Raw genomic sequence first — 122,120 nt, forward strand, 5'->3', positions numbered from 1 at the left:
TGGATCACGAGGTCAGGAGTTCGAGACCATCCTGGCTAACATGGTGAAACCCCGTCTCTACTAAAAATACAAAAAATCTAGCCGGGCGAGGTGGCGGGCGCCTGTAGTCCCAGCTACTCAGGAGGCTGAGGCAGGAGAATGGCGTAAACCCGGGAGGCGGAGCTTGCAGTGAGCTGAGATCCGGCCACTGCACTCCAGCCTGGGCGACAGAGCAAGACTCCGTCTCAACAAAAAAAAAAAAAAAAAAAAAAAAAAAAAAAAAAATTGTATTATCACATACAGTTTATTATTCACACCCTTGGGGAGGGTAATGAATAATGATTATTTAATGAGCCCTCTTCCTAGTTTTCCCTAAGTCTACAGAAGACAAAGATCCTGTTTCCAGGCCATGGAAAGGGCTGAAGTAGATATTGTAAATAAACAGAGTTGACCCTTGAACAACATGGAGGTTAGGGGTTCAGTTGAAAATCTGCATATAAGTAGACCTGTGCAGTCCAAACCTGTGTTGTTCAACTGCTGAATTAAAGGTGCTTCCTTCTCCTCATTGATATTATCCATATTTACAAACATGCTAGAGAAAAAGTTGGAGTAGAAAACTTGAGGTGAATTAGAAGTCCTGCTTGTATTATGCTAGCTTTTAAAATGGAGTAAAAAATTATTAATCTCAGCTTAGTATGGGACATAATATGCCTCTGCTGTTAACTCCAGCAAAAGGTATTTTAATCTTTTTTTCTAAAATGAACAAAATGCATTCTTACCAAAGTTGCTGTATTTGCAAACTTTGGAAACTTTCAAAAGAGAAGTGGACAGGAGGTATTAAATCACTTGTAAAAAGACAGCAGAACTAAGCTTAGTAAAAGCCCATGATTTGTTTGTATACTATAGCCAAAACTACTCTTGCAAAGCATTTTATGTCAGAAATCTGGGGCAACAGTAACTCTGGTTGCCACCTAAAAATTTCATAACATGTTAAATATCACATTTTTTACATCATGCAAACCATCCTTACAGAGTGAGCTTACCTTGTGATGAGCTTCTTAATTGTTATAGTTCATTTTAGAAGAGTAGTACTTTTCTTTAGTCATAATGGTGCCTATGGTACATGGAATTACAATTTTGCTTTTTCCACACACTGAAAAATATTGAAGCAAAATCTCTTAAGAACTTCTAAGAAAGGTGCTTGTTAATCATTCTTGGTTTTCATCATGTTCTGTAGGTGAAAATGACTTTAACTAGCTTAGAGAAGAAACAATATCTAACATAAAACCAAAAAGATAAAACCCACCACTTACTTACCTGTACCTCCCATATATAGAGTTCTTGGTGACTAAAGAAGGATGACAGTGATTGGGATGTTCTAAATACAGTTGTGTGTCACTTAATGATGGGCATATGTTCTGTGGAATGCATCAGGTGATTCTGTCATTGTGAGAACCATATTGAGTGTACTTACACAAACCTAGGTGGTATAGCCTACCACTTACCTAGACTATACGATAAAGCCTATTGCTCCGAGGTCACAAGCCTGTTCAGCATATTATTGTACTGAGTACTGTGGGCAATTCTAACACAATTTGTGTATTACACAAATTATACTTACATTATATTTGTGTATCTAGACATAGAAAAACTACAGTAAGAATATGATATAGAAAGATAAAAAATGGTATACTTGCATAGGGCATTTAACATAAATGGAACTTGCAGGACTGGAAATTGCTCTAGGTGAGCCAGTGAGAGAGTAGTGAGTGAATGTGAAAGCCTAGGACATAACTGTACACTCCTGTGGACTTCATAAACACAGTTAAGCTATGATAAATATATTTTTAACATTTCTTTAATAATAAATTAACCTTAGCTTACTATAACTTGTTACTTTGTAAGTTTTTAAATTTATTTATTATATATATATATTTTTGAGATGGACTCTTTCTCCGTCACCCAGGCTGGAGTGCAGTGGCACAATCTCTGCTCACTGCAACCTCCACCTCCTGGGTTCAAGCAATTTTCCTGTCTTAGACTCCCGAGTAGCTGGGACTACAGGCGCCTGTCACCAAGCCCGGCTAATTTTTGCATTTTTAGTAGAGAAGGGGTTTCACCTTGTTGGTCAGGCTGGTCTGGGACTCCTGACCTCAGGTGATCCACCCGCCTTGGCCTCCCAAAGCGCTTTAATTTTTTTTTTTTTTTTTTTTTTTTTGAGACGGAGTCTCGCTCTGTCGCCCAAGCTGGAGTGCAGTGGCCGGATCTCAGCTCACTGCAAGCTCCACCTCCCGGGTTCACGCCATTCTCCTGCCTCAGCCTCCCGAGTAGCTGGGACTACAGGCGCCCGCCACCTCGCCCAGCTAGTTTTTTGTATTTTTAGTAGAGACGGGGTTTCACCGTGTTAGCCAGGATGGTCTCGATCTCCTGACCTTGTGATCCGCCCGCCTCGGCCTCCCAAAGTGCTAGGATTACAGGCTTGAGCCACCGCGCCCGGCCGCGCTTTAAATTTTTTAACTGACTCTTGCAATAACACTTCGCTTAAAACACATGGTACAGCTATCCACAAATGTTCTTTCTTCATATCCTTATTCTGTGAGCTTTTTTCTATATACTAAAATTTTTTACTTTTTAACCTTTTTTTTTTGAGATGGAATCTCTGTCACTGGAGTGCAGTGACACAATCTCGGCTCACTGCAACCTCCGCCTCCCTAGTTCAAGTGATTGTCTTGCCTCAGCCTCCTGAGTAGCTGGGACTACAGGCACATACCACCATGCCCAGCTAATTTTTGTATTTTTAGTAGAGACGGGGTTTCACCGTGTTGGCCAGGATGGTCTTGATCTCTTGATCTTGTGATCCACCCACCTCTGCCTCCCGGTGCTTGGATTACAGGCATGAGCCACTGCACCTGGCCTTACTTTTTAGCCTTTTTTAAAAAAACTAAAACACACACACATTATGCTAGGCTTACACAGGGTCAGGATCATCAATGTCACTGTCTTCCGCCTCCACATCTTGTCCCACCAGAAGGTCTTAAGGGGCAATAACATGCATAGAGCTGTCATCTGCTGTGATGACAATACCTCCTGAAATACCTTCTGCAGGACTGCCACGGGTTGTTTTTCAGATAACTGGTTTTTTTTTGTAATAAGAACACACATACTGCAAAAATAAATAGTAAATACATAAACCAGTAATAATTTACTACCAAGTATTATGTATGGTACATAATTGTATGTACTATACTTTTATACAACTGGCAGCAGAGTATGTGTACACCAGCATCACCACAAACACATAATTCACTGGGCTAGGATGTTACAATGGCTACGATGTCACTAGGTGATAGGAATTTTTCAGCTCCATTACAACCTTATGAGACCGCGATCCTATATGCAGTCCGTTGTTGACTAAAACGAGGCAATATTATGCAGTGCATGACTAATGAATATGGATAATGTAGGAGTTTTGGAGGGCTGAAGTGAAACAAATTTTGTAGCTTACACACATTGCTTATCTGCTGCTCCTTTGGGATGAGGCAGCAGTTGGGCCTGCAGTTGTTCCACTGTCCCCAGATCCTCCTTCAGCTTCTCAGACTCCTCGGCCAGCTATATTTTGCTCCATGATGAAGTGTCCTGGCTTTGGAAGGACATCCATGCCACCAAGGTCAGAAGCAGTGAGATCTGACCAGAGTTTCAGTCCATGTTTGTGGGTTCCAGCTTGTGCTTGTGGCTGGTTCCAGCTTATTCCTAGTGCCACCATCCCTCCCACCTTTGCTTTCCAACTGCCTAAAATGAACTTCAACCTCCAGCATCAGATGCAAAGATGAAGCCTTACAAACTGCTTAACCAGGTCTCACCATTGTTGATGTCACATCTCTGTTAAAAAGCACATCTTCTAGTGGTTCTGCTTCTCTGAATCCTGATTTATTAATTTTGTGGAAAGATAAATATGTTCTTAATCTACTTGATGCTTGTCTTCCAAAGTTTGGCATTTAAATGAATTTTTATTTTTTTATTTTTTTATTTTTATTTTTTGAGATGGAGTCTCGCTCTGTTGCCCAGGCTGGAGTGCCTGCCTCCTGAGTTCAAGTGATTCTCCTGCCTCAGCCTCCCAAGTAGCTGGGATTACAGGTATGCACCACCACACCCAGCTAATTTTGTATTTTTAGTAGAGATGGTTTCGTATTTTTATTAGAGATGGTTTCACCACCATGTTGGCCAGGATGGTCTCGAACTCCTTACTTCAAGGGATCCACTCACCTCAGCCTCCTAAAGTGCTGGGATTGCAGGCGTGAGCCACTGCACCCAGCCCTAACTAGCTTTTTCTTAAAAAAGACATCATGGTACTAATTTTAGTGACAGTGCATTGCAAAAATAACCTTTAATAAATTGAGAAATCTGAGAATGATGTGAATATGTCACTTCTATTATTTATATAAGAACATTCTATTGGTCACCTAAAAATATTAGTCATATCAGACTCTAAATTGTCTTAAGACTGATAAACATTGGCCAGGCACAGTGGCTCATGTCTGTAATCCCAGCATTTTGGGAGGCAGAGGTGGACAGATCACGAGGTCAGGAGACGGAGACCATCCCGGTCAACATGGTGAAACCCTGTCTAGTAAAATTACAAAAATTAGCTGAGCATCGTGGCGCATGCCTGTAATCCCAGCTACCCAGGAGGCTGAGGCAGGGGAGTTGCCTGAACTCGGGAGGCGGAGGTTTCAGTGAGCCAAGATTGCACCACTGCACCCAGCCTGGCGACGACCATGACAGAATGAAACTCCGTCACTCACACACACACACACACACACACACACACGACTGCTAACCATCTTCTATGATAAACCTTAAGTATATTCTAAGGAATATTCTCACTGATAAAAGAATTGTCACGGTACTCACCTGTTTGCTAAGAATGTCTAAATAAATTTCACATATATTTTGACATAAAATGAAAATGAGAATAGAAATAAAACTGAGTAAAACAGGTTGAAATTTGAAATATCTACCACTCCAAAATTGTCTCATTGAGAAATTTAGAAAGGTATAATTACTACTTCCGCTAATAAAACTTTAATAGACATTCTGAATGCTTTTAAAAGTACGAGTAACAATTCCATTACACCCGTTTAATTAAAACACAACTACATGTACTTGATTAGAAAAAATAGTTTAAGCAGCACAGGAATGAAATGCATTCGTTGGTTTTGAGGCAGACTGAGGGAAAAGAAATCTCAATTCCATTTGAAAAGATGTGTATCAATCTACAAACAGCATGCATGGATCCAACCCTTCATCTAGTGCCCAATTGAAAGTGATAATTTTGCTAGAGATAAATTTGATGTATTGATAATACTGTAATCTTTGACATAAGCTGCATAATGCACACTCCAGAACCTGTTTTAAGATGTAGCTCCAAGGTTAACAGTAATTTTTATCCTCTACCTCTTTTAATCCTTTTCCCAAGTGCCTATTTACATTTTTCTATCTTCCATGTATAGAATTACCACTAGGAAACTTACCTAAGTTTCATCTTCATGAAAACATTAAGGGCAACACAGCCTTTTCAATAAAAGGTATGCTATTTTGTGCTTTTAACATTACCCCCTACACAAATTAATTACACAACTTTCAAGGGCCCCATAATCAAATAGCAGCTATCATTTAATGTCCCAGGCACCAAAGGCTACATTTTAAAAATTACTGTTTTACAGATACAGATGGGGTCTTGCTGCTACCCAAGCAGGAGTGCAGTGGCATGATCATAGTTCACTGCAGCCCCAACTCCTTGGGTTCAAAGTGATCCTCCTGCCTCAACCTCCACAGTGGCTAGAACTACAGGTGTGCATCACCACACCTGGCTAATTTTTTTTTTTTTGTAGACAGGGTCTTGCTATGTTGCCTAGGCTGGTCCTGGGCTCAAGCACTCCTGCCTTGGCCTCCCAAAGTGTTGGGATTACAGGCATGAGTCATAGTGCCCAGCCAACTTTTATATGCACTGGGAAGCCAAAAAAATTCACGACTTGCTTTATTGTAGTAGTCTGGAATGAAACCCACAATACCTCTGAGGTATGTCTGTACTTTACAAGGTAGCAATCACTTCCATTTTACCCCTAGGAAACTGAAGGTAAGGAACAGTTACCCCAGCTCTATGAAATAAAGACCAAATGCATGACTGGACTCTATCTTTCCATTTAAAAAAAGCTCATTGTATAGCTACCACCTCTCATTTACTCCTAAAGAATTTAAGCAAATAAATAAGGACAAAACATTTTTCTAACAAAAACCACTTTTATTTTTAAATCAATTTACTATCAAATACAGAACAGAACTCGGTGTGGAGGCAGTGTTTGATTTCAACTGGTTATCTGTTAAAAGGCTGTGTCCCAGTGCAACACTACCTTTGTGCAGAAAATGTTCACTGAAAATAAATATCCTAAGAATGGATAATCTTCACTGCAGCATCTTGTCAGTGGCACTACTTTTAAAAAAATGATTCCCTTTAGAAAAGCTAGTATATTTGTATTCAGAGATTACAAGTGAGGGAGCAGACTAAATGTTATTAGGTTTACCATATGTGAAATTTGTTTTTGTCTTACAAAAATGGACGTCACATGGTTCACCTTTTATCTACTGAAGTTTAAAACAAATGTCATTTGTGTTCAACTTTGTTTTTTAAAAATGCAGTGATTAGGACCATTATTAGAACTTCTTTTACTCACTATAGACAAAATTCCTTTTGATAAAATCTTTTAAAAAGTTACTACAAACCATAAAAACAATGCTGCTTTTCTATATGGCATTTCAGTTTTTAGGTTAAAAAAAATTCTATTTATACTCAAAACTTGGATAAAAGCTACAATTCCAAGTCTCATTTTCCCTTAACCCCATCCACCCAAACACTACTCATTTCATAAATGAATACACTATTTAGTACTGTACAGTAAATACATATCATTGACAGCTTCTATACTACTCCAGAAAAGGCAAATATCTATATTTCACTGAAAATATAAATTTGCTAGATATAGGTGGGATTTGTTTATACTAAAGTTCACTGCTTTATCCAACCCCATTCTCACACAAAAAATAAGCAGTAAAATGATACTAAGCTAAGAAAAGGACTGTTTTGGATAGAAATTAAATCATTTTTGACAATTTTGATGGCAATTATCACTACAGTGATAGACTTCCTCTTTTTACTATACTGAAACATGTGGACAGAAAGGGAAATAATTTGTAAAATGAATGAGGTAAATGTCATACATTCAATAGTGTAAATAAATACAAATACGGTTTTACAGGAACATGAACATAAGTTTAAGGGTTTTATTATCAAAGTCTTGTAAAACAATTTCAGAAACTGTACATCAACATGGCACAGACTGTAGCCTACTTTTGTTTCTACTGCACAAAAGTGAAGCCTGACACTTCTGTAACTAAGAAAACAGTTGCCTAACTACTTTGCATATATAACATGAAATCACCGTGTGCATAAGATTACTACTGCAGTAACACAAATTTATTGGTTTTATACAACTTGAGATCAAATAAAGGTACATTATCAAGTAGATTTGTCTTATTTTAAAAGCATATGAAGGTCAACTTAAAATGCACTACCCCTTTTTTCCAACACGGAGCTTAAAACAAATTAATCAAAGAGTGGAAAATTAAAAATAAAGGCAAGAGATAAGTTTTTTTTTTTTTTTTTTCCCTTTAAGATGGACTCAGGATAGGTAGATAGCTTTCACTGATGTAGATGTGGAATAAATTATTACTTCAGGAAAAAAAATTCCCAAACATCTTATGAAAAAGTATACAACTCTACTTCAAAATATGCTGCTATTTACTCACTGCCAAAGACAGTTTTATTTGAAATCTTGTTTCTGTATTTAAACCCTAATTAGCCACCAAAAAAGGTTAGTGCATAATAACCTTTCAAAGTTAAATAAAAGCCACAAAAATTTTGCCACAAGGCTTACAGGATTATCTATTTCAAATGCTCATTTCCAGATGTAACTATAAGAATGTTAATTTGTCATGTCAACAAACAAGACCATAAGCAGATCCATCATGTTGGAGGATTTTAATGACATTTAGGATATTCTTGCCACAATAACATGCAATCAGTGCATTTCCTACATGGCCCTATTATGGTAATGAATCAAATTATAGAAATACTATAAGTGAACTTACTTAATAAAGGAGATCATACGACATAAACAATCCATGCCTGCTGTATGTAGATGCATGCAGCTTTTCATTTTTGTTATGAAGCAGCACCAGAATAGTAAAACTGCTTGGTTACTCGATCAGATTTCACCATGACAAGAATTGGTTACCTCGTACCATTTTCTAAAAGCTTTTTGATGTAAATAACTAATATCAGTAACAGGAGCTTTATAACCATTTGTAACTCAGAGCTGTATACATCTAGGTTTGAGATGAACAAATACAGCATTAAGAAATCACACAAAGGAATGACACTGATGCAGGTATACAGTTGGATTCCCACAGAGGCAATATTCAGTCACTCATATCCATGTCTTCTTCATGATGATCATCTCCATTCACTTTGGATTCTCTTAGTGAATCACCAGTTCCCTTTTCCACAGAACATTCCTTTGTTTTAGGGGAACCTGTTTCTATTGGTTTCTTCTCTTCCTTTTTCTCTTTCTCACTGTCATACCCCTGTTCTTCTTCATCATAATCCCGTGTAACCTGCTTTGCCAAGGAGAATAATACAAGTAAACTTCTCCAAAGAAAAATAACTTCTGAAAGTACCAACATCAACCCAAATATAAAAATAAATCAATTTGTAAACATACTTTTACATCTTTATCACTCTCTGATTTTCTTTCCCGGTCCTTTTCCTTATCTTTACTCTTCTTCTTCTTGCTTGTTGATCGTTCTCTTTCATCCCTACTTCTTTCTTTGTCTTTATCTTTCTTCTTCTCCTTTTTATGTCTAGGATGACAGTAAAATGTACAGCAACAGGTTTAACTTGTTTAGATAAGCCTGACCTGACTTCACAGGATGTAAGTAGTACAGCAAAGATCCAACTTCAAAATCTTGGACCATCAAAGTACACAAGTAACATAGGCTACAAAACTAAATAAATTGGTTACAGGGCTAAAGTGTTCAATCCTTCATGGTGTTTAAGTCACAAGTCAGAAAGAGAATACATTAAAATATTCTTAGGAACTGTAACTGCTGAAAAGAAAAACTACCGGACAGTTTTAAAATGAAAAACCTCTGAAAAATACAAAAATATATTTAAATGATTAACATTCTTACCTCCTAGGGGATGGTGAGCGAGACAATTTTCTTTTAGGAGACCGAGGCTTTTTAGGAGATCTTGTCCCACTCCTGCTCCTTCGTCGTCGTCTCTCTCTAGAATCACAAATGTGCAAACTAGGTTTTAAAATACAGTGTGATCTTAAAAATGCAGACACATCATAGATGGTTCTAACAATGAAAGAAGTGGCCGGGTGTAGTGGCTCATGCCTGTAATCCCAGCACTTTGGCAGGCTGAGGTGAGGGGACTGCTTGAGCCCAGGAGTTCCAGACCAGCCTGGGCAACATGGTGAAACTCTGTCTCTATAAAAAATACAAAAAAATAAGCCAGGTGTGGTGGTGCATGCCTGTAGTCCCAGCTACTCAGGAGGCAGAGGTAGGAAGATCACTTGAGCCTGGGGAGGTTGAAGCTGGAGTGACTTGTGATAGGGCCACTGCACTCCAGCCTGAGCAAGAGAGAGAGAGAGACCCTGTCTCAAAAACAGATAAATAGAAGATTGTTTCACAATACTGGTACGAGCTAAACAATTAAATGAGTAATATAAACATCTGCAAACCATGTACCTTTCCCTTTACTACCCTCAAGAAAACTCCTAATTTCTAGCAATTCTTTTAATTGCTGACAAAATGTTAGAAATAGTAAGCTTAAGAAAAAACTGATTTAACAAAACTAATGTGAGAGGGGTGACGTGTTAAGTAAACTATTACTGAAGAAGTTAGTTTTTGGTTCAAACATTCAGTGTTCAAAGTAAGTACAGAATAATTCAATAATGTGATACAGAAGGTAGTTACTAATAAAATATCCCCATATTCACCTTTAAATCATTAGATGAAATTCAGAGAACTAGTTACAGCAAAGGTAGAAACCCTATACTCTAGCAAAATTCCCGCCCCCCGTACCCCAACAACCCTGCTTTCACCAATTACTTGGAAGATATACAGCCTTCCCCTCCTTTTTACTGTGACGTAAAAAAAATTGTTCTTGATTCTCAAAAGTTATCAGACTTAAAAAAGCCTGTACTTAGTTGTCTAGTTTCCAAATGAAGCTTTTTTTCTACATATATAGCCCTCCGTGATCCTTGTCCTGGAAACAATACACATAACTGAGTATTCACTTATCAAACATTGTCACGACTGTGTACCTTATACTTTTTACTACTGTCTTGTGTAACTGAAACTCCAAATTCTCTAGATGGAAGAAATATTTTATATTACATTTCCGTGTCCCTCAATAGACTGTACCACGAATACAAACACAGTGGGTATTTAATAACTCACAGAAGATGCCTTAATTTAGAGTGAGCCAATAATACAGCATGAGAAGGCACTTACATTATATAAAGCAACAGGTTAAAAAAAAAAAAACAAAAACGCCTCAACAGTTTTTAAGGTAAGAAAATACATGTAGTACTTTCCATCTTTTCTATCTGTCACCTATCCCTCAGGCCTGATGTAGCATTTCCTTCTGTATTGATATTTGGTTTCATTTTCATCCTTAAAAATTTAGTTTTTAAGAAAATTTTCATCACCCCAAAAACTTCTTAACCTTTAGCTATCACTCCAATCCTCCCTATCTCCCCAGCAATCAGTTATCTACTTGGTATCTTTATGGATTTGCCTATTCTGGGCATTTCATATAAAACGAATCATGCAACACATGGCCTTTTATGGATGTCTCCAAGTTTCATCCATACTGTAGCATGTATCAATCTTATTTATTGCTGAAAAATATTCAGCTGTATAGATATACCATTTTGTTTCTCCATGTGTTAATGATATTTGAGTTAACTTTTTGGCTATTGTGAATAATGTCACAAACATTCACGTAAAAGTTTCTGTGTGAACATGTTTTCGTTTTTCCCCAAGAGTACAACTGGAGGATCAAAAACCTCTTATGTTTAACATTTTTAGGAAATGCCAGACTGTTTTCTAAAACACCTGTATCAGTCTATATTCATACTAGCAATGCATAGAGTTCCAATTTCCCCATATCCTAATCAACACTTACTGTCATCTGTCAGGCTCGGCTATCATCTGTCTTTCTGATTTAAAACCAACCTGGTGACTGTGACGTATCTCACTGTGGTCTGGTTTGCATTTCCTTGGTGACTAATAATGTTGAACAGATTTTATGTACTTACTAGATATTTGCATATCTCCCTTGGAGAAATGGCTACAGATTCTTTGCCATTTTTAAATTGGGTTGCCTTTCTATTGCTGAGTTGTAAGAGTTCTTTATATATTCTATATTAAGTTCCTTCAGATATATAATTTGCAAGTATTTTCTATCTAACACTTCAGGTTTTTACTTTCTTGATAGCATCCTTTGGAATACAAATGTTTTAAATTTTGGTGAATTCCAAAAATTTGTCTTTTCTTCTGTTGCTTATGCTTTTGAAGTCATATCTAGGAAACCACCAAGCTCATGGTCTCAAAGATTCACTTTTGTTTTCTTCTGAAGGTTTTACAGTTTTGGCTCTTACATTTAGGTCTTTTATACATTTCAGTTAAATTTTTTATATGGCATGAACCTCCTAGTGAATTTAAGTAATGTTGATGAATAAAACAAGCACTGCAGCGACACATGTGAATGAGATCTGAAAAATGGAATGAAGTCCAGCCCTTACTAATATCATACAAATCCCAAATTAAGGATGAAAATGTGCTTTTCGTGCAGTTTGTGCAATTGAAAGTCTGCAACATTTCAATTTTCACTGACAGCTTAAAGATAGATTCGTCTAAGAATGACACAAACCAGAATCTGCATTACCTTCCCATTAATTCAACAATCATTAAAAGGGAGAGAAAAATTATCAAGTACTAACATGTAGATGATAAATATAGCTAACTATAATAAACTTTCTTAATGCAACAATTTAGTATGGTTTAGCCATTAAAACTTAAAACTATAAAGAGAAAAACTCACCTCTGTTGAATTCCATGTTACTTCAAATATACTCTAGACCACAAAATATTAAGTAAAAACAAAAATAAACTACATTATTCTTCACAAATTGCCTTTTAAAAACTTCAATAACGGCAAAATGTAACTTTTTTCAACACTGAAATACTTATGTTCTGGAAAAGACTTCATATTCACAGCATACTGATACTGTTAGAAGCAAAGTTAAAAAATAATTGCCAAGAATTCACAATGCCACCTTACCTGCTTGCACTTCTAGAACGTCTAGCTGTGCTGTAACTTTTTGGTGGTGTTTTAGAACGTTTCTTTTCTTTGTCTTCTTTCTTTTTGTCTCTAACAAACGAACACAATTGATCAATGCATTAGAAGACTCAGCTGATGCCAATTTATATAGCACTACATACACAAGAATATAATCAGATCTAATCCCATTCTTAAAAGCATAAATGTTATTCTGACAGAAACTGATTTAAAAATAATACTTCACGTGGCATATCTGAAGTACAGTAACTTCTTTTAAAATCCTATTTTCCCAGGTTTTCTCCTGAGTAGACTAGACGATGGGTAAGTAAATAACTAGGATGTTGGCTTGAAATATGTCTGGTAAACACCAATAAGTTAACTGTCTCTAGGCTCCTCAAGACTCCTTTTTCTCTCAGCTGATTACCACTTCCCCAACTCACCTCTCCTATCAGGCCAAAACCCATAGAGCACTACCAAAATCATTCATCAACATCATGAATATTCTTCCAAGACACATATCCCCTGTCAACCTCTATCATGGATCAAACAAGCTTTTATCTTTTTCTGCTGCTATGTATTATGAACTATTCAGGGCTTATTAGAAAAATATCATTAACAGATTGTGACTATAGCCATAACTCAATTTTATTTTTTTACAGATTCCTATAAAGTTTTACTCCTCAGAATATTTTTTCCCCAAGATCATCATTCTCCCCAAGATGCTGAGCAAAGAGTAGATAAATGATATATATTTGTTGAATGAGAAGTCTCCTAACCCTATCCCTCTCTTACTGTTCTAAGCTAATGTTTCCACTCTATATTCTCTATTTCATTTTTTCCCCTTCTTTGGTCATCCTCGGTTCCCTCTTCATCCAATCTTTATCATTGGTTCCCTCTTCATTCAAATCTTTTATCATCTAACTCCTAGATTACTAGAATAGTCCCCTAGTAGGTTCCAGTCATACCTCCCATAAACTGATTCCGTACTCTGTCATGAATCTTTTAAAGTACAAACCTGAAAATATTAATTCCCTGTTCACCATTTTCAACCCATTCCTGTTGCCTCCTGGATCAAGTGCATAGTGTGAACAACAAAGCCTTCCATGATCTGTCTCATTATATTTTCCTGACCTCATTTTCTAGTCCTACTACACCAAAATACTGTTATTTCAAGAAACACCATTCTCGACCTGAAAGCATGCCCCGCGTTGAAGTCTAGTCAAATCTTTCAGAATTTAATACTTGAGTCATTCTCAAACTTCTTCCAACATCAGCAAGTAGCAATCATCATTTAATGGTTCCTCGCCTGTAATTAAATCCATCACTCCTCTTCTAGCAATCAGAAAGTCCTTAAAGAAATGCTTAATTCCATTGTATAACTGTTCTATTGACCTTGTTTGATTCACTCTGTAGCACATAAGGCTTTAAACAAAGATAGTAAAGCTACCCCTACTCTTCTGTTCTCATCAGTTGAGTTTTATGCTTCCCAAGAGTAAGTTATGTTGTTTGTGTCCCCAGCTATACTTAATGACATGATTTAACTAAATATATAAATGAACAAAATAATGCCAAATATAGTTGCTTCTAGAAAATTAAGATATTTTAGCAAGAGATAAAAAGCAGTTGCTAAAAAAACTAAGTGCTGTGAAACTGTATGCCTCACAACTATAAATGATTGGGGGCATACTAATTTAAAAGTGCTTGGCTCTACACAAAAAGACTGGTTTTTGAATGTATTTTTAGATGGAAATAAAACGTTAAGGTGTTTCTTATGAAAGAAGGTAGCAGGAAAGCTAACAATTCCTACTACTAAGAAATTTTACTTAGGCCCTCAGCTATAAGCTGAAGTTTCAGTTTATAATGAAGCACTAGAAAAACAAATGTCAGCCTCCTCAAACTCAAATATTGACAGTTTCTTCCCTTGTCTAGCGCAATTTCTCTGCCCCCCACCCCAACCACCTCTTTTGTTACTAAGTAGCACAATACTGGTGATATTGGGAACCCTAAAATTTGCTTTCTCACCCAATGCTATACCTTGTTTTTGATGTGCTCCTTGACCTTCTACCTCTCTCTCTGGAATGCGATCTTCTCCGTCTTGGGCTTTTGGATCGTCGCCGACTCCTAGACTTAGAATGTGACCGCCGTCTCGATCTGCTTCTTGACCGCCTAATAATGTAAAAGGAAGCCAATACATGCGTATAAATGTAAAAAGACTATAAATTTTGTGCTTAGTATCAGACAAAAGATTCAGACAAATGGACTAAACAATTAAATGGGGGATAATTCCCTTCCAGTTGCTATTATTTAGCCCATAGAACAAACACCTTCAACACCTTAGAAATTAGTAATACCTTTAAACACTTGGAATTCCTCAGCTTTTAATGATTTGCTCAACCTGTCAGATAGGTCCTTCTATGCCCACTGTACTTAAAACTCCAAGGTTGAAACTACTACTAGATCATGAAGGAGAATAAAAATATGACTTATTTGCATCATCTTATACAATTATATAGCATTTTAGCATGTATTTCTTATTTGATTCCTCATTACTGCAGCTTAAACCTTCCTCATCATAAATCAAATACTTATATCATGCTATATATAAACTATAAATTGGTCTCATTAGTCCATAAAGTAAATGCCACTATTATTCCTATTTTATAAAGAGAAACCACCTACTGTGTTGCCATCTCCTATTTCAAATTTTTCTCTTAAACAAATTCCACTCCTTTAATCCACAATTTAGGAAACTCCAGGCAATGCAAACATTTTATAAATATATACAATTTGTATAAACTGCCTCTTTTACTCTCTTTTTTCTCTGACATATCTGTTTCTCTACTCCCCACACCGAGCCCCCATCCACTGTGTCCTGACCTGGCTCTTCCAGGACGTAAGAAGCACATTTAACCTTCAGATATTGTCATCCCCCCTACTGCATTAAAATACTCATTCTTTTTTTTTTTTTTTTTTGTTTTTTTTGAGACGGAGTCTGGCTCTGTCGCCCAGGCTGGAGTGCGGTGGCTGGATCTCAGCTCACTGCAAGCTCCGCCTCCCGGGTTTACGCCATTCTCCTGCCTCCACCTCCCAAGTAGCTGGGACTACAGGCGCCCGCCTCGTCGCCCGGCTAGTTTTTTGTATTCTTTAGTAGAGACGGGGTTTCACCGTATTAGCCAGGGTGGTCTCGATCTCCTGACCTTGTGACCCGCCCGTCTCGGCCTCCCAAAGTGCTGGGATTACAGGCTTGAGCCACCGCGCCCGGCCTCTTTTTTTTTTTAAGTGATGGGATTTTGCCATGTTGCCCAGGATGGTCTCGAACTCCTAGGCTCAAGCCACTAGCCCACCTTGGCCTCCCAGAGTTGGGATTATAGGCATTAACCGCCACACCCAGCCCATTCTCTTCTATTTTAAAAATTAAAAATAAGTTGCAGTCCTTTGCTTAGTCTTGATCACTTTTACTGACCATTCAACTTCTTTTTGTGCAACATTTCAAATATAGTCTAAATTTTCTGCCTACTTTTCAAGGTATGAGAGTATGGACATCTTAAAGACTTGTGTTAAACTCTCATTTATAAGCCAGGTAACTTAAGAGTATTATCTAACCTCTCTGACCTGGTTACTTCAGCAGTCAACACCTCCATCACCAAATAGTGGCAACACCTCCATCACCAAATAGCAGTCAACACCTCCATCACCAAATAGTGGCAAAGATAGAGTCTAGCTCGGTGCCTTAGTGTAGGCACACACCAGTGACCCTTGAATAACATGAGTTTTAACAGCATGGGTCCACTTACACACAGTTTTTTTTTTTGCCACAACCAAATGTGGGTTAAAAACAGTATTCGAAGGATGAGGAACCCATGTATATTAAGAACTGACTTTTCCTATATGTGGATTCCAGAGGACTTGACTATGCATGCATTCTGGTATAGGTTGATTTGTAACCAATCCCCTGCATATACAGAGGGACTGTACATTAAATACTGATGTCCTTCTTTCCTCTTACTGATGTGCTAATATAGCTTCTGTTGCCATAATTCCGTAAAACAACTGCCTCAAAACCCATAGTAATGTCTCAATAAACTATTTGAGTTATTGAACTCAACTTTAATATTTTATTTTCAGCCGCATTTGGAACTATTTACTAAACAATTCCTTGCAATAACATCTCCACATCCTAAGATGTTTTTATACACTTAACTACCCTTCTATGGGCTCCACAAAGACATGGGAAGTAAGTCTTTTCATGACTGTATTCTTAAGCAACTACCACACTGCCTGATTTAAATAAAAGGCACCAATAATATACTTTGAATGAAACAGAGGCATATAAAATATCAGAATCATAACTTTAAGAGATTAAACAGTTCTTTTTCAAGGGGAATGTACTACAGAGTCACTTTTCTACACTTACTAGTTCATATGAGCTTTTAACAGCTAGCCAAAGAGATTAGTGTAAAATATATTTAATAAAGTCAAAAAGCTTGTGAAAGTCATGATCATTTAACACACTAAGATATGATGCTTAAGATATTACAACTGGGCTGGACTCAGTGGCTTCTGTCACCCCAGCACTTTGGGAGGCCGAGGTGGGCGAACAGCTTGAGCTCAGGAGTTTGAGAACAGCCTGGGCAACATGGCAAAACCCTGTCTCTCAACAACAACAAAAAAAGGCGCAAAAATTAGCCAGGTGTGGTGGTGCATGCTTGTAGTCCCAGCTACTCAGGAGACTGAGGTGGGAGGATGGCTTGAGCTGCTGAGGGGTGGGGTGTGTGTGTGTGTTTGTATGTGTATGTGTGTGTGTGTGTGTGTGTGTGTGTGTGTGTGTGGTGGGGGTTCCCACAACCCACAACAATGATCTCCGTTACGATGTATCACGAGTATCTGGATTCAGGGATATATTTCACTTCTACTTTTCACTGGTCATAGTAAAGTAATTAATATTAAAATGAGAGTCCCAGTAAGATTTAATATAAAGAAAAAGACACAGGTTCTTTTTTTTTTCTTTTTTTTAAGACGGAGTCTCGCTGTCACCACGCTGGAGTGCAGTGGCGCAATCTTGGCTCACTGCAATCCCCGCCTTCCGGGTTCAAACGATTCTCCTGCCTCAGCCTCCCAAGCAGCTGGGATTACAGGTGTGCATGCCACCACTCCCAGCTAATTTTTGAATTTTTAGTAGAGATGGGGTTTCACTTTGTTGGCCAGGCTGGTCTCAATCTCCTGACCTTATGATCCACCCACCTCAGCCTCCCCAAGTGCTGAGATTACAGGCGTGAGCCACTGCACCTGGCCCAGGCTCTCCTTTTTAATAAGAGTTCGGTAAAGGGAAGGGAAACACATATCAATCATAGTAATCATATTATGAAGTACATCCTATTGCAGAGGTTAAACTAAACTATGAGAGCACTGTCGTGGAAGATTAAGACTGCAAGGATTGTAACTTGAAGAAAAAGGAGCTCCTCAAGGTGGAAATGGAAGATGTGGGAAAACACTAGGCAGAAAGGATCATGAGCAAAAATATGAAGACATAAAGAAAATGATATGTTGAGGCAATTAGTCCTGTAACTTTTGGAGTGGCAAATGACACGTATAAAAAGATAAACCAGACAGAACACTGAAGAACCCTGAAAGCCATTCTAAGGTTTTGTCTATCACCTTATCAAGGCAATAAGGAGCTTCTCAGTATCTGTGACATGATCTATATTTGGGTTTCTGAAAGATGTCTCTAAGAATGAGACAGACTGGGATAAAGTGGGTGACAGGGAATAAACATAGCGTATAGGATAATTCCTGTAATACTCCAAGATTACTTAAGAAAATGATATTAGAAGATATTAAAAACAGAGTGAAAAGGCCATCTCTGAGACAGAATAAATGTGATTTTTTAGATACTTTATGATGTAAGTGCTTTTAATAGAGATGTGACAAAGTCTAGGATTCAAGTCACACTGCTCTTTAAAAAATCCTGACAATAACTAGGAGAAATGATTTTATCTAATCCTTGGTAAAAACTAAGGGGTAACAGACACTAAGAAAAGGCAGACAACTGACAGAACTAGGTTCCAGAACAGACGAACCCAGGAGTGAAGGTTTAAGAGTCAAGTGGTGACTGGCTGGGCATGGTGGTTCATACCTGTAACCCCAGCACTTTGGGAGGCCAAGGTGGGCGGATCACTTGAGGTCGGGGGTTTGAGATGAGCCTGACGAACATGGAGAAACCCCGTCTCTACTAAAAATACAAAATTAGCTGGGTGTGATGGCACACATCTGTAATCCCAGCTACTCGGGAGGCTGAGGCAGGAGAATCGCTTGAACTCGGGAGGTGGAGGTTGTGCTGAGCCAAGATCGTGCCATTGCACTCCAGGCTGGGCAACAAGAGTGAGACTCCGTCTCCAAAAAAAAAAAAAAAGTCAAGTGGTGGAGGGGTATGTAAAGTGAAGCTGAAACTAGTTGAAGTAACTGACCACAACTGGAATATTCTAGTTCTGAGTGTCAACCCTAAAAGGTTCTGACTAGAACCAGAATGCAATTAGGCCAATTATGATTGAGTTTGGAAATTAAGAAAATTGAAGAATGGCTGACATAGTTGGTGAATAACCTAGAGCAAGGGCTGAATTTCATGTTGTCGTTTGCGCAAGTGTGGATGCTCTAAGACCCTTTTATGGGGTGCATCAAGTCAAAACTATTTTCAAAATAATAATAAATTATTGCCTTTTCCACTGTGTTGATGTTTGCAACAATGTCACAAAGGCCAAAGTGGGTACAAATACTGAACTCTTCAACACAAATCAAGGTAGGGGCTACTGAACTGCCCTAGGAGTCATTATCTTCTTCACTGGCACTTCTGTATGCACTTGCAGTAAAAGAAAAAATAACGCCACTTTTATAAAGATGTCTTTGATGAAGCAGTAGAAGTTAATTTTATTAAATCTCTCTTGAGTACTATTAACATAGTAGCAAAATTAAATCTAGTCTCTTGAGTAATATTGTGTGTGATGAAATGGAAAGAATGCATAAATCACTTCTGATGCTTACGAAGTATAATGGCTATATTAAAGAAGACACCTGTGTGAGTTATGAGCTGAACTAACTGCTTTTTCATTATCACCTTTGAGAATCTACAAACTATGATTACTCAGACTTGGGTATTTGACAGACAATTTTTTGAAAAATAAATGAAGTCTATTATATAAAAGAAAAACAGATGAGTTTTGCAAATAATAAAAATCTGAGAAAATTAAATTTTGGAAAATGACTCCATTGTTACGAGCATGCCAGATTCCTAGTACTTGCATTTTACTGATGAGATATTTACCAGATGTCATTTTTTGATAGTAGGTAACAAATACAAGTCAGTATTTGGAAACGTGTATAATTCAATGAATCAATTATTTTTCATTTTGTTGCTCAAGTTCCAATGCTTTCCTACCACCTCTGAATTTTTTGGGGTTTTAAAGTATAAATCATCTATTTCGTCTGTATCTTTTTTTACTTTATACATGTGTGAACAGTCATTCACACACTCTAACAGCAGAGGTTACTAAAACACTTTAACCAGAGGCTAACAGATTAATAGCAAATTGAAAAAGATGTGACATATGTAAGCTATCTTTGTCTAAGGTATAACTGACTAAAAAGCAACCTAACCTGTGTCTAGAAGATGAGGGAGTCCTCCTCCTCCTAGAACGTGATCTTGATCTTGAATGCCTTCTTTTTTCTTCTTTCTTATCTATATTTAAAAGAAAAGGAACTCGCATTTAGAAGTCATTAAATGGGGCCAGACGCAGTGGCTCATCCCTGTAATCACAGCACTTTGAGAGGCTGAAGTGGGAGCAGCACTTCAGTCCAGGAGTTCAAGACCAACCTGGGCGATATAATGAGTCCACATCTCTACAAAAAATACAAAAATTAGCTGGGCATGGTGGTGTGTGCCTGTGATCCCAGCTATCTGGGGAGGCTGAGCTGGGAGGATTGCTCGATCCTGGAGATGGAGGGTGCAGTGAGCTGTGATTGCACCACTGCACACCAGCCTCAGCAACAGAGACTCTCAAAAACAAAAACAAATAAACTAAAAATCATATCAAATAGGAAGATTAATCCCTTTCAGAAGTTATTCTAATAATTTTTCACCTTACTTTTCAGCTTTTACATACAACCCTTGAATGTTACAAGTAACCATTTTATAACTATGACTTTGAAGCTTACTGAAATACTATAAATTATAAATCATCCAAGCTTTTGGTAGATCCAAATTAGACTTCTAGTTCTCAGCTAGCTAAAGGTTCCTTTGACTATTTTACTTGCCAGACTTAAAAGGCTGTGAAATGTTTTCTGTAAAGCAATCTATAAAGAGGCTAAATTCCTCATTCTTTGGCTCTAATTTACTCTTGACAAGGCTCTAAATGAGGGGTCCCCTTTCCTTTCCGTGGTTCTTCACAGATTCAGTATTTGGCCCCCAAATGCAGAAAGTCATGATTCACTCACTGATTTCAGTCCACTTCTGTGACAGAATCAGATTTTAGTAAGCTAGCTCGCTTCCTATTATCTGTTCATCACTCCTCTTCCCTACCAATCTTTAATTGTGTAAGTACAGAAAGGAGATCTACAACTACACATAAGGAATTTCTTAACCGGGGACATAACAAGAGAAATAAAGCCATTGTATTCTACATTCACTGATTATCATCAAAGGCGGATTGAGTTTCTTTCACATTTAAGTCGTATCATTAATAGGGTTCAATATATTGTGAATGTCATTATCAATAATAAATTCAGAAAAATATTGGTAAAAACATCAGTTCATAAAGAAACTACATTCAGTCATTTTAGTCATATGTTTTCAATAAAAACAGCAGTTAGAACACGGTGTGTAGCAAACTTTACATAGACCCGGCTGTGCTATCTAAAAGCTCCTATTGTTTGCCATGTGACTGTGGCTAATTATTTGACATTTTATTGGTTAAATAACATAACACATATAAAGCATTTGGTATCAGTTTATCCACTATTATACTTTAAAATTATTTTCCTAATCCTAGGCATATTAAAAAACATTCCCATTTATTAAATGAATAAGATATTTATAAGAAAGAAAATCCAGGGCCATAGATCTAAATATATATGGGCAGATAACGATATCTATTCATTTAATCTCAAAAAGACAATCTGCAAAGAAGACAACTAATTTTCTTTAAAGAAATAACACTTTAAAGAGAAGCATTTTCACTAGGTTCTCTTGACCAATGAAAAAATTTAAAATTAGGCTATCTCAACTTAGATAAACATAAATAATGATATCAAGTATTAGACAATCCTACTGATTTTTTGGACTAGATTAACCATTGCTGTGGAAGGCTGTCCTGTTTGCTGCAGCATATCTAGCAACATGTTGGCCCTTTGCCCTCTAGATGCAGTTGGCACTCCTGTGACCACCATAATTGTCTCCAAATACGTCTGAGTGGCACTCAACTATTCAATCTTTTTATCAGAATTTAGAACACTTTAAACAACTAGGGTGTCAGTCCACACAATTTCACACATGAAAATCATTTTTGCCAAGAATCACACAACAAAATTGCATAAACATTGTTTACCTGGTTCTATAGCAGCAGAAATTAGGGACTGTGCTTCTCGTACTCTTTTCATAGCTTCCTCTATTTCTTTACTAGAGGTATCTGATTTTAGACTTGGTGAAACGAGACCAGCAGCTACATGATTCAACCTGAAACAGAATCAAGAAATGGTATCCAAAATATTTTAAAATGCACACCAGCATTTCAAATAAATAAGTATATAATACCATTTTAGCAAAATATTCCTTCAAAAAAAGGGAGGGGAGGACTCCCATGATAACTTTGGTAAACAACATATAGTATAGCATTGTTTTAAATATTTACAATTATTTGTTTTAACGAGTAAGAGTCTTCTGGAATTAGAAAAATATCTATTTTGCTGAACATCCATTAACTTTCCATAAACAAACACATTTTTAGGAATGCCAGTACAATAAAATATGCTGATGCTAAGAACTTTTTTTCATATAAATTAAAAATTTTTGGCCAGGTGTGGTGGCTCACGGCTGTAATCCCAGCACTTTGGGAGGCCAAGGTGGGCGGATCATGAGGTCAGAAGATCGAGATCATCCTGGCTAACACGATGACACCCTATCTCTACTCAAAATACAAAAAACTAGCCGGGCATGGTGGCGGGTGCCTGTAGTCCCAGCTACTCGGGAGGCTGAGACAGCAGAATTGCTTGAACCCGGGAGGCAGAGCTTGCAGTGAGCTGAGATTGTGCCACTGCACCCCAGCCTGGGGGACAGAGCAAGATTCCGTCTAAAAAAACAAAAAATAAAGTAAATAAATAAAAAAAATTTGTGACATAGTAATTTTGCGGAGGAAGAGCATTACCTTTTACTCTGAAGGTGGGGAGGAACTAAGGCAGAGACCAATGGCCCACCAAAATTACACATGAGATCTTGAGTGGAAAGGCTAAAGATGCTCCTTACAGGTTAACACATGTAAAAAAATATTATAGGCCAGGCACAGTGGCTCACGCCTGTAAGCCCAGCACTTTGGGAGGCCGTGGCGGGTGGATCATAAGGTCAGGAGATCGAGACCATCCTGGCTAACACAGTGCAACCTCATCTCTACTAAAAGTACAAAAAATTAGCCGGACGTGGTGGCATGCGCCTGTAGTCCCAGCTACTCGGGAGGCTGAGGCAGAAGAATTGCTTGAATCTGGGAGGCGGAGGTTGCAGTGAGCCGAGATTGCGCTACTGCACTCCAGCTTCGGTAACAGAGCGAGACTTATCTCAAAAAAAAAAAAAAAAGAAAGAAAGAAAACAAAAGATTACAGACACCAAATTTCGTAGTTATTTGTAGGCAGAATGGGAAGTGTACTAAACAATGGGTACATAGGAAGCTTCAACTGTATTGGTATTATTTTATAAGCTGGGTAATGGGTACATGCTTGGTTTTATTTTTAGATAATTTCTAACAAAAAAGGCCACTGACTACTGAAGTCGAACGATTCTGTCCTTCTTTCCATGCTCCCTCACTTACTGATAGGGGCTTTCACCAAGTTAAGGGGAAAAGGTATAAAGTTCAAATTTATTATGCCAAGAAATAACCAGTTTTTTAACTGATGAATTTGTCACATTATCACGTAGGAAACAATTTCTGTGACAGCATGAAGAGCACTTATTAAAAGCACTAAAAGAAAATGTTGGCTCTTAATTATATAATATGTAATACTACTTTGCTCTGGGATAGTGATTCCCTCAGCTTTACCTCTAACTCCTACTATCTTCAGGACTCAGCGTCTGATCTTCAAACTAAGTTGTCCCCTTAATAGTTCTTTTGCTATCATCCAGGTATAAGTCATTTACAATTACTATTCAAGACTCAAATGACACTAAAAGTATTTTAGAGGGGCTTACTTAGTTCTGTATTTCTCTCCTTGTTTCTAGGTAACAATATATATTGCTTGTCTTGAGAAAGAAAACTTGATAACTTTCTTATAAGCTATCAAAAAAAACTCTAGTTCTGTAGACATTCAGGTATCACATCACCAATGAAAACAAAGAAAAAACCCTTACTTGGGATCAACAGTACTCATAAGCTTCAGCAACTGATCTGCAGCAAGAGACTGCAAAAAATAAAACATAAGAACAATGAGAATACATAAAACAATAACTAGTATTTTCTGAGTTATGTTGAAATGCCCTGGGACAAACTGCCAAACCTACAAGTATGTTGTAGGCAGAAAACTGAACAACAGAAATCCAGGCAAACTAAATGCCGTGAAACATACATTTTTTAGTAGCCACATTGAAAAGATAAAAAATTAAAAAAAAGAAACCGGTGACCTCAGTAGCTACAGTATTGGATAGAGCAGCTTTAGCAAGTTATCTAAAGATTATGAGGCTGAACAGTCTTGATATTATACAATTGTCTTCTTTAAGACTTTTGAAATAAAGAAACACGTAAAACTCAAAACAGCTTAACCAATATAATACAAATGATCTCTACAAAGTAAGAACTTCAGAAACAAAGGTTAGCTAAATTACAATAAAAGAAAAACTTCCATTATAGAAAAATTATAAACCACATTCCTATCTTTTCATGACTATTTACTCTGACTGTATGACACACTGATAATGTAATGGCTTCCTGTGAACCTATTTTCTATTTTGAACTATATTAAAAAAAAAAATCCATGAACGGATAAGGAGTTAGTCATTCAGTGACTGTTTAAAGCTCTAACAAGTTTAAATGAGAAAAAAAATTACTACAACATAGCCATTAGCTCCTGCTCTTGAAATGCAAACCAACAGTTAAACAGATTTTCTGTAAAAATGGGTGAAAAACTTGAAGTTACTAAGTTATACCTGAGAGTTCAAGTTTGCTCCAGGAAGCCCAAGTGCAGCAAGGGCAGGATCAAGAGTAGGAGCCCCCAAAGCAGCCAGTGGAACAGCGCCAATCTGTGAAATGTCAAATTTTATTTATGTAAAGCTTCATTTCAGTTCCTTATACCAGGGGTTAATACTTTTTTAATGTAAAAGGTCAGATAACTTCAGTTTTCAGGCTACACGGTCTCTGGTCTCTGTACAACTACCCAGTTGTACACAACTCCATAGGACTACTGCTATCGTAGCTTGAAAGCAGTCAGAGACAATACCTAAACAAATGGCTGTGGTCCAATAACAGTATTAATAGAAACAGGGGTCTTGCGCTATATGACACCCATGTTCCATCCATTACAACACATTTCCCCCCTAAATCCTAGATTAAGACAAAAAGACAAAATATTTCAACATATTCTGGTGCTGATTTTAATTATTTATTGCTTCTCAGGATCCAAATCTACTATTCTTTGCCCTGCTGTTTTGTGATACTGGAGGCAGAACCTTTATAAAGCATTTCTCCTTTGATAGCTGCCATGATAGAACACTTCATTTGGAAAGAGTGCTGGAAGGACACTAAGGAAGGGGCTCTTCCTGGTTCCTGTGTCCCCTGATCATTCCTGTACCACCATGTCAAACCACAGCAGCCTTCACCTCTCATGAGTTTCAGTATCAACTCCTTATGCAGCTCCCCAGGGCACCCAAGATAACTTCTTTATTAGTCATTCTTCCAAAAACAAATCTAAATTTCAGCATAGATGGGGAAAGAGGAGTCCCCTAAACTAAATGGGTTTGTGTTCCTTCTGCTTCAGCCTCAGAAGTAGTGGTTGTTTCTTATACTTGTGATTCCTGTATTCATTAGAGTTCCCCGAGTAATCTCTTATCACTAGTTAGTAATTCCTTAAATGTTCCCTGTTCAAATTACTGCAGGGTTCTGCCACCTGCTTGACACAATTCTGATTAATGCATAATGTAATAGACACAAACCAGGAAAGTGAGGCTGCTTTAAAACCATCTGTAGCTTTTGAAACAGCCTCACTTTCTCCACATTGTGCTACAAGTTCTCCTTGTTTCAATTTATTTAGTAAATACAAACTATCAAACTTTCTATAATTTAACTGTTTATTCAGTACAGGCAAAATGCTGTGTTAATACTACTTTAACTTACTGTCCAACATAGGTATTGCATAGCTTTATACATTAAAGGAATTTAGAAAATTACCCAGATCTGGACTGGGCGTGGTGGCTCACACCTGCAATCCCAGCACTTTGGGAGGCCAAGGTGGGCAGATCACTTGAGGTCAAGAGTTCAAGACCAGACTGGCCAACATGGTGAAACCCCACCCCTGCTAAAAATACAAAAATTAGCTGGGCATGGTGGCGCGCCTGTAGTCACAGCTATTTGGGAGGCTGGGGCAGAATCGCTTGAACCAGGGAGGTGGAGACTGCGGTGAGCCAACATTGTGCCATTGCACTCCGGCCTGGGTGACAGGGCAAGACTCTGTCCGTCTCAAAAAAACAAAAACAAACAAACAAAAAAACCCAACAAAAACACAAAAACCAAAACAAAACAAAGAAAAAAGAACATTACCCAGATCCTCATTTTATAGGCTAAAAAAACCCCTCAGAGTTAAGTGATAAAAGTCACACCCAAAAAGCTTAGGAACTCCTAATCTTTCATTTTATAGTTCACTTCAGTTAAGAGTCAATTAGTCAATTATTTACACAGGCAAAATGATATACTAGAAAGAATGCTTTTATAAATTTCCAGTTGAGGCTCATCATTCACTACAATCTTTGAAACTACTGACCAGTTACAATCTCATTAATTAGAATACACCGTATTTAAAGTGTCTTTTACTTCTAAAATGATAAGCTTCCTATAGCATTGTCAGTGTTAGAAACACTATCGCAACCAGTTTTCTTTCATGTTCCCATATCAAACGTCTCCATCAAGAATTGCCTTTGTTTTCAAGCCAAAAACCCCTCAAGTAACAGGAAAAGATAAAGAGGAAGGAAAAAAAAAACACGGAAGGGCTCACTTGTGAAATTTGAACCTCAGTTTTCTTTCCTAGTCCAAATGAACACATTTTTAACAGTGTGTTCAGAGAAGTGTTCGTGCCTCATGGGATGGTTCCAAAACTACTTAGGATTATTTTAAGAGCCAATGGTAAACGTGATACAATAGATATTTTACGATTTTCAGGATGTTGTTAAAATACAAAAGTCTAAGAGCTCCTCTATATTATTTGTGATTTCGATATAGCTCTTTACAATACTGTACATGTGATAATGCTATCTCAACTAGAATCTCATGAGTACCTACAAAGCTCAAATATGTTTAGCTTCATCCACAATTCTGTTTTTTCCCCCCATCTTTTAAGAATTCAAAAGAACGAGTACCTGGGTAAGTGGGTTAGGAGTAGGCAGGAGTCCACCACCAGGCAGAAGACCTGCCACTGCATTAGCTGGTGCCAACAGAGACAAAGCCTTAGCTTCATCAGGAATAACTCCTGCAGAGAAACATCCTTGCATTAGAACACATTCTTTTCTAAGACAGAAAACACACAAAAACACCCAGAAAATGTCTCCCTGATACACCACCTGAGTTTGTTGAAAGTACTTATGTTCGCTAAAATACAAAGCTTGATTTCTATGATTATTTATCATTAATTTTATGTCAGAATGAACTTCAATGTGTGAAAATTTTTTCCTTTTTCTCTACAAATGGTTAAGTTTCTAGAGTAAAAAAAAATAGCACAATACACACTACTTTTTTGTTAACACTGCCAAGATTTCATCACCTGTACTCGATTTTTAAGTCATGAACCAAACGTAAGCAAGCACAGTCGGTTCTCCAGGGGTGTGCTCTCAACTTTCAAAAGCTGTTTTATGAACAACGACTCGTGTCGGCTGCTTCACTATAAAGCACACAGAAAAATCAAGATACACAAGACAAAAAAAGTTTGATTTAGGGGTTAATAATATGGTACAGTTACTATGATTTTCTTTTACACCTACCATACAAATTTTGTAAAAATTAAGAGAAGAAAGTATGTAAAGGAAATATTCTGTTGGAATCAAGCGTAGGGCTTTTGCTGACTCATGAAAATGAATATGAATGTTTCTGAAGGTCTCTGAATACACACAGGATGTGTGCATGGGAGTGAGAGAGAGAGAGAGATAGGTAAAACAACATGGCACATTCCTTACCTGTACAGTAAAATGCTTTATGTTTCGCCATGTGCCATGCTAACCATACCAAAAAATGCTGCTATATAGTGCCAGTTGAAAAGCTAACTTAGCCAAACTCCTTAAGCCAAAAATGACATATATATCTGTTTTTAAAGCCTAATCTGTGTATTCAGATAAAATCTAAGGGTCCTAAAACAAATATTTATGTAGACAATTTAAATTCTATCCAACAGCAAAAGCCCTATACAGATGGATTAATCTGTTAATGTGCCCAAGCCCCCAAAATGAGAGTTCAATAATACAATTAAACTACATATTTGCAAATACCAGTAGTATTTCTGTAATACATATTAAGAAACTGCATCTCATCATAAAACATACAATATGTACAGGGCACTTAAGAGAAACTGGATAAGCTGCAGAAGAAAACTGTTGGGTGGTATTTTCAGCAGGGCCTGGTATATAGTTCAGGCTGAACCAGGGAAAAGAACTGTAAAACACAACAACAAAAAAGAAAAACCACTGTTAAATAAAGGTAATGGTTCCTTCCACCTATACTGAGAAGTGCCGATAATATAAACAAATGTATACTACACAGCACTGTTATCTTGCTTGTGTCAGAGCTGTCATCAATTTAGATACCAAGAGTTATGGAGGGGAAGGGGGAGAAGATCATTTAGATATAGGGCAGTAATGCATCAATATTAACAAACCTACAAAGATTATGGGATAATTTTGCATGCAAAATTATGTCTCAAGAGGATATATTCAGTAACAACATCTTACTCAAATTAGTGCATTTGCAACATTTCTGGCAAACTAAAATCCTCTTGAATTTATTGTGAGACACCTGATAGAAGATCTGCATCCATTAAAAAAAAAAAAAAAAGTCATGCATCTGATCCTCTGATTAAAAAAAGACTATTTAAAAATAAAACTACAATTTAAAAATAGCAATGAGGCCCCTCACCAGTTAATTTTCATGCGTCAAGAGTATTTTTTTTACTGCTGCTTTGATAGAACCATGAAATACTGCATGAATGTGTAGAAATGAAAGAAAAAGAAACAGACAAAAGAAACAAACATTAACCAAGGAACCTAAAAAATCCCCAAATCCATTACCATTAAGAGTTCCTTCCAAATTAAGTTACCTTAGTTTTACCAATTAAGACTATTCCTTACCGTAGACTATGTCTACTGTTCTAAAACACTGACCAAGAGCTAACACCAAAGTGTAATAGCTAAATCTGGAGGGAATGGTATTTACTGGAGGTAACATTAATACAGCATATCATACCAGAATTAAATTCACCAACAAGAGAATTCTGAAATATTTCCCTAATTCTATGTACTGTGTATTCCTAAATATTTCACTTCCAAAAATAGGTCCAGAAAAATTACTATGGCCTAAAAATATTTATGAAAGTCATTTATATGATATACTGTATTATGTTCAGGGATTGGGAACTATAATACTTAGCCAATAAAAAATTTAAATTTACAGGCTAACCAAAATGTTTTACATATTACTCACATGATTTGACCCTTGTTCCAAGACCTATACTCTATTTTATTCATCCTGAATTTGAATTCTGTAAATTTTCTGTTGATGGTCTTATCCTACAACAGGCACACTGACATAAAAGAAATTGCTTAACCAAAACACACTAACTCAAAAATTTATCTATCTATATATTATAAAACCTTAAAACTTGGCTGATACACTTTAATATCATGGAGACAGAGGTCGTATTACATAACATGCCTTAACTCATTTACAAATATAATTTCTTTAGAAAACCAGAGGCAATTTCTCTAAGTGTTAAGGACTAGACATTTCACAACTTTTACAAGGTATGGTGTAAATGTTCACATTTGTATTCAAAGATTTCAGATAGCATTAAGATTCCACTTCCACTGACCAGTTTATTAAGGAAAGGGGAAAGCATTTAAATCCTGGTCAGCATATTAAATTATTAACTTAAAATCCAGCAGTTTTATCATATTTCAATGATTCGAGTAAAATTTATAGTTACCAAAAAGCAAATCAAGCAGCAGTACATTGGGAACAAACTAATTATGAAATACGCCTTAGAAAATTTTACAAAATGGTATTAAAATTTCTTGTCACAGTGGCTTTTTAGATCCAAAAAACCTGCTCATTTTTTTTCTGTCAAATTACTTTAACAGCCTAAAATGTAAAAAGAGAGAAAATGTAGTTAACAAATGGTTACACCAGGAAAACACTTGGGGCACTTGAGTGCTTGCTGGCCTTTAGTTAATGTCTAGAATCCCCTGTAGCTGCAGAGGACCCACTGTTTTTCAGGCATCTGGAAGGGTTTTGCATTTGCCTTCTCCACTACAAAAATCACACACACAAATAACAGAGAGAAGAATTTATTATTTAGAGATATTCTAGAAATATAGCAAGAATGAACAAGAAAATCTGGCATAAAATAAAACACCCAGTGCCCATTTGGCACCTAAGCTACAGGAAATCTTGAACTTTCACGAAAACCAAAATCATTGTAACCCTTGGTATACTGAAATTCAATGTGGTTTTTTTTTTTTTCCAGATTATCAGTGTGAGGAAACTTTAAGAAAATAAAATCAACCTACTCATTTATTTAAAACAGAAATAACATCATGCATTTATTTGAAGGCTCTGTAAGCATACATGGAGTGAATCATTTACTTTCAGGGCTTTTTCATAAAACTCAACATTAAATTAACTAAGTAGATGTATCTCAGGAGGTTACAATAAGGGACATGGTTTTAAACAACTTAAAAATGTTTTAAAAGAAAACAAAAGGTAAATACCTTATAACAACAGACTTAATTTCTCATTTTTAGAATTAAAAAAATCTGCAAGCAAAAATTACGGACTGCAGTATAACAAGGGTTTAAAAATGTTAATAGCTTAGATTTAACATGCTACTAATGCTCACTCTACATTTACTGAGGTAGATGGTCATCTTAGGATGCCCACATAGGTAGTTAAACAAAGCACAAACCTTCTGCATATGGTACGACTATCAAAGCTCTGTCAACGAATACAGTATTTGTCAGATGCTGTGCCACAACTGCTGAGTCTGGATCATGGAACTTAACAAAGCAGACACGAGATGAGACTGGCAAAGGTGAATCACTAAAAAATAAACAACATAAAAGAGAAACAGAGTATCAGTTAAAACAAATGCTAATTCACAAACCAACACATTTCAAAAGTAAAGCAGATTAAAAAAAAAACCTAACTGTATACTAACGTAGTTAAATTCAAAAGAAAACATTCTCAATAATATACTCTTCATTGAAATAATGTAGTGAATTGCAGTTCAGATAAAAACTTACAATCACAACTTATATTTACAGGGTATCAGGTTAAAAACAGTTTGGTACTAAAGTCTCAGAGACTGAGGGGACCACAAAATTGTCAGTAGTTTCTTTCATAATACTAATACCAGCTATTTTTAGATACAGGTAACAGTAGTTTGGGTTTAGCAACTTCCTTATGGCTTTCTCAGAGTAAGAAAGATGAACAATTTTTACGTCAGGGACAAAAGAATATCAGGAGAAAGAACATGTACTCAATAATCAATGAGTTTTCTTGAACTGCATAATAAACAGGTCCCATGCCCTGCGCTCTTTTACCCACAGCACGTAAGAACTCTTATGCACTATAAATAATCAAGGATTTCTGGCTTGGAGCACTTTCGGATAAAAGAAAAAATTTAGGTACACATGGAAATAGTACTATGCTCCACTAGTGCTACCTTGTAAAGTTTCAGTAAGCAAAAGGGCCAGTTCCCTCAGCAAATTACTTCCTTAGGTAAAGAAAGACAAGTGCTAAACTGCAAGCTATGGCAGTGTAGGTAAGATAGGTAACACAGGAAGCAGGGTTTTTTTCAACTGTTAAGTTACAGGGTAGTTCAAATTTCTGTCTTGAAACTCTGTGCAAGAATGCAGGGATGGCTCAAGCCCATACCAAAAGTTATTTGGAAAGCTAGTGCCTTAAGGCAAAAATAAACACACCATCCTTAGTTAATACACTCTAATGTGTATTAGAGTCACAGGTGGGGAGCTGGGGGTAATTCACACTCTTCGATCCACAACAATTAAATCACGATCTCTGATGAAGTTTAAGCTCTTTCTCCTTTAATTCTGACAATTTTATGCACCTGGGGTGCAAAACTACTTCATTGTAACGTTAATATAACACATCATAGGACTCATTAATGAAAAGGAAAATCCTATATTTTAACACTATCTGAATGAGGCTTCAGTTTCTAACAAATGAAACACACTCATGTGTACATAAAATTGTAATTGCATCAGATTTGGTTATACTAAGAATTTCAGATTCATTGTTGAAAAGAAAAATAATTTATTTTAGGCCTAACAAAAAACACCACAATTTCTATCACAACTCAAACACTAACAACATGATACTATACATGGCCTGAGAACTCAAACCCATTACAACTTCTGATACAAGTTTCCCTACAAGGATCTCCCAGGCTAAGCACAGACCCTGACCCAAGTTCAAAGCAAAATTAACAGGGTATCCACAAGCAAGTTAAGCCACCTTGTTATATAGGCTCACTGCTGAATATTTCTTAAAGAATACAGTGGTTTTTAGATGTGAAACACTGCTGGTATAAAATTTAACAATGTTGTACCTGCAGTAGTAAAAACAATGTTTTAGCAATTTCTCCTTAAAGAAATGGGAGGGGTCTTACTATGTTGACCAGCCTCCCACTCCAGCTTCCAAAATAGATGGGGCTGCAGGTGTGCCTCACTGTCAAGTACTTTAGCAGGTTTAGTAAGCTATGGCACTTCATTTCTTTGCTGACATCCATGTTTCCATCACTAAATTACAAAGCTCTTTTAATGCTATCATCTCATATGCTTAACACCCAACATGATAATGTTGGGAAATAGCGGGCACTTAACACTTCTTAAAAACTAGCCTCTACCAATTCTTTTAACACTTTTTATTGTTATCTTATGAAAAGAAATGACTCCAAATATGTTATTTTTAATGAACAGTTCCTTAGGAAAAAAAGTACTACCCCTGTGCTCAAATTGTATTCTTTATACTTGGCAACCTTAAAGGGACTCATATTTTTTTCCCTACCCATTAATATCATAGGAATGCTCCATTATTTTGGCTATATCAAAATCTGTTAAGTGATGGTACGGTACAGACTAAATATGAAGTTGAATACTGTGAATAAAATAGTAATTCAGAAAGGAAAATATAATTTCATCTCTCTCCACTTCAAATGGCCTCCTTTAGATGGGTTTAAAACAAGTTTTTGTTAGTATCTGGGCCCAGAATTACATTCTTACATTTAATTAAAATTTGTCTCTCTCTTTTTTTTTTTGAGATGGAGTTTCACTCTTGTTGCCCAGGCTGGAGTGCAATGGCACAATCTCGGCTCACCGCAACCTCTGCCTCCCAGGTTCAATCAATTCTCCTGCCTCAGGCTCCCGAGTAGCTGGGATTACATGCATGCGCCACCACGTCTGGCTAATTTTTGTATTTTTAGCAGAGACGTGGTTTCATCATTTAGTCAGGCTAGTCTTGAACTCCTGACCTCAGGTGATTCACCTGCCTCAGCCTCCTAATAAAATTTATCTTAAGATAATATAAGATAGAGGACTGATGCCTGAAATTAATTTTTGTTCTCTAAAATTCTGTGGAAGTACTGTTTCCAAATATGACATGTATTTTACTCTGTATCTCTTAAAAATTAATATGAAGCAGGGAGAAATGAGGAACAAGATAGGTAAAGTGAGTCCTGCATGCCACTTCTGTCCTCCAAGACTGGCTGTACAGTTTTTAACAGTTCTTACGTGTCCTCTGAGGGCTATTTCAGAATCTTCTAGGCTACACACAGAAAATCGAGATTTCTGTTGTTCACCTAAGGTCTGTAGAGAATCTTTTTTATATGAAGGCCCAGATTCTTAACCAGGTATTCATGCCTACTAACGTACCAGAATTTCAGGTTTAGGCCACTGATATCAGCCTTTCAACTTCCACCTTAATAGTGTGCTAAGTGGAGAATTTTGAGCTCATAAATGAAAGTATCTCCAAAACCCACAAAAGGAGGTGTGTGACAAAGAGGACATTAACCTGAAAACTTGACTGTTGACCTCATGCGCCCCTCCACACTACATAAAGAAATATACAGTAAAATGGTGCATTTATTAAAACCATTTTTTCTTTAAAGATGCACTAAACGCTTTCCCTTACCTAATACACTGATTTACACCTATATGACCATTAAAAAGTATCCATTTTGGGTCACTGAAAAGTTACTAATGAACTTCAATTTATCTCAGTATTACACCAGCCTTAAGTTACTGCATAGCTGTGATATACTTCACTGGGATCATTACCTGATACCTGATAAGCACTCTGCTGGGCAATCCCACTAAAAGAAAGCATGTGAAGATCTTACAAGTTACTTGGCTAAATCAACAAACTCCTGATCAAGTGGTAAAGGAGAGTCACAACTTGGGTTCGAGGTCTAGTTCTGACACTGGCAGTATGGCCTGGGCATACAAAAAATACCTATGTAAATTTCAGTTCATGAACTTGTAAAACAGGGTCAAAAACATTTTTTCCTCTGGGTTTGTAAGGATTAAGATAAATTTAGAAAGCAACTAACTCACAATAGACATTCAAACAATGCTGCATTTCCAACACGCATTTCAGAAACAACCAGAATCAAAACAGTTTCAAGAGTATATGTGGGGTACACTGACAGATGCTTTCAAATAGCTGCAGAGACATCATGCTGTAGAGAGGGTTAGAATATCACCTATTGTAAAGATAGTATCTTTATTTCTCAGTGAAATTATAGGCCACAAATTCTGGTTTAAAAGAAGGAATACATGGATTTAACAATGACAATGCAGGAAACCTCCTTGAGCAGGCTGTCACTGAAATGTCTGTCATAATCCCGGAAATGTTTCCCCAAAATAGGCATTCAGAACCAAAATGAAGAGTTTCAGTAGGTGTGGGTGAGGTTCAGTCATATACGTATTTTAAAGCACCTCATATTCTACAGGAGAGAAGTTGTTAAACTTAACCTGTCAACTGGTGACAGGTGCTATAGAAAAGAAGTAGTGTTAAGTAGAATAAAGCAGCAGCAGAGGTGCTTTATTTATTTATTTATTTTTTTGAGACGGAGTCTCGCTGTGTCGCCCAGGCTGGAGTGCAGTGGCGCGATCTCGGCTCACTGCAAGCTCCGCCTCCCGGGTTCCCGCCATTCTCCTGCCTCAGCCTCCGAGTAGCTGGGACTACAGGCGCCCGCCACCGCGCCCGGCTAGTTTTTTGTATTTTTAGTAGAGATGGGGTTTCATCGTGTTAGCCAGGAGGGTCTCGATCTCCTGACCTCGTGATCCACCCGCCTCGGCCTCCCAAAGTGCTGGGATTACAGGCTTGAGCCACCGCGCCCGGCCAGAGGTGCTTTATTTTACACAGGGTGGTCTGGGAAGGTTTCTCTGATTAAAGTGACATTGGAAAAACAAAAGTAGTTAAGCATGTCACAGATATGTCTAGGGGAAAAAGAGTTACAGGTGCATGTCACCGCCTTCTTGGGGGAAATCAGTTTTCCCTCAGTATCCATGGTTTCAGGACTCCCTGCAGATAACAAATTCCAGATGCTCAAGTCTCTTATATAAAATGACGTAGGGAGGGGGAAGATGTGGAGGAAAAATAAAATCATGGCGTATTACCTGTGCACATCCTCTTGTATACTTCACATCTCTTGATTACTTATAATACCTAATACATTGTAAATAGTTGTACTGTTTAGGGAGTGATGACAAGAAAAAAGTCTGTACATGTTCAGTACAGATGCTGTATTTTCAATTCACAGTGAGCTGAATCCATGCATGTGGAACCCAGAGATGAGGAAGGCCAACTGTGTATCGATACTAGTTACAATCAGGTGACCTGTTCACAACAGACAGAATTTTATGTAATCTGAGCCATTCAATGTTACGGGTAAATATTTTTGGAATGATGAACCCTGTAGACCACTGGGAATCCACTGCACATTATCCCTGGCAAGTTTACTGTTGAAAGCTCTACTAAGTTGATAGAAACTACCAACAAAGTATATGCAACTTGTGCAAGTCAGATTAGTTTATTGAAACTTATAGTTAAAAAAACCAAAATGCAACATCAAGTAAATAAGAGTAGCCATCTACATTACTGATCAAATGTAGAATGCCACTAGTAACATTTAACTTATTGTAACCTCGTACATTTTAAAAGACAAAATGATCTTGTATGTGGAAAGATAAATGAAGGAGTCAGAGTAAAAATGTTGTCAATTTATCTCTCTTTCTCTCAATACGGGGAAAGAAGTCCTTTTAATGCAGAGTATCCCAGATCATATAGTTGAGGGAGAAATTCTCAAGCACACACTAGCCGTCCTGGTTATGAAGGAACTACTCGTTTGATTACAAAACAGAAAGACTCTGGTCCATCACAACTTCCTCTAAGATACTGGTCATGCATTAGGTAAAAGATGAACCAGTATAATGCCTACATCTCTCTCATCTTTTTTCTAAATGCATCATAAAACTGCCTTCGGAGAATAAACAGCATTTAAAAGTCAGCAACTATAATAAAATTCTTGTAGGACTGGAAAGAATTCTCATAAATCGAATACCTCAAATATCCCACTAATAAAACGATTAAAATCATCCAATGTATCAGTATTTTCTGCTATTTTATTGTTTATTAATTTTACAAGCTTAAAACAGTAAGTCTTGAGAAAACTGAACAACAGCAAAGCATCTATTTTTGTATGTTCATATTATGAAAGCTATTTGTCCTTCACTACCAAATCAAGTATCTGTCAAAATAACAGGAATAAAAACATGTGTTTGTTCCCAGAACTCCACGGCATGCTAAGTAAATCCTCTCTCCACATGTACGTTTCCCTAAAAATTAGCAATATACCAATTTGAAACCACCAATAATCTTTGAAACTATTTTAAGTGGAAAGTGATGAAATATGTTAATACTTAACAAATATCTCATTATGATAAACTTTTGTCAATTATTTTATTGAGCAGAAAGTTAATGATTACTTGTACCATAACAAGATTCTTAGAGAATTCCAATTTCCTGTTTAGTATTTAAATGACATCATAAAATTCTCAATATATGTTTACTGACAATGACACTTGAATTGTCACTTCTCCACCAATAAGTCTTCCAAAAAGCACAAGACTATTTTTATTCCAATTGTCTGTTTTAAAAGTACACCTTATCTTACTTCATAACTTAACTATTTTTTCTTTACAATTAATCCATTTATTTAATATTCTTGCGATAGAAATAATTTTCAAAATAAAAGTGAAACAAAAGGATAAAAAGTCATACACTCTAATTCAAATTTCAACATTTATAAAAATTCTTCTCAAGAACAACTGTGAAATATCACAAATCTGTATATTATTCAAACAAAGGAAAATCTCTGGTTTCAGATATAACCCGTTTTTTGACATTATAAAAATTAAGTAATCAGGCTCACTAAAGTAAGCGTCTGTCAAAAAGAGTACGATCTATGAATTATATTGCTGGGCCAGAACCACATAACAGGAAGAGCAGTAAGTGACCAACAACCTACAAAGTTCAACACTAAATTAACCCAGGCATGAATAATTTTGTTTTCTTTCTTCCAAGAAGGCAAAGAAAAAATACTGTTTTTTAAAAAGGGGATTTAACCTATATACGACGTACAGAGTGCAGTTAGTCTTGCGTTAAGCCCCCAAAGCCAAACGACCACGTTGGCACAATTTAAGGCAGAAAAAAAAAAAAATTCCCGAGAATAGGAGTCAGAGTTTCCTAATCCCAAAATGCCCTGGCCCTGCCTCTCTACATTTTTTTGTAGGCCTGGAACACAACTGTCTTAGGTAAATGCAACAGCCACCAGCCACTCAAGCAGCCCGGCCCGGGGAAGCAGCGACAGGGGCCTAAGGAAATTGTGTGTGTGTTAGGCCTAGGCTGAGGCGGCGTTAGCAGGAACAGTGATGGTGGACGATACTCACTCCGGCGGGAAGAGGCGCAGTTCGTCGATCTTGCCTAGGAAACCGAAGAGAGTCCGCATCTGCTCAGAGCTAGCGCTCGGGGAGACATTAGTCACCTGGATTACCTCGGTGCCGCCGCCTCCGCCGCCACCACCTCCGCCACCGGGCCCGCCGCTGGGGCCCGGACCTGCAGTGCTGGGGACGACGGTAGTGTTGCTCATGGCGCTGCTCGGGTTCTCGCTCCTGCTTTAACACATCAAACACACAACAAACAGTGAGAAGGAGGGGGAAGAGGAACCGGTTCGCGGGAGAGAGGAGGGTGTCCGATGCTACAGCCTCTGCTTCTGCTGCCGTTGCCGCCGCCGCCGCCGCCGTTTCTCCGCCCGGCTGCACGCCGCGGGGGAGGGGAAGAGAGCGCGCGAGCTCGAGACCACGAGAAAACAAACGGCCGCCCCCCTCGCCTCCAACTACAGCACTAGCGGGCCCGAGCTCCCACAATGCCTTGCGGCGCAGGGCGCGTCAGCGTCGCCTCTACCCCGCGCAGGCCCAGCAACTCTCGCCCGCAGCCCGAGAAATGCGAGGCACCGCGGTCTAGAAAAAGGCGTTATCCACCTTCGTCTCTCGTTTTTTTCTTTTTCTTTGGAAGAGAGAAGAGGCACGTATAAACTTTTTTTTTAAAAAAATTCATCCCCCTGCAAAAAGTCACTTCAGTAACTATTCTTACTAAATACTGCTCACGATATGTCTTTATATACTGATAATCATCTACAGATCTATCCAATTACTAATGATTTAAACCCAAGCTAAGATGCCACCCCACCACCACCACTATAAAATGTCCCGGAATCTTAAATGTTCATGAATTTTGGTAACATTAAATCTGTAACCAATTTGTTTTGTCACTAAAACTTTCAGAAAGGATACATTTTAATATTACACTTACTAATAAGCGTTTTGTACATTTATTCACAATGAATGACTTTTTTTGAGTGACTTTTCTTTTTCTGGTCGCCCTGTCGCCCAGGCTGGAGTGCAGTGGCACCATCTTGGCTCACTGCAACCTCCGCTTCCTGTGTTGAAGTCATTCTCCTACCTCGGCCTCCTGAGTAGCTGGGATTACAGGCGCCTGCCATGATGCCCGGCTAAGTTTTGTATTTTTAGTAGACATGGGGTTTCACCATGTTGGCCATGCTGGTCTCCAACTCCTGACCTCTGCAGATCCACCCGCCTTGGCCTCCCACAGTGCTAGGATTACAGGCGCGTGAGCCACTGTGCCCAATTTCACAATAGCTGACTTTTTGGAAACAGTTTACAGTACTTAAATATATTCAAGTATATATTTCTAAAGAAAATACTGCAATTTCTCAAGAAAAACTTGTTTCACATACATATTCTTGCTTAAAATAATTCTGAAGCTTTTGACTATTAAAAAAATCCTTGCCTTAGTTTTCAACCTCATCTGAACTATTCTCTCAACTGCATCCAGTGTGTAGTCCAGTGACTTGTAGTGCCCCAAACATGACAAAAACCATAATATCTCTGTGCCTATATACAAGGTATTAATAACATCATTCATCTGTCATCTTCTGTAGAGCATTCCTTCCCTCACTGCTATGACTTCTGCAAGCTGTTAAGGCTTCCTCTTTTCTGCTAAGTAACAGAAGATACATATATTTATTATTGACATGTATCACTCAAAGTTGTGAGCTTCCTGGGTCAGTCCAGAACCTGGCACAATGTCTGTCACACAGTCAGTCCCAATACATGTGCTGGACACACGCACAAACATACCTTAATGACAATGTCATTTAAGACAGTTCACTAAATAATTTACTTGACCTTGAATGTTTTTAGAGGTAAAACTTTTAGAGGTTTTAGAGGTAAAAACAAACAACTTGCAGCCTAACAGAGTATCTACATTAGTGAATACTTCTTGGCACAATGCAGTCAAGATGCAATATGTGAGAGATTAGAGCACAAGGTTACTGAGATTTGGATACAGAGCCAACTGGCTAAGTGACTGTCACTAGTGCTTATACAGAAAATGGATGGATTGATTGAATGTGAGCCTCAGCAAAATTACAAATTATGGCCTTCATAGAAACCAACTAGCATTAGCTAGAGCCAAGACTTCTCAGAATTTTAAAGAAAAGCATATAGTTGTCCCTCAGTATCTGTGGGGGATTGGTTCCAGGACCCTCCCACAAATACCAGAACCAGAGGGTGCTCAAATCCCCTATATAAAATGGTGTGGTGTAACAGTGCATTTGATCTGTATCCATGGGCTCCATGTATGTGGATTCAACCAACCTGGGATTGAAAATATCTGGGAAAAAATTGACCGTCTAAACATGTACAGACTTTTTATTTCTTGTCTAACAACTATTTACACAGCTCTTACATCGTATTAGTATAGAGATGATTTAAAATATTTGGGAGGATGTGCACAGATTATATACAAACACTATACTATTTTACATAAAGAATTTGAGCATCTGTGTATTTTGGTATCCTCTGGGGTCCTGTTATCAATTCCCCATGAATACTCACCTCAGGACTGGTACGATTATATTTGCATATAATGTAAGCACGTACTCTCATACTCTTGAGTAACCCTTATCTAAAATGCTTGTGACCATAAGTGTTTTGGATTTCTAAAAAACATTTTTGAATATCTGCATTATATTTACTGATTTAGCATCCCTAATCCTAACATTTAAAATCGGAAATGCTCCAATAAGCATTTACTTTGTGTCACGTCAGTGCTCATAAAGTTTCAGATTTTTGAGCATTTTGGATTTTGGTTTTTTGGATTAGGGATACTCAACCTTTAATACTGAATACAATGTAAATGCTATGTAAATAGCTGCTATACTGCATTTCTAAAAACTTTCATTTTTAATGTCATTATTTTTTATTTTTTGAATATTTTTGATAGGGGATGGCTAAACCCAAGTATGTGGAACACATGATATGGAGGCTGATTGTAAACTAACTGCATGTCACTCATAAATATCTGTGAATACAAAGAATGGTAATTTATTTTCTCATTTTGAATCAGACATATGTAACTGCCAGTTACAGATTCTTAATAGTTTAACATTTATTGTGAGTGTCTACTATATGCCACACATGTTAAAATATTTGATGATAAAAGGACAAATAACAGAAGGTCGGGGTTCATGCCTTTTTCTTTTTTTCCTTAAATGTTAACACTTATTTATTCTCTGTGATGGGTACACATAAATCTTTTATATGACTCTACATTTTTCTGTATGTTTGACACATTTCATAATTAAAATTACAAATTCAAACCACAGAAAAAGGTAGTTGTAATAAAATCCTTTAAACCACCAGAAGCCAATTTATGTACAATAACTTACTGAAAAAATAGATGATACTTTGCTACAGAGAAACTAGGTGGCAAAAAGTTTATTCAAATGAAGAGGATTTTAAAATATTTTATTTTCAAATCATTTAGCAGCTACCAAAATAAAAAAAAAAATTACTGAATTTAAAGTTAGAAGGCTGACTTAAAATACCAGCCCTGCTGGCCAGGTGCGGTGGCTCATGCCCAGCACTTTGGGAGGCTGAGGTGGGCAGATCACGAGGTCAGGAGATTGAAACCATCCTGACTAACATGGTGAAACCCAATCTCTACTAAAAATACAAAAACAAAATTAGTTGGGTGTGGTGGCAGGTGCCTGTAGTCCCAGTTACTTGGGAGGCTGAGGCAGGAGAATGGCGTGAACCCAGGAGGCAGAGCTTGCAGACAGCCGAGATTGCGCCACTGCACTCCAGCCTGGGCGACAGAGCGTGACTCTGTCTCAAAGACACACACACACACACACACACACACAAAACAACAAACAAGCAAACAAAAAACAACCAGCCCTGTCTTTAAGCATGTGATTTGAGGAAATTTGACTTAATTTCTAAAAATCTATGCCAGTTTGTCAGTCAAATGAAGAGCTGAATCATAATTTTGAAGATTCTTGTAGGTCTAATAGATTAAATAATTACATTAATGTCTGTTTTACATAGGAATAAGACATATACCTAAAGACAAATGACAAATACATTAAAGCAAATAAATATAACCAATTTATGACAGTTTTAAATCACTTCAGATTTATTTAGGCTCACAATTAAACAGGACTATAGAAAATATAGAATCTGGAGACAGGATTCATGCCTGTTTTATTCACTGTATCTACAACACCATTAAGAGGCAGTCAAAAAACTCACAATTTCTTCAAATATTATGTACCTAACTCTATTCCAAGGATTTTCCTAGCTGCTGGAAATAGAGTAGGGAAAAGGAAGTGAATGTCCCTGATATCATAAAACTTCAGGTCTAGCATGGCAAACTTTCAATATAAAAACACAGCCAGGTGCGGTGGCTCACGCCTGTAATCCAAGCACTTTGGCAGGCCGAGGCAGGAGGATCACCTGAGGTCAGGAGTTCGAGACCAACTTGATCAACATGGAGAAACCCTGTCTCTACTAAAAATACAAAATTAGCGGGGCATGGTGCTGCATGCCTGTAATCCCAGCTACTTGGGAGGCTGAGGCAGGAGAATCGCTTGAACCTGGGAGGCAGAGGTTGCAGTGAGCTGAGATCGTGCCAGTGCACTCCAGCCTGGGCAACAAGAGCAAAACTCCATCTCCAGAAAAAAAAAAAAACAAAAAACCAGAAACAAAAACCACAAAAAAAACCCCCACAAAGATGAAAGGAGTGATGTGTTGTGATGACATGAAATAGGACAGGGGATGGCGGAAAAAGTGTTATCTGCTGAGACCTTACTAAAAGGAAGAAACAAGCCATTTGATTTTCTGGAGGAAGAGTATTCGAGACAGAAGAAATAACAAATTAGACCCTAAGGATACGAACAAGTTTGAAGCTTTCAAGAAAAGAAGACCACTTTTTGTGAAGTGAATGCTTTCCAGTTTATATTTCAGAGACAGACTTAGAAATCTTGTCATGTGGAAAGCGAAGTGAAGGAAGTATGCACAGAGAAGGTTCAATTAGCTCATCTTTGGATATAAGTAAGGGAAAGCTTCTAGTTATATATAAAGATCATTATCATCAATTTTATTATGAGTTAATGCAGCTGGGTATGGTGGCTCATGCCTGTAATCCCAGCACTTTGGGAGGCAGAGGTGGGTGGATTGCTTGAGCCCAGTTGTTTGAGACCAGCCTGGGAACGCAGAGAAACCCCATCTCTACAAAAAAATACAAAAAAGGTAGCTGGGTGTAGTGGTGTGCACCTGTGGTCCCAATTACTTGGGAGGCTGAAGTGGAGGATCACCTGAGCCTGGGAGGTCAAAGATGCAGTAAGCTGAGATCGTGACACTGTACTCCAGTCTGGGTGACAGAGTGAGACCCTATCTCAAAAGAAAAAAAAAAAGTTAAATAACCTATCATTTGGCCTATAAAGTTACATTATGGAAAAGTGCATGATTTCTGATAGGCTTTTGAAACACAGGAAATAACTTACAGGTTCCCCAAAATACTTTGAAGATTCACAGGTAAGACAGGTAGGGAACCACTACTGCCACACTGAAAAAAAAAAAAAAATTAACTGGTGCTTGATATTGGCAGGAAAACATGTCAAACAATATTAGACAATGAGTCTTTGTACACATCCTTAAAACAATACTAATCCTCTTAGTCCTAATGAACAAGCTTTAGTTCTTTCCCATCTCAAGCTTCTAAAAAGATCTTTGTATTTAGATGGAAGGTCTTTCAGATAAAAGAGAGCAGACAGGCCACGCGCGGTGGCTCACGCCTGTAATCCCATCACTTTGGGAGGCTGAGGTTGAGTTTGAGATGAGACTGACCAACATGGAGAAACCCCGTCTCTACTAAAAATACAAAATCAGCCAGGCCTCGTGGCGCATGCCTGTAATCCCAGCTACTTGGGAGGCTGAGGAGGGAGAACTGCTTGAACCCAGGAGGTGGAGGTTGTGGTGACCCAAGATTGTGCCACTGCACTCCAGCCTGGGGCAACAAGAGCGAAATTCTGTCTCAAAAGAAAAAAAAAAAAAAGAGCAGACACAGGTATGCATAATCCCTCTACCCACTGGACACCTTGTTTCCAGTTAGATAAATCAAACCACTTTTTGTTAGCCACTTTTGTTCACACTAATGGAAAAGACGGTGGAGTCCTTCCAATTAACACAATTTTGCAAATCGCCACAAGCAACAGGACTTTTATGAAATTAGTTGTTAAACAGCTCTTCCCTCTACCCCAAGCAAATACATTTTTTGAGGCTGGAAAAGTCAATTTATCAGTCTTTGGGTTTCCGATACCTAACAATATTATACTGGAACAAGTCCAGCATTAAACAAAAATCTACCATCACCTATGTGCTAGAAACTTTACAAATGCCTCATACAATCTGCTCAACTCTTGTAAGGCAGATGGTTTATCACTAAAGTATATTAAGGGAATGCCTGCAGTAAAGGCTTTGTGAATGAAGATGGTAATGTATTTGTTTCATTTAGAGGGAAATTTGGTTGAGCAAATTCTCAAAGTATTTGGCTATAATTTTTTTTTTCCCTTTGGCTATAGAGAGCAATAAGAAAAACCTAGGAAATAAATTGCTGGTTACAAATCCGTAAGTTTTAAAAAACTTATCTGCAGGCCAGGAACGGTGGCTCATGCCTATAATCCCAGCACTTTGGGAGCCCAAGGTGAGCGGATCACTTTAGGCCAGGAGTGACTAGCGTGGCCAAAATGACAAAACCCGGCCTCTACTAAAAATAATTAGCTGAGCATGGTGGTGTGCAACTGTAGTCTCAGCTATTTGGAGGGTGAGGCAGGAGAATCGCTTGAACCCAGGAGGCAGAGGCTGCAGTAAGCTGAGATTGTGCCATTGCATTCCAGCCTAGGCAACAGGGCAAGACTCTGCCTCAAAAAAAAAAAAAAAAAAAAAAAAAAATTTATCTGCAGATGTATTTAAAAATCAAATTGTAAATCCCATGCTCCCATTTCTTCTTCATCTAAATGAAGGGGAGAGGATAAGGATGAGTTAGCACTAGGGGACTGACTGACAGACAAAAGAACACATGGACACACATACCAGGACAGAAAAAAAGTTTAACTATGTTTATTTTCAAATACTTCTTTCATATCGTTTAATATATATTGTCTTCCAATAGCAAGGATTTTGTATGTATGTTTTTAAATTGACAGAGCAGGGTCTGTGAACACCCTAAAATTATAGGTAAAAATCTATCTGTGACCATTTTTCACAGCTTTGTTTTATGATTAACATAGAGGGAAAAAGTAGTAGAGAATTAAGGTACTGTTGCTTGCATCGTATGCACAGTATTCTCAGCTATAGTGCACATGTATTGCTTGGAAAATCAGAATCAGTTTATTTGTACAGATTTGCTTGGCTTTTTTATTTAATCAGCTCAAAAGAAACATTTGGCTGGGGAAGCTCCAGACACTGATTACTCAATACTATCTTCTATGTTATAAAAGATTCTTTTGGAGTCTTAACTGACAAAAAGACATTGGAAGGAATGCTTCACAATCTTAAAAAATAAAAAAAACTTCAATGAAAGAAAATATCCAGTAGAGTTATATGTATCTTTACCTCTAAGTTTCATGCATTTTAATACTAGCTTTTCGTAATCAAGGAATTAAACACATGCACCATTTGACCTTTTATGGTTTTTTTCCCCCATGCAGTAAAATTAACTTTCTCTTCATGGAGGAAAATTATTTTTAAAGACTTACTTAAAACTGGAAAAAAAAATGAAAGTGTACTCAAATCAGTACATTTCATTAATAAGGCTGAATTACATTAATTGAATGCTTTTAAAACGACCTTCAATCCTCATAACACTTAAAAGGTGCTGGAGTGATTAATAATGCAGGCCCTAGAGTCAACCTGAAGGGGCTCTACCAATTAAGATAATTGTATGAACTTCAGCTCATTACTTGGTGCTTCAATTTCCTTATTTAAACTAAGAGTGTAATAATAATGCCCACCTCATTGGGGTTGTTATGAGGATAATAAGTGAGACTACTAATACAAATGCTTAGAATAAATTACTATTATAATGACTATTCTACAAATAAAGAAACTAAGGCTTAGAAAAGTTAAGCAACTTGTCTAACATATAAAGCAGGTAATAGTAGAGCAGGGATTAAAAAAACCAAACCAGGTACTACATCTCACGCCAAAGCCTGTATTTCCACTATGTTGTACTGTCTCCTACTATGTCTTCTCATAATAAATCCAGAAAAATTTAAACTCACATGAAAGATATAACTCAGGAGAGTTAGTTTACATAGTGAGAACAGTTTCTTGTTTAGATTTCACATTTTAAAATAGGTTTTTTTGTGCATGTTAAAAATTATAAAGCAATAAGTTTAATGCTAAATACTCAAACTATCTGACTGTAAAAAACATAAGCGGCTTCTATTCTACTCCCTAATTCTACTCCCCTATGTGTGTTCTCATCTACTGTAATAAATACTTCCTCTAATTAGCCACATGAGCTAATGTGTCCTTTATGTGAAAAATGGGGATAATGATGCCATTTGAAGTTCTAAGATTAAAAATATGAATACAAAGCACTCAGCAGCGTGCCCAACACATAGGCACCCAACAAATGTTACATGTCATTATAGGAAAGTCAGTTTCCAACTCTCCAATTTCCTCATCTTTTCTTTTTAATTTTTTTTTTTGAGACAGGGTCTTGTTCTGTCACCTAGGCTGAAGTGCAGAGCTCACAGCAGCCTCAAACTTATGGGTTCAAGTGATTCTCCTACCTCAGCCCCTTACCCCCACCCCTCCAGTAGCTGGGACTATAGGCTCACGCCACCACACCCAGCTAATATTTTAAACTTTTGTTCAGACAGGGTCTCCCTATGTTGCCCAGGCTGGTCTTGAACTCCCACCGGGGCATCCCAAAGTGCTGGGATTACAGGCATAAGCCACCACACTTGGCTTTCCTCATCTTTTCTTTTTTCTTTTTTTTTTTTTTTGAGACGGAGTCTCGCTCTGTCGCCCAGGCTGGAGTGCAGTGGCGCGATCTCAGCTCACTGCAAGCTCCGCCTCCCGGGTTTACGCCATTCTCCTGCCTCAGCCTCCGAGTAGCTGGGACTACAGGCGCCCGCCACCTCGCCCGGCTAGATTTTTTGTATTTTTTTTTAAGTAGAGACGGGGTTTCACCGTGTAGACCAGGATGGTCTCGATCTCCTGACCTCGTGATCCACCCGTCTCGGCCTCCCAAAGTGCTGGGATTACAGGCTTGAGCCACCGCGCCCGGCCTCCTTATCTTTTCAATTGATGACTAACAACAGTAATACTTGTCTTACTTTACAGCATTATTGTCAAAATTAAATTGATAAGAACATACCCTATAAACAGTTAAGTTATAGTAAAGATAAGAATTATACCATTATTAGATGCCCCGTCTCTTTAAATAGGCTACTGCAATGCAAACATGACACCAATATAAAAAGACACAAAACAATTGCACCTATCTTTGATTAATATTAAATTAAAATCAGGCATAATGGCTCACACATGTAATTCCAACACTTTGGGAGGCCAAGGTGGGTGGATTACCTGAGGTCAGGAATTCGAGACCAGCCTGGCCAACATGGCAAAACCCCAAAAATACAAAATTACTCTACTAAAAATACAAAAATTAGCCGGGTGTGGTGGTGTGTGCCTATAATCCCAGCTACTTGGGAGGCTGAGGGAGGAGAATCGCTTGAAGCCAGGAGGTGGAGGTTGCAGTGAGTCAAGATCTCATCACTGCACTCCAGCCTTGGTGACAGAGTGAGACTGCATCTCAAAAATAAATAAATAAATAAATAAATAAATATTAATTAATTAAAAGTGCCGTGACATGGGTCAGAACAAAAAAACTATCAAATAACCAAAGCATAAATTTTTAAAAAGTAAAATACTACTCACAATTTTACTAAAATTAAACAATTTTAGTTCCTAAAAATAAAGTACAGTAAGCAGTTTTTAAGGGCCATGTTTCTTTCCCCCAATTGCCACCCCAGGCACTTGAAACAATAAACTGTTGTTAGTTTCAAGCCACAATTAGCTCAGGCTGAAGTCTAAAGCACTTGGAGATAATGATTAAGTAATTATTTTAGGGGAGGGATGAGATGGTAGAGATGTAATATTTCTAGGAAATGAGTTAAAAAGAAAAGCAAAAATGTCAGCACCTCTAAGATGGCCATAAAGTTGTATTGATGGCTGATAAATTTAGTGTTGAGTGAAAAACATGTACCTCTAGAATGATGATGGCTGGGTTCACAGATTTGCATCATAGGTACCAAGTATTTAAATGTCCACTAGTATTTCAACACTCCAATGATGCATACCTTTAAAATATTTAAGTATATGTAACTGTGATATTGCAAACGATGGAAAAAAAACAACCTCAAGTAGAAAAAAAATTGTGAGCAGTCTTGAAGGTATTCTGAAAGCTAAACTAGCACTTACCAAATTGTGAGTATAAATATGTGGTCTAGAAATCTAAGTATCAAATTTTAAATTAACAATCTATTGATTGTGATTGTTAACAAACTACCAAATTATTCAGATTTTTCTCCTTAAGTTGATGTTTAAGGATAAAGTCTCAGAGACCATATTGTGTCTTATTAAAACTGTAGGCAAGCTTTGCTGTATAAACTGTATTTGCCAATTATAAACATTTACTGTATCTCCCTTTTTAAAGTAAATGAAATTGCAAGCAGAATCCAATTGAACAAAATTGTGGGTGGGGAGGGGGTGGATAAAAAGTAAAATTTTAAAATCGTGGATTTTCATTGAAATTGTTTTTAAAACAGACTTACTCAGTAGTGTATGTGTTAACATAAAGATAGTGTTTGGTGCCCTAACTTTACTTGTGTATTACTTTACTAGTTTAAAGCCAAAAAAAAAAAAAAAAAAAAAACATAAAATCCATACAATTAATACAAAATCTGAGACTTTAAGTCAGAGAACACATTAATCTTGGAAAACAGAGCAAGAATACTGCACTAGCTTTTAAAGGTTAGGAGTAATAATCACTGTGAATAATAGGAAACACTTCCAGCTGATTTAAAAACAACCAATAAACACATCTCAGTATTATAGTGCTTTTTTGAAAATGACATAAGCAGGATTGGTTTACCACCACCCTTGTTTGTTTCTTTTTATAATATATGAAATAAACTGGAAAACCCCCAAATTAAAAGCATTTTTGATAATTTTTTTTTTTACTAATTCTTCCACATTCAAGTAAATAAAACTAACATTTAAAAAAAGCCCTCATATAAGAGGAAAAAAAATTTTTCCTAAATCTGGGGATTAAAATTTTTTTGTGTTGAAAATAGAGAGAGCTGGGTGTGGTGGCTCATACCTGTAATTTCAGCCCCTCAGGGTCTCGCTCTGTTGCCCAGGCTGGAGTACAGTGGAGCAATTTTAGCTCACTGCAACTTCTACCTTTTGGGGTCAAGCCATCCTCCTACCTCAGCCTCCCGAGTAGCTGGGATCACAAGTGCATGCCATACCACGCCCAGTTAATTTTTGTATTTTTTGTAGAGACAGCGTTTCAAGATGTTGCCCAGGCTGGTCTCGAACTCCTGAATTCATGGGATCTGCCTGCTTTCGCCTCCCAAAGTGCTGGAATTACAGGCATGAGCCACCGTACCTGGCCAATCCCAGCACTTTGGAAGGTTGAGGTGGGAGGATTGCTTGAGCCTGGGAGTTGAGAGCAGTCTGGGCAATATGGGGAGATCCTGTCTCTATAAAACATTAAACAATTAGCTGGACGTGGTGGTATGAGCCTACAGTCGCAGCTACTGGGGGGCATGGGGTGGAGGTTGAGGCGGGAGGATCACCTGAACCCATGAGTTTGAGGCTGCAGTAAGCTCTGCACTCCAGCCTGGGTGACAAAGTGAAACTCTATCTTGGGGGAAAAAAAAGGGCGGGGGGGGGGACAGAAAATATTAGAATCAAATATTAAATCTCCTAGAGCAAGCTGTTTCACGATTCAAAAGTATATAAGAGAAGCAGAGAAAACAAAGAATATACAAATGCATTATTCCAAAGACAATGCACTTTCTCCATTAGAAAAAATGACCATATACGACTCTAATAACAACATAATACAAATTTCAAAGCCACATTTGAAACTATCAATAAAATGCAAAATATGTACTGCCTTCACTGAAAAGAAAAGAATGTCCTCTTGGCCAGGCATCGTGGCTCATGCCTGTAATTCCAACACTTTGGGAGGCCAAGGCAGGTGGGCTGCTTGAACCCAGGAGTTTGAGAACAGCCTGGGCAATATGGCAAAACTTCATCTCTACCAAAAAAAAAAAAAAAAAAAAAAAGTGAGGTGCCTGTAGTCCCAGCTAGTTGTGAGGCTGAGGTGCGAGGATCCCTTGAGCCAGGGAGGTCAAACCTGCAGTAAGCCTGGGCAACACAGTGAGACTCTGTCTCAGAACAAAAGGCAAAACAAACAAAAAAGAATGTCCTTTCCTAACTACTTTTAAAGTTGGCAATGAATGATAGGCCTGAAGAGAAAACAAATGTGAAATTGCAAGTCTAAATTTTTAAAGAAAGCTAAAATGTTCTCTCAATAAATAACTTTTACCATAAGATAGCAGCCCCCACAGATAAGGCAATATTCTGAAAGATAAACATAATACAATTTGAAATAGGCTAAATTTGTTACTTTACACAAAAAGAAACTTCCTAGAATGTCTGCTAAACAAATACACTTTGCTCTTACTTGACTCCATTTTATAAACAAATGTGCTTGCAAATCTGCACAAATTAACTCAATTTACTTTTACTATAATTTCAGACTTCAATAATTCATCCCATCAATTGTACTTTTTATCTATGTCTTTATAAATTTTAATGGTAGAGACAAGCTGCGCTATACTTTGATAACAGTCTTACTTTCTGTTATGAAACGAAACAGTACCCTTTGGCCAATGTGATTTTTAGGTTTAACATAAATTTGGTTTCTTCAGTTTCTTTTTGCATTTAGCAAAGAAGTTTGAAGAGGGAAGGCTTTCATCACATAAATAAAATGAATATGATAAATACTAGCTAGACAATTCCATTCCAAAAGGTAGCTGTGCAGTAGTCTGCAGCTTCGACACAGGAGACATTCATTTCATATTATTTTGGTAATGTATATAAAGCCAATTTTTCTAAAAAAGCAAATACTTTGATTTAAATGCCAGTGTTGGAAAAGAGTTAGAATTTTTGCTTTCAATGTATTCTCCTTAAAACAACTGAAATGGAGTTAATTCTCATATAAGTATTTATAACTACTTTTTCATAAAGAAGCTCAATTGAAGTTGATTAGCTTTCAGTTTTCGTCAATTTGAGACAAAACATGTTATTTTCCCTATTGCATGAGGTAATAATTTTCACTGTAACTTGCTCAATCTGCACTTACTACATAAATACAACATAGCAGGCTGGGTGCGGTGGCTCACACCTGTAATCCCATCAATTTGGGAGGGCGAGGCAGGTGGATCACATGAGGCCAGGAGTTTGAGACCAGTCTGGCCAACATGGTGAGACCCCGCCTCTACTAAAAAAATACACAAATATAAGCCAGGTGTGATGGCACATACCTGTAATACCAGCTTCTTGGGAGGCTGAGGCACGAGAAATCACTTGAAGCCGAGAGGTGGAGGTTGCAGTGACCAAGATTGAGCCATTCACTCCAGTCTGGGTGACAGAGCGAGACTCCATCTCTTTCTCTCTCTCACACACACACATGCACACACACGCAGCACACACCACACATTGTATTACAGTAACTAGTACATTCTTACATATGTCAGTTTATATCTATTAGAGTTTACCACAAGCATATGGCCACCGGGATTTTTTTTTCAGAATTACTCTTTGCCATTAACAGAATATACTTTCCTTATACAAGATGAAACAATGTTTTAATACAGTATCATTAAATGTCAATAATGAAATATTTTTTAATAAATTGAACTAGGCAGGGTGTGGCCGCTCATGCCTATAATCCCAGTGCTTTGGAAGGCCCTAGATGGAAGGATTGCTTGAGGCAGCTCATGCCTATAGTCCCAGTGCTCTGGAAGGCCCTAGATGGAAGGATAGCTTGAAGCCAGGAGTTCAAGACCAACCTTGGCAACACACACTCGTTTCTACAAAAAAAAAAACCATTAGCTGGGCATGGTGGTGTGATGGCTACTCAGGAAGCTGAGGTGGGAGGACCGCTTGAGCCCAGGATTTCGAGGTTGCAGTGAGCTGTGATCACACCATGGTACTTCATCATGGGTGACAGAGTGAGACCTGGTCTCTTAAAAAAAAAAAGAACCAAAGAAGAATCTACTGTAGGGGGAGGCGTGGTGACTGTAAAATTTTGTACTCGAGCAATTCAATTCTCCAAAGGTGGGTTGTTACTTCCCCAAAGGTAGGTTGTTACTTCCTACAAAAGAGAAAAAGGTGGTTCTTTAATAAATAAATCTTCTTAAAAACAACTGAAATGTCTCTTACTATGACTGCAGGATTAAAAAAAAAAAAAGCAAGTTGGGAATTATGAACAGCCACTAGGCAAGTCATGGTGATTAAAAAGGTTTTGGAAACAGATCTAGGTTAAAATTCCTGGTTGTGCTATTCAGAGAAACTTGTGAGCTTGGGAAAGTTTCTTTACCCCTTTTAGCCTCAATTTCCTCATCTGCAAAATTAGTCACTGTGTTAAATAAGAAATAGCAAATAGAGGTATTATTAGCACTGAGCTTGGTATGGGCCCAATAAGGCAGCTATTACCATTACTGTGAAGGCAAGTTGACCAGGGACCTCATTAATAACCTTGCAAAAGCTGCTATGGTCGTTTTCCTTTAAAACTCAGGCTGGGTACAGTGGCTGACACCTGTAATCCCAGCACTTCGGGAGGCCGAACTGGGCGGATCGCTTGAGGCCGGGAGTTCGAGACCAGCCTGACCAACATGGCGAAACTCCGCTTCTACTAAAAAATACAAAAATTAGCCATGCATGGTGGTGCGCGGTTATAATCCCTACTGCTGGAGAGAATGCGGCAGGAGAATTACTTGAACTTGGGAGGTGGAGGTTGCGGTGAGCCGGGATCACGCTACTGCAATTCAGCTTAGGCGATAGAACGAGACTTTGTCTCCAAAAAAAAAAAAAAAAAAAAAAAAAATCAAGACAAAAAACACTCTTTGCTTTTTTTGCAGGGTAACAACTATTGGTAACTTTCTCTTGTTCGATATTACTGTAAAAGACTCTACAGAACTAAGAACAAAAAGGGTAGAGCTAAAAACCGAATTTTACAGGTAGCAATAACCTGGACTCAGGTAAAAGTGCGTGATGAAGAATTTGTCAAAGGGACTTCATCCTAGCTTTCAACTATTCTACCAATCCTCAGTAGACTTGATGGGGGTTAGAATGGTATTCCCCGGCATACGCTTTTAAAACAAAATCATTTCAGGCAAAAGAAAAGTCTAGGCTCGGCGCGGTGGCTCAAGCCTGTAATCCCAGCACTTTGGGAGGCCGAGACGGGCGGATCACGAGGTCAGGAGATCGAGACCATCCTGGCGAACACGGTGAACCCTCGTCTCTACTAAAAAAATACAAAAACCTAGCTGGGCGAGGTGGCCGGCGCCTGTAGTCCCAGCTACTCCGGAGGCTGAGGCAGGAGAATGGCGTGAACCCGGGAGGCGGAGCTTGCAGTGAGCTGAGATCTGGCCCCTGTACTCCAGCCTGGGTGACAGAGCGAGACTCCGTCTCAAAAAAAAAAAAAAAAAAAAAAAAAAAAGAAAAGTCTAGCACCCAGGATAGTACATACTAGGTAGGATGAAACGTAATAATTACTTGTTGAATGAATCAATAAGTTGTACATTTCAGATGAAAACTTTAATTTCCTAGGAAACACCGACTTATTGAACAAAATTTTCATTTGCTATTATTCCGGACTTACCAAGAGCTCAAGATTCAAGTTTTTATCTTCACTTATTTCAAAAACCTTATGCGCTAGGAATTATCCCCAAAGTAATGAAAAAGAGGAATGAGCTTTAAAAGCGGTTGAGTAAACTGCCTAAAGTTAACAGTTTCTAAAGTAAAGAAGCAGCTGAGATTTGAACTTGCCTTTTGGGGGCTCAAAAATCCAAGTTGTCTTGAGCTTCACTAAAGCTTGTACCACTACCTGTCTCCCTAAACTGTCTGATACAGAGAACATTTACTACATTTTAAGGATTTTTGTTTTTGTCTTCTATGTTGCCAGTTCTTCCACTTCACATTACCTCCTTTGCTGGGTGGGCTATATACCCTCAATACAACGAGAATGGTGTCAGAGTACAGGCCCTAAGAACAGAAAATTTGTTTTACTCCGTACGCCGGAGGTCTGGCGCCACCACCACAAGCGACAAACACAGGCTGGGGTCCAGAAAGGCTGCCGGCCGCGCCCAGATCTCAAGTTTTTAGTCCAGGCCCACGTTCAGACTAGGAGAGGGGAGAAGAGAGGGTTATCTTTCCCGACACCCTTGCCACGGTGGAAGCACGGAGGAGAAGGGTGGAGTCGCAGTAACAGTTTAAACAATAAACCCAAAAACCCCTCTTAAGCCTGTCAAACGCACTTACTTGAGCGAAGTAATTCCAGGACGCTACGCCGGCACCGGCAACGGAAAGGGCTTCTCTGTCCGCCGGCCCAGGCGCTGGTGCTGACGACATCTGGACTGCGCCTCAGAGAGTGAAGGCCCAGCGCGAGTCCGCGAGCCAGGCGCACAGAGCGCGCGCTCACGAAAGGGGCGTGGCATCCCAGCGGCGCCACCTTTAAGCGTCACGGGCGGGGCTGCAGCTTCCGGACTTAGGACTTTGAACATGTCGCGCCTGAAGCGGATAGCGGGGCAGGATCCCCGCGCTGGTTTCAAAGCCGCTGGAAGAGACTGCGGTACCTCGGTACCCCAAGGGCTATTGAAGGCAGCGAGGAAGAGCGGCCAGTTAAACCTGTCGGGTAGAAACCTCAGTGAAGGTAAGACCCAGAGGTACCATCCTATTGTGTCTCCTGTCAGAAAGCCTTTGGCCCAGGAAACCTCCCTTTTCTCTGGGCTGGCTTTGGCCGCTTTCTCAGATTGCTAGCCAGAATTTCTGTGCTCTGATGTAATCCCTGTGCTCATTTCGACCGGTTTGGTCAGCCCAGTTCAATTCCTTCCCAGGTTCCCGCAATCTCTGTTAAAGGGACGCTGCTAAAAATACGGTCTAAATTTAAACGGGGCGCTTTCTGGGATTCTCACATTCTGTGGGATGAGCAACATAATATGTGACGAAACTAGCTATCAAATCACGGGCAAATCTTTTGTTTCTTTGGCTCTTATTTTCCTCCTCTTATTTTAATCTTCAAGGGCAATTACCAAAGCCAAAATTATGTATTTTATCGGCCCCTTTGTGAAACTGCACTGTTCCCTGCCGAGACGCTCTTCTGTATGCAACTGTGCAGAGTCCTAATTACAAGGAATAATGAGTATATTTTCTGAGTTGAAGATCAGGATAGATGCCACACAGAGTGTTTGAATGTGGGGACATCTTGAGAAACCTGTTAAAGACCAACAAGCACAAATCTGGATATCATGAATGAATGGTCAGATGCTCTTCTGATTGTCGTGTGTATGTAAGAGGGAGAGGGAGGGGAATGGAGAGATGGAGAACTAGAGCATTCTTCCTGTAATGTTTTTCTTCGTTTATATTTAGGTTTTAAGACCGATTAAAACTTTCCATTTTCCTTCTAATGATTGCTTTCTTATTGTGACATGTATAAAGTAGATTAGGCAAGCAAATGCTTGCTGAATAAATGAAAGGACATATGACATAGAATCCCTACTCCACCTAAAAGAGTTTTTGATCAATGGGAACATATGCATTTTCAAACTACAGTTGTGCATATATATATATTATTTATTTTAATCTTCAAGGGCAATTACCAAAGCCAAAATTATGTATTTTATCGGCCCCTTTGTGAAACTGCACTGTTCCCTGCCGAGACGCTCTTCTGTATGCAACTGTGCAGAGTCCTAATTACAAGGAATAATGAGTATATTTTCTGAGTTGAAGATCAGGATAGATGCCACAAAGTATATATATATACTTGTATATATATATGCCAAGTATATATATATACTTGGTTTCCCCAAAGCCTGAAACATTTTTCTCTAAACTTGCATACCTAACTATCATGCTAACACTCTGTTCTCTTACCTAATTTTTTAACAGTATTTATCACTATTAGAATTTATATCATTTATGTTTTTTGTCTTCTCTGCCCTCCAACCAAAAGATTAATACCATGAAGTTAGTGAGCTTTGTTTTGTGCTTTGTTGTATTTCTATCACTGAAAATAGTGCTTGGTACATAGTAGAGTCTTATTAAATATTGTGGAAGCAATCAGTAAGTGAATGAGTATTCTCAAATCATAAGTGGTGTACTGGAATGTACTTATTGACTAGACTCAGGTGGTTTAGTCTGTTAAACTTTAAGAGAGCACATGGATTCTGACTCTTAGGTCCGTGATGATATGGATTAGAACTGCTTAGGCTATTGTTGTATAACCAGAACCTAACACTTACCTGGTACATAAAATGATTTTAAATGAGTGAATAAACAGTATTTCATAGGAGGGAAAAATATAAATGGGAGAAACTCATGGTATTTGTAGCTTATATATAAAAAAGGAATCCCTGTTACTATAATATAGAAGGTCTTTCCCTGTCTGGCTGTATGTAGCCTTCAGTTTCATCACTTGTCACTGAAACTTTAATAGGCAAACCACTGTAATTCTGAACTATTTGCAGTTCGTTACAGGGTCATGCTTCTTATCTTCCTATCTTTGCTCACATAACATTGAGATGGTTAATCACTCTGTGCCCTAATTTCTCATTTATTATGCAGGAGTAGTAACAGGACCTATTAAGGTTTAAATGAGATAAAATGAAGTAAAGTGCCTGGTACATAAAAAGTACACAGTAAAAATTCACCATTGCTGTTGTCATGGCAGTAACCTTCTAATTGGTTTCCTGGAGTTTTTACTTTACATCTCACTGTTGCTACTCCGGAGGCTGAGGCAGGAGGATCACTTGAGTCCAAGAGTTTAAGGCTGTAGTGCCCTATGATTGCACTTGTGAATAGCCACTGCACTGTAGCCTGGACAATATTGTGAGACCCTGTCCATAAACGACAACAACAACTACCCTCACACTCTGAATCCTAGTATCATTACCAAGAGTCATTTTTTCCCAAACAGATCTTACATCACTCAAAACGTTTAATGACTTCCCATAGCCCAGAAGATACAGTATAGGTAAGGTTTTTAGCACAGCATACAAAAGCCTTTCTAAACCTTTCCCTTAACTATTTACTCTGTGGCCTCTTTTCAGCATCGTATGCTTTAATGATGATAGTAGCTCATGCCTGTAATCCCAGCACTCTGGGAAATTGAGAGGCAGGAGGGTCGCTTTGAGGCCAGGAATTCAACACCAGCCTGGGGCAACATAGTGAGACCCCCATCTCTACAAAAAAATAAAAGAATTAGATGAGCATGGTGGCATGCGCCTGTAGTCCTAGCTACTTGGAAGGCTGAGGTGGGAGGATTGTTTGAGCCTGAGTTGGAGGCTGCAGTGAGTGCTATGATTGTTCCATTGCACTCCAGCTTGGGGAAGAGAGTGAGATCCTGTCTCTAAAATAATAATAATAATGACACTAACAAAAATTACCTTCCCCCCAAAAAACCATACTTAAAAATTTTTTAAAGGACTATTTTAATGAAAGTTGACCAGATGGTACATTATATTCTCATATACCCTCTGTCTCCAGCTTACAGTTTCCTCTGTTATTAACATCTTGCATTAATATAGTACATTTATTATAATTGATGAACCAATATTGATACATTATTATTAACTGAAGTTCATAGGTTTGTTAGGGTTCATTCTTACTGTTGTACAGGTCCGTGAAATTGACAAATGCATGTTATGTATCCACCATTAGAGTATCATACAGAATAATTTCACTACCCTAGAAATCCCCTGTGCTCTACCCATTCATTCCTTACCCATGTTCCCCTGAACTGTGGGCAACCAGTGATCTTTTTCCTGTTTCTGTAGTTTTACCTTTTCCAGAATGCCTCTTAATTCAAATCATACCAGTATGTAACCTTTTCAGACTGATTTTTTAACTTATCAATATTCATTTAAGGTTCATCCATGTATTTTTGATGACTTAATCATTTATTTCTTTTTATTGCTGAGTAATATTCCATTGTATGGATGTACCATTTTGTTCATTCACCTTTTGAAGGACATCTTGGATACTTCCAGTTTTTGGCAGTTATGAATAAAGCAGCTATAAACATTTATGTTCAGGTTTTTGTCTGGATATATGTTCAACTCATTTGGATAAGAGCCTAGGAGCATGATCCCTGGATCATATAAGACTGTGATGAGCCATGTAAGAAACTGTCAGACTACTAATATGTACCATTTCACATTTCCACAAGGAATAAATGAAAGTTCTCTCCTCCACATTCTCACCAGCATTTGGTATGATCAGGTTTTTGGATTTTAACCATTTTAGTGGGTGTATTGTGTTATCTTATTGTTTAAATTTAGTATTTCCTAGTGACATATGATGTTGAGTATTTTTTAATATGCTCATTTACCATCTGTATATCTCTTTGGTGAGGTGTCTATTAATTTTTGCCCGTTTTTTAATTGGGCTCATTTCCTTATTGTTGATCATAGTTGTCTTTTTATGCCCCTTGTTTCTGCTCAGCAACTGATTGTTCAATGAATAAGTGACATATATAAATAGACTGGTGGCTTGTTGGTTATGATTCTTAAATTTTGTATCATATAAAGCCTAGATAAATGCGGCAGAGGTGTTTTTTGACCCAGTCAAAAGTAATTGCAGAAAGTGATTATTCTTTTCTTTTCTGATAAACTTACTAACTTGTCCCTTGTACTGATTCCTTGCATGTTGTATTTTTAATATATGTTAATCTAAAAAAAGTCTTATTATCTTTGTTTTTACCCCAAAATATTAGTACCTCAAATTATGAATTACATTCAAGATATATTTAGTTTTTTTTTTTTTTAGAGACAGGGTCTTGCTCTGTCACCCAAGCTGGAGGGCAGTGACTCAGTTGTGGCTCAATGCAGCCTCAAACTCCTGGGCTCAGGCCATCTTCTCTCCTTAGCCTCTCAAGTAGCTAGAACTACAGGTGTGTGCCACCAAACCCAGCTACTACTTTTTTTTTTTTTTTTTTTTTTTTTTTTTTGAGACAGAGTCTCGCTCTGTCACCCAGGCTGGAGTGCAGTGGCCAGATCTCAGCTCACTGCTAGCTCTGCCGCCCGGGTTTACGCCATTCTCCTGCCTCAGCCTCCCGAGTAGCTGGGACTACAGGCGCCCACCACCTCGCCCGGCTAGTTTTTTTGTATTTTTTAGTAGAGACGAGGTTTCACCATATTAGCCAGGATGGTCTCGATCTCCTGACCTCGTGATCCGCCCGTCTCGGCCTCCCAAAGTGCTGGGATTACAGGCTTGAGCCACCGCGCCCGGCCCCAGCTACTACTTTTATTTTTTGTAGAGACTGGATCTTGCTATATTGTCCAGGCTGGTCTCGAACCCCTGGCCTCAAGCTATCCTCCCACCTCAGCCTCCCAAAGTGCTTGGATTATAGGCATGAACCACCATGCCCAGCCCAAAAGATATTTTAAAACATGGCTTCTTTCAGATTTTGCTCTCTCCCTTGCTCTCTCTCTTGCATGCTCTCTCTCTTTTTTCTCTCCCTCTATACATATGTATATATAAGATATTTTATGTGAAATGTATGAGATAAATATGAAACTATTGTGTATGCTATAGGGAGTTACACAGATACTTATTCAAATGGCATTTATTGTTTATCTACTATCTATATTTCTTCCAGATATAGTTCTAGAGGAAATAAAGATTAATGACACCTTCAAATAATTCATAGTCTCATAAGTGTTTTAACATAAGCTTTATTTATTATTAAGAATTGTACTTGTTAAATAATAATTTCAATTTTCATGTTATACTTTAATTATCTCTCTCTTCACATTTACATAGTCATATTTGTAAAGTAGAGTCATTTCTGTTCCTTCTTTTTTTTAGAGGTAGGATCTCATTCTGTCGACTAGTCTAGAGTACAGTGGCATACTAGCTTATTAGACCTTGAACCCCTGGGCTCAAGTGATCTCCTGCCTCAGCCTCCTTAATAGCTAGGACCACAGGCATGCACCACTATGCCCCACTTATGTTTAAATTTTTCACAGAGATGGGGTCTTGCTGTATCGCCCAGCTTGGTTTCAAACTCCTGGTGTCAGCAATCCTCCTGCCTTGGCTTCCTGAAGTACTGGGATTGTGGGTGTGAGCCACACTGTACCTGACCCCATTCCTGATATTTCTACATTGGGAAAACAAAACATAGTCTTTAATTTTTACATATATAATGAAAAACAGCTAAAATTCTGTTGATTCTTGCTCTTAGATGGTAGCCTCCTTAAATAGAAATTTTCTTAATGGAAGCTGTACAAGGGCAGTGAGAGATTTTATTACCCTGATAGTATTGTTTACTAGACCGCTAACCCAGTCCAGTACAGTGATAAAGAGGTTTATTCTTCCTAAACCTGTTTAGGTAGAGTAAGTCTTGAAGGTATTAACTTTTACCCATAAGTGAAACCTGGCTACTCTTTGGGGTGTTTAGGTATACAGTTGACACTTAAATAATTCAGGGGGTGTGGGACTGACTCCCTTGTGCAGTCAGAAATCCATGTATAACTTTTGACTCGCTCGAAACTTAACTACTAATAGCTTACTGTTGACAAGAAGCCTTAGTGATAACATAGTCAATTAACATATATTGGTATATTATAGGTTTTATATACTATATTCTTATACTAGTAAGCTAGAGAAAAGAAAATGTTATTAAGAAAATCATAAGGAAGAGAAAATATATTTACTATTCATCAAGTGGAGTGGATCATCATAAAGGGCTTCATTCTCATCATCTTCACATTGAGCAGGCTGAGGAGGAGGAGGAAAAGCAGGGGATGGTCTTGCTTTCTCACGGGTGGCAGAGGCAGCAGAAAATCCATATGTAAGTGAACCTATGCAATTCAACCACATATTGTGCAAGGATAAATTGTACTTTCTTTTTGTAGGCTCTAGTTCTTTTTTGAAAATTACCATTTACCATAAATAAATAATATTTATTATTTTCTTGTTTATAAAAACAGGTCTGCTGTGGAAAGATTAGAATCTATAGAGAAAAGCAGGAAAAGTGAAGAAGCCAACCAGGGTTAATCATTGTTAAATGTTGTAGAGATTTTTCTTCTAATACTCTGTGTGTGTGTGTGTGTGTGTGTGTGTGTGAGACTATGTATAATTTTACTATTTTTTATTTTTTATTTAATTTAGTTTATTGATTGAGACAGGATCTCACTCGGTTGCCCAGGGTGGAATGCAGGGGTGAGATCATGGCTCACTGCAGCCTTGACCTCCTGAGCTCAAAAGTGATTTTCCACCTCGGCCTCCCAAGTATCTGAGACTACAAGGATGTGCCACCATGCTGGGCCAATTTTTATATTCTTTTTAGAGATGAGGTCTTGCTATGTTGCCTAGGCTGGTCTTGAACTCCTGAGCTCAAGCGACCTGTCCACCTCAGCCTGACAAAATGCTGGGATTACAGGCATGAGCTGTTGTGTCTGGTCCTATTTTTTATTTTTAACAAATTTAGAATTGTACTGACTCCTGTTTTTCTGACTTCTAATTGTACATTTTCATTGTCACTTGAAAAATCTTATTTTTAGTGGCTGTATAATAGTCCATCTTATGACTACTATAATTAATATGTATTAATATTTAAACAATCAAATTTTGTTGGCAATTTTAAGTAATAATTCTGAGTGTCAGTTCTATAACTTACTTAGAAAGATATTCTCAAATAGAAATAATTGTTAATGACCAACTTCAAAGGAAAATATTGTACATGTAAGTGACAGCTCTTTTTATGAGCAGCAGCATGAGAATATATTGTCAGTTTGGTTCAATGTTGCAGGTCTTTTTCATTGGACTAGATAAAATGAAGATGGGGTTGTAAAGGAGGTGTTGATTGTTGCTTTCCAGCTGCAGGACCATGGCAGAACAGTAGTGCAAGAATGTTATTGGATGATTATCTAAAACTGAGGAAAAGTAAAAGGTGCCAGAGTTTGGAACAAAAGAATACTGTAAATTCTAATGGAAACTGCACTGTTGATCGGAAAGGCAAATTGGTAAGAGGATAATTCATTAAACAAGCCAGTTAAATTAGCTTGGAAACTAATTATTTGAAAGGGAAATATGGGTGTAAGACTATCCTGCCTTATCTTGAAGACAGCAGTTTGGTTACCTTTTATTTGTGTAATTAAGTAATTAGGTCTAGGGCACCTAATCATCAAGAAAACCTACTGTTCTAGAGTAATGAGAATTTGCCTTATTCAATACATATCGTTTGTTGGGACAGAATAAAAAGTGTGACACAGGGTTAGGTGTGCTGTGGCTCACATCTTTAATACCAACACTTTGGGAGGCCAGAGCAGGTGGATCACTTGAGCTTGGGAGTTCAAGACCAGACTGGGCAACAAGGCAAAACCTCGTCTCTACTAAAAATAAAAAAATTAGCCGGGCATGGTGGCACACCCCTGTAGTCCCAACTACTTGGAAAGCTGAGGCAAGAGGATCACCTGCGTCGGGGAGGTCGAGGCTGCAGTGAGCTGTGATCTGGCCACTGCATTCCAGTCTGGGTGACAGAGTGAGATCCTGTCTCCAAAAACAAAAAATAAACAAAAAAAAAGTTTAACACAAACTGTATATTTTCAAGGTTTTAAATAGCCATCTTAAATCTGTATAATCCATGTTCTGCTTTACTATTTAGCTTGATTCTGTATTTTGACTACTAGTGGTTTAATGGAACTTATTGTGATATTTCTAAATAGCTAATGAAAATTAACTAAAGTATCCAGAATATTTTAATAACAGATAATTCCAGAGAAAAACTGTGCTTCCAGGTGAGGTGATTGTTAAAACAAGCTAATTCTTAAACAATTGTTAGAAATTAAAGCAAGAGGAAAGCCCATATATATGTATATGTGTATATGTACACATACACACATGTATACATACACACATACCCATGTGTATATATATGTGCCAGAATCTTAAGGTTAACATTTAATCTTTAGTCTATTAAAACCTAAGGAAGTCTTTGTGTTTGGATTACAAGACAAGGAACTAGATAGTTAATTGAAAGTCGTATTCCTGTTTCTTGATTCATTAAAATAATTGTTCTGAACTTAACGTCTCAACCTCTTGAGATATATATGTCAAGTTATTATTACCAATGTCAGCTTTTTTTATAAATTAGTGCAAATTTAAATCATTCCTTTATTAATGTCAGCTCACTCATCTGCATTTAATATGTTTTCTTGAGTAGGAGAGGAAAAGGAGGAGTTAGATAACAAGTGAATGTCCTCTGTCATAGATACTGTCATAGGAAAAAACAGACTGGGAAAAATGGAATTACAGTTTTATTAAGGCTTATCTTCATCATAAAGGTGAAGGTACTCTCAAAGTAATAAATTTGGGTATGTTTTTCTCTCACAGAGATTGGTAAAAATACTTTCCTTTTCATATGTTAAACGTTGTTTCATTTTTCTTACAGTGTCCTTGATGGACTTCAGGATAGAACGGTTCCCATTATGCTTTCTAACTTAATAATGGCTCAGATGGTCTAAATCACAAAGATATATCCCTTTGAGTCAAACTCAAGCTGCAACTAAGTTGATGCTTTTCATATAACTCTTTGTCTTTGGGGTGTGTATTTGTGTGTATTTTTTCTCATTAAAATTTAAAGATTATCTGAAAGTGACAGTGCAGTATTGTGCTTTGCCAATATGGGGTTCTTTAATGTATGAGTCCATTGGTGGCCATGAATAAACTACTGTGGAGAAAACTGGAATGTTTATCGATGAGCTTTCCCTGATTTTTTACATAGTGATTTGATTTCTTGGTTTATTCTTTTAAAGTACTCATAATTGGGTAGACAGTTCAGTGAATAACATTTGTAGGATAAGCTGTTATCATCAGAATACTACCCTAAACCTAGCATAACCCTTTTTATACTACTGTTGTTAGGTCCTAGCATTTAAGTGTCAATGGGGACCTCTCATTTAATCAACAAGGCAACTGGGGACCAGAGAATGCCATATTAGGTTACTGACCAATATAATTAGTTGCAGTGTTTAAACCACAGCCTTAGGTCCCTGACTCTTAGATCAGTGGTCTGTCTGAGATACCATACCGTGTATCATAGTTTAACATGTTTACTGTTTTTTGGAAGATAGGAGTTGACATAGGCTAGGATATGGACCTTAATGGGAATTGGACATGATTTTCTGCCTTAAGGAAGTAATTACTGTTGTTACCGTGGGTGATCGTTGTATCTATGAAGTTGTCCAAAAAAGTCAAAAAAGATTTTTAAATCTCATGGTTTATTGCTCCTACAGTTTACTGGCTACATTTTTTTTTTTTTTTTTTTTTGAGATGGAGTCTCACTCTGTTGCCCAGGCTAGAGTGCAATGGTGTGATCTTGGTTCACTGCAACCCCTACCTCCCGAGTTCAAGAGATTCTCCTGCATCAGCCTCCCAAGTAGCTGGGATTACAGGCACCTGCCACTACGCCCAGCTAATTTTCTTTTTTTTTTTTTTTGTATTTTTAGTAGAGATGGGGTTTCACCATGTTGGTCAGGTTGGTCTCGAACTCCTGACCTCAGGTGATCCACCTGACTTGGCCTCCCAAAGTGCTGGGATTATAGGCATGAGCCACTGTGCCCAGCCACATTCTTTCATCCTTCTGTGCAAACACCATTTTAAGCATGTTTTTTATTTCTTCTCTGTCTCTTTATCCACCCGTATCATAAATATTCTCCCCAAACTAGGTAGTTCTCTGTGATCAACCCATTTGTGAGTCCTCATTTCTATAGTTAGCTGTTGCCAGAGGAAAAAAAGAGTAAGACGGTTTGCTAAAAAAAAAAAAAAAAAAAAAAAAAAAGCCGGGGGTTGGGGGGCTAGGTGTGATTGCTCATGATTATAATCCCAGCACTTTGGGAGGCCAAGGTGGGAGGATCACTTGAGACTAGGAGTTCGAGACCGATCTGGGCAACATAATGAGACCCTGTCTCTACAAAAAATTTACAAATAAGCTGGATGTGGTGGCACCTGCCTGTAGTCCTCATAGTTCCAGCTACTTGGAAGATGAAGGCAGGAGGTGCATCCTGAAGCCATGAGTTCGAGGCTGCAGTGAGCTATGATCACACCACTGCACTCCATCCTGGGTGACAGGCTCTCAAAAAAAAAAAAAAAAATCTTTTTTTCCCCCCACTATTTTTTAGGGCCATGTTGTCCATTGTGGAAACCTGTACTCGTGTTGGCTTTTTAAATTTTAAATAATCAAAATTAAATAAGATTAAAAATCAAGTTAATCAGTTACTTTAACTACATTGCAAGTGCCGTATGTGGCTAGTAGTAGCTATCCTATTGAATAGTGCCGATGTAGGGCATTTACGTCATTGTAGAAAGTTCTGTTGAGCCGTGCGGCTTAAGGATATTGTATCTACCCTGTGATATATATTATATGTGTATATTTTCCCCATAGAATTGCCTTGATGTGTTATATCACCTATATTTTAAAATTATTCTTTTTTGGGGTTAACGTTATTGAAGTGTCATTTACAAAGAGTATGTTGCATCCATTTTAAGTGTACAGTTCAATGAGTTTTGACAAATATATACCATCATGTAACCAGTACTACAATCAAGATATAGAACATTTCCAACATCTTTAAAAGTTTACTTGTGCCCCTTTGCTGTCAGTCCTACTGTTGGCTCCACATAACTACGGATCTGCTTTTTGTCAATGTAGATTAATTTTACTTCTTTTAAAATTGCATGTAAATGAAATATTACATTTGCTATTTTTTCTTTTTCGCTTAAGGCTTCTTTTGTTTAGAATCATATTTTTGAGGTTCATCCATGTTGTTTATATCAGTTGTTCTTTTTTTATTCTTTCTTGAGACAGGGTCTCCCTCTGTTGCCCAGGCTAGAGTGCAAGTGTCACAATCGTAGCTCACTGCAACTTCAAAATTCTGGTCTCAAGTGATCCTTCTGCTTCAGTCTCCCAAGTATCCGGGACTCATGGTGTATGCCACCATGCCTGGCTAATTTTTTTGTTTTTAATAGAGACAAAGTCTTGCTCTTTTTCCCAGGTTGGTCTCAAACTTCTGGGCTCAAATGATCCTCCTGCTATGGTCTCCCAAAGTGCTGCAATTATGGGCATGAGCCACCACGCCCAGCAGTTTTTTAAATTGCTGCATAAATGTAAATGACGAGTTGATGGGTGCTGACGAATTGATGGGTGCAGCACACCAACATGGCACACGTATACATATGTAACAAACCTGCACGTTGTGTACATGTACCCTAGAACTTAAAGTATAGTAATAATAAAAAAAAAATTGCTGCGTAATAGTCCATTTGTGTATACAATTCAATTTATCCATTAACCTGTTGATGGACATTTAAGTGGTTTCCAGTTTTGGGCTGTTATGAATAAAATTGCTATAAGCTTTCTTGTATAGTCCTTTTTTTTTTTTTCTTAGAAACATTTCATAGGTCTTATAAACAGAAGGCATGTCTGTGTCTTGGGCAGTGGTGAGATAAGGTGGTGGATCTCTGTGCCTCATGTATAAGTTTTTGTGTAGACATACCATTTCTGTTGAATCCATACCTGACAATGGAATTGCTGTATTGTGTAGTAGTTAGTAGTAAGTATAGGTCCTGGCATGGTGGCTCACACCTGTAATCCCAGCAGTTTGGGAGGTCAAAGCGGGTGGATCACTTGAGACCAGTGTGGCCAACATGGCGAAACCCCGCCTCTGCTAAAAATACAAAAATTAGTTGGGCGTGGTGGCGCATGCCTGAAAGTCCAGCTGCTGCTCGGGAGGCTGAGGCAGAGAATTGCTTGAACCTGGGAGGCGGAGGTTGCAGTGAGCCAGGATCGTGCCACTGCACTCCAGCTTGGGTGAGAAAGTGAGACCCTGTCTCAAAAAATCCCAGAAAGTGTTTATTTAACATAAGAATTCATCAAACTGTTTCCCACTAGCAATATATGAGAGATTCAGTTGCTTCATATCATTACCAGCACTTTGTATTGTCATCTTTTAAATATTAACCATTCTTGTGGCTGTGTTGGCATAATTTTTTGTGGTTTTAATTTGTATGTCCTTTAAAACTAATGATGTTTAGCATCTTTTCTACCACCTCTTAGCCATTTGTGTATCTTCTGTTAAGTGTTTGTTCCAATTTTTGTCTTTTTTTTTTTAATAGGGTTTTATTCTTGGGTAACAAGATTTTGTATATATTCGAGACACAACTCCCTCTCAGATATCTGTATGAGTATCTGTCTAATATTTTCTCCCAGTGTAGCTTATTTTCTTAATGGTAGCTTTAGAAACATGTAAGTTATAAATTTTTATGGAATCTAAGTTATCAATTGTTTTTCTTTTATGATGAGCTTTTTCTGTCCCAAGACATTTTTTGCCTATCTGAAGGCTGTGAAAATTTTTTCCTCTGTTTCTTTTAGAATTTTTATAGTTTCATCATTTACATATAAGTCTGTGGTCCATTTGGAGTTAATTTTTGAGTGTGTCACAAGGTAAAGGTTGAGGTTCATTTTTATAGTTTATTTTATAATTATTCCAGTACCATTTGTTGAAAACATGATTCATTTTTGTTAAATTCTGTTGGCACCTTTGTTGAAAATCAATTTTCAGTATTTTATTGTGTGGAATGTTTTCTGAACTCTTTTTCCATTGACCTATATGCTAATACTACACTACCCTTATGCTTATGCTAATCCTTATGCTAATACTACACTATCTTGACAAATGTAGCTTTATGGTCAGACTTGGAATCAAATACTGTAAAGTTTCCTGTTTTGTTCTTTTATTTCAAAATTGTTTGACCTAATTTAGTTATTTTGCATTTCAATACACTTTTTAGAATTGGCTTGTTAATTTCTACAGAAAAGCTTTCTGGGATTTTTATTAGGATTGTGCTGAATCTATAAGTCACTTTGGGGAAAAGCAACATCTTTATAATACGGAGTCTTCCAAGCTGTCTTATGTTACATTTCTTTACTTATCTAGACCTTTAAGTTTTCATAGCAATGCTTTGTATTTTCATGTACAGATCTTGTACATATTTTGTAAATTTAATACTCTTTCATGGTTTTGTCTTGTATTGTAAATCTTTTCACATTTAAAAAACTTTTTATTTGATTGCTAATACATAGAAACGTGGTTGATTTTTCTATATTGAGCTTGAATTTTGTGACCGTTCTAAACTCATTGATTGCATATAATTTTTTTGTAGATTCCTTAGCACTTTGTATATAGATGATCATGTTGTCTGTTAATCAGGATAGTTTTACTTCTTGTCCAATCTGAATGCCTTTTGTTTCTTTTATTTCTTTTTTTTTCTTTTCATCTTACTGCATTGGTCAAGACCTCTGGTAAAATATTATAGTAGTGAGAATGAGCATCCTTGCCTTGTATACTCTTTTAGAGAGAAAGCACTGTGTCTTCCACCATTAAGTATGATGTTAGTTTTAGGTTTTTCACAGATGCCCTTTATAAGACTGAAGGAGTTCCCTTTGATTCCCAGTTTCTGAGTTTTTATTGTTGAATTTTGTCAGATGCTTTTTTTGTATCTCAACAATCACATAGTATTTTAAATTTTTCTGTTAATATGGTAGACTGTATTGATTAATTTTCAAATGGTAAACCAGCCTTGCAGTCCTAAGATAACTCACACTTGATCATGATATATTATCCTTTTTATATAGAGTTGCAAAATTTGTTTAGGAATTTGGGTCTATAATCATTAGATATGTTGGCCTGTAGTTTTTGTTTTATTTTCTCTTTTAATGTGTTTATCTGCTTTTGGCATCAGAGTAAGACTGGCCTTATAAGATGAATTGGGAACTGTTCTTTTCTCTATGTTTTGAAAGAGCTTGTGTAGAATTAGTATTATTTTTGCTCTAAATGTCTGGTAGAATTCACCAGTGAAAATGTCTGCCTGAAATTTTCTTTGTGGGGAGTTTTAAGTAGCTAATTCAATTTCTTTAATAGATGGAAGGCTACTTTCTATTGTGGTTGTGCTTTTTTTTCTATTCTAGGGGTTTATCCATTTCGTCCAAGTTATTGGATTTGTTGGCATAAAGTTGTTCATAATATACCCTTATCTTTTTAACATCTGTAGGATCTATGACATTCTCACTTTGATTCCTGATTTTGATAATTTGTTTCTTCTTTTTTTTTTCCTTCATCTGTCTAACTAAGGGTTTATCAATTTATTAGTCTTTTTATATAAGTATTTTTTATTGCTTTTTCTCTGTTTCTATCTCATTGATTGCTACTTTTTATTTCCTTGCTTCTGCTTTCTTTGGATTTAATTAATTCTTTTTTCTAGATTCCTAAGATTGTAGCTTAGATCATTGTGGGATGGGGTTATAGATGAAGCAACAGGAGACATGTGCTGATAATTGTTAGAACTGGACAATGGATACATGGAGTTTTATTCCATTATACTGCTTTTTTTTTTAAACGTTTATTTTAGGTTCAAGGGTACGTGTGCAGGTTTGTTACATAGATAAACTTGTGTCACAGGGGTTTGTTATACAGATTACTTTATCACCCAGGTACTAAGCCTCATACCATTAGTTATTTTTTCTGATCCTCTCCCTCTTCCCACCTTCCACCCTCAAGAGGACCCCAGTGTCTGTTGTTCCTTTCTTTGTGTTCATGAGTTCTCATCATTTAGCTCCCACTTATAAGTGAGAACATAGAGTATTTGGTTTTCTTTTCCTTTGTTAGTTTGCTAAGGATAATAGCCTCCAGCTCCATCCACGTTCCTGAAAAAGGCATGATCTTGTTCTTTTTCATGGCTGGATAGTATTCCATGATGTATATGTACCACATTTTCTTTATCCAGTCTGTCAGTGATGGGCATTTAAGTTGATTCCATGTTTTTGCGATTGTGAATAGTGCTACAATGAATATTTGCATGCATGTGTCCTTTTGGCAGAATGACTTATATTCTTCTGGGTATGTACCCAGTAATAAGATTGCTGGGTCAAATGGTAGTTCTGTTTTTACCTCTTTGAGGAATCGCCATCCTGCTTTCTAAAATGGTTGAACTGATTTACACTCCTGCAAACAGTGTGTAAGGGTTCCCCTTTCAGCAAAGTTTCAGGATACAAAATCAATGTACAGAAATCACTAGCATTCCTGTACACCAACAACAGCTAAGCAGAGAGTCAAATCAGGAAGGCAATCTCATTCACAGATGCTGCAAAAAGAATAAAATACCTAGAATACAGCTAACCAGGGAGGTGAAAGATCTGTACAGTGAGAATTACAGAACACTGCTCAAAGAAATCAGGGATGACACAAACAAATGGAAAAACATCCCATGCTCATGGATAGGAAGAATCAATATCGTTAAAATGGTCATACTGCCCAAAGCAACTTACAGATTCAGTGCTATTCCTACCAAACTACCAATGACATTCTTCACAGGACTAGAAAAAAACTATTTTAAAATTCATGTGGAACCAAAAAAGAGTCCAAAGAGCCCAGGCAATTCTAAGCAAAAAGAACAAAGCTGGAGGCATCACACTACCTGATTTCATTATGCTACTCTTTAAATGTATGTATATGTTTGAAATTTTTTATAATATCCAACTCCATAGTAATTATTTTCATATTTATATGCTATTGACATTCATTTTTACGTGGGTAGTTTCTATTTTAGATATTGGTAAACTACTTGTAGGATAGCTCCACAGAATTTCTTTTTTTTTCTTTTTTGAAACAGAGTCTCGCTCTGTCGCCCAGGCTGGAGTGCGGTGGCCGGATCTCAGCTCACTGCAAGCTCCGCCTGCCGGGTTTACGCCATTCTCCCGCCTCAGCCTCCTGAGTAGCTGGGACTACAGGCGCCCGCCACCTCGCCCAGCTAGTTTTTTGTATTTTTTTTTAGTAGAGACGAGGTTTCACCGTGTTAGCCAGGATGGTCTCGATCTCCTGACCTCGTGATCCTCCCGTCTCGGCCTCCCAAAGTGCTGGGATTACAGGCTTGAGCCACCGCGCCTGGCCTCACAGAGTTTCTTAACAATTAAGACTGTATATGCTTTTTAGTGGTTCTTATGGGACAGTTGCAACAGTGACATGAATCTTGATGCTGTAAGCTCTGGAAGAAATTGGGATACCTCAAAAACGATTAGTGAGGAAAAGAATGAGTAGTAAGTAATTGTTTATGGAAAAGCTAATGGATATATGTTCAATAATAGTACAATATCAACATGTATCTGCCCCTTGATAGTTCCCACAAAGACCAAGTTTGTTAATAAAAATATCTGAATAGTAATAATAAAACATTAATACTCAGTATAGTTGATGGGTAACAGGTATTTTTGTTATGTTATGTATAAATTTCTTGTTATCCCCACCTTTCTCCATCCAGAAAAAGCCATTTGTTATTACATTGCTTTTTAGGTATAACGGCATTAATATACCTATGTATAGATGTTAGAAAAAAATGCATGCACACATATTCTATGTCTCATCTTTAGGAGTAGAATTGTGCATCTCACATAGCTTTTTTTATATACTTCTTTAGTGTTTTGTATTGTTTTATCTTGTCTTTTTTAATCTGGAGCTTTCTGTGACTCATACTATATGGCACATTAGTAGTTTTTTTTTTTTTTTTTCAAGAGTCATATTTATTTTTAGAAAAATATATGTGTGACCACATTTCTGTTGGCTGCTTTTTTGTCAGTAAATTCACATGCCAATTGTTTGGCTGATCTCCTTTTCTCTTTTATACTTAACTAATTATCCATACCTGCATACCAAAATAACAATGATGATGATAAGTTGTGCGGTGCTTTCGCTCTCAAATCAGTCAAGAATGGTAAAGTTATTTTATTTTGCTTCGCTTTAAAAGTAAACTTCCGTCCACAAACAGAAACACAGGTGGATTCATATTTTATTTTGCTAATACTTAACGGAGATTCAGTGGTTGAAGAGTAGAGAAACAGAATACCTAATGAGACATAAGGAGTAAGAGAGGGACCTTATAATTTATTTTAATACGAATGTAGATAGCTCAGTTTTTTTCTTTTTCTTTTTTTAAGTTTTTTTTTAAGAGACAGGGTCTCACTCTGTTTCCCAGGCTGGAGTGCCATGGTGTCATGACAGTTACTTACTGAACTTCAAAGTCTTGGGCTCAGGCAGTCCTCCTGCCTCAGGCTCCCAAGTAGTAGGACTACAGGTGTGTGCCATCACACCAGTTGATTTTTTTTTTTTTTTTTTTTTAAGAGATAGGGTTTTGCTTTGATGCCTAGGCTGGTCTCAAACTCATGGCCTCAAGTGATCCTCCCACCTTAGCCTCCCAAAGTGCAGGGATTATAGCTCTCAGCCGCCACACCTGGCTAGCTCATTTTTTGAGTGAGTATAAGTTTCATGCAGGGGCTTGGCTTTGCTTCTGTAACACCATTTTATCTGATTAATTATCCAAAACTGCACTTAAGTGTCCTGAATCTGAAACTTTGACTATACCTTTTCACGTAATCTCTGATGGTTTTGAAATTATAGCCTGTGGCAGCAAGATATAACCAATTTTTGCCTTGATTAATACCAGCTTGAAGTTCTACATCATCCCTAAATGTAGTCCTACTTTTAACAAGGAGTGAAGGACTGTATTTAAAATAGTTTTGCTACAACACTACAGCGTTCTACCTTCTGGAGCTTCAAATTATCCCTGCTTAATTTGTACAGTCTTGTTTTCTATACAGGTGTTGTCACTTGCTGCAGTAGCATAACACAGTGTTGTATGGTGCCATAAGAAATAAAATTATATGTCAGATAAAATAGAGAGTAGCTACCAAAGTCAGATATTTCTCCCAAATGTTAATAGAAAGCAAGACAATATAGCACTGCTAGGCATTGAATCCCATCTGTGGTACTTGTCTAGCTTTGTAACCCTGGCCAAATTATACATTCTCTTTGTGCTCTATTTTTCTCATCCATCCTATGGGAATAATAACACCTACTTTGCAGAATTGTTCCAAGGTTTAGATGAATTATTATGTTAGAAATATTTGTAAGTGTTAGCTATTATTACTAGTTCTTTCTGAGCCTTAGTATATACTTTTGTTATAAAAGTTATTACATATACATGTTGATTTCCATGCCTTCTTTGTTAATCTGTTAGCCTGATGGTAAAATGCATTCTTTGTCTTACATATTTACCACAATGTGCTGTGCAGTGTATGTGCTTTTCAGTGTATGTAAACCTAGTAAATATAGTTGAATGAAGGTTAGAGTGGAAGCTAATATGTAGAAGTCATATTATTGATATATAGCCTTTTAAAATAAAATCAACTTTCACTCTAGTTACAATTCTTGCTATTTGACTTATTTTTTGTTTCAGAAAATGTTTTTCAATAGATAAATGGAATGGCTATTATAACAGTATGTCACTTAGTATCTAGTTCTTGTTTTCATCTGTTTTTTTTTTTTGTTTTTTCTGGTGTGGTGCTGATGGAACTAGTGCCGCAGTGTGTCTGGAGAATAAATGTGGATATCCCTGAGGAAGCTAATCAGAATCTTTCATTTGGTGCTACTGAAAGATGGTGGGAGCAGACAGATTTGACCAAACTCATAATATCAAACAATAAACTTCAGTCACTTACAGATGACCTACGACTCCTGCCTGCACTGACTGTTCTTGATGTAAGTTGACTGACTATAAATATGGATTATTAATTGAAGAGACTCTAAAGCTAAATTTAGGCTTTGATAGCAGAAAACCTTTCATGTTGAGTTGGTAATGCAAGGACAGATAGTAAATTATTATGCTAGGCATAGCATAATGGTTAAAAGTGCAGGATTGGAGCACTAAGTTTCTAATTCTGACTTCTGCTACTAAATGGCTGTGTGACCTGGGAAGAGTTACCTCTCTGTACCTTAGTCTCCACATCTATAAACCAAGACTGATACTACTACCTATTTAAAAATTTTGTTTGTAGAATTAAATAAGTTAATGAATACAAACAGAATCAATATTCAACAAGTATTTATTTCTGCTCATCTTTTTTTCTTATTACTATTTTGCACAGGCAAAATAATGGCGTGATCATGGCTCACTGCAGCCTTGAACTTATGGGATCCAGCAATTCTCCTGCCTCAGTCTCCCAAGTAGCTGGGACTATAGGTGCATGCCACCATGCCCGGCTATTTTTTTGTGTGTGTAGAGACGAGGGTCTCACTATGTTTCCAAGACTGATCTTGAACTCCTGTCCTCAAACTCTCCTCCTGCCTCAGCCTCCCAAGTGCTGGGATTACAGGCATGAGCTACTGCACCTGGCATATTGTTACTATTTTTATCATCATTATTCTTGATATTAAAGCAGGTCTGTATGTATATATACTACTTGCCTTCAACCTCATTGAGTTCAATTATTGAACTTAAATTTTTTGTGTTTTTATTCAGGGATTCTTTTTAGTCCTTTGTTGCCATGTCCTGTGGTAAAGGGAAGCATGAGTAGTATATTTCAGAACCTGCAGGCTTCACAATCTGGTATACTTCACTTATCAACGTAAAAAATTCTCCAGTTCATGTGTAGAAAAGTAGAATCTAAACAGATCAATTTTTAGGGACCTTTTTATTTTCTTAATTTGTAAAATGAATGGATTGGCTTACTCTAAGTTTCTTTCTACCTTAAAAACTATGATTCTGTGAGAACATGAGAAAAGTCCTTTTCTCTTTTCTCATATAATTTTTGTATATATTGACATAAATCATGTCTTCAGAGAGCTGCTTTTAGTTTTTTTTTTTTTTTTTTTTTTTTTGAGACGGAGTCTCGCTCTGCCGCCCAGGCTGGAGTGCAGTGGCCGGATCTCAGCTCACTGCAACCTCTGCCTCCCGGGTTCCCGCCATTCTCCTGCCTCAGCCTCCCGAGTAGCTGGGACTACAGGCGCCCGCCAGGTCGCCCGGCTAGTTTTTTTTGTATTTTTAGTAGAGACGGGGTTTCACCATGTTAGCCAGGATGGTCTCGATCTCCTGACCTCGTGATCCGCCCGTCTCGGCCTCCCAAAGTGCTGGGATTACAGGCTTGAGCCACCGCGCCCGGCCTGCTTTTAGTTTTTAACCCCCTCATCTCTTCTTTGAAATTGAAACTTTACTCAATGAATTGAAATTTTTCTTAGTATAATATTTAAAGTGGATGACTTAACACTTCATGATTTCTCTCCCTTCCCCTCCCCTTGTCTCCTCTCCTCTATTCCATTTTTTGAGACAGGGTCTCACTCTGTAGCCCAGGCTGGAGTGCAGTGGCATAATCTGGGCTCACTGCAGCCTTGACCTCCTAGGGTCAAGCGATCTTCCCACCTCAGCCTCCTGAGTAGACGGGGCTACATGTGTGCACCTCCATGCCTGACTAATTAGAATTTTTTTTTTCCTAGCGACAAGATCTCACTAATTTGCACAGGCTAGTCTTAAACTCCTGGGTATAAGCAATTTGCCTTCTTTGGCCTCTCAAAGTGCTAGGATTACAGGTGTGAGCCACTGCACCTGGCCTTACTTCATGATTTCTGAACAGCCATTTGGTCGTCTTCAAACCGTTCTACATACAGAACAAGTATGTTGAACAGTAGTTCGGTAGTTCAACTTGTTGCCATTGAATTTGAGGAACAGGAGATTATTGACTAATAGTTTTGTACACAGGCAAAGCTTATATATTGTTAGTGATAAGACTAAAAATATTGTCTTTGTCTTTTAAAAACTTTTAGATACATGATAATCAGCTGACATCCCTTCCTTCTGCTATAAGAGAGCTAGAAAATCTTCAGAAACTTAATGTCAGGTAAAAATTAAGCTTATTTACTTCTGTTATTGCCGTTATAATGGTTTAAATTTAATATTCTTTACATTTTGTCAACATTAAAAAAATATTTGAATTCTCTCAGAAAGTAAAGCAGAATAAGAATTTTAAGTTTTTTAAAGCTTTAATTCTTAGTTTGTATGTTTTTTCTTTGTTTTAGCATTACCCCCATGATTTCTGATTTTGCAAATGCAAGGCTAGTTGATTTTTTTTAAATGCTTAATTTTTTTTTTTTTATAAAACAATTCTTAGTGGTTTGTTATTGTAGTAAACTTCTTTGTTGACATCTCAACTTTTAAGTTACCTTGATATTCTAAAAAATATCTAAACAATAATGAAGAAATGTAAAACAATTCTTTCATAAATGAAATATCTCATAGTTTTTGTTAGTAGTCATTTTTAAACTTCTCCAAGGACTCCTGGGGTTCTACAGATATGTTTTTGTAACTGTCATGGACATACTGGTACATGGGATGTTCAGTGGCAAAGGGTCTAGCTAACTGTTTGCTTTCTGATACATACCCAGACTTTTAAGAAATAATAACTTTGCCTTATGTTTGTTATATAGACAGGCTATCGGAAAGGAGATTTAAAGAGGTCGGAGTAGAAATAAATGGATTAAGAACTGAAAGCATAGTTTGAAAAACTGTGGCTTATAAAATAGGTATGGTTACAGAGCTATGTAACAATATAGTCAAGTTTGTTTTCTGGAGATAAGCTAACTGGTTTGAGGGAAAATAGTCCCTCCCAGTAATACTCCTTGTTTGATGGAAAACACAAAATTACCATTGGCCAGTGAAAATATATATACATAAAAAGGTGCTAATTATTTAGAACTCTATCAGAGTATCTTCCCCTTACAAGTCAAAGGCATAGACGTGGCCTGTAAAGACAAGAGTGGGGATTGTTGAGAGGAAGAGAAGAAGCAGTAAGTGTTGAGTGACATGGCTTAAGTTTTAGATTGTATACTTAAGAGTATGCAGGTATGTTCTCAGTGGAGAAGTTTAAAAAAAAGTATGAATCTTAGGATGGAATAATTAGCTAAGAAAAGGAGATGGAGGAAATATATAGCTAAAATTATATCTCTTCCCAGTTAGATCCCTATCAAGTATGCAAAGATTTCAGCTAAGTAACCAGTAACAGTAACTGACGTAACAATATTATTGGTTCTTGTTTTAGAAGACATCCTTTGACTTTTTTTGTCCCAACAAGTTTTATTTTACTGTAATTTAGGGTTATTGTAAGCACCTTATATTTCCCATTTTCCCCCTGTTATTTGTAAAGTAACTGTATATGGCATGAAAATAGCATGGAATTCATAAGTGAATATTTAAGTTGTGATAAACCTGGGAACTAGTTCAGTCATCTCTTAATTATCACGGAGTGTATCATCCTCCATGATTTGGGACTTCTAAACCATTACACTGAATATCTCTCCAGAAGGGCTTAACGGAAAAGACCAAGTATGAAGAGTGGAATTGCGTATTACGTTCAACTTGACATCCTAGGTCCTCAAACAGAAATAGCTATTTTTGCCTTAAAGCTGAATCTCCATGTAAGATGTAACTCCATTGTGGTATATGTGTGCATATAGTTTTGTCAAAATTCTGAAAGTCAGTTATAGTATGAATTAGTCCGTTTTCATGCTGCTGATAAAGACATACCCGAGACTGGGAAGAAAAACAGATATAATTGGACTTACAGTTCCACATGGCTGGGAATGCCTCAGAATCATGGTGGGAGGCAAAAGGCACTTCTTACATGGCAGCGGCGGGAGAAAAATGAGGAAGATGCAAAATTGGAAACCCCTGATAAAACCATCAGATCTAGTGAGACTTATTCACTACCACAAGAACAGTATGGGGGAAACCGCCCCCATGATTCATATTATCTCCCACCGGGTCCCTCTCACAACACATGAGAATTATGGGAGTACAATTCAAGATGAAATTTGTGTGGTAACACAACCAAAGCATATCACAGTATAACAAATTAAGAGCCTAGAATGTCCTATCATATTGCATGTCACATCAAGAGTTGATTATAAGCATGCAATCAAAACATCACAAATTATTTATGTTTGGTTAAAAGCCTTTATTTCTTATGTTATTTTTCTTTGAAACCCCAATGTGGTTACTTTAGATTACTATTATTGTAATGAGTACATATTTTTGGATATGAATTTTGATAAGTACTTAAAATTAGTAACTATATTTGATTTTCGTGAGTCCAGTGTCATTGGTTAGCAAGAAATGTCTTTGATAAATATTTATTGTATTGCCACTAAATTATTCATCATTTATTTTATCAACCAATAGCCATAACAAACTGAAAATACTCCCTGAAGAAATTACAAACCTAAGAAACCTGAAGTGCCTGTATCTCCAGCATAATGAACTAACCTGCATATCAGAGGGATTTGAACAACTTTCCAATTTAGAGGATTTAGTAAGTTGTGATTTTCCAATTTTTATATAATTCTGGGCTGGTGGGATTTTTCATCAGGCTGAGAAATTAGATATATGATTGAAACTGTGGGAACATGGGAAACTGGTTTTGTGATTAGATTATCAGAAATGTGCATTTCAGTTAGATAGCTAAATTTGTCATTGTAAATTTGGTTTTCCTGTATTATGAAATCAACTTTAAGTTTTAATTTAGGAAGAGTTTGGGAAGGGTGCAATGAAGATTACTTTGTTATCCAGAGGCTTTACAGCATAGCAGAATAGAGGAAAGTTGTCTTTGGCATATACCAATTCTCTTTTCTATGCCCATTTCCATTTCCTTCTTTATATTACCTGTGGCCCTTCTGCCTTCCAGATGCCCAGGTAATTCACTGAAGGTCCATCTTCTCTACTTTTCAAAATGGTCACACTTCCTGGCAAAATTTTAATTCTATTGTTTCACTTATCTTAAACAGAGATAACCATAAAGCAATACAAATATTATTTTAGTCATATATTATTATTATTTTATTTTTGGGGGACAGGGTCTCACCTTATCACCCAGACTGGAGTGCAGTGGTGCGATCTCACTCACTGCAACCTCCACCTCCCAGGTTCAAGTGATTCTCCTGCCTCAGCCTCCCGAGTAGTTGGGATTACAGGCATGTACCACTACTGCCTGGCTAATTTTTGTATTTTTAGTAGAGATGGGGTTTCACCATGTTGGCCAGGCTGATCTCGAACTCCTGACCTCAAATGATCCACCCACCTCAGCCTCCCAAAGTTCCAGCATTACAGGCTTGAGCCACCACTGCTGGCCTAGTCGTATTATTAAGAATAATAAAAACAATAGACATTTATCTTTGAGCATTACATATGGCAAGGTAAGCAGTTTTATCCCCTAATACAATAAGAAAGTAAAGCTGATAAAAAGGAAACTTGGAGCTGGGTGTGGTAGTTCGTGCCTGTAATTCCGTCACTTTGGGAAGCCAAAGTGGATTTTTTGAGCCCAGGAGTTCGAGACCAGCCTGGAAAATATGGCAAAACCCTGTCTCTACAAAAAATACAAAAATTATCCAGGTGTGGTGGCACATGCCTATAAGTCTCAGCTACTCAGGAGGCTGAGGCAGGGAAGTTGCCTGAGTCAGGGAGGTTGAGGCTTTAGGGAGCCATGATTGAGCCACTGCACTCCAGCATGGGTGACAGGAGGCCCTGTCTCAAAGAAAGAGAGAGAGGAAAGAAAAAGAGAGAGAAAGGAAGAAAGAAAGAGACAGAGAAAAGGAAATTTGTCAAAAGTAACGCAACTGATAAGTAACAAAATTAGAATTTGCGTATATGTCAATTTGACTCCAAAGTGTATCTATCTCTTTTTTTTCCATTTTACCACCAAAGAAATAAGATTCCACTGTAGGCTATACCATCTGAAAGACTTTAGCTGTATTAAATCAAAGATACTAATATATAATATCTACTCCACGTAGTCAATTCATATTGCATTGTTATTCTTTTCCCTTTTACATGTTTTGGAAAACTCCTGTCATTTTAGCTTGCTTTTCATTAAAGGAAGAAATTACTCCTTTTCTATTTTTGTTGTGTGTGCATCCTCCTTGATATTTCCCATCGTTTGCTCTAGTGTTTAAAAGTCAAAATATATACTCTTCTCAACCATTCCTTCAGTATCTTCTTGTCTTTCCATATGATCAGATCGGAAATAAGGTTTGGAAAGTAAAAGGCATAGGTAGATAAAATGAATGGCAAAGGAAGAAGCCATCAGATTTTCTTATAAAAATTGGTGGTAAAAGGTAGCAGTTGATTTAAAAGAGTCCATTTGGAGTTGAGAACTGAAAGGAAAATTTAAAATAAATAAAATTTCTACTATCCACCTTACATGTTCCCAAAGGCTCATTTGCATAATGAAAGGATGTTTCATTTCAGAATTGTGTTCTACAGACTCAGTGTCAAATAAACCATAAATGTGAGCAACAATATATTAAAACAGATTAAACACCTATAATTTAAACTAGTAATATTACTAATATATACTGGTAATATAAGTAATAACATATAAAAACTGCTTAGCACAATGCAACTAATTAAATATTTGCTAAAGGAATGACTTGGCATAAATATGGATTAATTTATATACAGTGTATTTATGTTTTATATCAAGCAATTACTAACTGCAGTAATTATTTACCTTTATTAGTAATTTTATTTAGAATTTACAAGGGAGTTTATTAGAATTATTTGGGTTTTTAAAAATGCTTTGAAAATTTCTGAACTAAGTGTTTTGTTAATAATTATCTTAGGCTTTTTATTTTGGAATAATTCAAATATAGTAAAAGTTCTCGTATACCCTACATCCAACTTTCTGTAATGTTAATATTTGATATAACCACAGGAACACTCAAATGTTCACATTGGTACAATACTAATTAAACTGCAGACTTTATTTAGATTTTCCCAGTTTTTCCACTAATGTCCTTGTTTTTGTTTCAGAGTCCAATGCAGGATACCACATTGCATTTAGTGTTACTAACTTTTGATATTATAAAATATTTATTTATTAGCAATCTTTTGATTCTTAGAGTTTTTAGTATTAGAATTGTAGAATATGTTATGTTGTCTGTTGTAGATTATGATAATATATTGTTATTATAAAATAATTATAGCAGTATGTTTTCAAAAAAAGATTTGATCCAGTATTTTTACCTTTTTCTATCTTCTTGGTTTCTTCAGAGTTACAAAATGTTACTGTTAGATTAAATGAATTGTTTAGTGTTAGATTATTTAATGTTATATTACATGAAAATCTTCGGAATGGTTTTCCGTCCTTTAAAGGAAAACCATTTTTTCTTATTCATTGTTGCCATTGATACTACTTAACACTTTGCTATTATGTAGTGGAGCACTTTACACCTAATTTGAGTGAGAACTTAAAGTATAATAAAAAAAAAAAGAACAACAACAACAACAACAACAACAAAAAATTACCTGATTCATAACAACGGCTTTTAAAGGGAGTTTCAAAAAAAAGTTCTCTTATAACTATTTATAGAAAAAACAAACAATCATTTAAAGAAACATTGAGGTATAGCGATTATTTAAGCAATCTTGAGTGAATGAAGAGTAGAGAGTAAACTTCTAGTACCAGTCAGAGCTGACTTGCTGAAGTCAGCAGAAGAACTAACAAGATATTTTTTTCCCTCAAAAATTTGAATGGCCATTTTTTCTGCCTTATTTTTCCTTTTCTCAGGAATTTTCTTTCTTGCAAAGATGTTTTTCATTTCACATGACAGTTTATTAATAATACGTCTAATTCTTTTTGGGCACTCGATAAATATTGGATGAACATATGAATTTTTGCGTTGAAAATATGATGCGTAATATGACGTAGTTTTAACAGAATCCGTTATGTAAAATAGTTTTGAAGTTAGAATTCATTTATATCCTGTCTAGTACCATTGATGAACATATAGTGGGCCTGCAGATATTGAAAAAGAATCTTGAAATGAATGATGTTCTGTGAAATTTTCAGTGAATGAGGGTTACAAAACTTACCACATCTTAAGTAGTCTCTTTTATGTTGTAATTCCTTCAAAAATTTGAAATCCTTTTTAGAGCATTGTTTATTTATTTTTTTACTTGTTTATTCATTTATTTTGTCTTTCTCTTTTTAAAGGATCTTTCAAACAATCGTCTTACAACTCTTCCTGCTAGTTTTTCTTCTCTGTCCAGTCTGGTGAGACTCAATCTTTCTGGTAATCAACTGAAGAGTTTGCCAGCGGAAATAAATAGAATGAAAAGTAAGTATTTTCTGTTTTATATAATACATAAATTTAAAGTTGATGCAACTTACATTTAGAAAGTAATTTTTAATATAGTTACAGAGAACTAAAGTAGTAGATTTTTATAGTGGTAAATGCGAACAATAGCAACTGGTTAGATTTTCTCCAGACCATTATTATATATCAACTGCCTAAAGAAATACTGTCATAAAGATACTTAGGCATATGAAAAAGAAGAAAATATGATTATTAGTTGTAGTAGGATTATATACCTAAGCTATACTGTCTTTCATTCATTCATTCTACATTCATAGGGAGGTTAGTCCCCTCTTACTGGTGAATCTACCTATGATATGTAGTTGTATTAAAGCTGTAGCCTCCTCATGGTCCGTAAGTAATAATGTCGAGAAATAAGTCATGTTTTGTCTGAGGTTCCAGGTTGTCAATCTTTTTTTAAAAAATCAAAATGTCAAAATTTATTGGTTCTATTAAAGTTTGCCATCAAACCATAGTATTTGAAGTATTGTCGAACTAATAGTAAGGGATTAAAAAAGTCAAGGTACATTTTAGTACCTTTTAAATTAGTATACTTCATTATAAAATTCTTAAGAGTCTAAAATCATTAGTGATTTTTTTGTTTGTTTGTTTAAAGAAACTGTTATTACCAGGCACCATGGCATGTGCCTGTAGTTCCAGTTACCCAGGTGGCTGAGGCAGGAGGATCGCTTGAGCCCAGGGAGTTCTGGGCCATAGTGCGGCTATGCTGATTGGGTGTCCACACTTAAGTTCAGCATCATTATGGTGACCTCCCGTAGTGGGGGACCACCAGGTTGCCTAAGGAGGGGTGAACCAACCCAGGTCAGAAACAGAGCAGGTCAAAACTCCCATCTGATCAATAGTGGGATTGTCCCTTTGAATATCCACTACACTCAAGCCTGGGCAACATGGTGAGACCTCTTCTCTCTCTCTAAAAAAGTAAAATAAAATAGATTAATTAAAGAAACTGTTATTTTGTTATTATTTCTTGGTTGATGGTTAGTCTTTTTTTTTTTTTTTTCCTGATATTTGTAAGACTTCTTCAATTTTAAAAACCTCCCTTTTGTGGAGCAAGTCATAGAAATGGTTGCCTGCATTCAGTTGCAGATAAGTTTGAGGTAAATTTCTAAAATTGTGTTGTTTTGCTTTAGATTAATAGTTATTTGTTGTTTAAAACTGGAGTTTTAAAATGAGTTAAATCTGCCCTAAATCAAATTGACATTTTAGGGAAGTCTTTACTTGGGATACCAATAGTTAAGATTTTCCTGAATTTGTCATTTTTTTCAATAAGGATATTATAAAGAGCAGTTAAATGTAAAATATATCTAGAATGAAGATATAAGCAGCATGGACTTTTTTCATAAATTGAGTGGAAATATCTTGAGAGGTAGGAACATACAGATAAATCAACTTAAAAAGTACATTTGAGTTTATAGTAATTTTTCTAATATCCAATGTTATGACCAGATGCTTTCTGTTTCTCAGCCATGACAATGATACTTTTAAGCTGTTACACGGAGTACATTTAGTTGTACTTTAACAGAGTACCAGAACTTTATTTTTAAATGTATTATGAAAATGACCCGGATTATTGTTAAATTGCCCAGGCTGGGGTGCAATGACGTGATCATAGCTCAGTGCAACCTCTGTCTCCCAGGCTCAAGCATTCTTCCTGCCTCAACCTCCCAAGTAGCTGGGACTACAGGCATGCACCACCATGCCCAGCTGATTTTTCTTTTTATTTTTAGTAGGGACGAAGTTTCATTCTATGTTGCCCAGGCTGGTCTTGAACTCCAGAACTCAAGTGATCCGCCCACCTTGGCCCTCCCAAAGTGCTGGCATTACAGCACAACTGGCCTAAATAATAATTTTAGTATTACTATTTCTCTTTAATTATAATTAAATGTAGAAAAATTTACATTTATTTAATTCAATGGTGTTTGAATATTCTTGATTATATGGCACAGGTTCATAAGTCCTCATAGTAATTTCTTACACATTCTTTAAAGTTGTATATGATCAGAAACTAATTTTTTTTCTCTAGTATTTTTGTTTTTCACTGAATATATATTGCAGGGTTGAAGCATTTGGATTGTAATTCAAATCTCTTGGAAACTATACCTCCTGAATTGGCTGGCATGGAATCACTAGAATTGCTGTATTTGCGGAGGAATAAATTACGTTTTCTACCAGAATTTCCTTCTTGTAGTCTGTTGAAGGTACTATTTAGTTGATTATTAAATAACTATTTTTTCCAAAAGTTAATTATTAAAATGCATTTTTTAAAGGAGCTAATGTTGTTTTACATTGGGACTATGTATTAGTTATAAGTACTGTGTTTTTCCTATGTTAATACTTTTCAGAATTTGAATATGATTACTTACATTAGTGGTATTTTTAGTAATACATTTTTAAAAAGAATTTTAAAAATAGAGATTTGTCCATTTCATCTGACCAGTAGTTCATAACTGGAGAAGTAGTAGATAAAGAGGCTAAAATTGTAAGTAGGAGACCTGGAATACTAACCAGGATTATGCACCTAATTCTATAAAGTGCCACCTCTTACCTTTACCTAATCATAATCAAGTATGTTTGAAATGAATTACATTCTTTTGGCTTTAAGTATGTAGAATTAATACTGTCTTCTAAATTTGCCGTGGTTTGCCTTTTTTTATATATACCTTTAAGCTCTAGTGTTAAAAGAGTTTATTTTAAACAGAACGGTGACATATAAAATGAACTGAAAAAGTTTTCCTTTAATTAAGAATAATTTTTCATCTGATAATTATAGTTTCTAATAATGGCAAATCAGTATATAAAATAATCACTAATGAAAATGTTAAGTAACCAACTGATTACAGTTGATCCTTGAACAATGCAAAGGTTATGGGCATTGACCCCCATGGACTTGAAAATCTGTGTGTAGCTTTTGACTCCCCAAAAACTAGTGGTAGTCTCCTGTTGACCAGAAGCGTTACCAATAACATAAACAATTGATTAACATATAATTTATATGCCATATGTATTATGTACTATGTTCTTACAATAAAGTAAGCTAGAGAAAAGAATCTTATTAAGAAAATCATAAGGAAGAGAAAATGTGTTTACTATTAATTAAATGGAAGTCAGTCATCATAAAGGTCTTCATTTTCATTGTCCTCATGTTGAGTAGGCTGAGGAGGAGAAAGAGAAGGGGTTAGTCTTGCTGTCTCAGAGATGGCAGAGGTGGAGGGAAATCCATATATAAGTGGACCTGTACAGTTCAAACCCATTGTCGTTCAAGGATCAACTGTGTTTATAGTACTATGCTGTATTGATACCACAATTTACATCATCTGCTTACAAGATGAATCCTGTGTCTGAAATGGTGAGCAACTTCAATCTATGGTATATGTCAAGCAATTCGACTTTTCTTGTAATGTCATGACTTTTCACTCCTTCTTGGGAGAACTTTCAGCATCACTAATAGCACTTCATATTAGTCCCATGATGTTATTTGAAATTTATAGTTTTTGCAGTAAACACTATGAGAAACACAAGAGAACTGCAAGAGATCTTTTTTACTGTGACACGCAATTTACTGGAGAGGTGAACTGCTCACCTGGAAATGATTAGCTTCATACAGGTTTTAAGTGGATGTTCACAACATAGGCTCACCACCGTACCAACAAGAAGTGGCAACAAAATTATTATAATAGTACAGTATGTACTACAGTTAATTTTATGTAGTTATGGTTTTTCTTTTTTTGAGGCAGAGTCTCTGATTTATTATTATTATTATCATTTTTTTGAAGCAGAGTCTTGCTCTGTCATCCAGGCTGGAGTACAGTGGTGCAATCTCAGCTCACAGCAACCTCCGCCTGACGGGTTCAAGTGATTCTCCTGCCTCAGCTTCCCAAGTAGCTGGGATTACAGGTGCCCACCACCACGCCCGGCTAATTTCTGTATTTTTAGTAGAGACGGGGTTTCACCATGTTGGCCAGGCTGGCCTCAAACTCGTGACCTCAGGTTATCAGCCTGCCTCGGGCTCCCAGAGTGCTGGGATTACAGGCGTGAGCCCACCGTGCCTGGCCTAGTTTTATGTAGTGATGACTGCATCTTCACATTTGTTTACATTTCTCTGTAAGTTGTATGTAAGTTTTGATACATTTTAACTTTTTATAATAGATTTGTTTTTTTTTTAGACGGAGTCTGGCTCTGTCGCCCAGGCTGGAGTGCAGTGGCCGGATCTCAGCTCACTGCAAGCTCCGCCTCCCGGGTTTACGCCATTCTCCTGCCTCAGCCTCCCAAGTAGCTGGGACTACAAGCGCCTGCCACCTCGCCCAGCTAGTTTTTTGTATTTTTTTAGTAGAGACGGGGTTTCACCGTGTTCGCCAGGATGGTCTCGATCTCCTGACCTCGTGATCCGCCCGTCTTGGCCTCCCAAAGTGCTGGGATTACAGGCTTGAGCCACCGCGCCTGGCCTTATAATAGATTTGTATATATTTTATGGTAATCAATGATAAACTAGTATCTACATATATTAAATGCATTCATGACATAGTAACTTTTTTTTTTTATTTTTAAAAGTGTTTTTAGGCTACACAGTTGGTTTGTAAGTTTTTTCAAATTGTCACAAATCTCCAAAATAAAATTTCAATATATTTTCTGAAAAAAATTTATCTATAAGTGGACCCTCACAGTTTAAGACCCTTGTTCAAGGACCAACTGTATAATATAAATAACTTTTTAAAAAGCTGATACAACTTTGTTTTGCAAGTAGTTTTTGATTTATACTTTTATTATTTAAATGTAACTACTAAATTATTTCTCTACTTTGGTTTTTTTTTTTTTTGGAGATGGGTTCTTGCTCTGTCATCCAGGCTAAAGTGCAATGGCGTGATCTCTGCTCACTGCAACCTCTGCCACCTGGGTTCAAGCAATTCTCCTGCCTTAGCCTCCTGAGTAGCTGAAACTACAGGCATGCGCCACCATGCCTGACTAATTTTTTGTATTTTTAGTAAAGACGGGGTTTCACCACATTGGCCAGGCTGGTCTCAAACTCCTGAACTTGTGATCCGCCCGCCTCAGCCTCCCAAAGTGCTGGGATTACAGGCATGAGCTACTGCGCCCAGCCTACTTTGGTTTTATAAACTTGATGTTTCTGCCAGATTCAACCTTTGATTATTTTTAAATTGCCAAAAAAATTTCTCATTTGCCATTCTTCTTTAGCTGAAAGATAGCCTAAATGTAATTGAAAATGTAAACATGTTGATATTTATAAAGTTGCATTTTTTCTATGTGTTTTTCAATCGCTTGAAATTGAGAGTACCTACAATTTTATTTTCATTATCTACTATAAAATTGAATACAGAGATACACATAACTCATCTTTGATTTTGTAGGAATTGCACGTAGGTGAAAACCAAATTGAAATGTTAGAGGCAGAGCATCTTAAACATCTGAATTCAATTCTTGTGCTAGACCTGAGGGATAACAAGTTAAAATCTGTTCCAGATGAAATTACACTACTACAGTCCTTGGAAAGGCTTGACTTAAGCAACAATGATATTAGTAGGTAAGTTTAAATATCAAATGCATAGAAATTGTGTTTGTATTTGGTTATAATTCATAATTTGAAATATTTGTTAAATAACCATGAGGTTCGTTTTTTCTAAATTGAATTCTAAATATTGATTGAGCAGTAATTATGAACAGATAAAGATTAGGTTTTGTCTTTAACAGCAAACTAGATATGATGATAGAAGCAGACATATTTATGACTTACTCTAACTAGATTATCATTAGTATTAGTATTATTACTCTTACTAGAGTATAATTTAGTTCTAGTTACCCCCTAGAACTAAATTCTAAGAACGCTGGAATATATTTACTTTAAAAGCATTGCCATAGCACTGTTTCCCAAATATGGGTATGTATTAGAATCATTTGAGAAGCATTGAGAAAAAAAAAAATACAGTTTCTGGGACACTAATGAATCAGAATCTCTGATGATGGGACCTTAGAATTTTTGTTCTTTGTTTTCTTTAAAACAATTCCTAGAATTTGATGCTTCTGGTCTTCCAGCCAGCAATTAACTGGGAACCATGTATACCAACCCTTTCTTTGTTTTATTCCTTTACCCTAGAATGCCTTTTTTTTTTTTTTTTTTTGCCTAATAGTATTTCATTTTTCATTTTAAGTCCAAATCTGGTTTTTGCTACTCCCTTCTCCCCGTTAAAGCCTCACCAGTGTCTATATCTCTACTCTCATGGCAACTTGACTTGTTTAGCATTTGTCTTTTTATATCATATTCATTTGTTAGTATGTAACTTATATATAATAAAATTTACCAATCAAGCATACAACTTGATGATTTTTGGCAAAGGTATAGATGTGTGTAACCATAATCACAGCCATGTAGAACATTTCTATCTCCCTAAAAAGTTTCCTCATACCTTTTGCAGTCAATTCCTTTTCCATACCTCAACGCTTGGCAACCACTGATGTGCTATGTTACTATAGTTTTGTCCTTTTTAGAATGTCACATAAATGGAATTACATAGAATGTAGTTTTTGTGTCTGACTTCTTTCATGTAACAAAGTTTTTTGTGATTCATTCATGTGGTTGTATGTATCAGTAGTTTTATTTTTATTGGTGAATGTTACTCTATTGTACAGAGATAGATATACCACAGTTCATGTGTCTTTTCAGTAGTTAGTTGATGGACATTTGAGATGTTTTTGATTTTTTGCTATTGTAAACATCTGTGTGCAAGTTTCTGCGTGGACATTATTTTCATTTCTCTTGAGTAAACGTGTAGCAGTGTGTTTGCTTAGTTGTATCTTGACCATATGTTTAAAGACTCCACTTTTGAAAGTGACTGTACTATTTTATATTCCCACCAGCATTGTAAGATAATACTTATTATATTTTAGTTACCTGTATGTGTTCTTTTCCTGTGTTCAACTGAGGACTTGAGAACAAGAATCTTGCTATCACTATACCTGTGCGCTATATTTTGTAGATGCTTAATAGATTTTATTGATAGTGAATTTTTGTGTATAAATGGTTTTTTAAATGTGCCAGAGATGAAGATGAATTTCCTTATTGAATGGAAACATGAACTGGACATTCAGTAATACATTTTTCTTTCTATTTGTCATCTTTTTTCAATTAGAATTTTGTTTCCTTGCTCTAAGTGCAAAATCAGAACATTTAGTATCCGTGAGGATGTCTATCTTGAATCACTGATTCATTCAAATTTATGTTTAACATTTACTTTTTTAGCAAATGTTATAATTTAACAAATGTTTTATAGCTCACATTCTTTTTAAATTAATCCCAATATGACAATTTTGAAAACAAATCTGATTTTTCTTTTATATGTTTAGCATTTATCTTGAAGGGAAATGTTTTTGGTCTGCATTACTTGGCCTTTCTTTGAGACTATTCTGTGATATGTTGTTTGCCGTATATTGTTTTATAGTTAACTATGGTTGGAGTATACTTACATTTGATGCTTTCCCTGAAATCAGTTTAATCTTTTATAGTCTTCCCTATTCATTGGGGAACCTTCATTTGAAATTTTTGGCATTAGAAGGAAATCCTTTGAGAACAATTCGAAGAGAAATTATAAATGTAAGTATATTTGGAATTCAACTCTTTGTTAAATTGAAATTCAGACATATATGTTGATCTATAAAACTGCAAGGCATGTCTTGGTGAATGTCTTTGTCTCCACCCTTTTAGAAAGGAACACAAGAAGTCCTAAAATATCTACGAAGCAAGATCAAAGGTACTTTAAAATGTTCTCTTATATTTTGAAGGGTTCATAAAAAGTGAAGAATTAATAGTACATAAATTTAAATGTCTTTTGGGTATACATATTTGGAAGCAGTAGATCCTAGCAGGTGTGGCTAATTCTAAATCCATATAGTCTGTAAGTGTGCTGAGGTTATAAAAATATCTTTAAACTTACAATAATAATGTTCTGTCTGTAATCTCTTTGAATTGTGTTAAGTCTGCCAATTAGAAAATTTAACAAGAAAGATTCAGTAAGCACTTAGTACTTCAACTTTGAAAAAGGAGTAAAACTTGACTTTCAGGATATATGGGTTCTGTTGACTAGAACGTATATTGACAGGTATTTCATTATCTATTTTTCTTGCCCAGCTTTGCTAAACTCTGACAAAAATTAAGACAAAACACACTTTTCAGGATATGTTAATTTAGCAAGAATATGTACCAAAAGTGAAAATAATACAATAAACTTAATTTTTAGTAATTTACTAAACATGTCATATACCCAGTTTTTGTTTATGTCTATCATTATAGAATAAACTAAAACATTTTGGGAAAAAAAATAGTTGTACGAGTGCTTTGCTAAGTAACAAACCACTCCAGACCATAATGGCTAAATGTGGTAGCTGTTAATTTAGTTCACAACTTTGTTGGTTATGCATAGCTTAGCTTAGCACTATGTTGCCAGTCAACATATATTAAATAAGATAATTGCATAGTTTAGCTATTTTTTCTGCTTCATCCTTCAAGTAAATTATTAAAATAGTTTTGTAAGACTCTTATTTTCTATCAAGGAAAGTGTTTCCTTCTCCAAATATGCTTTCTCGTCCAGAACAAATTGATTATTCTGTCACGAATCAGTTAGAGGTCATGTCATGTCAGACTGATCAAAATTATATGAACAGAAAGCCAAGATGAACTTAGTGTAAGTTACAGTTATGTACAAACATTTCTGTTAGACAGTTTCTATCCAAAGATGGGAGAGTGAATCCATTCATATAATTTTATTCTTTCCAGAAACCCTACAAAAAGAAAATTGGTAACGGAAATGTTTTAAAGGTATACTTCCATAAAGATAGGGAGAATGGGGGAAAAATAAAATAATAAACATGTGGACATTGGAAAGTGAGTTGTTTAGTTGGTTTGGGCTACTATAACTAAATATACTGTAATTTATAAATAACAAATTTATTGCTCATGGTTCTAGAGAACTGTGATCAAAGCACCAGCAGATTTGGTGTCTGGTAAGGACCTGTTTCTCATAGATGGCACCTTCTTCATGCTTTCACATGGCAAAAGGAGGCTAAGAAGCCCCCTAAGACTTCTTTTATAAGGGCACTATTCCCATTCATGAGGGCTCTGCCCTCAATATCTAGTTACTTTACAAAGGCCCTATCTCTTAATACTATTACCTTGGTGGTTAGATTTCAACATAGGAATTTTGGGGTAACACATACATTTAAGCCATAGCATAACTGAACAGATGGTGACTGAGTTAGTAAATCAGAAAGACCTTTTGGCTATTACAGATAATGCTGTAATAAACATTCATGTACAGGTTTCAGTGTGAATGTATATTTTCATTCCTCTTGGGTATATATACCTAGGAGTAACATACTTCTCGGTCATATGATAACTCTGTGTTTAATCATTTGAGGAACTGCCAAACTGTTTTCCAAAGCAACTGCACCAATTGACATTCTTACCGGTAGTATATAAGGGTTCTGATTCCACCACATCCTCGTCAACATTTGTTATCTAATTCTGATTCTAGCCATCTTGTTGGGTCTGAAATGGCATCTCATTGTGGCTTTGATGTGCATTTTTTCTCATGAGTAATAATGTAGAGCGTCTTTTCCTGTGCTTTATTAGCCATTTGTGCATCTTTAGAGAAATGGCTATTCAGATTCTTTGTCTGTATTTTAATTGTTTTTTTTTTTAATCATTGAGCTGTAAGAGTTCTTTACATATTTTAGATACAAATCCCTTGTTAAATAAATGATTTGCAAATATTTTATAGTTCTCTGTGGGTTGTCTTTTCATTTTCTTGATGTTGTTCTTTGAAGTATAAAAGTTTTAATTTTGAGCAAGTCCAATTTTTCATTTTTTCCGTTTTTTGTTCTTTTTTTTTTTTATATCTAAGAAAGCTTTACAAAATCCTAGGTTATAAAGATTTGGCCTATACTTCTAAACATTTTATACTGCCATTGTTTTACAATTTAGGTCTTTGATCAATTTTGAATTACTTTTATATGCAGTGTGAGGTAAGAGTCCAATTTCATTGTTTTGTATGTGGCTATTCAGTTTCTCAGCACCATTTGTTGAAAAGAGTATTCTGACTGGGCGCGGTGGCTCACACCTGTAATCCCAGCACTTTGGGAGGCCGAGACGGACGGAACACGGGATCAGGAGATCAAGACCATCCTGGCTAACACGGTGAAACGCTGTCTCTACTAAATATACAAAAAAAAGAAAAGAAAAAAATTAGCCGGGCGTGGTGGCGGGCGCCTGTAGTCCCAGCTGGTTGGGAGGCTGAGGCAGGAGAATGGCGTGAACCCAGGAGGTGGAGCTTGCAGTGAGCCGAGATTGCGCCACTGAACTCCAGCCGGGGCGACAGAGTGAGACTCCGTCTCAAAAAAAAAAAAAAAAAAAAAAGGGGGAAAGAGTATTCTTTCTACTTTGAAAGGTCTTGGCATTCTTGTAAAAAATCAGCTGACTATAAATGTATTGGTTTATTGCTCTACAGTCAGTTTTATTCTGTTGATCTATATGTCTGACCTGTGCCAGTTCCAAACTGTCTTGATTACCATTGCTTTGTAGTAAGTTTTGAAATCAAATCAGGAAGATTGAGGGCTCCTACTTCAGGAGGGCTCCTCTTCTTTCTCAGGAGTGCTTTGGCTATTATGGATTTCTTGCAATTCCATATGAATTTTAGAATTAACTTGTTAATTTCTACAAAGATATAGATTATGCATTTCTGTAGATCAGTTTGGGGAATATTGTTATAACAATATTAAGTCTTCCACTCATGAGCATGGAATGTTTTTCCATTTTAGAGCTTTAATTTCTTTACACAATGTTTTATAGTTTGCAGAATATAAGTTTTATACTTCTCTTAAGTTTATTTCTAAGCATTTTATTCCTTTTGATGCTATTAGGCATATAATTGTTTTCTTAATTCCATTTTTGTGCTGTTATTTGCAGCTGTATAGGAATACAATGATTTTTGAATGCTGATCTTGTACCCTGCAACCTTGATGAAACTATTAGTTCCACTAATTTTTTGGTGTATTCCTTTGGATGTTCTATATACAAGACTATGTTATTTGCTAATGGAGATAGTTTTACTTCTTCCTTTCCATTCCGGATGCCTTTTATTCCTTTTCTTGCCTAATTCCCTTGGCTAGACCTACCTCCAGGACAGTACTGAATAGAAGGACTGAGACTGGACATCTTTGGGGGAAAGCTTCTAGTTTTTCATCGTTAAGTAACATTAGGTTAGCTGTAGGTTTTTTGTAGATTCCCTTTATCATGTTAAGGAAGTTCCCTTCTATTTCTGGTTTTTGAGTGTGTTTATCCTAAACGAGTTGTTGAGTTTTTGTCAATTTTTTTTTCTGCGTCTGTTGAGATGGTTGTGTGATTTAAAAAATTCTGTTAATATGCTGTTACATTAATTTTCAGATGGTAAATCAACTCGCATCCATGGTTAAATCCCACTTAGTAATGGTGTATAATACTTTGTAAATGTTGCTAGATTTGTTTTTTAGTGTTTCGTTGAGAATTTGAGAGTTTTTGATGTTTGTTTTCTTGTGTTTTTTTTTTTTTTTTTTTTTTTTTTTTTTTCCTGGTTTGGGTGATAGCCTAATAATGGCATCATAAAATGAGTTGAGAAATGTTCCCTCCTCTTTTGTTTTTTGGGTGAATTTATGAAGAGTTGATATTAATTTTTTGAATGTTTGGTAGAATTCAGCAGTGAAGCCATTTAGGTATGGGCTTTTCTTTGTGGTTAGGTTTTTTTATTACTCTTCACATGTTATAGATATACTCAGATTGTCTGTTTCTTCTTGAGTCAGTTTCAGTAGTTTGCATCTTTCTAGGAATGTGTCCATTTTATCTGAGTTATTTAATTTGTTGGCATATAGTTGCCATAGTTTATCCTTTCCATTTTTGTAAGGTTAGTAATAATGTCCTCTCTTTCATTTCTGATTCTAGTAATGTGAGTCTTCTCTCTTTTTTTCTAGGCCACACTAGCTGAAGATTAGTTAATTTTGTTGACCTTCCAAAGAATGAGCTTTTAGTTTCATTGATCTTCTCTATTGTTTTTCTGTTCTCTATTTCATTAATTAACACTGTAATTATTTGTTTCCTTCTAATTGGTTTAGATTTCTATTGCAGGTGCGACTGACTGGCGCCAGCGTTGTGGGTGGTTAAAGAATTTACCGAGACAGTTGTGGTAAAGAAAGGCAGATTTATTAGAGAAAGTACGAAGATATGTTGCAAGGGTGCAACAAGTAGCCCATTAGCAAAGGGGCTGTCTGCCAAGAGACAGGTGCTGGAGGGGAGTTTTATAGGTTCATGCTTGGAGTGGGCTCTACAGAACGAGGTCATGCTGCTGGGGCTGTGTACAGAGGGAGGTATTTGGGAACAGGATGTGCCAGCAAGTTGTGATTAGAGTTGTCTATGATTAGCTGTGTCTTGGAACAATTGTTCTCCCCCCACCCCACCCCTTTTAATTGTTGCTTACTCATCTTATCAGGACTCCAGAGTTTAGTTTGTTCTTTTTTTCTAGTATCTTAAGGTGGAAAGTTAGGTTATTGATTTTGGGATCTTGTTTCTTGACATAGGCATTTACAGCTATAAATTTCCCTCTAAGCATGGCTTTATCTACAGCTCATATGTTTTGGTATGTCGTGCCATTTTCATTTACCTCGAAGTATTTTATGATTTCTCTTTTGATATCTTCTTTGACCCCATTGGTTGTTTAAGGATATGTTGTTAAATTTCCATTATAATGTGTCCCTGACATAAAAAAAAGTCTGTTTTGTCTGATATTATTATAGACACTCAGCTTTTCTGCACTTGTCTTATTCCTTGGTTTCCTCCTGTGAGCTAGTTTGTGTACAGCCTGCTTGTGTACAATCTAGGCTGTATCTTCAGTAGATCCAGGAATTTCATCCCAACTGCCTTTTACCACAACCTTCATTGTTTTTGAGAGCTTTCATGCTTTGTTGTGAGTGAAATCAGTTCCTTTGGGAAGAGATAAGGAGCCGTTTTTATGACCTATTTCTTCCCCAGGCAAAATCTTTGAGCCCGGGCTGTGAAGCTGGGAATATGGAAGATGGCAAGTTTCTCTAAGAGTAACTCTCTCCTCTAGGAGCTGAACACTCAGTAGAAGGAGTCAGCAATAGACAGGTTCTCTTGGTTTGCCTCTCCTTGCTTTGAACCACCAACTTATGAGCCAGGAGAAGAGCAGTCAGAGCCCCAGTATTCTCATCATGCCAAGTTCAAGGTAGAACCTCCTTTCTGTACATGGGACTGGAGTAGAAGAAGGGAGTCCTCACCCTACTCATCAGGGATTTAGCATTAGCAACAGGCAGCTGATGGCAGGATGAGAAGTGCTGACATTCCTCTCAGGAAGAAAGCCCTCTGGCTGGGAGATAAGGGTTGGGGCTGGAGGGTTGGGGAAGAGGGAACCCTATGTTCTTAGTTATAGCCTTCTGGAGTGGAGTTTCTACCTCTCTGACCTAGAGAAGGGGAGAGAGGGAGCAGTCTAGGTTCAAATACCACAGACTCACCTCTTAACAAATTTTCGCAGATTTTCTTAAACAGCTATTTCTTCATTTGCTGTTTGCTAATAGAATCATTTCCAAGGCTAGGCATGGTGGCTTACGCCTGTAGTCCCAGCTCTTTGGGAGGCCAAGGCAGGTGGATCACTTGAGGTCAGGAGTTCCAGACCAGCCTGGCCAACATAGTGAAATCCCATCTCTACTAAAAATACAAAAATTAGCCAGGAGTGGTGGCACACACCTGTAGTCCCAGTTACTCAGGAGGCTGAGACAGGAGAATCACTTGAACCTGTGAGGTGCAGGCTATAGTAAGCTGAGATTGTACCACTGCACTCCAGCCTATGCAACTCAGAGCAATACTCTGTCTCAAAATAAATAAATAAAAATAGATTCATTTCCAGAGGCTTTAAATTATGCTTATTTTTTGTTTTTCTTTTTGTTTTCAGACAGAGTCTCATTCTGTCGCCCAGGCTGGAGTGCAGTGGTGCAATCTCACCTCACTGCATCCTCCACCTCCCAGGTTCAAAGAATTCCTCTGCCTCAGCCTCTTGAGTAGCTGGGACTACAGGCACTTGCCACCACACCCGGCTAATTTTTTTGTATTTTTAGTAGAGATGGGTTTTTGCCATGTTGGCCAGGCTGGTCTTGAACTCCTGACCTCAGATGATTTGGCTGCCTCAGCTTCCCGAAGTGCTGGGATCATAGGTGTGAGCCACCGTGCTCAGTATCCCTTTCCGCCAACTTTTTAAAAAAAATTTATTTTTTTACAGTTTTTAACCAGCTTTTCTGCGGAGCAGATTGACAGAGCTCCTCTTGCTGTCGTGATGGAAGTTGATCTTTGGAAAGTATATTTTCTGTGTGAAGTCTATGCAAAAGGAGAACAAAAACTGGATAAAACTAGCAGTCTGCCATAATAAGCAATAATTGAAAGCCCATTAGCCATATGTCGGTAGAATCTTTTACTGGGAACTTCTCCATATATATATCTTTGCCTTCTTCTCAGTTTTTCATAGCTCTTTTGTCTTTCAACCCTTTATGTTGTCTTTTTCCCTGTTTCTCCACCCCCCCACCCCCGCCACTTTTTTCTCCTTTCTTTTGGGGATGGGGAAAATTTTTTTAGAACAGGATTGTAAACCAAGGGAAAATCAAGCCAAAAACAAATACATGTAAGCAATGGCCTTATTGTTTAAGAAGTTCAGAAGTAGAAAATATCCAGCTCAGCTACTTAAAAAAATAATACAAAGAGGAATATCCCAATATAAATATTCAAAGCCTGAGAGAGTAATTTACTTAAAAAGCATTTTTTTAAATTTTTAAATTTTTTTTAAATTTAGAAGTGAGGTCTTGCTCTGTTTCTTGGGCTAAAGTACAGTCGCACTATACTAGTTCTCTGCAGCCTTGAACTTCTGGGCTCAAGCAATCCTTGTGCCTCAGCCTTCCAAGTAGCTAGTACCACAGGTATGCACCACTACGGCGGGCTATTTTTACTTTTTTGTAGAGACAGAGTCTTGCTGTTTGCTCATTCTGGTATTGAACTCCAAGACTCAAGTGATCCTCCTGTCTAACCTCCCAAAGTGTTGGGATTTACAGGCGTGAACCACCATGCCCAGGCCATATTTATTTATTATTTATTTGTTGCTCTGCTTCTTGCCAATAATTGGTCATGTTATTAACATCTTACCATTCTCTCCCTGGTTGTTCAATCACATTTAAATAATCCCTTGGTATTTTCAGGCATTTGTAGTTTCTGGGGTTTAGTTATTTCTTCCATTTTTCTTGGTATTTGTATAGGTATACATACTTAGAAAATACATACTTAGAAAATTCCTTTGGACTTCAAAATAGGTTGAATTATTCAAAGCGTATATTGGCAATACTCTTAAAATTGTGATAATCATATGGAGAACAATTATGTGTGTGCATAATCTAAGGGGAATTTCAAATAGAACTGAAACATTTATTTTGAATTAATACTTAACTTTCCACATACATACAAGGGCCCAAGACTTTTTCCTTATCAAAGCATAACTTTATTATTTATAACTAATAAGTATTTTCTCAGTGAAAAGATGCTCGGTGAAAGAGCAATCTACATACGTATCTAGAGGCATGTAAGAATCACCTGTGGAGCTTTTAAAAAAATATATGCCCAGGCCCAGACTTTAGCCCAATTAAATCTGAATTTTGGGGTAATGGGGCCTAAGTATGTAAACAATAGTTAGAGTGGAATTGCATTTAATTATCTCTGAATTTTCTGGAGCTCTTTGAGGAAAAAGTTGGGACACTTCATTACTTCATATATATATTTTTTCCTTCAGCTTTTCTTCTCTGCTTTTTAACTACTCTTTTCTCAGTTTTAGAGGTAGAAATTGATTGGTGAAAATTGAAAACAGTGCTGATCATTTGATTCAAAGGATGCTGGTAAAATGAGATAAAAACTTTGTGCTGAAGTGAGTAGAAACTACTAACTTTAAAGAAACTGAACAATCCAGAAGCATGAAGTTATGTACCAGTTTAAAATAAACTTAAAATTTCATTAAAAGGCACTTATCTGTGATGCTTCAAATGTAGAAACGTGGTCCACAGATTCCTCAGACTCCACTGTGTGGAAGAAAAATCTTCTCTTTTACAGCTTATTAAGTTTTGGTTGTGATTAATTTATATTCTTCCCAGTGTCTAACAGAAGTGCAGTAATTCATATAGGGTTTAGAAAAACTTTCTGCAGTGTACTCTTATTTATCTTTTGCTAGGAAGAGTAAATATACAAATCCCAGATAGCCTACAAATATAACTCTGAAATTGATATTTTTGAAAAATTAATCTTTTTCTAGAGTACTTAAACCATTCTCCAGATGATCATTATTCTAATTTTTACATTTTAATTGGTGTGTTGTTATGTTGAGCCTACACATCTCTATATGTAAAATGCAGATAATACCTTTTTGAAAGGTATGTTTGGGGATCACAATCTTCATAGCATTGTGTGAAATTACCCTACAATGTTCTTGATTCATCTAAATAGTATTAAACCTTCTTATTTGGTTACACAGACTTTCAAATAATCCTGATAGCTATTTACTTGTTCTCCATTCGACATCAGTAGGCTAAGTAAGTATCAATGGACTATAATTTAAATTTTGTTTTTATGGTTTATAAAATATCTTTTTAAGGACTAGGTTTGGGGTTTGCAAAGTAGCAATCTGACAAGCAAATCTTACACTCATTACAGTTTGTGATAAGCTCAAAAGATCAATTTTAGATTTTAAAAAACCCTTGTAAGAAGAGCATCTCAAGTTGGAGGTGTTAAGTGAGTGCAGATTCTAAAGCCTCCCCACTTTATTGGCGAGAGATATGTTCCAGTGGTGATGATACTATGCCTGCCAAGGGTGAGGTCCTGCCAGATTGGTAAAGTTCCCCAGTGGGTGCTGCTGTGGTTTCAGTGATGGTTTCCCCTCTACAGTTTTGTTGAGACTTAATCTCCAGTGCAACAGTACTGAGAATTGTGGTCTTTGGGAGGAGATTGAGTCTTAAGGGCTCTATTCTCATGATTAGGATTGGCACTCTTTTTTTTTCCTTTTGATACGGAGTTTCACTCTCGTTGCCCAGGCTAGAGTGCAATGGTGCGATCTTGGCTCACTGCATCCTCTGCCTCCTGAGTTCAAGTGATTGTCTTACCTCAGCCTCCTGAGTAGCTGGGATTATAGGCATGTGCTACCATGCCCGACTAATTTTGTATTTTTAGTAGAGATGGGGTTTCTCCATGTTGGTCAGGCTGGTCTCAAACTCCCGACCTCAGGTGATCTGCCTGCCTCGTCCTCCCAAAGTGCTGGGATTACATGCATGAGCCACCGCGCCCGACCAGATTGGCACTCTTATAAAAAAAAGGGTTTGAGGTTGAAGGCAGCATTCTCTTGCACTTCTGCCTTATGCCATATGAAGACACAGCAAGAAAGTCCCCACCAGACACCAAATGCTGGGCCTTGATCTTAGACTTCTCAGCCTTCACAATTGTGAGAAATAAATGTCTATTATTTATAAATTACCTAGTTTGTGGTATTTTGTTATAGTAGCACAAACAGACTAAGACAGGTGCCAACCCCAATTACACTATCATGGCATTAAGCTTAATTACTTTATTTGATTGCAAACATTGCCTTTATTCAAGCTCTATCACCTGATTGATATCTGTGTTCTGAGTTTAATTTCTTGCTGTGTTACCAGAATCATCTTGCCGTGCTACCTTTGATAGACATAATAATGACCCTTCAATGATGGCCACACCCTAATCCCTGATACCTGTGAATGGGTTACCTTACATGGCAAAGGGCAATTAAGATTGCTAATTGATTGACTTTAAAATAAGCATATTATTATGAATTGTGTTGGCCCAATATAATCACAAGGATTCTTAAAAGTAGAAGAGAGAAGCAGAAGAGGAGGTCAGCGTAATAAGATATGAGAAAACCACTGTTGGTGGCTTAAGATGGAAGAAGGCCTTGAAGCAAGGAATATGAGGTGGCTACTAGAAGTTGGAAAGGGCAAGGAAACAGATTCTTTTTTAGAAAAAGGAATACAGGCTGGGGGCGGTGGCTCACGACTGTAATCCCAGCACTTTGGGAGGCTGAGGTGGGTGGATCAGAAGGTCAGGAGATCGAGACCATACCGGCCAAGATGGTGAAACCCCGTATCTACTAAAAATACAACAGTTAGCTGGGCATGGTAAAGTTCCATGGTGGTGTGTGCCTGTAATCCCAGCTACTCAGGGGACTGAGGCAGGAGAATCACTTGAACCAGGGAGTCAGAGGTTGCAGTGAGCCAAGATGGTGCCACTGCACTCCAGCCTGACAACAGAGCTAGACTCCGTCTCAAAAAAAAAAAAAAAGAAAAAGGGAAAAAGGAATGCAGACCTGCCAAACCCCTGATTTTAGCCCAATGAGACCCATTGCAGACTTCTGAACTACAAAACTGTAAGATAAGTTTGTGTGTTTTAAGCTACTAAGTTTGTGGTAATTTGTTAAAGCAACCATAGAAAACAAAACTGCTCATAAATTGGGCATAAAATAATTTATGCTGGTAAATTATGTATTAGTGAATTGGAATCATATTTTTAGTTTCTTTGCAATCTTGTACTAAGGAACAGTCTTTGGGCTGTTGCCTTGAATAAAGGCAATGTTTGCAATCAAATAAAGTAATTGTCTCTGTTATCAGGCTTAGGATGGACTCTGCACAAAAGGCCTGGGCAGAGTTTATCACACACGATGTCTTACTCATTTTTATATCCCCATCACTTAGTACAATGACTGCCGCAGAGTAGAAGCACAGTAACAGTTTGGGGGATAAATGAATACATTTGTAGTGATTAGATTTAGACCCAGGGATTGCTACTGGTTATGTATTTCCAATTTATGTTCATCATCTTTCATGTGATAAAAGTGGAGTGCTTGACTAAAGAACTAGGTTTGGATATTTAATGTTCATTGGCCTCACCTGGAGGGCTTGGTGAACCAGATTGCTGGGCTTCACTCTCAGAATTTATGATTCATAGGTTTGGGTTGAGCCTGGAAATTTGCATTTCTAACAAGTTCCCGGGTTAGGGTGATGTTGCTATTCTGGGGACCACACTTTGGGGCATTTTACGCCTCTGTCCCTCTCAGATGTCTTCTCAGGGGACAAACTAGCTCTGCATGTTCTCCAAGAACTATCTGCTTTTCTTTTTGTAGCCACCCACTGCATCCTTAGGGGTTATACTCTACAGGCCTGACTAACATATTTAGTAGTTTTCCTAAGCTTCGTTCTTCCAATCCCCAGCCTTGTTGCCTCAGAAAATGATGGTTCACTTAGTTCCTCTCATTTTAAGAGTAATACAGGATAATAAAATCAAACATTAAAAAAACTAAAAAATGAAATGGAGAAGTTTAAAAGATGACAAATTCTTTTCAATTCTTCTGTTATTAACAAGAACTTGTAATTTCTCACTCCATTCTGAGGTGGTTACTCTCTTGGGAATTACCCTCAACACGTACTGCTCCCATAAAAATACTTTCAACATACATATATTACTGTACTTACCATACTATTTTGTAATTTTTGTTTATCTTGTCCACTAGATCGAGTTCTTCTGTCTTTGTCTTTTACTCACAGTAGTACCTACCAGTTTATGTGTGATGGATAATGTTGTAGAATGAAGGAACAAATAAATAACCAAATGGACTCTAGTTTTTTACTTTTATTTCTAAGAGACAGGCTCATCAGCTTTTTCAACCCCTTCTAAACCTGGAGAGGCAGAGTGAGTGATCAGTGCTTATTTGCTTCAAAGGGATAAATTGAAGCTCTGAAGACTTCGTTCTAGGTGACACTCGTTCAACTAAATCTCCCACCATGCCCTCCAAACTCAACAAATGAATACATTTGAAAATTTCTTTTTTATTTTATTTTATTTTTTTTTTGAGACGGAGGCTCGCTCTGTCACCCAGGCTGGAGTGCAGTGGTCGGATCTCGGCTTACTGCAAGCTCTGCCTCCCGGGTTTACGCCATTCTCCTGCCTCGGCCTCCCGAGTAGCTGGGACTACAGGTGCCCGCCACCTCGCCCGGCTAGTTTTTTTGTATTTTTTAGTAGAGACGGGGTTTCACCGTGTTAGCCAGGACGGTCTTGATTTCCTGACCTTGTGATCCGCCCGTCTCGGCCTCCCAAAGTGCTGGGATTACAGGCTTGAGCCACCGCGCCCGGCCCTTTTTTTTTTTTTTTTTGAGAGGGAGTCTTGCTCTGTCGCCCAGGCTGGAGTGCAGTGGTGCCATCTCGGCTCACTACAAGCTCAGCCTCCTGGGTTCACGCCATTCTCCTGCCTCAGCCTTCCAAGTAGCTGGGACTACAGGCGCCCGCCACCACGCCCAGCTAAGTTTTTGTATTTTTAGTAGAGACAGGGTTTCACTGTGTTTAGCCAGGATGGTCTCGATCTCCTGACCTCGTGATCAGCCCGCCTCGGCCTCCCAAAGTGCTGGGATTACAGGCATGAGCCACCACGCCCGGCCAAAAATTTCTTAAAACAGTATCTCCATGGTGGGGCGCGGTGGCTCACGCCTGTGGTGGGCCTGGTCGTACCAGCTACTCAGGAGGCTGAGGCAGGAGAATGGCGTGAACCTGGGAGGTGGAGCTTGCAGTGAGCGGAGAACGTGCCGCTGCACTCCAGCCTGGGCAACAGAGTGAGACTCCGTCTCAAAAAAAAAAAAAAAAAAAAAAACAGAAAAAAGAAATCTCCGTTTTTGCTTATGTGATTGACCTCTTATTTGGCTATGTTCTTGTCAGTCACTTGTACAATTACAACTTTTTTTTTCTCTCTCTGGAAACTTATAGGATCTTCTATTCATTGCCATTGTTTGAAATTTTCTGGTAATTAACTTTGGTGTGGTTCTTATGTATTGTGTTTGGCACTTATGTGTCCCTTTCAATTTGAAATGTTGATGTTTTTAAAAATTATGTAGTTTTTTTTTTTTTTTTTTTTTAATGAAAAAGACAGTAAATGCACATGGTAAAAAAAACAGTCAACCAATACGCAAAGATATATAATGAAAGGAAATCTCTCTTACAACAGTCTTCTCCCCAGAGACAATAGACTCTCTCCTTATATTCTCCTTGATGCTAATTATTAAAAGGAGCTCTTTAGAAGTTGTTGAGAATACCCTATCTCATTATATGATCATGGTAGTATACATAGATATTTTTAAAACAATGCTGGATTTTGTTGCTGGTTTAATACTGTCTCTCTGCTTATTTAATTTTGGCACTGTATTGCATATTATTTAAAGTAACTTAACCAAACTGCTAGGAGAGTAGTACTGCTACTAGAGCATTAACTTGATGTTAATACTTTCCTTGATGTCCTTTCATTTCTGTTTGATATTCTGTCATTTATTCTGTGCTACTTCTGTGAATAAAGTATTCATATGATACTTGCATGAGAAGCAATAATAGCTTAATCATTATTGGCTAATGAATAACTGATGAGCTCAATGCAAGAGGAATATACTTAGTAATATTCAACAGATGTTTATTGAATGCCTACTGTGCTGAAGCAAGATCAGTTATACTACTAATTTTTTGTTTTCTTTTGGCATGCCTTCTGCTCTTAAGTGTTAATGCTGGGACTGTTTCATCGTTTTCACATTGTTGAAAAGTGATAGTCTTATTTTACTTCTCTATTGTTCAAGTCTTTTTTGCAAAAATAACACAAAGCCATTTCTTTTAAAATGTGTATTTTAAAAAATATAATACTATAAACAGTCTCTGAAGATAGTAAGTTGGTTGATGGTGTGTGAATGTGTGAGTATGTAGCATGTTAGGAAAATATCTATAAAAAATAAAGTATGCATTTGCGAAGAAAAAAATCTTAACATATAAAATGTACTGGAGACTTACCCAATTATGCAGATTGTCAAATTTTAAGTGATTGAGGATAATCAATTTTGTCTCTTAAACTGAAAAGCCTATGCTGATTTGGTAGACATTTGAGGGAAATAATGATTTTCCTTCATTAACAAATTTCTTCTAGTGGACCATATTATTTTCCTTAAGAGGAAGGATTGCTTGTTATTTGTTTCTTCTATAGAACCATAGTTATTCTACGAAGGTTCTTTCTTACTGCTAAATTTCCTTTCGGTAGGATTCATTAAACAGTTTTGAAGCCATGCTACAGTAACTTTATTTTCTATTAATTAAATATTAAATTCCAGATTGAGATTTGAGCCATTGGAAATAAAGCATATGACTAATGGCATTCTCACCAATAATATCTAGAAATCACATACACTGTTTTAATATATTATCAAGAATTTTAAGAATGACTCTATAGTATTAACATTGGCTTCATGTAACTTTTCTTTTGCTAGATGATGGACCTAGCCAAAGTGAATCTGCTGCTGAGACTGCCATGACACTACCAAGTGAATCCAGAGTCAATATACATGCCATCATTACATTAAAAATATTAGACTATAGGTATGTAATTTATTATTATTATTATTATTATTATTATTATTATTATTATTGTAGAGATAGGGTCTCACTGTGTTGCCCAGGCTGGTCTTGAGCTTCGTGGGTTCAAGCCATCCTCCTGTTTTAGCCTCCCAAAGTACTAGGATTATAGGCTTGAGCTACCATGCTTGGCCTAATACATTATTTTTAAACGCTACCAAACACATAGGAAAGTTTTCAGAAAGAAATCCTTCAGAAAAAAGGACAATTGATGAGGAAAAATTCATCAGAGTACTTGACTTAGAATAATAGTAATTGCAAAAAACCATGATGAAATAGAAGGATATTAAAAGTATAGTAAAAATAGAAGGATATTACAAGTATAAATGACCTTCAGTGTCCATTCCTTCTGCAGTTTGTGTTTTACTATGCTTGAGAGAGAGATGGTTTTGTTAATAGTGATATTTTTATAATGGGAACATTATTATAAAAAAAAAGAATGACCATATTGATGATAAAGTTCTCTGACTCAGTAACCAGCATCCAGAGAGAATTTCATATTGTTGGGTGTCTATGTTAGTAAGTAAGAAACTAGTATCATTTGGTTAATGAAAACCTTGACCAGCAGGCAAAGCTTGAGAGGTTGTTCCCTGCTAATTTATCTGAACATAAGTCAAATAATGTATCATAGTAATAATGTGCTATGGTAGCAAATATTCCAAAACTGAAAAAATTACAAGTTAGTATATAAATTGAGACAAAGCCAAAAAATTTTAAATATTTTTTATGGAAGTATATTAAATTGGGAAAAGAAGATACCTATGCAGAAATTGAAGGTAGTTGTCAGGTATCCTTTCAGTACTGTCTAAGGCAACAACAACAAAAACATAAGCAATACTGTCAAAATTTTTGTAGCAATTGGTTCATTTATGGGTATTGTAGTGAAAATACAAAAGAATATAGACTAAAGTCAGATAGGTGACTAGATTTATTCAAGAATCTACACGGCCAACGTCAATGTGTGGTCTTTTATCCTTAATGTATCAGTAGGAACTATCTTCTTAGCAGTCAGGATACAGTCTCCATTTCACATTTGTTGTGTTTCATTTATATTGTTCTCACCTCTTGCCTGACACTCTTAGAAATCACTACTCTAAACTAAATTTCTTTTGCCACACTAACACAGGTAGCACTCTTCTGTACTTGTGTTTGACTCCTTCTTACAGAGCATGGCAACCTAGCTTTTTTTTTTTTTTTTTTTTGAGGCAGGGTCTGCTCTGTTGCCCAGGCTGGAGTACAGTGCCGTTATCTCGGCTCACTGTAACCTCCACCTCCTGGCTCAAGCGATCCCCCCACCTCAGCCTCCGAAGTAGCTGCAACTGCTGCACGCTGTCATGCCCAGCTAATTTTTTAATTTTTTGTAGAGATGGGGCCTCTCTTTGTTACCCAGGCTGTTCTTGAACTCCTGAGCTCAAGTGATCCTCCTGCCTCAGCTTCTCAAAGTGCTGGGATTACAGGCATGAGCCACCATGCCTGGCCAACTTAGCATATCTTATCTTCCAAATAATACACCCATTTATTCAGTAGGTATTTTTGGAGTCTACTAAGTATCAAATTCTGTGCTAGGTATCATAAATAAACTGATTGATGAGACAGACTTCATTCCTGCCTTAGGCTTTTTTAGCTTAGAATTTCTTTTATGCCTGGCTTCTGCCTTCCATTCCCTCCTATAGAGATATCATTTATTGAGTCTCTATTCTAAGGGGACCTAGGGCGTTGTACTAGGTACATATGCTGTTGCTTTTAATCATGCAGACAATCTATAAAGCAGTATTGGTCCAATTTTATTTGGGATAACCATTTCTACTTCTTAAAGGCACAGATATCACAAAAGCATAATCTTAGATTGCTTTGATTCTAAATGTATTGGAATTTGTTTTTCTTAAAGACTTTAACTGGAAAGGAGTATCCTGTTTAAAATATAAATTCTCAATCTCAAGGCATAAATGCTTTCAACTAAAATTTTTAAATAGCATGAATCTTTTAAGTCTGACTAGCATGAATCAGTTCCCCATGAACTTGAGCATTTGTGATTGAAGAGATGAAAATGCTGCATCTACACAGAAGAAAATGGGATTCTAAAGCAGAAGTAGAAGGCATAACAACTGTGAAATGTAGGCTATATTTTCACATGTTTGTATTACAATGCGTTTCTTATACAATTCTTCCATATTATATATTATATGTAATGTTTTTTCTGTTCATACAGTCATTCATTTGGCATTCCGTTGAAGTTTCTTGTAGGTGGATGACATTGTGTTAAGCACTAATAATTTTTTTTTTTTTTTTTTTGAGATGGAGTCTTGCTCTGTCGCCCAGGCTGGAGTGCAGTGGCCGGATCACAGCTCACTGCAAGCTCCGCCTCCCGGGTTCACGCCATTCTCCTGCCTCAGCCTCCTGAGTAGCTGGGACTACAGGCACCTGCTACAGCGCCCAGCTAATTTTTGGTATTTTTAGTAGAGACGGGGTTTCACCGTGGTCTTGATCTCCTGACCTTGTGATCCGCCCACCTCAGCCTTCCAAAGTGCTGGGATTACAGGCGTGAGCCACCATGCCTGGCCAAGCACTAATAATTTTAAAAGAAGAATGTAAGGATAATGGCTAATTATAACATTAAAAAAAAAAAACAGTTAAATCTGCAAAGGTTAGAGTTCTATATAGTAGTCCCGTTTATCCACAGTTTCACTTTCTGCAATTTAGGTTACTTGTGATCAGCTGCAGTACGAAAATATTAAATGGAAAATTCCAGATGTAAACAATTTATAAGTTTTAAATTGCGCACATTCTGAGTAACATCATGGAATTTTATGCCATCCCTCTCCGACTTGCCCAGGACATGAATCATCCCTTTGTCAGCATATCCATGCTGTATATGCTACCCATCCTTAGTCACTTAGTAGTCATCTTGTTATCAGATTGAAAAAAATATGATATATACTATATAGGATTTGGTCCTCTCAGAAGATTCTGGCATCCCTGGGGGGTCTGGATAAAGGGGAACTACTGTATTTTCACTTAACATTAAATTTGTATTTTATTGAAAATGTTACTGAAAATTTTAATAAAAAGGAAATTTATTTATATTTACATTTGAAAACATGTGGCATAAATAACAATAAATAGTCCTTCAGATTCTAATGTCACAGAACTGAGATACAGGGGAGGTAAGTTACAAAGCTCATTAATGGTAGAAATAGGAATAGTTTAATCTCAGTCCTCTGCTCTGTCTACCTTGTCAAATACTAAAGGAGAGAGAAATTGGTTTAGGTTACTAAACAAACTAATTTTAAACTAATTAGACTAATTTTATTTTAGTATAATGTTGAACTTTTAAAAATAATTATTATCTTGCAGAAATTATATACCCAAACAAATTTGACAGAAAACTCCTTTTATAGATTTTTAAGATGGGGCAACAACTAGGTTTTAAAATTATAGATTTAATACTACTCAGAGGTAAAGGAATGGGCTCCATTTACTATATGATTTGTAGATATCTTAGACTCCGAAGATAAATGTCTATTTTTATTCTCACTGAGTATATGAATGCCCAGAAAATGTGGCACAATATGTTCTAACACAATATGTTGTCTGAATTCTTAACAGTGAACCTTTTATGGCTTGGTAGATTATATGGCATTTATTACAAAATTTTATAATCAATGGCTTTGAAAAATTTCATAAAATCTTTAAATACTTTTAAAAATGAAGAGTTATAATCCTATCTTTTTGGACTGCTAAGAATGGTTTGTTTTTTAAAACCATTTTTCATTTAGTGATAAACAAGCAACTTTGATTCCTGATGAGGTGTTTAATGCAGTAAAAAGCAACATCATCACTTCTATTAACTTCAGTAAGAATCAACTATGTGAAATTCCAAAAAGGTAAGAACTATTTATGATGTCATGTCTATAGGTTGTGACTCATTCTGTTGTTTTTCCATCTTGGTTGCAATCAAAATTATTTTTATTGGTTTTTAAATTTAAAACTATATGTAAAAATTTTTACATTATTAATATTAGAGGGATTTAGCAAAATGTCATTAAATATTTACTGACACAATTTCATCATTTGTTCTGAGAGGTATAGAGATTTTACAGAGTTTTGTTTCTTTTTCTTTTATATTTAAACTTGGAAAATGGGTATAAGAATTATTAAAAACATTGTTATTTTTCCCATATAATGAAATATAGGGTATATATACCCATACAATGACATGAAGAATTAGGGAAAAGTATTAAGAGACTGTCTAACATCAGGTCCATATGGATTAATAGGAATTTCCATTTGGGGCTTTATGTTAATAAAGCCTAGAATTTTTCCACTGATAAGAAAAGCAAAATTAACTGAAACCTGTTAATATTTTTCTCCTAGAAAAGGATTCTTCACATGCAGTCATTTGCTTTATACTTTGTACTATTTAATACATTTTTGTTGTTAATTATAGCAAAGTCTTTAGATTATGAGAAACAATTAATTTAGTATATTGTTGAACTTTAAAAAACATTTGTTATCTAGCAGTAAACTGTATACCCAAAGAAAGCTGACAGATAATCTAGCAGTTAAAACAACCCAGTGTGAGATAGGATAGGGTACTGATAAGGAACTTGAGCAATAGAGTCAATTGCTTATACCATATGCCAGACCTGCTGTGTCGTTTTTGGACAGGTTAACTAGCTGTTCTTAGTTTTCTTACCTGTGAAATAGGGATAATAATAGTGCCTATTTATAAGAATTAAACTAAATGACATAATCCACACAAAGCATTCAACTAGAGCCTAATGCTTTTATGCACATAAATACTTAAAAGGAAAAAAAAAGGTGATGTCGTGGAGGAGAGTGATGTGATGAATTGAGGAAGTTGAATGACTTTCATCTAACTATCATAATTTTTTTAGATGTTTAAAACTTTTAAAAAGTGAGACAAACTATAATTTGCTTTCTGTTTCACAGAGCATAGTTTAGGGAATGTAGATCTTAAAAGATGACAAATTTAAGATAGTCCATGGCAGAAGGGATCTCTAGTCTGTCTTCTGGTTCTCTCTTGTTTTAAAGGACTGAGAGGATATTTGATAGAATCGAGCATTTAGATTTGCTCTCAGGTAGGACAGGTTTGCTTTTGGAGGGGGTCCTGGAATAAATAAGTTAATTGGGAATAAAGATAGACTTACGAGACATTAGTTATTATTTACTGCCTCATTTTATCTATCTGACTCTTCTTTTGCAAGACAATGTCATTCTGTTGACACAGCTATTGTGTCACATTTTGAGCAACTTAGAATGTCAAGAAAATAATCAAGACATGCCTTATTACGGGGACATGTTGCTTTAAAAAAGCCATGCTTTTCTCTAGAAAGTTCCCAAACCACTTACCCTTTTTAAAAAAATTTTAATTAACAATTCATACTTTTCATCAAAGATTATAAAATAATACATATTCATAAAATTTTGGGATAAAGGAATGTATCAGTTGTAGTTTCATCACTGATTTACTCTGTTAACTTTGTGGCATACTGCATATTTTATTTCAAGCTATTCTCCATTTGGAGTTACACATGCAATTTGTATCTTTTTTTTTTTTTTTTTTTGAGACAGGATCTCACTGCCCTGACTGGAGTTCACTGGCACAATCACGGCTCAGTGCAGCCTTAACCTCTCAGGCTAAAGTGATCCTCCCACCTCAGCCTCCCTAGTGGCTGGGACTACAGGCATATGCCACCACACCCTGCTAATTTTTGTAGAGACCAAGTTTTGCCATGTTGCCCAGGCTAATCTCAAACTCTTGAGCTCAACTGATCCACTTGCCTTGGCCTCCCAAAGTGCTGGGATTACAGGTGTGAGCCACCGTGCTTGGCCATAATTAGTATCTTAACTGGTTTATTTATCATAAGTATTTTTCTGTTTATAAACAATACTTTAAAAATATAAATTAACTATATAATATAAGGTTGATTATGACAATAAAGGAAACGTATTGTTTTTCTAGGCCAGATTTCCAGAAAAATTATTAAGTCAGAGTTTGACTCTTGATATATCAAAAAAAGTTTTATCAGTTACACATTGAAACTCACTTTCTTTCACTACATCTTCTTCAGCACAGCATTTTATATCCTTTTTTTTTTCTTTGCTAATGTGATATAGACTAAGTTGTACAACTTTCATTTGGTTTTCTTTTCTTTTGTTTTTGAAATAGAGTTTTGCTCTTGTTGCCCAGGCTGGAGTATAGTAGTGTGATCTCAGCTCACTATAACCTCCACCTCCCAGGCTCAAGCAATTCTCTTGCCTCAACCTCCCGAGTAGCTGGGATTACAGGTGCCCGCCACCATGCCTGGCTAATTTTTTGTGTTTTTAGTAGAGGTGGAGTTTCACCATGTTGGCCATGCTGGTCTTGAACTCCTGACCTCAAGTAATCCACCTGCCTCAGCCGCCTAAAGTGCTGAGATTACAGGTGTGAGCCACCACACCCAGCCAACTTTCATTTGTTAGTAAATCATATTAATAACAGGATTAAAACTATAAACCTTGATTAGGCTTACTTAGAAATGTTTAATTCTTCCTCTTTAAGTTTTAAACTAAAGCTCCTTAGTGGTGATACACCACTTTTGTAGTAGAAAACTACTGTGTTACAGATGTCTGTCTAACAGTTTGTCTTATTGATTCAAGTTATTAACAGAATAAAGTATAAAAATTTTCTAGATTTGATTTTTCTCCTTCGAGCCAAGTTGGTTTAAATGCAAAATAAATAATTTTTTAAGTGACTTTAATGTACATCTAAAGCCAAATAGAAACTTTTGGTCAGATAAGAGTGAGCCTTTTTTAAAAAAATTATTTTTATTAGTTACATATCCAAACTTATTAATGTTCCTGTGAAAAAGTAAAAGGTACAAAAAGTCATAATTAGCAGAAGTTAAATATAGGAATTTCCTCCTTTGATCTGCTTACAGTTTTGAAGTTCTGACAGTGAATTCAAGTGCTAACATTTAAAAATTATTTTTGTTTCAGGATGGTAGAACTGAAGGAAATGGTTTCTGATGTCAATCTCAGTTTTAATAAACTTTCCTTTATATCCTTGGAGTTATGTATGCTTCAAAAATTGACTTTTTTAGATCTCAGGTATTTATTGATACTATTGCTTGACTTTTAAAATAGTTATAACTTGTCTTTGAGTTTTGCCTAACTTATTCCTTTTGCCTCATATTTTCCTAGGTATATACGGAAACTGGCCTTTATTTATTAACAGTAGTTTAGGAGAATCCTAAAATAGTGTTTAGGAAACCCAAGAAAGAATTTAGGAAGAATACTGTAATCAGACATTTATCATTTGTAAGCAATTTACAAGTTATGTGATAAGACAAAATTACTGAAAATATTAACCCATTCTAAGCAAAATTACAAATAACACATGGAAAGTATTTTCTTCACATTGTTTCTTTTCTGAAAGTAAATAGCATAAAACCAGCTGAGTGGGTTATTTAACACAACTTAATGCAGACAATAACTGGAGAAAAGTACAGAGAATATAGATACAGAAAAAGAATATAGATTGTACTGTAGAAAGTATGACTTTTACATATTAGGCTTGACTTCTGAACAAAGAAATAGGTTAGAGAAAAGTTTTTATTTGTAATAGGTAGTCATCTAGTTGGGAATAATTTTCTCACAGGTATTTTCATTATTAGTAGTTATATTGGCTTTAAAATCCTTTTACCTTTTTGTTAACTTTTCTTCTAACATTGCTCCCAGATCATTCCAACAGTAAATAAGATTTTGTTTATTGTCATGTTTCATTGTAAGAGCTAAAAAAAGAAATAGTCATTGTGTAGATTTAAATTCTAAACTTAGGAATAGATTTGCCTTATACCTATGGAGAAGAAAACTCCAAATCTCTTAATAGAACTCTTTAACTTCCTGGTTCATTTTTAAAATAATTTTTAAATTCCTCTTAGAGTAGAATTTCATGTCTCTATCATATGTATTAATACCAATGGAATACTTATTTTATGTGGTATTATAGATGTGGGGGAAATATTAAAGACCCCACTTTGAAGGAGTTAGTTTACAATGTTTACCACGTAATCACTATTAAACCTATAAAGAATTCATTGCATTATCAATTGGTTGCATATTGATATTATTAGGATTTGGCATACTAACCAAATAACTGCGGTAGGTGACTGATTCAGAATTCTCAGAACTCAGCCTTAATAAAGTCAGATCAAGGACTGACAAACTGATCTACATATTTTTTTTCCTGCTCAACATTTTAATTATAAATTAAATTTGTAAAATTTTTCAAACTTTGTGAATCATCTGTTTTGATTTCCAATTTAGGAACAATTTTTTAAATTCTTTGCCCGAAGAAATGGAATCACTGGTAAGACTACAAACGATCAATCTTTCCTTTAATAGGTAAGAGACAGAACAGACAATTCTAATTGTTATTCTGTGGAAATATGTAGATCTTTCTCATTGGAGAAAACAACTAAAAGCCAAATAAACAAAAAGGCCCCTTCTACTTTATTTCAATATCCAGATTTTATTTTCACTGAGTTCTTCTTAGAGTTAAAAATATTATTTTCTTAGAATTCTCATAGTTGATGTCTAACATATTTTTTGTTTCTTTTTACCGTTTTGAGAAACCTGTAGCCTAGAAAGACAAATATTCAAATAAATAATTACAGTTGCTCTAATGGAAGCATAGTGCAGGGGAAAATGTCTTCTGAGATTACTTCAAGGTAGAAGAGATAGCATTGAAACCGAGGTTTGAAAAGTAGACATTTGCCAGCCATTCAGGTAGAGAGCATTCTAGTTAGAGCAAATAGCGTATGCCAAGGCACAAAGATGTGAGAACATATGGGATGTTTGGGAAACTTCAAGAAGTTCAGTGTGCTTTGGACAATCAAGCAAGCAGGTAGAGGAGTAGAAGGAACAGATAAAGTTTGGCAAGTAAGCAGTAGCCAGACCTTGAGCTTTTTATGCTCAACGAAACTTAGATTTTATTCTGCAAACACTATCAAGATACTGCAGATAATTAAGAGTAACATATTTATTGAGAAGAGCTTATTCTGCTGGTGCTGTACTAAGTACTTTACATGTAATAGCTCATGCTTACAAGAACCCTACATGGTGGGTTCTGTTACTGTGTTCATTTAAAAATCAAGGATTAGAAGCTAAGTAACTCATCTAAGGTATGCATAAATAGTTAATTATACAGTTGAGATTTGAGTCCAGGTGGTCTGGCTCCAGAAGTTGGGCTCTTAACAACTATGTCACATTGTTTCTTATGATGAAAATGGATTCTAAAGACAATTTAATTAAAATATGAATAACTGGCCAGGTGTAGTGACTGACACCTGTAATCCCAGCACTTTGGAAGGCCAAGGTGGGCGGATCACCTGAGGTCAGGAGTTTGAGACTGGCCTGGCCGACATGGTGAAAGTCCATCTGTACTAAAAATACAAAAATTAGCCAGGCATGGTGGTGGCCTGTAAACCCAGCTACTCAGGAGGCTGAGGCAGGAGAATCGCTTGAACCCCAGGAGGTGGAGGTTGCGTCACTGCACTCCAGCCTGGGCGACAGAGCAAGACTGTCTCAAAAAATAAATAAATAAAATTTAAAAAATAAAATATTAACAGCTAATATTTAATGTAACCCAGATAATGTCCTAAGGTCTTCAAATATATTCATTTAATCCTTATAATAAGTGTATATGTTTAGTACTATTATTATTCCTCATTTATAGATGAGGAAGCTAATGCATAGTGATGTTAAAATATTGCTTATTTAAATTTTTCTTCTGTCTGCTCCATTACTTGTGCTTTCTAGTATATAGATTGCACCATTATTGTCATTGTTTTAAAATATGTGCACGTCTCAGATCTCTCCTAAGTTTTACTTGTGAATTGAGCTATCAGTTTTATATTGTGTTGTCAGTTGAGCTAACAGTTGTCTTGCAAGTGATATCTTTGGGGAAGTACCAAAAGCTAGCCTAAATTTCTGTGTTATCAGATAATTATCTTGTTCATGGGTTGCAGGGAGGGAAGACAAGAGCCTACTAAGGGGTCATTTGGTCCATCTGTACTCTTGGCTATTGCTTCTCTAGTCTCACTGGAACTTAAGCACTGCCTTGAGTTTACACTTCACTGTTGCTTTTTTTCATCAAGGCAGCAAAGGAAGGGCACGGTATGCGGAAGTGAAAAGGCCAAAGCTCTCCTTTCTGGCCCATTCTTGTATTTTCTAGTCAAGGCTGCAGTTTACCTTACGCTAAAACTGTGCTAGCCTTTCTCCCCTGCAGGGTCCTGAGCCATTTTTGTGTTAATTGCAAGTATAGATTTGAGAGCTGTTAGCCTTCCCATATCTTGTGGCATCTTCAGGTTGCTTGGACAAGAAAGCCAGCAGTCTATGCTAATTTGCTGTCTTTTTAAGAACCCAAAGAGTACTCATTTTGGAAGCTTCAGTCAAAGCAAAATATAAATCTCGAATTTTACGTAATATATTGGGAGTGATTATGTTTCATAAGAAGTAAAAGTGAAAGGAAGAATACCTACATGGATACATTTAGAGAAGATTTCCTCTTCTCTTGAATGTGAACAGAGAAACATGGGAAAATTTACTCTGAACTTTTGTTGATTTTATACAATAAATAGTAAGTGTTACAAGTTTGTCTGCTTAATATGTATTTCAAGATTTTCAAAATTAGCCCTTTCTCTTTATTTTTTGTAAAGAAAAAACTGTCATGTCAAATTTAAGATAATCTGTTTTAAGGAATGTTTTGATGTCTGATTCCAGTATATTTAGGTGTTCTGTTCATGTATTAATAGGTTTAAAATGCTACCTGAAGTTCTATATCGTATCTTCACACTTGAAACAATTCTGATTAGTAATAATCAGGTTGGATCTGTGGACCCTCAGAAAATGAAGATGATGGAAAATCTGACCACGTTGGACCTTCAAAATAATGACCTCTTACAAATTCCACCAGAGCTCGGTAATTGTGTGAACTTAAGGTAACTACACCATTCTACTGCTTATTTCATTTATTTTATTGATTTATTGAAGTGATTTTTCTTTGTGAGATAAATTTACAGGAAGTTAAAGTAACAGATTTAATATCCTGTTAAAAATAACAGGTAACAAAACCCAGAGTACCAATTCTGTTTTCCAAATTTTACCAAATGTATATTTTTAGTTTTGCTTTTATGGTATATGTGTAAATATAATAACTGTTTCTAATGGCACATTGCTTATCACTGTGTATGTTTATAACCTGAATCTCTACTGCATACAAATGTCAGGGAAATATTAACTCTTTAGCTTTGAATACAGGGTTTTTTTGAAATTGATTGCAGATTACCACCATTCTATTTCGAGCCCAGCATAGTCTTTCTCACTCTTTACATCTGCTGTTCCCTCAGCATCAGGTACTTTTACCCTGTTTTCATCAATAATTGGCCTATTGAATGTCACCTTTGAAAGCCTTCCCTGTCCTCCAAGCAGAATTAGTCCCTAACCTGATTTCCCGTCATGCTTCATTTGGACTTATTTATACGATTTTTGGGTCTTTCTTTGGAAAAGAGTTGTCCCAGTGCCTAAAACATAGTAAACACGCAGTAAGTGCTTGTTAAGTGAATATAAAGGAGGTTTGAGATATCAACAGAAAACCAAGTTGTTAAGCAGAATGTGTCAGAAGTAATTTAATTGCTGAAAACTGCATATTAATGATTTGGTATATTTTCCTTCACTGGGGCAACACTGGTATCTGCTCTAGTACCTCATATTAGTAAGTTATAGGAGACAAATACAGTTGATTCGTATTTTTTGTGGCAGTTATGTTCTATAGACACTCTGAACACCCTGTTAGGGAATACTGACCTATTGCTGGGAAATACAGGGATTAGGTTCTTGCAAGAGTCTAGTCACAACATTTTCAGCAACCAATCAATATATAACTTTGTTATATATGTGTTTCTGTAGTAAGATACTTCATTTAATATTATTGTCATGTCATTAACATTGAAATCATGGCCAACAGCACTATAATTCATGCCTGAACAAAGCTTACCTGACACATGTATTTTTTTCATAATCCCATTTGTCCTTAGGAAGACTAGACAGTACTTTAGCATTACACTTGGTGACCACTTAACACAGTGAAAACACCAACAAAGGTATGAAAATTTGAAAAGTGTGGCACTAAATGAACCACCAAAAAGGACCCGTTTACAGTATAAGAGCTGAAACAAGAAGACAAAGCATCACCTTGTTCAGCCTCACCTGGGAACATGCCTGTGGGGTGACTCCAATTTTTTGTTCCTCCCTGCATGTTTATGAATGATCTCGGAAGTGCCACATATATTGATTTGGGGGTTACAAACTTTAGTGAGTAGGAGAGTTTGCAAATATAGCACCCACAAATAATGAGGATCAACTGTAATCAACTTTTTTCTAGAAATTAAGAAAATAAGTCTTTAAAAGAATTCCCAAGAAACAGAAATATTTGAAGATATAATTTAGATCAACAATATGGTGTGAGTCCTTTGATTTTTGTTTATATAAACACTTAAAAAGTAATATAAAAGCCTCTCTTAACTGAAGATATTTTATTATATAATGAAACAAAACAAGCTTTTAAATCTTAAGTTGAACTCTCAGATCATGTAAATAGGTTTATATATGTATATCTGCTCAAAGGAGGGAGAGGGCAGAATGTGTTAATGTTTTGGGGAGGCAAGGGGTGGAGCAGTGGTGGTGATGCATTTATTACATTACAGTCCTTGGCTTGGATAACTCTTGCTGATATTTGTTTAAATCTTACTTGATCATTTAATATATAGTCATTTAGTAAGATTGAGAGGGCTGGATAAAAGGGTGGTTCAAATCACAACTCCACCATTTAGTAGCTGTTTGATCTTAGACAATATTTCTTACTTCCCTAAATTTGTATTTCCTCATCTATTAAAATAGAACTATTAATGGTACTTACATCATAGGATTGTTGAGAGAGTGGGATTGTTAAGAGTTAGTTAGTGAATATAAATTACTTGGCTGAGTACCTTTCACAAAGTAAATATTCAGTTAATATGTTTTGGGTTATTAATTAGTTATAATTCTAATGTTTAAATGCTCAGATTTGAAAAGGGGCAAATAGCCCAAGCATGGTGGTTCATGCCTGTAATCTCAGCACTTTGGGAGGCTAAGGCGAGCAGATTACTTGAGGCCAGGAGTTTGAGACCAGCCTGGCCAACATGGCAAAAACCCCTCACTACTAAAATTACAAAAATCAGCTGGGTGTGGTGGCACACACCTGTAATCCCAGCTACCCGGGAGGCTGAGGCATGAGAATTGCTTGAACCTGGGAAGCGGAGGTTGCAGTGAGCTGAGATTGCACCTCTGCACTTCAGGCTGGGCAACAGAGCGAGACTCTGTCTCAAAAAAAAGAAATAAAAATAAAAAGGGGCAAATAGAAAAAAAAATACAAATTTTATTTATAAAATTGCAAATGAAATTAGATGAAAAACCTTGTTAATGGAAAATGTTTACATTCTCAGTTTCTCTCTTTTGTTTAGAACATTACTTCTGGATGGAAATCCATTCCGAGTTCCTCGAGCAGCCATATTAATCAAAGGAACAGCTGCTATACTTGAATATTTGAGAGACCGAATTCCTGCTTAACATGGAGTTGCTTTATAACCCTTGTCATGTATTATTAACCCTGGTTAATTCTAAGGAAGATATAACATTTGTTTTAGTATCATCTTAAAAGATGATTGCTATAATTGATCTTGTAGTTTCCCAGTATCACCTACCCGTTGGTATAATTAGCCTGGGCCATATTCACTGCCAGTAAATATTTTTACATTTTTATTTAAGATTTTTGTAAGGTGTTGTATACATTTGTAATGGTGATAACCACAAAGTGTTCATACATTTGTTCTAAATGTTTTGCATAGGATTTATCCTACTAACGTTCATTTTCTTACAGCAAGCAATTTCTTCAAAAGTGAATTTTTGTTTAATGTGGTTTAGTATTATAATAACAAAGCATTTTTGTAGAACTGGTTTTTTTTCTCATTTCTTTTTGTATTCCATACAGTGTGACCAATTGACTTGGATATGACTAGCCAGTTTCTATGTTTTTGTTAGATATAAAATTAAATTGAATTTTGTTGAATGCTGTTCTTCGGCATTTAAAAAATAAGACCTCATCTTGGGCCACATGTCAAAAGAAAAAGGAAACAAAAATATATTAAAAGTAAGACTTTTCATTACCCATGATAGGACTTTTGTGATGTGACTAATCTCAGTACACATTTCAACTTAAAACCTTTTTATTTACAGCACCGTAATTTTAAAATTTACTTGCAATCTTGGTAAGACTAAACTTGCACTATTTTTCTAAAAGGGAATTTGATATAGATAAACTTGATTTAATAAAAATTAAATATCATTTTTGTTTACACCAAAATTATCAGAAATAGGTTGATTAGTCATTAAAACACCATATGATTCTATTAAGAAGTCAATTCAGTAGCATGTGTATCAATTTATATAGACAGATAGCTTTTGGATGATTGAGGCATGCTTATATTATGAAAAAAATTGCTAATAAAGATAAATACTACATGTTCAGAATAAAAGTTACATTTTTCAAATATTGATTACAATGTTTATGTTTTTGTTTTAAAAAACATGCCTTTTCAGCTGGGCTTGGTGGCTCACGCCTGTAATCCCAACACTTCGGGAGGCTGAGGCATACAGATCACTTGAGGTCAGGAGTTCAAGACCAGCCTGGCTAACATAGTGAAACCCCCATCTCTACTAAAAATACAAAAAACAAAACAAAACAAAACTACCCGGGCATGGTGCATGTGCCTGTAATCCCAGCATCTTGGGAGGCTGAGGCAGGAGAATCACTTGAACCCAGGAGGTGTGGAGGGTGACAGAGTGCCGAGATCGCGCCACTGTACTCCAGCCTTGGGTGACAGTGAAACTCCATCTCAAAAAAATATAAAAACAAAATCATGCCTTTTTCTTATTACAACTCTGTTGCTGACTACGAGGTCTGCTTTGATAGTAAACAAAAGACACTTTACAATAAGGTGACATTTTATTATTTATACAATAAGGAGACTTTTATGTTATTCAAAACACTTTTTTAAATACTGAAAAAGTTGAGTACACCAAAGCCGAAAAATGGCTCTGCTATACACTGCACAGCATTATTTTAGTCCCTGTATTTTGTATCTGTACAGAAAGCATCTTCAAAATGCATTCTAATCACATTGTACACCTTTACCAATTAGTGTCAATACATAAAATAAAACTGGAGAATACAGCTTGCATTTGCAAATTAACTGACAAAGTAATTAATTTCACTGGTTCAGTAAATTTAAAATATAGTTTCATAGGACTTCTTTGCACATAAAATGAAGCAGCTTTCAAGGTTGTTACGGTCTCATACTGCAAAAAAACCAGTAAGTACATTCACGATCTATGTTAATAAAGTAGTAAATATGTCTTCATTCAGTTTTATTTACATCAATATGTAGTTCAACTAAAAAGTACTTTTAATTGTGATATAGTAGTCTTTTTAACACATACAAAAATGACAATTTTTTATATATAATTTAAGCTCAAAATCACAATTATCTCAAAATATTAATTACAATACAGCCATTTCAGTTATACATGTTGTGATTTAATTTTTTTTATAAAATGGTAAAATTGTATTATTAAAGTAAGCAATTTGTTTTGAATTGGCTACAGTACACCCAAGTAGAAAACCTTAAACGTTAAGAGGTGTTTCCTGCCCCCTCCCACCCAAATTTGTATACAGCCACCTAGGCTAGCAAAGAGACAGAAAAGGCCCCAATTTATAAAGATTAAGCCTCTTTTGCTATACTGCTGTGGCTTGGTGGTTCTTCCATAAAAGCTTTACAAGGGGAGTGTCAATAAACTAGGCAGTGAAATGCATGCATTAATATACAATATGTCTATGTAAAATGTCAATGTTTACTATTGCACATAAAAGATTCACAAAGACTGCAAAAGAAGTCATAAAGAGCACTTTCTCTACCAGTCGAATATTGTAAATTTGAAAACGACTTGATAATATAATGGGATTTCTTTGAAATCAGATCCCGATTCAAGTTCTTTCTCTGGGTAAAGGAGCTCTGGTTACTTGGCCTTAAGATGTCACTGTTGTGCTGCACATATGGTAGTGAAGTCAGATATCATTAAAAAAAAAAAAGTCTAGAGACTATCTTCATTTTACTAAAGTAGTGACCCAAAGTTGGATCACTGCTTAGGAATTTTTCTTAAACTTACAGAAGAGTGAAATATTTCACTAACTGAATTATATGACCTGAAATGAGAAAAGGAAAATTTGTGTGTGTGTGTTTGGCATATGGGAAAATACTAATTCATATAGGTAGAATTAGAACTTCTTTATAGAGCAGTAAAAGGATTATGCCCCAAAATAACTGAGGTCAAAAGTAATCAATTATCAAATAGTTTAGGAAAAAGTAATTTTCATAGATACTTAAAAAACATCCAAAACATAGTATCTAGTATCCTTTTACATATAATTTTTAAGAAACCATCTGAAAACCTACCACTGTCTTCCTTCAGAATTGCTTATGTTAGTTTAATATTTGTTTTGTGAATAGAAAGAGCCTAGTTCATGTTATGGTTTTCATATATATACCTGGTTGGGGGAGCCCTTGGGCAGTTACAAAGTGGAAAAAATAAAACTGTAGTACTTTCAATAACCGACAGTAATCTTGCAGTCATCTCACTTTTTTCAAGGTCTTTTGTGGTGGTCTTTAAAATTTACAAACAGAATTTGGTAGATTTACTTCTAATTTTCCACTAGTAAAAAATTTCTTCTTCATATGAAGACAATGTCATTATCTTTAAGCTTCCTTTAGTCTCTACCGAGTACAAAGAGAAACTTGATTGGCTCTTCAGACAAAAACTGCCTGGTTTATCTGACTATCAATTACCTTTCTCTTCATTTCAAATAGAAAATAGGCTTGC

At 36.6% G+C, this 122,120-nt stretch overlaps 2 protein-coding genes across 18 annotated transcripts; one reads left to right on the plus strand and one right to left on the minus strand.

The window, feature by feature from the left end:
- Positions 1 to 7,284: 7,284 nt before the first annotated feature.
- SRSF11 (serine and arginine rich splicing factor 11) lies at positions 7,285 to 54,857 on the minus strand. 17 transcript variants are annotated; one of them, XM_010358662.2, is made up of 13 exons: positions 54,747 to 54,857; positions 38,133 to 38,354; positions 31,067 to 31,200; positions 27,261 to 27,370; positions 24,843 to 24,935; positions 24,051 to 24,100; positions 22,045 to 22,172; positions 20,099 to 20,180; positions 14,486 to 14,617; positions 12,452 to 12,541; positions 9,286 to 9,381; positions 8,817 to 8,955; positions 7,285 to 8,709 (listed from the first exon to the last, which is right to left on the minus strand). In XM_010358662.2, exons 2-13 carry the CDS (start codon positions 38,330 to 38,332, stop codon positions 8,515 to 8,517), a joined length of 1,449 nt encoding a protein of 482 aa, XP_010356964.1. In that variant the 5' UTR covers positions 38,333 to 38,354; positions 54,747 to 54,857; the 3' UTR covers positions 7,285 to 8,514. The 17 variants fall into 17 exon arrangements, with proteins under 17 accessions (XP_010356964.1, XP_010356963.1, XP_030768573.1 ...); XM_010358661.2 differs by having other exon boundaries at positions 7,285 to 8,712; XM_030912713.1 differs by having other exon boundaries at positions 9,286 to 9,402.
- Positions 54,856 to 119,740, plus strand: LRRC40 (leucine rich repeat containing 40). The gene is made up of 15 exons (XM_010358666.2): positions 54,856 to 55,137; positions 73,887 to 74,068; positions 76,127 to 76,200; positions 78,537 to 78,666; positions 82,345 to 82,468; positions 84,563 to 84,705; positions 87,871 to 88,043; positions 90,020 to 90,107; positions 90,219 to 90,264; positions 104,939 to 105,047; positions 108,860 to 108,967; positions 112,086 to 112,196; positions 113,415 to 113,492; positions 115,904 to 116,089; positions 118,649 to 119,740. The coding sequence occupies exons 1-15, from the start codon at positions 54,987 to 54,989 to the stop codon at positions 118,752 to 118,754; spliced, it is 1,809 nt and encodes a 602-aa protein (XP_010356968.2). The 5' UTR covers positions 54,856 to 54,986; the 3' UTR covers positions 118,755 to 119,740.
- The last annotated feature ends 2,380 nt before the right edge of the window (positions 119,741 to 122,120 follow it).

This window comes from Rhinopithecus roxellana, chromosome 12, assembly GCF_007565055.1.
Source record: "Rhinopithecus roxellana isolate Shanxi Qingling chromosome 12, ASM756505v1, whole genome shotgun sequence".
NCBI classification, from domain to species: domain Eukaryota; kingdom Metazoa; phylum Chordata; class Mammalia; order Primates; family Cercopithecidae; genus Rhinopithecus; species Rhinopithecus roxellana.

Excerpts from the sequence above, each read along its gene's own strand:
- LRRC40 (XM_010358666.2), top strand. The coding sequence starts at position 54,987 with ATGTCGCGCCTGAAGCGGATAGCGGGGCAGGATCCCCGCGCTGGTTTC. Across the intron at positions 55,138-73,886 it reads GGGTAGAAACCTCAGTGAAG|TGCCGCAGTGTGTCTGGAGA; the intron begins GTAAGACCCAGA and ends TGATGGAACTAG. Across the intron at positions 88,044-90,019 it reads AGCAACAATGATATTAGTAG|TCTTCCCTATTCATTGGGGA; the intron begins GTAAGTTTAAAT and ends AATCTTTTATAG.
- SRSF11 (XM_010358660.2), bottom strand. The coding sequence starts at position 38,332 with ATGAGCAACACTACCGTCGTCCCCAGCACTGCAGGTCCGGGCCCCAGC. Across the intron at positions 27,371-31,066 it reads AGTCGTACCATATGCAGAAG|GAGTTATTCCTGATGAAGCT; the intron begins GTTTGTGCTTTG and ends GTTTCTCTGCAG. Across the intron at positions 20,181-22,044 it reads TTCTGCTGCTATAGAACCAG|ATAAGAAAGAAGAAAAAAGA; the intron begins GTAAACAATGTT and ends TTTTAAATATAG.